Source organism: Myxocyprinus asiaticus, chromosome 15 (assembly GCF_019703515.2).
Source record: "Myxocyprinus asiaticus isolate MX2 ecotype Aquarium Trade chromosome 15, UBuf_Myxa_2, whole genome shotgun sequence".
NCBI classification, from domain to species: Eukaryota; Metazoa; Chordata; class Actinopteri; order Cypriniformes; family Catostomidae; genus Myxocyprinus; species Myxocyprinus asiaticus.
This window is the reverse complement of record NC_059358.1, coordinates 30,024,189-30,168,367: the sequence shown is the minus strand read 5'-3', so window position 1 is coordinate 30,168,367 and position 144,179 is coordinate 30,024,189. Positions and strand designations below refer to the sequence as shown.

The 144,179-nt window shown below is 43.1% G+C and overlaps 1 protein-coding gene across 3 annotated transcripts; it reads left to right on the top strand.

Moving 5' to 3' along the window:
- The first annotated feature begins 70,130 nt into the window (after positions 1 to 70,130).
- LOC127453435 (zinc finger protein 862-like) lies at positions 70,131 to 129,885 on the top strand. Of its 3 annotated transcripts, XM_051719763.1 has the most exons (4): positions 70,131 to 71,163; positions 71,335 to 71,629; positions 127,255 to 127,324; positions 127,513 to 129,885. In XM_051719763.1, the coding sequence occupies exon 4, from the start codon at positions 128,423 to 128,425 to the stop codon at positions 129,359 to 129,361; it is 939 nt and encodes a 312-aa protein (XP_051575723.1). In that variant the 5' UTR covers positions 70,131 to 71,163; positions 71,335 to 71,629; positions 127,255 to 127,324; positions 127,513 to 128,422; the 3' UTR covers positions 129,362 to 129,885. The 3 variants fall into 3 exon arrangements, with proteins under 3 accessions (XP_051575723.1, XP_051575724.1, XP_051575725.1); XM_051719764.1 differs by lacking the exons at positions 70,131 to 71,163; positions 71,335 to 71,629 and having other exon boundaries at positions 127,133 to 127,324; XM_051719765.1 differs by lacking the exons at positions 70,131 to 71,163; positions 71,335 to 71,629 and having other exon boundaries at positions 127,268 to 127,350.
- Positions 129,886 to 144,179: the final 14,294 nt, after the last annotated feature.

The window sequence follows — 144,179 nt, the reverse complement described above, 5'->3', positions numbered from 1 at the left end:
CATATTGCTGATCATTATATAGTATATTATATATTATAGGGTGACACCATAAAGACATTTCTGATTGATTAAGATGATCTTTAAAATCTGCAGCCAAAAGCTATTCACACATCTGCCTAAAGTAAGATATGCCTATCATAATTCTTTTGTCTGTATTCTACCCATTAGCACTCTTTTATACAACTTCTTTGCATTAGTAACAGTGTCCTCATAAATTACAACAACAGAGTGTAATCGGCACATTTTATGGTTGTGTTTTTCGTGTTAGCGCATTAGCGCCATGAATGTACAAGGTCAACATTACAAATTACACATCATCTATGCATTACTTTAAAGCATCATCGAGTATACAGCGTCTTTTACTGATCTCGAGTGAATTCTACTCATAGAATGAAGCATGAAGTCATCGACAACATGTTTTAATGTCATATTAGTTGCATTTTTACATGTAGTCTTGAGCATCCTCATATTTCAATGTACTTCTAAATGCCTCTCCCAGCAATGAGGCCAGTGTCTAACTATTCGCAAATAGTATGTCATTGCTCAGCTGTTTTGAACTACTTTTTTTGTGAAGAACTAAAAGGCACTTCGCTGTGAGAGTGCTGGGGCCTTAAAGCTCTCCACTACAGTATCTAAGGAGGAGGATGCGAGAGAAGGGAGAGATGATATGATCTCCATGAAGGTCACAGCAGTATCAACAATGAGACTGAGCTTGTTGACAGTCATCTTATCATCACTTACAGTGTTGGAACATACTGACATTTGAAAGAGAACACAATATAATCATTAAAACATATGAAATCACCAGATTTGGCCATGTTTGTGGGTTTGTGGGATTATAAAGAAGGATTACAAGAGGTCTCTCTTGCTGTTGCTCATGTGCCAGTGATTACCCCTCCCATAATCCAAAGGTTGCCGACCCCTGCACTACGGTCTTGTGGACTTCATAGAAACGTACACACAGACCTCAAGTGCACATTAAGTGCATATTTGGGACATGGCCTGAGCCTTGTATGCCTTAAAGTTTACCCTTCAGGAAAGCTGTGGTGCATGACTAATTATTGATGTCATATGATGACCAGTTCCTGTGCTGATCCTCCCTCTGTTGTCATGGCATGAGCTGTATAATCAGCTTGAACCCAGGCGCCATTAATTTGATGTCAAATGATGCCAAATAACAGGGAAAGTCTCCACAATCATACCCCCAATCAGAACTAATTACTCACTTCTGAACACCACAATTAAACTTCACAATAACTAGTGTTCACTGACGCTGAGTAAGCCATCTAATGAGAGGGCCTGAAGGGATTTCAAAGTCCATTTTTCTTTAAAACATTACATTATTTTGTAAAAAAAAAAAAAAAAAAAAAAACTAGATGTTTCAAGTTTGAAGTATAGCACTGAGTTATCCTGAATAAAAAAAAAGGTCAGAAAGCATACGATTGTAAACCAATGACTCTAAAATTTATGTTACTCAAGTTACATGGTCATATTTTAATAGTCAACGAGAGCTATCAAAAAACAACCCTGTGCACAAGTGAGTTCTATGAATAAATGGTTTACTGAGTCTGATTTTTAAGATCTTGACTGGCCAGATGTCATGTGTATTTTGTTGGTTCATGTTTTTCATGTGGTTCCCTTGTCATGTGATTTCATGTTTCCCTCCATGTTCATGTGTCTTGTTTTCATTTGTTGATTGTCTTGTTATATTGTTTAGAGTTCTTTGTGTTTATTGGTTATCTTTGTCATGTGTTCTCCCATGTCATGTATTTAACCCTCATGTTTTCCATGGTCCATTGTCAGGTATTGTTTGTATTGTTTGTATGTAACTTTGGTTGAGAGTTCAAGTCTATGTCAAGTCTAGTTTATGTCAAATCAAGTTTGTTTTATTTACGTTTGTAGTTAGGGTTTATGGATATCATGATTTGAATAAATTTGCACTTGGGTTCTTTACTCTATTGTCATTGTCTTTGTCATTGCCAGCAACAATGTTACAGAATACCTGACCGCAATATGAACCCAGCAATCCAGCTTCTTCGACTTCACCAGGGGAATCATCCCCTGGAGGATTACGTGGAGGACTTTTGCGCTCTGGCATGCCAGGTGGACTTTAATGAGGTTGCCCTCAAAGACATTTTTCCTTTTGGACTGATTGAGTCTATCTCTTTGCTGATATACCCACAGCCTGGCTCAATATATCGACCTCGCCCTGCAGATTATTGGTTCCACGTTCACTGTGGGGGAGGCGGATGCCGAGCCAGAGTTCCACGTCATGGCCGCCGAGCCAGAGTTCCATGTCATGGTCGCTGAGCTAGCACCATCTTTTGCCCCGGATCCTCAGCCTGCTCCATGCCATGTCAAAGCAATGCCTCAGCCTGCTCCATGCCACGTTACAGCCACGCCTGAGTCTACTCCATGCCATGTCATAGCCACATCTGAGCTATTGTACCTGGAGATGGTTCCCACCTTGTACCCACCCTATGGATGCTTCCTCAGGATCAGACAAGGGGAACTTCCAATCCTCCGAATTTGCCTAGACCCTCCGAGCCCTCAGTTTCACTTTGGCTCTATGTCCATTCGGCTCCACCGTGGTCCTTCAGCCAATCGGCTTCTCCGGGGTCCCTCGTCCCTCCAGCTCCGCCTTGGTCAGTCAGTCACCTGGCTCCGCCTGAGCTCTCCTATCCCACAGCTACGCTTCGTCAATCCGAGCCTGTGGCTCCACCAGGGACCTCCTTCCCTACGGCTCCGCCTTGGTCCTCAGTCCCACCAATTGTCTTGTTATCTTGTTTAGAGTTCTTTGTGTTTATTGGTTATCTTTGTCATGTGTTCTCCCATGTCATGTATTTAACCATCATGTTTTCCATGGTCCATTTTCAGGTATTGTTTGTATGTAACTTTATGTTTTATTTACGTTTGTAGTTAGGGTTTATGGATATCACGATTTTAATAAATTTGCACTTGGGTTCTTTACTCCATCGTCATCGTCTTTGTCATTGCCAGTGCCAGTAACAACGTTACACCAGATCTGAACCCCACTGAACACTTTTTGGATGAATTGTTACACTGCCAGGCCATATCACTCAATGTCAGAGCCTGAATTAACTAATACTATTGTGTGTGAGCAAGTCCCCACACATCTAGTGAATAGCCTTCCCAGAAGAGTGGAAGCTGTTACAAGAGCTCTTTATTAATGCCCATAGTTTTGAAATCAAGGGCTCTGTTTTAAAAGTGCTAGCGCTAAGCACAGTACTATGTGATAAATCATACAGTAAGTGCAAATCCAGTGGGCAAGGCTATAGTCTTGGTAAGTTTTGGTATTTTCGTGCAAAATAAGTTTGTGGGTTTGATGAAATTGCATGCACAAAGAGCTAGTAGGCTGGGTCAAGTGCAATTTAATTCTGGGGTTCTTCTCTGGTTATTGCACTATCTGTGTCCTATTATATAGTTCATTCCCTGTCAAGCACCAGCAATATAAACAAAGACAGCACATTCATAAGAAGTTGGTAAATGTGGTTCTCGTCAGGATTTGGATGTAGGCTCCATTCAGTTATAGAGAATGGAATTATTATAAATCATGGCTAGTATTAACAGCTATTGTGTTGGATTTCCAGGCTTGGATGTGGATCAAGGAATATTTTGTATTTATATATTTATTTATTTTTTGCAGGCACTTTGCTTCTACCAGATGATTTTGCTTTAAAAATTAAATTCATTTATTGAAACATTAAAAACTTAATCCAAAAATATTTCTAAATTCAAATTACATTTCAAACTAAATGAAAATGTAAATAAAATAACAAAGTAGACAAATAAATTTAATATAATTACCTTTAATATAATTATCCCAAATCCCAAAACGTTATTCTCTCCAACTTCTTCCACCGGCCTGTTTTGCCGTGACTTAAAAGTCACTCTATGACAAATAGTGGAACATTTTTTATATATTATAAAATGGATAGTTCTGGTCCTTTTTTCATGATAAAGAACCTCTTCATGGAACTTCTATTTGTATCACTCCGCAGCACCCATAGCTGACAGTTATACTTCAGCTATAGCTGTCAGCTTTGCGCAATGGCTAACAACGCTCTTTAGCTGTGACTATATTCACAATATTACACATATAGCATATTAGCCTTATTTATTATTTACAAATTAGATCATTAGTACAATTGTAAATACAAACATAATAATAATAATAATAATAACTGAAAAATAAACCATGACCTCCAGAATGTTAAACACAAACCTCATAATATTTTGTTTCATAAAACGGCTACAACAGTGATTGTCAGGGACATTATTTAATGTTCCACTATATTTTCAAAGTTTGGACATGGACTTTATTACCACCTGCTGATGTAATCTCCAAACTCAGCCTGATCTCATGAAATTTATGGGAGCATTGCAACGTTTTTATATAACTCAAATTACGTGCTTCATTACAGGTTTGGCTGTGGTTTCCAAGTGAAATGTCCAGTGGGGGCGCCAAAACCGAGAAAAATGAACTTGGTTCAGACAATGTGAATTTTAGATGGAGGTTTTAATCTGTAAAATGAACCTCCCTTACCTAAAACTTTACCCTAAACCTAACCAATAGTGTCCTTAAAGATAAATGAGAGTTTAACAAAACAGATATTCTTATCCTTAACCAACACCTAATAGTTAATTTTTTTAAATGCCAACTCAAAATGAAAAGCACATTTTCTGAAGCAACCATGTCATTTTGTGTCACTTCTATGGCACTTCACTGTGAGCCTAGGAGAGGTAGGGTTTTAGGCCATAAAGCCATCAAATGAAAATAAAAAGTTAATATTGACTAGGAAGCAGTGAATCCATCCCTCGCTAACAGTGCTTTTGAGAAAAATTGGCATAGAGATATGGTGCTTCCCTGGAACAGAGCATGAGAAAGCAGAATGTTCATGAGACATATAAAGAATGGATGCATCATGCCTTCGGTTCTGAGAAATCTGAATTATCAAGAGAAGTGTAAAAAGATGAAAACATTTCATCATGTGTTGTCTCACTGAGTGAAGGGCATAAATTAATCCTTTTCATGTGTATTTTTATATATTGTAGTTCTTAAAACAGTGTTACACATACGGAGAGACTATTTTCACCCCAGTGTAAATAGCATCTACCACACAGTGCAGCTATTTGCACACCAATTGTAATGAACTGGCCATGGAGACGGTGTTAGGATCCATGTGCAGGAAGTTTATTAAAGAACACAAGCAAACAATCCAAATCGGCAGGCAGATAGACGTAGTCGTTAAGAAGGCGTTTAAATCCAATATACCAAACAGACAGTCCAACAAGACAAACAAAACAAAGGGTTATCCAAAAAGCAGTAATTCCAGAAAAACAGGCAATGGTCATAACATGAAAACGATCAGAAATAGCAATGGAAAAACGCTTGGAAAGGCAGGGTAAACTGGCAATAATTCGCAATGAACAATGGAGATGAATGGCTATTTAAACACAAGGTAAACAGGAAATGAGCAGAGAAGAAATGGGTGATGATCAGTATCCGGGAGAGGGCTCCCTCTGGTGGTTGGTAGGATGGGTAACAGCCTCAGATGTTACAGAACCCCCCCCACCTACAAACAACTCCTGGTCTTCTTCTGCTGGGACGTCCCCTTGGTTGTGGTGCTGGACGATTAGGATGAGCTTGGTGAAATTCTTGGATCAGGGACGGGTCCAATATGTCCTTAGCGGCTACCCACGATCTCTCCTCTGGTCCGTAGCCTTCCCAGTCCACCAAGTATTGCATCTGGCTCCCTCATTGCCTTGAGTCCATGATCTCTCTGACCATATAGGCTGGTGTTCCATCTACCTCCAATGGAGGCGGGGGCTTGGAATCAGTGTTTCCAGAGCCAGACGCCAGGTGGATGGGTTTCAGCAAGGACACATGGAAGGAAGGAGAAATGCGGTAGTTAGCAGGAAGCACTAAACAGTAAGTAACTGGGTTTACTTGATGTATAATTCTGAAAGGACCCACATACATTGGACTGAGCTTCCTGCAGGGTAGCCGCAGCTTGAGATCCCTTGTGGACAACTAGATCCTCTGTCCCAGCTGATAGTTGGGATGGGGGCACCTCCTTTGGGCAGCCTGAAAGCATTGTACTCAGACCGCTCGCCGTAGCCGGACATGTGCGCTGTCCCACACCCTCTCGCTTCGCCTAATCCAATCGTCCACCACTGGCACCGTAGAAGGTTCTCCTGACCAAGGGAACATTGGGGGTTGGTATCCCAGCATGCATTGGAAGGGGGTTAGTCCCGTAGAGGTATGAGTGATAGAATTCTGTGCGCATTCGGCCCAGTGCAAGAAGTCGCTCCACTTCTCTTGTTCACGGCTACAGTAGCTCCGAATATATCTACCAATCTCCTGGTTTAAACATTACACCTGTCCATTGGCTTGAGGATGATAGCCTGAGGTGAGACTAACATTGATGTCCAGTTGCTTGCAGAACGCTTGCCAAACTCGGGACATGAACTGTGGACCTCAATCAGACACGATGTCCTCTGGTAATCCGTAGACTCTGAATACTTGGTGGAGCAAAGCATTAGCAGTTTCCATGGCAATGGGTAAAACCTTGAGAGGGATAAGTCTACATGATTTTGAAAATCGATCAGTTATTACCAGAATGGTGCTGCACTCGTTGGAGTTTGGCAGGTTAGTGACAAAATCGATGGACAGGTGGGACCATGGTCTTTGAGGTATTGGTAGTGGTTGCAGCAATCCCGTGGGCAGTTCTCTGGGGGTCTTGGATTGGGCACACACCTGACAAGACTTCACATAGTTAGTAACATCATGAATCAAAGATGGCCACCAGAAGGAATTACGTACCAGGGTAATAGTTCTTTGGATGCCAGGGTATCCTGTGCTCAAAGAAGTGCAGACCCATTGGATAGTTCTCTGACACAGAGCTTGTGGTTCAAAGTGCTTGGTTGGGGGGCATTTAGGTGGTGATGGTTCATGCTGTTGTGCTCATTGTATTTCCTCCATGATATCCCAACTAATCAGTGCAATGATGACAGATGGTGGCAGGATGGATGCAGGATGAGGTTGGATGTGGGGTGTATCATGTCTGCGTGAAAGTGCATCTGCCTTGCTGTTCTTGCTGCCAGGGTGGTAAGTGACTGTAAAATTGAACCTGGTGAAAAACAATGACCATCGGGCTTGACGTGGGTTCAATCACTTGGCTGCCTTGATATATTCAAGATTCTTGTGATCAGTGATGACTTGGAATGGGTGGACTGCCCCCTCTAACCAGTGACGCCATTCTTCGAGTGCTGCCTTCATGGAAAGTAATTCCTTGTTCCCCACATCATAGTTACATTCTGCTGAGTTCAACTTTCTGGAGAAAAAGGCACAAGGTAAAAGCTTGCCTGGGGTTCCGTGACATTGTGACAGGACCACTCCAATCCCGCAATCTGAAGCATCTACCTCAACGACGAAGGGAAGTTTGGGGTCGGGATGTTTCAGTATCGGAGCAGTCGTGAAGCTTGAACTGAGGGAAATAAAGGCCTGGTATGTGGCATCAATCCATGGCAACTTGTTGGGCTTTCCCTTGAGCAATGATGTGAGTGGTGCTGCAATGATACTGTAGTTCCTAATGAAATGGCGATAGAAGTTGGCAAAGCCCAGAAACCGCTGTAGTTCTTTGATTGTGGAAGGTTGAGGCCATTCGGTGACTGCTGTTACCTTAGAGACATCCATATCTACACCTTGGTCGCTGATATTGTAACCTATGTTACACCAATAGTCTAGTGGAAACACAGAAATATGCAACAAACTAGACAATACTAGACAAAAACTAGTGTCGCTGCTGTGGCATAGACTGTAAAGAGGATGTGAATATATAGTGTCATCCTTGTGACCCCTGTTCGATTCTGCATTTTGCCCTACATTTTTTACCATCCAATTTCCTGTTTTCACACTTAATATTTCCTTTAATACTAACAATAATAAATACAAATTTATTTTTGTCACTATATGTCAGGTGAGGAAAGGTCCCAAACACAGAGGGAAAAATTAAACAGTTTTTATTGAAACAAAGGAATGTAATAATGAATAGATGACTGAATACATGGTCCAGGTTGTAGAGAGGTGAGTGACGATGATGGCAGGGATGGACTAGGACACCCGGATGAGGAATGGTGGTGAGGATGTTGCACGGACGGAACAACAGCATCAGGTTCTTGGGAGGGGAACAATGGGGGCTGGTAGCCTAAACAGCACTGAAAGGGCGACAAACCCATAGGTGAAACCGGGAGGGAATTATGCGCATACTCGACCCAGGATAGTTTGGAACACCAAGTCGATGGTTCCCGAGATGCCCCGCAGTGCAGTGTCCTGATTAGCCCATTCGGCCTGCCCGTTGGTCTGGGGGTGGAACCCAGATGACAAGCTAGAAGTTGACCCCAGCTGTCGGCAGAATTCTGCCCAAAACTTAGACATGAATTGAAGTCCCCTGTTGGAGACCACGCCCGACGGAAGGCGATGAATATGGAAGACATGATCAATGACTACAGCCACTGTCTCCCTCGCTGAAGGGAATTTGGGGAAGGGAATGAAATGAACCAGGAACCGGTTTGAGCACCGGTCTACCACAACTAATGGTTATGAAATCCATGGCAATGTGCGACCAGGTTCTCGAAGGGACTGTTAGCGGCTGAAGGAGCCCTGCAGGGGCTCGACTAGAAGACTTGTTGCTAGCATAAACCAGACAGGTCGAAATGAAACTCTGTACATCCCGTGCCAATGAGGGCCACCAGAACCATTGCTTAACTAATGCCTGGGTATGAGCAGATTCTGGATGACAGGACAGGTTAGAGGAATGACCCCACCGGAGGACGTGAGTTTGGACCGACTCAGGAACAAACAGCAGACTCTCTGGACACTTCGTGGGAATAGTGACATCACGCAAAGCAGAGTGGACTTTGGACTCAATCTCCCAGTATAGCACTGTCACCACCCTGTTGGGTGGAATAATGGTATCCGGGGAGGATGAGGTGCTCTCAGTCTCAAAAGAGCTTGACAAAACATCAGGTTTACCGTACTTAGACCCGGGGCGATACGAGATGGTAAAATCGAATCTGCTAAAGAAAAGTGCCCAGCAAGCCTGCCTGGAATTCAGTCGTTTCACGGTGCAGATGTACTCAAGGTTCTTGTGGTCATTACAAACCACAAATGGAACCCCTGGACCCTCCAACCATAGATGGCACTCACCCAACGCTAATCTGACAGCCAGTAACACCCTATTCCCGATGTCATAGTTCCGTTCCACAGGGGTAAGATGATGAGAAAAGAACACACAGGGGTGTATCCTCTTGTTCAACAGAGACCTTTGGGACAAAATAGTCCCTACCCCCACCTCTAATGGATCAATTTCCACCACAAACTGATGAGACGGGTCAGGATTTACCAGAATAGGAGCTAAACAAAGCAGCTCTTTAGCTTTTTGAATGTGGACTGAGCCTGCTGAGACCAACAGAAATGAGTTTTGTGGAAGTTAGGTTCTTCAGAGGGGCGGCGGTCTGACTGAAATTCCGGATGAACCGCCGGTAAAAATGGGCAAATCCCAGAAACTGCTGGACCATTTTGTGAGAATCTGGGACTGGCCAATCAGCAACTGCCTTTACCATGGCCAGGTCCATCCGGATATTGTCGGGTGAGAGGACAAACCCCAGGAACAGAACCGACCATGCATGAAACTCACACTTCTCCACCTTGATGAACAAACGATTTTCCAACAACCGCTGAAGCACTCTCCTGATGTGAGAAAGGTATACAAAAACAAATTTATTGACCATGTCATGCAGCACATCATTAACGAGTGCCTGGAAGACGGCCGGGGCGTTGGAAAGGCCGAAATGCATGACTAAGTTTTCAAAATGACCCACAGGCATGTTAAAAGCCATCTTCCATTCGTCCCCCTCCCTGATCCGAGCAAGGTGGTAAGCATTGCGAAGGTCCAATTTTGTGCAGACAGAAGCTCCCTGCAAGAGTTCGAAGGCTGAAGACATCAATGGCAAAGGATACCGATTCTTTACCATGATGTCATTCAGCCCCTGATAATCTATGCAGGGATGCAAAGAGCTGTCTTTCTTCACCACAAAGTAGGACCCCAACCCAGCCAGAGAGAAAGAGGGCTGAATAATACCAGCCACAAGAAAATCACCAATATACCTCTCCATGGCCTCCCGCTCAGGTGCTGAGAGCAAATAAAGACATCCCAGACATGGAGAAGTGCCAGGAAAGAGATCAAAGGCACAGTCGTACGGCGGTGTGGAGGAAGAGAAGCAGTCCGAGACTTGCTGAACACCACCCTCAAATCGTGGTAGACCTCGGGTACCCTGGCAAAATCCACTGGCTCCTCCTGCGACACAGAACACAACTGGGAAGGGAGCAGAAACAAGACAATGAGACCGACAGAAAGAACTCCAGGACAATACAGAACTCTCAGCCCAATTCAAGTGTGGATTATGGGTTACCAGCCACAGATGTCCCAGAACCACTGGAGCAGAGGGAGAGTGGATCTAGGTCCACCAGATCATCAAAGCAGGTAGGTAGGTCCAACACGTAGTTCTCGTCCTTAATGTGGCTGGATAGCCCATGTAGAAACCGATCCCACAACGCCTGTTCATTCCAACCACATGATGCAGTGAGTGTACGAAACTCAATAGAGAAGTTGGAAACTGAACGATCTACTTGTTGATGGTCTGAGAGTTCCCTCGCTGCCTCTTTCCCAGATGTAGATCAGTCAAAGACCTTGCAAAGTTCATCAGAAAACATGCAGAAGGAAGAGAAGCAAAGATGTTCATTCTTCCACACAACGTTCCCCCACTCACAAGCTCTACCGGTCAGCAAGGTGATGTAGTAGGCAACCTTGGCTTGTTCAGAGGGAAATTATGATGATTGTAATACAAATATCAGAGAACACTAGGACAGAAAAGATTGACAGATCTTAGGCTCACCAGAATATGGTGCTGGAGGATTTAACCAGGGCTCGGAGGATCTTGATGTAGTAGAGACCACTGTGGATGGAGGTGTGGCTTCGGCGGAGGGACCGGCATTAGGGGAGAGATGAAGCTGTTCAATCCTGGACATCAGGTTGGTTATCTGTCTCGCCATCTCCTCAACGGCTTGACTGGTGGATGTGAGTTGCTCCTGCTGACAACCGAGGAGCGCCCCCTGTTGCGAAATAGCATTAACCAGAGAAGTTCCCTCTGCTGGGTCCATGTTTGGCCATATTGTTCTGTCAGGTGAGGTTTAAGGAAGGACCCAAATGCAGAGGGAAAAATGAAACCGTTTTTATTAAAATTTATGAATGTAATAATGAATAGATGACTGAATACTCGGTCCTGGTTGCAGAGAGGTGAATGACGATGATGGCAGAGATAGACTGGGACACTCGGATGAGGAATGGTGGTGAGGATGATAACAGCGATGGGTTAAGTTATCCACAGAGTAGTTATGGCTGTGAGCTGAGACACCCGGGTGGGGAATAGCAGTGAAGATGATCACAGCGATGAGGTGAGTAATCCACAGAGCAGTAGCAGTTCAGAGCGAAAGTTCATATAATAAATCCAACAAGAGATACCATGAGCGGTAACCACAGAATCCACACTGGAAAATACTGAGAGACAACAATGAGGAAACAGACCAACAGTAAGGTAAGACTGTACATGAAAACAAATGGAAACAATCTGGTGACTAGACGAGGCACGAGAGGGAAATAAATACACAGCGGTAATGACACACAGGTGGGAGTGATTACCTCGTGAGCGGCACGAGCATCTCCAAGGAAACGCTGATTGCTTCACTTCCGAGGCAAAGGAAAATACAGTCACACAAAACGAACCGGCAGATCAGCCGGAACTGTGACAAAAGGTTGATTTCAAGTGAACTGGTACGGTGAATGTCGGGGAGTGCAAAGAAAGGATTGATCCAGAAGCAGCGTCTGTCGATCGCACCCGTTGGCTTCCTCTTACTCCCGCGGCTTGGCGTCGCTTGTGTATAGATTGCATCAGTGACGGATTCTCGCAATTGCCGTTTTGGTCATTTTTTGTCTTGGGCACAATTTAGTTAGTCTTTCTACACCAACCACCACCATCACCTCATATTTAGTAGATAAATATGGGTGCAAATAGTATATACCATTATTTGCTCCAGGTTTGGGGTGTAAATAATATCTGCCACTATTGCTGCAAAGTGTTGTAAGATTAAAAAAATGGCCGCGATAGCTTGAGCGTCTGCTGCAGGTCTCAGTCTGCTTTCCTACTTTGGGCCTGCTGTAACAGTTTTCATTGACTTATCTAAATCTACTCCTAAGTATTTAAGTTTGTTCTTTCTCCTGCTGCTGATGTCTTCAGCTGAGTATTTTTCCTTGTGCAGATAATAATTGTTTGCTCCTCACCATGGATCAGGCCAAGGTTTCCCTACAAACAATCTGTGATGCCATTCAACTGATTAAAGTTGAAATGACTGCTCATCTTGATTCAAAAATTGTGACCATCCAAACTGGTCATAACAACATTCAGGGATCTATATCTTCACTGTGTGAGCAAATCGAACACAGGGTGAGCTCTAATGAAGATAACATTGATCTCCTGACAAAACATGTGCAAACACTTAAAAAACCTGAAGGTCATCCAATCTTCGTTTTATTAATGTTTCTGAACAAACTAAAGGAAGAGACATAATCACCTTCTTGAACCAGCTGATTCTGCTACTTCTTGGCAAGGAGAATTTTCCAACTGTGCCGGTTATAGAAAGGGCCCATCGCTCTTCCACCTTCAGCTCCAGCTCAAGGTCTGCTCCCAGACCCATACTGGTCAAGTTCTTACATTTCCAGGACAAAGTGAGGATTTTATGTCTGGCCAGGAAGAGAAAGGAGCTCACCTATATGGGCGCACAAGTCCATATTTATCCTGATTTCAGTGCTGGTCTGGTCAAGAAACGTCGGCAGTTTGATGCTGTCAAAAAGAATCTCCATGCCGTGAATATCAAATACTCTCTGCTGTATCCTTGTCCACTGAGAGTGATGGTGGAGGGAAAGCCAAAACTGTTCCACTGTCCTGAGGAAGCTGAGACTTTTTTCCAAGACGTTTCCTTCTCCTCCCCAGGATGGTGTTGTGAGTAGATTATTCTGCAAGTTGCTAACCTCCTATTTTTGTTTGCTTGACTGATGCTATTTAGTTCCTGTTTTTGGATCATTGACTATATTATTCTAACAATTTCAGTCTATTCCTTTTTATTCTGTTATTTGCAAACAATAACTTTATTGTAAAATGTATTTTTGTTAGCCTACTACCTTATAATGCCATGGAGTGTGAGTCAAGGTTTGCCGTAAATTATGGCACCAGTGGCATCAGTGTCAGTCAAATCTTTCGTAATGATGCAATGCCTTATTGTCCTTAGCTGATCATTGTTGTAAAATATTATACTGAATGTTAACTTTTATTTCTTGATGTAATGTAATGGCCCTTTTTCCTTTGCTATTTGCATTATTCAGTTTAGTTTTTTACTTATGAGGCCATGCATATTTTCATGTTCATTCGAATATAATTTACGTTACAAAGGCAGGGCCTTCTCTTTATGTCTACAGCAGGTTATGTAGCAGTCTGAACCTGTGGCTGTTAGCTCTATTCTTGTTAACCTGTCACTCACCTCTTTTATGTTTTCACTTTGTGTGTATGTGTGTGTGTGTGTGTATGTGTGATGTTTGTCTGTTTGTGCAGCCTGTTGATCTTGCTCCTCACCCCTATTACCTCCTTTATCTTAACTCAGTTTTTTGACCTGTTGTTTTATTACTTCTCTAGGCACAATTGAATCAGCTAAAGGTTTAAAGGTTATTCATCTTAATATTAGGAGCCTTGTTTCAAACATTTATCTCCTCAGAGCCTGGGTTATTCTTTATAAACCTAATATTATTACTATTTCCAAAACATGGCTGCATAGTAAAATCTCTTATGTTGAAATTAAAATGGATGATTTTGTTCTGTATAGAGCTGACAGGGCTTCTAGAGGAGGTGGGGTGGCCACATACGTTTCTGTAAATCTTGTTTCTGAGTGTGTCATTCCTATTATAGAGCCTGCTAATTTTGAATGTCTTTTTATTAATGCTACTCTTCATGTTAACAAAATCTAACTATTGGTAACATTTATAGGCCCCCTTCTGCTCCGACTGACTCCACAAAGTGTATTTTGTCAACTATTAATTCTCTTGAGAAGCATAATGAAATTATTATCCTGGGTGACTTTAACAGTAACTGGCTTGATCATTCCTCTTCCAATGATAGAAATATATTTGGTAGTGTAAACCTTACTCAGTTAATTAATGAACCTACTAGAGTGGATCATCAGACTTCATCTTTGTTGGATTGGATACTTGTCACTAATCCTGAAAGGATAACTAAATCTGGTGTTATGTCTGATTGTTTAAGTGATCACTCTGTTATATTTTGTGTCTGAAAAGTTATTCTCCTAAATATATTAGACTGAGACAGTGTAAAAATATGAATGCAGATTGTTTTATTCAAGACTTAATTGATATAAACAGGGATAGATTTCAGCTAATTCCTTTTGTTGATGATGCATGGAATTTCTTTTATTCTGAAGTTACTAACATAATTGATAAATATGCTCCCATGAGAACAATTAGATTTAAAGGTAGACATTTACCCTGGATCAGCTCATATCTCATTAACCTTTTCAAACAAAGGGATAAAGCTTGGCCAAATATCGTTTGTCTAATGATTCTGCTGATTGGAAAAACTACAGACATCTGAGGAATTTATGAAAGACGAAAACAAGGAATGCAAAATCCAACTATTATAAAAATAGCTTTTCTTAGGATTTTTCTTTTTTTTGTTTTTTTTTTGTTTTTTTTTGTTTTTTGTAACCCTAGACAGTTTTGGATTGGATTCTTCAATTAAATTTTTTCTTCAATTAACATTTTTATTGATTCATAAACATAACAAAATAAAAAACAACATATATACACTGAATCAACATTTAACCCCCCCAATACCCCTCCCCAATCACCAAACCCACCCTAACCCCCAACGAACACCCCTGTGGTCACAATTAGTTACACACACACACACACACACACACACACACACACACACACACACACACACACATAAAACAATACAAAAAAAAAAAAAACACAAACAAACAAACATAATAATCATATATAATTAAAACTAAACATCTCTCTCCCCAGCCCCTCCCCGAGAGTCCCCCAGAAACACCTAGTAATTGCCCCACTTCCTGTTAAACAAATTCTGAACCCCCAGCATTCTGCTTAACAGCAGCCACCCTCCCCATCTCTGCACACCACTCTGGAAATGAGGACGGCCTATCCGACTTCCATCCTCTTAAAATAATTAGCCTGCCAACCATAATGCTGGTCAGAAACCAATTTTTTATATGTTTATCCCCAAAATGTATGACCGCCCCATTGCCCAAAATTCAGAGTCTGGGGCAGAGTGAAATCTGGATGCCTAAAACGTCACACAAAAAACTCTGAACTTTCAACCAAAATTCCTAGATCTTAACAAACCCCCAAAAAGCATGGATAGTGTCTCCATCTTCTGATTGGCATCGCCAGCAGGTGGGTGTGTCTTTTAAGACCAAGCCTATACAATCTAGAGGGGGTCCAATAGAATCTATGTAAATCTTAAATTGCATAAGGCGCACTCTTGCATCTCTAGATGTAGACTTTACCTTTTTTAGAATCCTAGCGCACACTTCCTCCTCCAATACCAAATTTAAATCTTTCTCCCATAATCTCTTGAGAGAAGTTAAAGCTCCGTCACCCAGACTCTGAATTAGCAGGGAGTAATACATTGATGCCTCATGACCTTTTCTGAAAGCAGTAATCACCTCTCCCAGAGTATCTGCCACTCCCAAAAACAATACAGGGCAGGTGGCGCAGCTGTAAATACCTATAGAACCGAGATCTGGGAATCCCAAAATGTTGAACCATTTTTTCAAAAGATCTCAACACTCCACTCTCATATAGGACACTGAGTGTATTAACCCCCCTAACAATCCACTCTGACCAGCAGAAAGGGGACTTATTAATACATAATTTAGGGTTCAGCCATATGCTTGAGGCAACATTTAAATAAATGTCCAAATTAAACACTTTTGTCCATACCGAGTGCAAATGCAACATAACAGGGTGTAATTTAACTACTCCGATTAGTTTGATAGACAGGCTTTGCAATGGCAAAATAGGGACAAGAACTTCCTGTTCAATACAAAACCAGGGAGGGGCTCTCTCAGGTGGAAGCGACCAGTGAGCCAAATGTCTGAGACTGAATGCATAATAATAAAACAAAATCTTGGGTAGGCCTAGCACACCTATGAAAATGTAATCTAGGACGCTTACCATTCCAAATGAAGGACTTCGCTATACTATCAAACTGCTTGAAGTAAGAGAGGGGGACATCTATAGGGAAAGGTTTAAACAGGTAGTTAAATTTTGGAATACAATTCATTTTAATAACATTAACCTTCCCAGTCATAGAAAAATGTAATGAAGCCCACCTGCCCACATTGCTTGAAAACCTTTTTATTAAGGGGTCAAAATTAACTCTAACTAAATCAGACAAATTTGCTGGGAACAAAATGCCCAAATACTTAATGCCCTGTTTGGGCCACTGGAAGGTACCCAGCTGGAAAGCTGTTACTGGGCAGTATGCTGTCAGAGCCAAAGCTTCGGATTTAGACCAATTGACTCTGTATCCTGAGAACTTAGAAAAGGAATTAATAATTCTGTGGAGGCAAGGCATAGATCTAATAGGGTCAGAGATGAATAATAAAATATAATCTGCGTAAAGCAAAAGCTTATGCGCCACACCTCCCGCCACCACCCCTGGAAAATCATCTTCCTTTCTTATCGCGGCTGCTAATGTTTCCAGGGCAAGACCCTGCCAGGTGCCCCTATCCAGAGTAAAATAATCTGAAATTAATCAATTTGTTTGTACCGCTGCTACTGGGTGTCTATAAAAGTAACTTGATCCATCCAATAAAGTATTCCCGAACTCTTATATTTCCAAAATCTTAAAAAGATAATCCCATTCTACCATATCAAACGCCTTTTCGGCGTCAAGTGAGATGGCATCGACCGGAGTCTGATCATTCTTCACTGACCACATGATATTGATGAAATGCCTAATGTTATCAGAAGAGCTGCAGCCCTGAATAAACCCCACCTGATCTATATGTATAAGAGATGTCATAACTTTAGCCAGAATTTTTGAAAATATTTTTATTTAGGGAATTAGGGATTAGGGAAATTGGATGGTAACTCTTACACTCCCTTGGATCTTTGTCCTTTTTAAGAATCAGAGTGATCCGGGCTTGTGTCATGGTTGGCGGAAACTTTACATTCTTTAATGAGTCCGTATAAACTTCTAACAAAAGTGGAGCCAGTTCTGTAGCATAAGATCTAAAAAATTCAGTGGCAAAACCACCTGGCCTCGGAGCCTTGCCTGTAGGCAAGGCCTTAATTACCTTGCTGAGCTCCTCCAAGGTTATCTCAGAATCAAGAGAATTTTTTTTGCTCAGTCATCAGTTTAGGGAGTTCTAATGGTTCCACAAAGTTTCTAATATCTTCATCGGTAGACAAAGATGTGGAACAGTAAAGATCAAGACAGAATTCTTTAAAAGCATTATTACTATCAATGGCTGAGGTAAATATTTCACCACCAGCAGATTTCACTGAGGGAATGGTAGAAAAAGACTCTCTCTGTTTTATATATCTAACCAGAAGTTTTCCTGCCTTGTCCCCCAACTCAAAGTATGACTGTCTTGCCCTGAATAGCCAAAACTCCACTTTCCATGACAAAATAGTATTATATCTGTATTTCAATCGGGTCAATTCTCTGAGGCCATCAGATGACATTTGGTGCTTCAGCTCTGCCATGGCACTTTTAATATTCCCTTCCAACACCACAAGTTCTCGTGCTTTGGATTTTTTGATGAATGAGGCATACTGTATGATCCGACCCCTAAGAACCGCTTTAAGTGCCTCCCAAGCCACGCCCACAGAGGATACTGAGGACCAGTTGGTCTCCATATAAACATTGATTTCAGCCTTTCACATTTGTTGGAATTCAGGATTTTGCAAAAGGGAAACATTAAAGTGCCAACTATATGATTTATTTTTCTCTGTATGTGGAAACACCTCTAAACTCACCAGGGCGTGATCTGAGACTAAAATGTTTCCAATTGAGCAACCAACAACAGATGAAATGAGGGTATAGTTCCTACCAGATGGGTTCAAAAGTCTCCAAATATCTGTAATACCAAGATTTTTACACATCCTGTGAAGCGTCAGTGTTGCTCTAGGGGGCTTACACACTTTTGCTTCACTATGATCAAGGACTGAGTCCATCAAAAGATTAAAGTCTCCTCACAAATCTTACAGATAATTTGAGGGAATGGTAGAAAAAGACTCTCTCTGTTTTATATATCTAGCCAGAAGTTTTCCTGCCTTGTCCCCCAACTCAAAGTATGACTGTCTTGCCCTGAATAGCCAAAACTCAAATATTACAGATATTTGGAGACTTTTGAACCCATCTGGTAGGAACTATAAATTTCAGTTCATAAGATTTATTCTAGAATAGATTTTTTTTAATATCTAAGTCCCTCATTTCATTTGTTGTTGGTTGCTCAATTGGAAACATTTTAGTCTCAGATCACGCCCTGGTGAGTTTAGAGGTGTTGCCACATATGGAGAAAAAGTAATCATATATTTAGCACTTTAATGTATCCCTTTTGCAAAATCCTGAATTCCAACAAATGTTAAAGGCTGAAATCAATGTTTAGATGGAGACCATACTTATCAGTGTAATGACTCCCCTGCTCTTACTTGAGCCAGCATTAAAGAAAATATGTCCACCCCATACCTTCTCAAATTTTCCAGCTTCCTGCAGGGTACAATGCATTTCTTGAAGAAACACTATATCATATTTCTTAAGTTTAAGAAAAGAAATAACCTTCCTTCTTTTTATGGGATGCCCCAACCTATTCATATTCCACGTGGAGAGAGACAATCCACTCATATTAACATTTGACATATTAGAAAAAAATTAATTGTGTGTCAAAAATAAAATTATAAAGACCACATTCCAACATTAGTGCAACATTCAAACCCCGAACTTCCCCCAGAACCAAACAAATAGAAAAAACAAAAAACAAAATGTGCGCATTAACCCTGCGCACCACAGTGCAAAACGGCATCCATCCCTCTAAACTCAAACAGTCCATGTACGCCAACGAGAGCCCCCGTGACAACTTTGCCGTGGGATTGCTCAAGTCCGGTGCTTCTATACAAATTTTGTGAGACAGAATTACACAACAGAAAATAATCTATAAAACAAACTCCATCCAATAGGAGGCATAAGCACAAAGAACATGCAGATTCATCCACAAACTGTCCCGAAGGAATGTCATTCCACCAAACAAACTCCAGCCACTAGGCGGAACCAACACAAAAAGAAACAAAAAAGGCGCTTGGTTTCCTCGGACAGTCAAGTGAATGTTCAGTGTTCAGGCTCCCTCAGTTGCATCGAAAACATCACACAATGACTTACTCATTCCATTGACTTTATAAAGGACATCGCTTGCTGTGGGCATGTAAACAATTTGCGGCCATCCTTAGTATCTTTTCTCAGTTTGGCCGGGAACATCAGTGCAAAAGCGACCTTCCATTTATGTAAGAGTTTCTTGCATTCCTTGAATTGATCACGTTTCTCTCTTGCTGAATTCACAAATCTGGGAACAAGAAAATGCTGTGGTTCTTCCAAGAAAGTCTTCCTTTACTCCTCGCCTCACGTAACACGAGATCTTTATCGGATGATCTCGGAAATTTGGCCAGAATTGATCTGGCCTGTCTCCTTCAGCGGATCTCCGAGCCGGAACTCTGTGAGCTCACTCGATTTCCAGCTTATGGCCTTTTATGACGAGCAGACTCGGGAAGAGCTCGTCTAGAAATTTCACCATATCTCGGCCTTCTTCGTTCTCAAGAATTCCAACAATTCGGACGTTGTTTCACCGATTATGATTCTCAAGGTCTTCCAACTTTTCCCAAATGAACTCCAAGTCCTCCTTGGACGCTAGCAGGTTAACAGCTAATTCCTTCTCCGATGACTCCAGATAATTGATCCGTTCCTCAACATCCAACAGTCTTGTAACCATCTCAGAGAATTTAGTCTCCATGGCAGTGATCGATCAACGTAATACAGCAAGATCCTCCAAGTCAGCAACGACCTTTGTCAGCATTGCCATCATGCTCGACAGTTGATGCTGGATCTCTTCCACCGCACCGGACGAATTGAGTCCTGGGCTTTAGGCCTGTTGTTCAGGGGCTTCAGCTTGAGTACATAAGTGTCTTTTAATGTCTCCAGAGCCCAAGAATTTTGGATCCTTTGACATATTTTCTTCATAGAACAGTTACGAAACCAAGTGTATTGAATCTCACCAGATCATGACACAGACCCGAACCTTGCATGGTGCTACGTGACTCCGTATAATTAGAGTATTAATGCAATTGATTGCAATTAAAATCCATGTTAAATAATTCTTTAGTGTTAGTGTGCTAATTCTACTTGTCATAAAATGTCTCGGGTTACTTGACTGTAGCCCTTGTTCCCTGAAAAAGCGTAACGAGATGCTGCGCTTGATTAAGCGCTTATGGGAACGTCTTTAGAAGTGGCCAGCTGTGAATATGTGTGCAACACATCAATGAAATTGACTAGAACCTTTATAGCCTCTGTTGGTGACATCATCAGAATGCGCCAGTACCAGGGGCTATAAATAGATGTGCCACAGGTGCATCATCAGGTATATTTGTCTGAAGAGCAGTCCTGGAACATCCTCAGTGCGGCAATGAAGCGCAGCATCTCGTTCCGTTTTTTCAGGGAACAAGGGTTACAGTCAAGTAACCCGAGACGTTCTCTGTCAAATGCTGCACTTAATTAAGCACTTATGGGAACGACAATACCCACGCCGCCGCACTATGGGTGTCTGGACCCCTTACGGTTGTGTAGTGTGTGCTCACAAGAACACGAAAGGTCTCAGACATGAACATCCAAACTATAAAATCTTATGAATGTGTGCGGAAAGGACCAGCCTGCCGCATTACAAACATGCTGCAGAGGGGCAACCCCCCGCCAAAGCTTTAGAAGAAGCGACCCCCCTGGTAGAATGAGCCCTGATGCCTACTGACGAAGCTTGACTGTGCGCCTCATAGGCAAGGGCAATAGCATCATTTACCCAATGTGATATTGTCTATTTTGTGGCAGCCGCCCCCCTGTTACGGCCCCCATGACAAACGAATAGTTGCCCTAACTTACGCCACCGGCTAGTACGGTGGACGTATTCCTGAAGAACATGGACTGGACACAGTCTGTGAAGTCTCTCTTGATCCAGCGTTGTGAACAGCGGAGGACAGAAGGCCTCAAGACTGAACGGATGTACGGTCGAGAAAGGAACCTTAGGCAGGTAGTCAGGATGAGGATGCAATATCTTTTTTGCCATTCCTGGGGAAAAGTCTAAACAGAAAGGCAAGACAGACAGAGCCTGAAAATCCCCAATTCTTTTAAAGAAGTGATAGCCATTAGAAAAACCATCTTTAGAGTCAGGAGCTTGTCAGACACCGACTCTAGAGGTTCAAAGGGGGTCTCAACCAGACCCTCAAGGACTATAGCTAAGTCCCATGAAGGGATCCTGGTTCTAACGAGAGGCCTCAGTCGCATGGCCCCACGGACGAAGCGAGCGAGCAAAGGATGTTTCCCCAGTGGCACCCCATCAATCAAGGCATGGCAAGCCGACAGAGCAGCCACATAAACCCTGAGAGTGGCTGGGCATGTGCCTACTGATAATTTCTCCTGCAGGAAGTCCAGAACTGAAGCAATCTGGCAATTAACTAGATCTGCATTATGTGCAGTGTACCACCTTTCATAGACACCCCATTTATTGGCATAACTTTTTCTAGTGGAAGGAGCCCTAGCACTCAGAATGGTCTCAACTTCAGGTGAAAACCCAGTATCCCTCAGTTGGTACCCTACAGTCTGTCGTTAACAACCTGCGACGGCAAGACGCACCTAGAGTGGGACCCAAGGCGAGGAACCGGGGTCTGAGCCACATAGAGAGGGTACGTAGCCCACGGCGCATAACCCTTATCTGCCTTCGGGGATTGGCCCTTGGATGAAATCCCCTGGCTTTGAGCCACAACTGAAACGGTCTCATATGCAAAAGGCCCATAGGGATCACAGAAGACGCAGATGCCATGAGACCTAACATTCGTTGATACTGAAGAACAGTACGATCTTGGCCTAGCCTGAGCTGGGAGACAGCTGTGCCCGCATTGTGATCAAATTCCATACGATCCCTAAATATGTCGTTCTCTGGGCAGGAGAAAGAACGCTTTTCTTGTCATTGAGTCTCAACCCCAGAGAAACTAGATGAGCTAAGATGACATTTCTGTGCTGTAATGCCAGTTCTTGCAATTGTGCTAGTATCAGCCAGTCGTCTATGTAATTCAAAATGCGGATGCCCTGGAGTCACAATGGAGCCAGTGTTGCAACCATGCACTTTGTGAATGTGTGAGGTGATAAGGCTCGGCCGAATGGAAGAACACGATATTGGTAAGCTTCACCCCCCGAAAGCAAACCTCAGGAACTTCCTGTGTTGTGTCAGTATTCTATATGAAAGTATGCATCCATGAGATCGATCGTGACTAACCAATCACGATGTTGAATTTGTGACATGATCGTCTTAACAGTTAGCATCTTGAACTTGAGCGCCTTGACTGAGCGGTTCAAGCCTCGAAGATCTAAAATCGGATGCAATCCCACAACCTTCTTGGGAACCAGGAAGTATCTGCTGTAGTAGCCTGACTCTCTCTCTGGAAGGGGAACATGTTCTATGGCCCCTTTGACCAGAAGAGATTGTAGCTCTTGTGACAGTAAATGTGCTTGTTTCGGTTTCACGGTAGTGGGGACAATGCCGTTGAAACACGGAGGACGGCAAACGAATTGAATTCTGTAGCCCTTTTCTACTGTCTTTAGGACCCACATAGAAACACCTGGCAGTAACTTCCACACTGCCAGGTTCTCTGAAATGGATACCAATTTTGATACTTCCCGTTGAGGGGATGTTGGATGTTCCGTGTCCTGGGCGACAACAGGAAGCATCGGAACACTCAACATTTCACTAGAAACCGCTGCCCCCCAAAACACCAGAGGCGGTGGGGATGGAGAGGTTTCATGGGGTGTCGGGAAGGAGTGGGTAGATGTTTTGCGCACCCCATCCCGAGGGGGGCTACCCCCACAATGCTGGGCGCAAGAAAGTCAGGACATCTTCTTTTTGGAAATAATGGTCCTGAGGTCTTGTTTTGGAGGCTGCTAAGGGTGATGAGCCGGTCCCCAATCTTTACAAGGGGGAGCGCGACTCGCCACACTTTATTTTTGAGCCTCCCTTCTAGAAGGACTGGGGCGAGGCTGGGTGGCTGGCAGCCCCTCCTCCTGAGTGCGGCGAGGAAGGAATTGCACAAAGGCTGCTTCGTGTTTTTTTTTTTACCTTCCGAAACCTGGTGACGACTGTATAAACCGAATCGCCAAACAGGCCGGAAGGTGAGACCGGGGCATCAAGTAGGAATACTTTGTCCTTATCCTTGATGCCCGTGAGGTTTAGCCACAGATGCCTCTCCGTGCTGACCAAAGCAGCCATTGAACGGCCAATAGTGCAAGCCGTCTACTTGGTTGCACGGAGAGATAAATCTGTGGCTCGACAAAGCTCTGAAAATGCTTCCTTGTCAATTGTACTACCCGCACTCAGGTCCTTCAACAGATCTGCCTGGTATGCCTGTAACACCGCCATGGTGTGTAGCGCAGCACCAGCCTGACCTGCTGCTTGATAAGCTTTCCCCACAAGCGTTGAGGTGGTTCTACACGGCTTTGTGGGGAGAGTTGGTCTTTTTAATGATGATGTCGAACCAGGCGAGAGATAGCCCGCGAACATCTCTTCTACCTGTGACATCATCGTATACCCCTGTGCCTTAGCACCCACGATAGTCGAATATGTCGACGTCGAAGGCACAAAGATACGGGAAGTATAATGTCGAGTCAACTCATCATGGAGGTTTTCAAAGAAGGGGAGAGACTGATTTTGTGTTCCCTTACCCTGACCACCAGACAGAAATCTGTCTTCTAGTTTCGATCATTTGGGGGTCTCTTGTTCGCGTGGCCAATCAAGCTGTAATCTGGCCACCGCACGAGTAACCACCTCGAGTAATTCCTCAACCACTTTGTTATCACGTGAGGAATGTTCAGAGGTAGGCAACTCAAAGTCTGCAGACCCAAGAGATTCATCGTCCCCCTCATGAACTGAAGAGGCGCGCTTCGAGATCACGCGAGGGACAAACTGGGTCTGGAGAGAGAGCGAGTGATAGGGACGGACCCCTCTCTCGCTCCTCAGCCAGATCCATACGCGAGCCCCACGATGGAATGGTGGGTGCTGGCTTTTGGAAGTAAGCGAGACGAGCGCCAGCGTCTTCGTTGTGAACAGCTCACAATGCTCACGCTCGTCCCCCAAACAAACAAAACAAAACTGGTGTGTGTCCGATTCAGCCATAGGACGTAAGCATGAAAACACACACCGTTTGCTTTGTTGATCGCTCATTTTTTCTTTTTTTCTTTCTTTTGTCTTTTCCACACTTGAATGAAAGAGAAAGAGAAAGTTTTCTGCACACTGCCTGACAAATCTAACTCCTATCAGAAGAAAAATAGAGAGCCTGAGAAGCTGTAAAGCACAAACACAACACAGAGTGGTCTGAAGACAAAAGACCTGATGATGCACCTGTGGCACATCTATTTATAGCCCCTGGTACTGGTGCATTCTGATGATGTCACCAACAGAGTTTATAAAGGTTCTAGTCAATTTCATTGACATGTTGCACACATATTCACAGCTGGTCACTTCTAAAGACGTTCCCATAAGCGCTTAATCAAGCGCAGCATTAAATGTAGCTTTTGACAGGGAACAACAGTTGTTGCTAAACAAATTAGATATCTAGCAGAATATCTAGAGAACTCCAGACTACGGCAGAAAATATTCCATTACCTCCTATTTTTAATCATTTTTTTCCTAACCATGAGAGGTAAATAATTTTGTGTAACATCTAAAAACAGATAAAACAGTGATAGACCAGAGCAGGAAAATATAAATTGCTTCCTTTAATTATAAAGCAGCTGTAGGCCCTCTGAGATGAAACAGGTTCAGGTTCAGGTTTTCAATTAACAGATACTTTGCAATGGCTACAGACAGAATTGGTTAGGTTTGACACTATATTGTAGGTTATTTGAAAGCAGGTTATGGAAAGTACTGGATTACTGAGGGTTATAAAGATTATAAAAGTTCACAGGCTCCCCTCCAGAAAAGATACTGCAACTTGGGCCATAAATCTAACCCACAAACAAGACACCACCCACCACATAATTTCAAACAGTTCTTCTATGAACTTTAAACCAGCTCATTTCAATATATTTTCTTGCTTGACTTGTGTTTATGTGCATGAACAATGGCTATATACTGTAAATGTTGAAGTTCCAATCTTACACACCATATTGAAAAGCATATACTGTAAAGCTTATGGGATGTTAGGTCAACGTAGAGTTAAACATTGCCAAAATATATGCTAGAGAACAATGTGTCCAATTTAGCTTGCTAAAACTCCCAAGTCTCAATAATGCAGGTATATTTCACAAAACCTCAAACAAGTCTTATTTATTAGACATAATAAGAGAAAGAAGAATGAGTTCCTCTTTAATTATTTGAAAAGTTTAATAAAATAAATATTTCCTTTTGTAACATAGTTGGCTGGAACTGCTGACAATGATGACAAAGACGAAGATGTGAAGATGAAGAACCCAAGTGCAGTTTATTTACAGAACGTGAACTCCAATAACCCTGACTACAAAACATGAACATGGACTTGACTTGACCTGATCTGACCTGACTTGACAAACACATACCATCACATACAATACTCGACAAATAGACAATGCAAACATGAGGGCTTAAATACAAGACATGGGAGAACATAAACCAATGAACAAACAGAACTGATAACAAGATAATTAAACAATAAACCAATGAAAACATGACACATGAACATGGAGGGAAAACAGAAATCACATGACTAGGGAAACAGGAACACATGACATGAAACAGGACCTAGAATTTCAAAATAAAAGACATGAATCAACAGAATACACCTGACATATCCCCCCCACTAAGGGGTGGCTCCTGACACCCCAACACATAAACAAAACACGTAATACATTATATAATTCAAAGTTCTGTAGGGAGCGGGGGGTGTCTTGAGGCATGGGGCGTGGCGTGGCGAGAAAGGGCGAGGGGCATGGGACCAGGGCAAAGTCCGTGGGAGGTGAAGCCATGAGAGGCTCGAGGGGCGGAGCCATGGAAGGTGGAGCCGTGAGAGGCTCGAGGGGCGGAGCCTTGGAACGTGGTGCCCCGGAGAGTAGCCGAAGACTCGAAGGGCCAGGGTGGAGCCGATGGCAGGGAGGACCAAACCGATGCTAGAGGCTCGGAGAGCCAAAGCGGAGCCAGGTGACCGACATACCAAGGAGGAGCCAGAGGGACGAGGGACCCCGGCACAGCCGACAGGCTGAAGGACCGTAGTGGAGCCGAGGGAACGCCGAGCTGAGGCAATGTCGAGGGACCGACAGGCCAAAGCGAAGTCCAGGGCTCAGAGGGTCCAGGCGGGATCGGAGGGCCGAATGTTTCCCTTGCCTGCTCAGGAGAACTAAAGGTGGGTATAAGGGTGGGAACCATCTCCAGGTCCCACTGCTCAGGTGTGGCTGTGACATGGCATGGAGCAGGCTGAGGCGTCGCTGTGAAGTGGCATGGAGCAAGCTGAGGTGTCGCCGTGACGTGGCATGGAGCAGGCTGAGGCGTCGCCGTGACGTGGCATGGAGCAGGCTGAGGCGTCGCCGTGACGTGGCATGGAGCAGGCTGAGGCGGCGGCCATGTCGTGGCATGGAGCAGGCTGAGGCGGCGGCCATGTCGTGGGACTCTGGCTCGGCGGCGGCCATGTCGTGGGACTCTGGCTCGGCGGCGGCCATGTCGTGGGACTCTGGCTCGGCGGCGGCCATGTCGTGGGACTCTGGCTCGGCGGCGGCCATGTCGTGGGACTCTGGCTCGGGATCCGCCTCCCCCGCAGTGAACGGGGAACCGATGAATCGAAGGGCGAGGTTGATATATTGAGCCAGGCTGAGGGAACTGCGATCGCCAGGCATCAAAAAAGAAATGGACTCATTTAGTCCAAATCTAAAACAACCCTTGAGGGCAACCTCATTGAAGTCTACCTGGCTGGCTAGACCGCAGAAGTCCTCAACATAGTCCTCCAGAGGAGGATTCCCCTGACGTAAGCGCAGAAGTAAAACTGCTGGGTCCATGGGTGGGCGAGTATTCTGTAACATAGTTGGCTGGAACTGCTGACAATGATGACAAAGACGAAGTTGTGAAGATGAAGAACCCAAGTGCAGTTTATTTACAGAACGTGAACTCCAATAACCCTGACTACAAAACAAAACATGGACTTGCCTTGACGTGACGTGACGTGACGTGACCTGACGTGACCTGACCTGACCTGACCTGACCTGACCTGACCTGACCTGACCTGACCTGACCTGACCTGACCTGACAAACACATACCATCACATACAATACTCGACGAATAGACAATGCAAACATGAGGGCTTAAATACAAGACATGGGAGAACATAAACCAATGAACAAACAGAACTGATAACAAGATAATTAAACAATAAACCAATGAAAACATGACACATGAACATGGAGGGAAAACAGAAATCACATGACTAGGGAAACAGGAACACATGACATGAAACAGGAACTATAATTTCAAAATAAAAGACATGAATCAACAGAATACACCTGACTCCTTTAAATTCTAGGAGGTCTTTTTTTGTTCTCAATAGGACATAACAAAGAAATAACACAGTGAATGTCCAAGTCTACTGGGATTTTTTATTTTTTATTTTTTAGTACACAAGTATTAAAGCAAACTTTGTGGTTTGCTTAGCTATTATTGGACAAGTCCTAGATGTGAAGAAGAAGAAAATAATAATAGAAGCTTGGACAGTTTCAAGGTTTTTCTTTAATACCCATTTGTTTAAGAACCATCTCATAAAAAATTCTTGCCAAGAAATGACAAAGATTGTGTATAAATGGAATCAAGGAAATCAAATCTGAAATGAAAGTAGTCAATCGATGGTTCAATGTGAAAAATAAAAATGGCAAATATAACAATAAAACAGATCTGGGATGTATCTACTTCCATGGCTCCATTTAAGAAACTCTCAATTTCCCTTTATACTGTATTTCTCAGCTGAGAATGCTTTTAGCAAAATACAATACCATTACATCCTGAAATACACTATATTGCCAAAAGTATTCGCTCATCTGCCTTTAGACGCATATGAACTTAAGTGACATCCCATTCTTAATCCATAGGGTTTAATATGACGTCGGCCCACCCTTTGCAGCTATAACAGCTTCAACTCTTCTGGGAAGGCTTTCCACAAGGTTTAGGAGTGTGTTTATGGGAATTTTTGACCATTCTTCCAGAAGCGCATTTGTGAGGTCAGACATTGATGTTGGACGAGAAGGCCTGGCTCACAGTCTTCGCTCTAATTCATCCCAAAGGTGCTCTATCGGGTTGAGGTCAGGACTCTGTGCAGGCCAGTCAAGTTCTTCCACACCAAACTCGCTCATCCATGTCTTTATGGACCTTGCTTTGTGCACTGGTGCGCAGTCATGTTGGAACAGGAAGGGGCCATCCCCAAACTGTTCCCACAAAGTTGGGAGCATGGAATTGTCCAAAATCTCTTGGTATGCTGAAGCATTCAGAATTCCTTTCACTGGAACTAAGGGGCCAAGCCCAGCTCCTGAAAAACAACCCCACACCATAATCCCCCCTCCACCAAACTTCACAGTTGGCACAAAGCAGTCAGACAAGTACCGTTCTCCTGGCAACCGCCAAACCCAGACTCGTCCATCAGATTGCCAGATGGAGAAGTGTGATTCGTCACTCCAGAGAAGTCCAGTGGCGGCGTGCTTTACACCACTGCATCCGACGCTTTTCATTGCACTTGGTGATGTATGGCTTGGATGCAGCTGCTCGGCCATGGAAACCCAGTCCATGAAGCTCTCTACGCACTGTTATTGAACTAATCTGAAGGCCACATGAACTTTGGAGGTCTGTAGCGATTGACTCTGCAGAAAGTTGGCGACCTCTGCGCACTATGCGCCTCAGCATCCGCTGACCCCGCTCTGTCATTTTACATGGCCTACCACTTCGTGGCTGAGTTGCTGTCATTCCCAGTCGCTTCCACTTTGTTATAATACCACTGACAGTTGACTGTGGAATATTTAGTAGCGAGGATATTTCACGACTGGACTTGTTGCACAGGTGGCATCCTATCACAGTACCACGCTGGAATTCACTGAGCTCCTGAGAGCGGCCCATTCTTTCACAAATGTTTGTAGAAGCAGTCTGCATGCCTAGGTGCTTCATTTTATACACCTGTGGCCATGGAAGTGATTGGAACACCTGAATTCAATTATTTGGATGGGTGAGCGAATACTTTTGGCAATATAGTGTATCTTACTTTCCAATAATCCCTTAAACAGAAATAACTTCTTACATGATCTATGTCACTAGCCATTCAAATTCTGACTGCATAAATTTAGGGAGTCATTGTTAGGGATTTATATATCCTAGAGATGATCTTACAGCCTTTGTAAAAAAAAAAAAAAAAAGCATTTTCAAAATTAAAAAAACATCAGTGGTGACTAGTCAATGTTTTATGTAAATGACCCATATAAAATACTCATCCACAAACTTTCCACTAAATGCTCTGTTCTATTCCATCACACTAAAACAAAGACAGATAATTGGTTGTAGTTCATTATGTCAAATCAACAGAATGCATTTATAGCCGAAGCTCTATCTGGCTGTGCTTTGCTATCTATGAGAGCAGCCATTCCTTTCACCCACTTCAGCAGATTACCGTCATGGGAACCTGACCACCAGTCTCCTGCAGTGGCTTCCTGCCCTTCAGCCACTGATAACAGCAGCTTTGTACTGTGGTTCAGCACATGGAGGTGATAAATAAATTACCTTAATGCTGTAAGGTTCTAGTAAACCTTGTCCATTAGCACAGTGGAACAGTAATCAATGGACACTAATTTGCTGAAATAAACCCGAAACCATCACTTCTCGCTCTTAATATTGCTCACATTTTACATGATTGTGTTCAGGTTACATATCTAATAGCATCCAATTCTGCTATTACATTTTTACATTTCTGAAGAAAATGTTGTGCTTGCACACCAAGTTTTATCAATGCTACTGTGTTGAGGTGGTTTCCAGAGTGTTGCTATGTGGTTGTCTAGGTGATGTGAGTGGCTTTAGCATTTTGATAAACAGTGTTCTGGGTATGTGCTTGGTACTGACCCAAGTCAAAAGTGCCCACCCCAATGTCACTATAATACTCTTGTTCCTATAGAGTTGCAAATACTAACAAAAGTTGAATACTATTCTAACCTAACCCTAGGTATAAGCAATACTAAAATCAATACTTGCCTTAGTAAGCACCATTAATTTCAAAATTCAATAAGAACTGCGATGTAATTACACTGTAACATGGCCACTAATGTAAGCCACATAACCATATTATTTACAATTTGCTTATTACATATGAACACAGACAAATAATAAGAACATGGATAGATCTTTTTTCTTTTTTAATATGGTATGCAACAAGATTGTTTGATATTCCTTTGGGATGACAGAGCTTCCCTTTTGGAATTAAGTTGACATTTGTTGGACCATAAACTCTGTGGCGGACACTTGTTCTGCTGTCCTCTGTTAGTTAAGCAGCGGAAACTGTCATTTAAAAACCACCTGGAATGTGCTGAGACTGAATGGAGTTTACTTTTTAAATTGGGTACCACATTCTCTGTTTACTAGAATAGTAATAAAATATTGATATAACTGTCACCAGCTTTGCAATCCAAACCACAGTGGCAGTGTAGTCAAACTGTACAAGTATGACTGAATTTACAGTATTACTGCAGCATAGAATATACATTTGATCAGACCACTTTATTATAGCACTTGCAAGGTGAGCACTATATTTAAATTCTATCACTTTTTCTTCTTTACAAATGTACACAATTTATTCAGCCAACAATTTAACATACCGACTGCTTTCAAACTTTGTTTTTTTATCAATAATTTCATTATTTTTTCTACATTTTGTTTTTGTAAATGTTATAATTTAAGAAATTTAAGAGCTCCCATAAAATCTCCCATAAGCATTGAAAGAATGTTCAGCATTTCAAAATGCAACTGATAGAAATATTTGCATAGGATATCCATATTTAACATCTATTTGCATGCTGAATTGTGATTGGCCTTTCTTTCTTGCATCTGTTTAATCAGGGCCACTCTGCAAAGAGTTGCACTGTGTTGATTCTTGTGCACAGCCAACAGAAAATTGAATATGACAACAGCAAAACGGCTTTAATTTAGCTTTTCATTTACATAGAACCAAAACAGAAAACCTAATCTTAAATTCACTTTTATTACCGTTCTTTTTATTCAGCCGTATCTCATGAAAATTATGTGACTATTGCAATATTTTAGCCAAATTATAATACGTGGTTCCATACGCGTATTGCGGCAGTTCTGAGGTTAATTGTCCACTGTGTGGTGCTAAAAGCAAGTTAAAGGTTTTGAAGTAAGTAGTCTATTGAGATTTAAAGCAACAAAACCTACCTCCCTACCCTACATCTTAAACCTAACCATTATTTGGGCTCTAAGGCTCTAAGGCTCTATCGCATCCTTCTGTAGAAGGACTGCGATTTCCGCACGCAGGACAGCGGCATCCTTGCCTCCTACCGAGGTAAAATGGATGCCATTGAACCTGGGTGGGCACCTGGCGAACTGAATCACATAGCCGAGTCGGATCGTCCTATCCAGCCGGTGCGACGGGTTGGAGAGCGCTAGCCATGCCTCCAAACTCTGAGCAAGAGGCACCAAGGGGACAATCGTCTATGACGTACCTGCGGATGGGGTCTCGCGGTGGGGCAAAGCTGTGCTGAGATAAATGCTAGAGCGCTTACCTACCTCCGCATACCCACCATAGGACTGGTCAGCGATGGGGGAGGAGGCTGAGCATCCTCATGGCTCATCACAACCGCCTAAGCATGGGTCGACGGACAGAGAGCGTCAACTTCCTGCGGGAGGCTCTACGCTGAGGCCGAGCCATCGGCTCGGGCTGTGGCGGAGATGGTGCCACCGCAGGCGGAAGCCCTCAGCAATGAGCAGACAGGGTACCGAATCTCGACTGCCTGTAGGTGGCAGAGGAATCATGCCGGGGCAGGATGCACCCCTGTCTGCTTCTTGACTGCCAAGAACTTCTGTGACAAAGTCCTCGGCCGTGTCGCTGAAAAGGCCACCTTGAGAGATGGGGGCATCTAAAAGGCAGCGTCGCCTATCTCCACAGGTGGTGCTCCTGGACCACCATAGTGGACATCGCCTGCCTGAGAGCCCGCGCCGTAAGCTTCGTCCAGGGCGAATCCACTTCAATCCCCCTGTACCCCCTGGCCGCCCCACTGTCGAGGGTAGTGGGAGCGGAGGAACTCGTAAGCCGGGACTGGGCAGTAAAAGGTGCCTGCCACGACTTCGTGAGTTCCTCATGCACCTCCGGTGGGAATGGAACTGGGGTGGAGCTCGGCTGTGAGCGGCGCTCTGAGCCCAGGAACCAGTCATCGAGCTGCAAGGGCTCAGGGCAGGGTGGAGGGTTCCACTCGAGGCCGATGCTCGAAGCAGCCCAGCCAGCTCCAGGCTGGGCGACCACACCCAGGAGAGACGTGTGACCTCGCTCAGTGAGGAAAAACCAGGGTTCACCTTGGGCGGGGGACATGAGACAGTGCTCGTTGCCGTCAGAGGCAGAGAGATAGCGACCACATCCAGGAACTACACACAGACGGAAAGGCATTCTCTGCATTTATCTGTGCGAGAAAGGGAGAACCCGCTGTAATGCGCCGTATATCCAACAGCCGTTTCTACGCTTTCGCTTTTAGAGGTGAATGGAACACTGGTGGATTTCTTCAGCACCGCTCGCTCTGAAGAACAAATCTGAATGAGTGGTTACAAGCCGGCTTCTTTTATACCCATATGTCCGGGGGAGTGGCATGCAAATTCCACTCGCCAATTTTCATTGGCCTATCCTCAAATATCAGAGGTGTTTGGGGCTCCCAAGGGTGACCCCTAGTGTCACTACATCGACACAATATTGAGTAAGTGACAGATAGGGAACAACAGTTTTTTTTTTGTTTAACAAAACTGAACTCCCTACTCTTAACCTAACTGATAGTGTCATAAAATTAAAGTCTGACATGAAAAATGCAATTGTTGAAGCAACCATGTCATTTTGAGATGCTTCTGATATTTATTCTCTTCATTTCTCTTCATGACTCGTACCCCGGTCCTTTGCATTGCAAGTGCAGTGCTTTATAAGTTAAGTTCCTGCACAATTTGATCATGTTTTAACAAGCTTGTAAATATAGTTCAGTCATGACAACTCTCTGAAAGATTTTGCATTTTAATGTGGGTATGACATATGCATAGGATATTGGTCTTGGCTGATTAGATTTGCTATGCTGCTGCTGCTGCTGCTTTAGAGCACTTCAGATACTTGCAACTGCTAGGAAATACAACTGCTTAAAGTGAGTTAAGCATGTGGTCATGCAGCTGCATAATTAGACAAAACTCAAGACATGCTGCACAAGCAGACATTACAAACAATCCTCATGTAGCAGATCTAGACAATTGGGGTGGAGGTGGGTTTCAGAGAAAACTCTTGCAGCTCACTGCTGTGAAACCAGCTTATCTGCAAAATTGAGCAATTTAAATGTTAGACAAAGAGAAATGCAAGTTGATTGACTACCCGATTACATGTCAAAGGACCAGTTAGCTTACACCACTCATGAACTCGTGATCTGTGTGAAAGGGAATAAAAGTATTTGCTGCTGTAGCGTCTCTAGTGTTGATTTTACCATGAAACTGCCGCAGTACGTACAAGGAGCCACATAAAAATAATTTTGCAAAAATGTATGTGTAATAACATGATTCTATGAGACCAGGTTGCTTTTATTGCTTTGCAAGCACAGTTCATGAAATACAAAACTACTTTAAACTGTAGTCCAGTCACTGATTTAATGCAGTGATTATGAATGGTTATTATCTCTTGATTGGTTCTGTTTGCCTCTTCCACCACTCTGTAAGCTATTGGTATATTTCCAGTGATCTTTGGCACAGCTGTACAGACACTTTTGACAACCCCCAGTTGAGTGACGTTAACTGTCATCACATGACCCTGGCCAAAACGTCTCCAGGGGGTCTGGTCGGGGGCCCACATCACCACAGTTTGTCACCTATCGCCTGGCGCCCCAGTTCTACCCACATTGACACCCACTGATAATAAGAACAGTGCTTCTCAATCAACCTCTCATCCTGTTTACTTCAACCACAGCTCAGCAGCAACACCCAAGAATGAGGAGGGGACCAACTTATATACATAAATAGAATTTATGTAGTATCTTTCAGCCTCAGAGTTTATCATGTCAACATTACTGCAGTTCAGGAATACAGCCATATTGAGACACATGAATCACTTGCAATTACATCCACAAATTTTGAGCCGAATATTTATCACAGACATGCAGCAACTACTGAGAAGATGAATTGCAGAAAAAATATTTCTAATGAACTGCCAAAATTATCTATCAAAAACTCCTTCTGCAACTTTAGTGTCCCTTAATGGCTATAACCTTTTTGACTGTTTCATCTCTACTAACATGAAAGCAATTTCAGCATTCTGCCAATAACTTGTGATTGCCCTCATTTCACCACAGTTTGAGCCTGATCCCTCAAGCGAGATGTAGTGGAGCAATTCCAGATACTGAGTTTACTGTCACATCTGGATTTATTCTAACTTGCTTTACCTGTGATTGGACTCTGTTAACTGAAAGGAAGTCCGGACCATTCCAATCAGATTAGAATCTGCCTAAGACAATGCTTTGGTTTGTAGACTGAGCACCATGATGTATCTTGTTGGTTTTGGCTCTTAATTAAGGCATCCATGTCTTTCCGTTTAGAGGAGTTCAAAGCCTTTAGGAGGGATTTCTCCAGGAACACAACAATAAATGTAAAGATAAGGTGTACTGAAAGCTGTCTATAAATTAAAGGAATAGTTCAACCAAAAATGAAAATTCTGCCATCATTTAATTAACTTCATATCATTCCAAACCCAAGGCTTTCTTACTTCTGCAGAACACAAAAAGACATTTTTTAAAGACTGTCATGATCGCTGATTTCCACATAATAGCATTTAATAAAACTCACTTAAAAAAGCACCCCAAAATGTAATAAAAGTAGTCCATGCGGTATCATGTTCCAAGTCTTCTGAAGGCATTCAAACCAATGATATCAAAAAGATGATTACTGTCTGTCTGTCTGTCTATCTGTATCTATTAGATTCATTCTTGTGTTTTTTAAATTTAAAAACATGATGCATGCCAATCAAAGTGTTTTTTTTTTATGTATATTACAGTATACAATATTTTTGCATTCACTGAGACCAACTGGGACTCTGTGTGTGAAGCCTCTCATCCTTTATTCTAGTAATCTTATTTTCTCTTTCCACTCCAGGCGCTTTGGAATATGTATGGAGTAATGCTCATAGCATTAATTCAAAGAGCATGTGCCAACCCTTTCTCTCCCTTCTGCCATGGCCACAGCATGTCCCCTGGCAATGATGCATTACGAATAACAAACATTGATGAAAACAAACTGATTGTGTGATTTTGAATTTGAACAAAGACGACCAAACCATGCTGTCTATTATTCTGCTGGAGAGATGTTTAGTTCTCTTTCTCAAATGAAGAACAGATGGACAATAAAACAGTGAGAACTGGGTAAAAGGTGACCTAAGCAATTTTATACAGAGATCTGACACAATTATGCATAAAATAAAACTTAATGTCATGTGCGTTAACCAAATGTATGTATGTTCCCTATCTGTCACTCACTCGATGTTGTGTCGATGTAGTGACACTAGGGGTCACACTTGGGAGCCCGAGACACCTCTGGTCTTTGATAAAAGGCCAATGAAAATCGGTGAGTGGTATTTGCATGCCACTCCCCCGTACATATGGGTATAAAAGAAGCTGGTATGCAACCACTCATTCAGATTTTCTCTTCGGAGCAGAATGGTCATACTCACTGAGCTGAATTCTACTGTTCATTCACCTCTGCTGGATTTGACAGCGCATTTCAGCGGCTTCTCCCTCCTCTGCACTGGTGCACTGCAGAGAACGCCCCTGGGCGCTTCGGCAGAAAAAAAGAGAGTATATTTTCCTCTAAAAAAGTATAAGTCTTTTTAAAGACGCATCTTTTTAAAGATGCCTTTCCGATTGTGTGTTATTCCTGGTTGCGGTCGTTATCGCTCAACTTCGGATGGACGTGATCGCTGTCTTTCGTGTCTGGGCGTGACCCACACGGAGGCAGCGTTTGTGGATGGTTCATGTTCTCATTGCGAGAACATGACCATGGCAATGTTGCGGTCGTGGCTTGCTTTCGTAATAAAGCAAGCCACCCCAGCGGCTCCCCGCCTCGGTCCTTCTACCTACGGGTATGAGGCCAGCGCGGCTAGCGCTGGAGGCGATTTGGGGACCCCAATGGGATCGCCTCTGCCGGGTATCCCCCCGCGGACCTCCCATTCCCCAGCACGCTCGTCTGCCCCAGTCGGGCTTCTGGATGAGTCTGCCGGCTCATCTCACAGCGAGTCTGGCCTCTTGTTCGGAGCCCGTGAAGATGATGAGCTCTCGAGCTCAGTATCGGAGAGCGGGCTTGTCCAGTCAGATGCTTGTCCAGTTGGCTGCTCAAAGCAGCCACGCCCCGCTCCAGTGCCTTTCTTCCCGGAAGTGCATGAGGAGCTGACGAAATCGTGGGAGGCACCTTTTACCCAATTCCGCAGTTCCCCCACCCTCACTACCCTTGACGGTGGGGCGGCCAGGGGCTATACGGTGATTCTCCCGGTGGATAAGGTGCTCACGGTGCACCTATGCCTACGCCCTAAGCTCCCGTCCAAGCCCTGTAGGTTCACGTTGTCCCTGAGGGCTAAAGCCTACAGCGCTGCTGGACAAGCCACACGAGGGTAGTTCCACCCCAGATTTGATGCAGGAATTGCGCTCGGCGACCGACCTCGCTCTCCGAGTGATGAAGGTCACGGCGTGGTCTCTCGGGCGGACGATGGCCACATTAGTGGTCCAGGAGCGCCACCTTTGTCTCAACCTGGTTGTCAAGACACGGTTTCTTGCTGCCCCCATTTCCCAGGCTGGCCTATTCGACAACACTGTCAAGGACTTTGCCCAGCAGTTCTCGGCGGTGAAGCAGCAGACGGAGGCTATCCAGCACATCCTGCCACGGCGCGGCTCAAGATCCCGCAACCCATCTACTCGTCGCCAAGGGTGTTCCCCTGCGGTGACTGCACCGCAGTGTGACAGTCTCCACGGGTAACGAGGACAGGCCTCTTCCTCCCCCGTCCCAGGCTGTTCCGGGGGTGGTCACAAGGAGCCAGGTAAGTGCTTCGATGTCCCTAGACTCAGCATGGCCACGATGAGGTGTGGCACCTCGAGCTCCACCTGCTGGTATGTCCGACGAAGTTGTCCCCTTGGTCCCCCTTGCACGGAACTTGGATGCGTGGCTTGCGCTTTCCAATCCATCATGATGGCTGATCCGGACCGTCTGACTCGGCTACGCGATTCAGTTCGCCAGGCGCCCACCCAGGTTCAGCTGTATCCACTTCACCTTGGTCCACTTCACCTACCCTCCTACGGAAGGGCGCGATAGAACCTGTCCCTCCGGCTAAGATGAAGAAGGGGTTTTACAGCCCCTACTTCATCGTACCAAAAAAGGAGGTGGGTTGCGGCCAATCTTGGACCTGCGAGTACTGAACCGGGCCTTACACAACTACTGTTCAAGATGCTGATGCAAAAATGCATTCTGGCGAGTGTCCGGCATCAAGATTGGTTCGCGGTGGTAGACCTGAAGGACGCGTACGTCCACGTCTCGATCCGTCCTCGACACAGACCCTTCCTGCGGTTTGCATTCGAGGGTCAGGCGTATCAGTACAAAGTCGTCCCTTTCAGCATGTCCCTGTCTCCTTGCGTCTTCATGAAGGTAACAGAGGCAGCCCTTGCCCCGTTAAGGGAGGTGTGCATTCGCATTCTCAACTATCTCCATGACTGGCTAATCCTAGCTCACTCTCGGGACATGTTGTGCACACACAGGGACTTGGTGCTCTCACACCTCAGCCGAATAGGGCTTCGGGTCAACTGGGAAAAGAGCAAGCGCCTCCCGGTTCAGAGCATCTCTTTTCTCGGTTTGGAGCTGGACTCAATCTCTTTGACAGCATGCCCAGTCGGTGCTGGCCTGTTTGAAGGCATTCGAATAGAAAACAGCAGTTCTACTGAAACTTTTTCAGAGGCTCCTGGGGCACATGGGATCCTCAGCGGTAGCCACCACGCTCGGGTTGATGCATATGAGACCGCTTCAGCACTGGCTTCAGACTCGAGTCCCGAGATGGGCATGGCGCCACGGGGCACTTCGCGTGGTCATCATGCCGGTCTGTCACCGTCTTTTCAGCCCTTGGACCGACCTCTCATTTCTACGGGCAGGTGTTCCCCTAGAACTGGTCTGCAGGCACGTCATGGTCTCGACGGATGCCTTCAAAACGGGCTGGGGCGCTTTTTGCAATGGGCATGCAGCTGCCGGCCTGTGGACGGGCCCGTGACTGCATTGGCACATCAACTGCCTTGAGTTCTTGGCAATTCTGCTCGCCCTGCGGAGGATTCAGCCATTGATCCAGGGCTAGCACGTGTTAGTTCGGACAGACAACATGGCAATGGTAGAATATGTCAACTGCCAAGGTGGTCTGTGCTCTCGTTGTATGTCACAACTCGCCCGCCATCTCATCCTCTGGAGTCAGCAGCACTTCAATTCGCTGCGAGCCACTCACATCCCGGGCAACTTCAACAGTACACCAGACGCGCTGTCATGGTTACCCTCAGGGGAGAGTGGAGACTCCACCCTCAGGTGGTCCAACTGATTTGGAGTCGATTCGGACGGGCACAGGTGGACCTGTTCACCTCCCAAGAATCCTCCCACTGCCCGCTCTGCTATGCCCTGACCGAGGCCCACCTCGGCATAGACGCGCTGGCACACAGCTGGCCCCCTGGCCTGTGCAAATATGCGTTTCCCCCAGTAAGCCTACTTGCACAGACCCTGTGCAAGGTCAGGGAGGACGAGGAGCAGGTCATCCTGGTAACACCCTACTGGCCCACCCAGACGTGGTTCTTGGACCTCACGCTCCTCGCGTCAGCCCCCCCGGCGAATTCCACTGAGCAAGGACCTTCTTTCTCAGGGACGGGGCATCATCTGGCACCCACGACCAGACCTCTGGAATCTCCATGTCTGGCCCCTGGACAGGACGTGGAAGACCTGTATGTCTTTAAGTGGCGTCAGTTCGCTAAGTGGTGTTCTTCCCGACGGGAAGACCCCCAGAGATGCGCAGTCGGATCAGTGCTTTCCTTCCTGCAGGAGAGGTTGAAAGGGAGGCTGTTCCCTTCCAATTGAAGGTGTACGTTGCCGCCATAGCAGCACACCACGACGCAGTCGACGGTAAGTCCTTAGGGAAGCACGACCTGATCATCAGGTTCCTGAGAGGCGCCAGGAGGCAGAATCCCTCCAGACTGTGCCTCATTCCCTCATGGGACCTCTCTGTAGTTCTTCAGGGTCTACAGAGAGCCCCCTTTGAGCCTTTGCAGTCAGCCGAACTTAAGGCACTCTCCTTGAAGACTGCCCTCCTGACTGCGCTCACTTCCATCAAGAGGGTAGGAGACCTGCAAGTGTTCTCTGTCAGCGAAACGTGCCTGGAGTTCGGTCCGGGCTACTCTCACGTGATCCTGAGACCCCGACCGGGCTATGTGCCTAAAGTTCCCATGACCCCTTTTAGGGACCAGGTGGTGAACCTGCAAGTGCTGCCCCAGGAGGAGACAGACCCAGCCCTGTCGTTGCTGTGTCCAGTGCGCACTTTAAGCATCTATTTCGATCGCACGCAGAGCTTTAGGATCTCTGAGCAGCTCTTTGTCTGCTTTGGTGCACAGCAGAAAGGAAGCGCTGTCTCCAAGCAGAGGATCGCCCACTGGCTCATTGATGCCATAACTATGGCATATCACGCCCAGGACATGCTGCCCCCAGCAGGGCTACGAGCCCATTCTACCAGGGGTGTAGCGGCCTCCTGGGCTCTGGCCAGGGGTGCCTCTCTAACAGACATTTGCAGAGCAGCAGGCTGGGCAACACCCAACACCTTTGCAATGTTCTACAACCTCCGGGTGGAACTGATTTCATCCCAGGTAGTGGCAAGCAATACAAGCGGATAAGCCCGGGATAGCCGGCCGTGTGTATCGCTTGCACATAGCGCCTTCCACCTCCTTTTGAGCTGAAGATGTGCACCATTAATTCCCAGTAGTGTTCACAAACTTTGTTCCCTGGTTGACTTCCTCCAAGACCTGTGGCAGTCGAGTTTTCGGAGAGACTCGCTGCTTGCCCAGTACACATGCTAACTAGGAGTCCTGTTCTGGGGTTGATGCTCCGCATGTGGCAGTTCCCTGTAAGGCTAACCCCATGCGATATAAATCTTCCGTTAATTCGTTGCCCTGTTGGCAAACTGCGTCTTCCTTGGGCAGAGCCCCTCTGCCCCAGTCTTCATGTTTGTATTAACTCCTCCCCCGTTGGGTAGGATCTACCTTGAAGACTCTCCACATGGTTGGAAAGACCATGTGACATATTCTTCCTCTTAAATATCCCCCCCTCTCTTTGGGCGAGGTGTGGTCTCCACGGTGTCTTCCCCTTGGGAGGGACACCCCCCGACTAAACCTGGTGCCCCCCTTCTTTTTTAGGGAGTGGAAAAAGAGAAAGGGAAAAGAGGCCATGACTGGGCTAGCCTGTCTCTATCTTTTGGGTAGTCGACTTGTCCCCAAAGGGCCATTCGGCAATCATAACTATGTTGGGGGAGGTTACGTGTCGACCTGGTGTTCTGGCTATGAGCCACACAGTGGTCTGCCCACCACACACCGCCAGTTCACGTAACACAGTTCAGCCAGTTGTGGCGTTTCATATAGGGACGCCTAGTGTCACTACATCGACACAACGTTGAGTGAGTGACAGATAAGGAATGTCATGGTTACTTGCGTAACCTCCGTTCCCTGATGGAGGGAACGAGATGTTGTGTCCCTCCTGCCACAATGCTGAACTACCCGCTGAAATGGCCAGACCTTGTCTCGGCTCCTCAGCATAAAACCTGAATGAGTGGTTGCATACCAGCTCCTTTTATACCCGTATGTCCGGGAGAGTGGCATGCAAATAGCACTCCCCAATTTTCATTGGCCTTTTATCAAAGACCAGAGGTGTCTCGGGCTCCCAAGAGTGACCCCTAGTGTCACTACATCGACACAACATGTAGTTCCCTCCATCAGGGAACGGAGGTTACACAAGTAACCATGACGTTTCAATTTGTACCAGAAAGCCCTAAACATTGCTCTATTTTTTCAAAGGCAATCACCTTAAACAGGTAGCTGAAGTGTGTCATTTCTTCAGTTAAAATACTTTCTCCCATCTCAGCAGAGACAACTGTAAGTAGATTTCATCCACTTTGCTGACAATGTATAAGGTCATGTAAATGTCTTTAACAGCTTCCTTTCATCGGAGTAAGGTTATAAACAGTGTTATTATTTACTTATCCAATGTGCACAAGTGTTGTGTGCATGCATGTTTATGTCTTGACCTCAAAAGTTGAGAATAATCAGATGATTTCAAATCTCAAGTAAACAAGATGTTCTTGCATCTCAAAAGAGTTGGTTTGAATATGACATCCATAGATTACATGGTTGTTTGTGCATTTTTTGACATTCTATATTTTGGATTGACAATATTAACACACAGCTAGTATCTAAAATGTTTTTTTTTTTTTTTTTTTTTTTTTTTTTTTGCTGTACTTATGAACAACTGTAGAAACATACAATATTTACAAATTATTGAAAAATATTGAATTCATAGGTTGATGATACTGTACTTATAGACTTATGGCCGATTCACAATTAGATTTTTTCAACTTTTAAATGTACTCCAACATGATTCAAATTGTATGTTCTTTATTAGAATGCAATGCAACCTGGTTAGAGAAATCCACGTTCTTTTCATTATAGGAAACAAAGGTGTGCAAGAAAATATACAAATGCACCAAATGCACTACAGGGGGAAGTTGTCAACAGAGTGTAAATGTAAAATAAATTAAAATCTAATAAACCCAGATGTTCAGAAATAATAGAATAAGAAAACTGCTAAAGAATTCTTGGTCGATGTAGGTATTCATTTTATCTAAACCAAGTTTTTCTAGAAAGTTATCAAGAAATCAATATGTATAAATTATCAAGTTTATCTAGAAAGTGCTCATTGTATATCAAACAATTTGTGTGTATATTCATAAACCCCTGCAGATAGAGATGTGCACTCTAGTGGTTCACTCTGAGCAGCGCAGCAATATGAAATAATTTATCATTACAATTCAACTAGCAAAATTTGTTAAAATGATTGCTTGCCAAATGTTGGCTATAGATCTCAATTTCTCAACAAAAAAAAAAAAAAAAAAAAAAAAAAGAAAAGAAAAAATCATGTCAAAACGGCAATTCTAATTAATCAGAAAAATCTGAAAAAGCACCCATCCCCAACCCTGGTGCAAATCATTGTAAATGCAATTTACACCCCAGTGCAAATAGTGGCAGATATTATTTGCACCCCAACCCTGGTGCAAATAATGGTAGATACTAATTGCACAAAGATGTAAATGGTAGCAGATCATATTTGCACTCATATTTAAATACTAACATACAGTATGGGCATCACTGCAGTGTGTTTATTGTGTTTATTTAGAGTCCCCCAAACACACTACATTAACCCCTGCCCCTAAACCCAACCTTAACCATACCTTGGTTATTTATATTTTAGTAATACAGTGATGCAATCTACACACAAGCGATTGCCGAGCCGCGGGAACGAGTGCAATCGACAGACCCCGCCTCTGGATCAAACCCTTCTATGCACTCCCCGACATTCACCGTGACCAAATCACTGTGATGAAATCAACATTTATATTCATTTTTATCTATTATTTTAAGTGGTATTAAAGGAAGTATTAAGAGTGGAAACAGGAAATCGGATGGGGAATATGAGTTGGACAAAACACGGATTCAAACCGTGGTCGCTAGGACAACAGTACACACTCACACCGTCTTTATGCCCACGCCACTGCAACAACATCTGTTGGTTAGTTTGTCATATTTCGGTGGTTCCATCAGACTATTGGGGTGCTAATAGCTGGCCTGTGTGGCAGATGCTATTTACAATGGGGTGCAAATAGACACTCCATATAATTATTTGTCTATATTGAATCTGTGACAGGGGGCCCTCTGATGGTTGCGGGGACCTATGCAGCCACTTATGTTGCTTAATAGGCAGGGCCGGCACTGTTTCCAATATCTCACCAAGACATGCATTTTGACTATACACTTACATTTGCAATGACAAGTCATGAGCAGCCAAGCGCTCTTTTGCATGCATGTTTCACATGAGTATGAGTGCTGGGGTGCAGTGAAAGCAGTGAAGCTTGAAGCAAACAAGACAAACAAGTGGGTACTGAATTGAGTCTGTATTTGGTATTATCAATACTGAAGACCAGTATCAGTCATTAATAAAATAAAAAAAATTTTTATTTGGTCTCAAATAAACTTACCGAAGCACTTGTACTTTTGACATCACTGCAAGATGATAAAAACTTTCGGGGCTTAAGCCCCAGTAGCCAACCGCTAGCACCGCCCATGCAAATAAGTTCAGCCAAGTCATAGAAATCAACTGGTTCAAAAAAACAGTTGGTTTGCAAATCAGGCACCACTACTGTCAGTGATCAGTAAGGAAGTAGAAGTGTGCCTTTTCATCTTTGTCTAGCTGGAAAATACCAATAAAATTATCCAAAAGAAAAAGGACAAAAGATTAACAACTGCCCAAGGGTAAATGTGAATAGTGCATGAATAAGACACACTCCCAGAACCACAAAAAGGGCAGTGGTGTCTCAAAGCACTGAGAGCATCATGTTTTCAAGCAGGTCTCTTAAAAACACTTGTTTCAGATGGGAAAACCAATGTGAATTTGCTCATCAATTGAATCCCTGTTGGGAATGACTTTGTCTAAAGTGAAGAAAATAAAAAGAGGCAATGCGCAAGGCTTCAGGATGAGTGTCCGCCAACTGCAAATGACTAATCATCACCCAAGAAATATGCTAACGAATAGGAGCATGTTGTGTATGTGAGGGTGGTCATGTTTGGAGACCAGGTGAATGAGTGCTCATTGTGGGGGCCCTTCCATGTCATCATGTTTCTTCAGGACTTTTATAACTATATCTCTTAATCTTCAGTAATACTTTCACACTGTGAGAGAACAGTCTGCTCAGCCATGTTCCACATTCGAAAATCTAGTATATAAACATCTTGGTTACCATTGTAACCTCTGTGATGGAGGGAACGAGACGTTGTGTCGATGCAGTGACACTAGGGGTCGCTCTTGGGAGCCCCAAACACCACTGATCTTTGAGAAAAGGCCAATGGGAATTGGCGAGTGGAATTTGCATGCCACTCGCCCGGACATACGGGTATAAAAGGAGCTGGTATGCAACCACTCATTCAGGTTTTGCGCTGAGGAGCTGAGACAGGGTCCCAGCCATTTCAGCGGGTAGTACAGCGTTGTGCCAAGAGGGACACAATGTCTCGTTCCCTCCATCAGGGAATGGAGGTTACAACAATAACAAAAGACGTTCCCTATCTGTCACTCAATCAACATTGTGTCGATGTAGTGACACTAGGAGTCCCTATACGAAATGCCACAACTAGCTGAACTGTGTTACATGGACTGCCGGTGCAGGTGCAAGCAAGCCTCTGTGTGCCTAATAGCAGGTGCATCCGGTCTGCACGTAGCCTTCCCCAATGCCCCAAGAAGGGGGGCGGGGGGGGGACAAGACATATCTACAATGGGAACAGGCCGTGCCAGCCAGTGGAGACCACATCCTGCCCGAAGGGGAGGTTAACATTACATTTACATTTAATTTTTTTTTTAATGACTGGTTAAGTGCTCATGGAAAATATGTCTTTAGTCGCATGAAAATATGTGTTTAGTCTGCAACTGGTAGCCAGTGGTGTAACATGCACTTTCTTTGGTTCATTAAAGACCAGATGTGCTGCTGCATTCTGGAACATTTGCAGGGGTCTAATTGCACATGCAAGGAGGCCTGCAATGAGAGCGTTACAGTAGTCCAGTCAAGTGACTGGACCAGCAGTTATGTGGCATGTTCAGAGAGGAAGCGTCTTATCTTCCTGATATTGTAGAGTGTAAATCTACATGATCTTGCGGTCTTTGAGATGTGGTCTGTGAAATTTAGTCTGTTGTCAATGGTTACCCCTAGATTTCTGACCATTTTGGAAGGCGTTACTGTAGTTGCACCCAGCTGCACAGTGATGTTGTGTTCAACAGCAGGGTTGGCTGGAAAGACAAGGAGTTCAGTCTTGGTTGTGTTGAGATGCAGGTGGTGTTCCTTCATCCAGGCCGAGATGTCTGCCAGGCAGGCTGAAATTCGATCAGTCACTGTGGTGTCTTTGGGCTAGAAAGACAAGTAGAGTTGCGTGTCATCAGCGTAGCAGTGGTAAGAGAAACCATGTGCCTGAATGATGGTTCCCAGTGATGTTGTGTATATAGAGAAGAGAAGTGGCCCAAACACTGATCCCTGAGGTACCCCAGTAAGTAGGTGATGTGGCTTGGATACCTCACCTCTCCAGGCTACCTTGAAGGACCTACCTGAGACATAGGACTTAAACCAGTCAAGCACAGTTCCTGTGATGCCCAGCGAGGAGAGGGTAGAGAGTAAGATCTGATGGTTGACTGTGTCAAAGGCTGCAGAAAGGTCCAGCAAAATCAGGACAGATGATCTCGATTCAGCATTCGCATGTCTCAGTGACTCAGTGACAGACGGCAGGGCAGTCTCGGTGGAGTGTCCACTTTTGAAGCCTGACTGATTGTCATCCAGCAGCTTGTTTTGTGAGAGATAGGCAGAGATTTGATTGAAAACTGCCCTTTCAAGTGTTTTTGCCATGAATGGGCCATGTGGCAAAAACGCCACATGGGCTTACCATGTGGCAAATACGTCACATGGGCTTACCAGCCGCACGTGGAAGAGGTGCCGTAGTAGGTCATACCTGGAGGGGAGGGGCTCTACAAAATAGCGACCAGTGGCAGAGGGAGCTCTGCCCAAGGGAGATGCAGATTTACTAACAGGGAAACCATACTGTGGAAAATACATCACAAGGGGTTACCACAGGTAATCAGCACATGTGGAGCACCTACTGCAGTACAGGGCATACTAGCACATGTACTGGGCCTGGCTACAAATTCCTCCACCAAATTCACCAGCCACAGGTCTAGGGAGGAAAGACATCCAGGTTTCACCATCTTGTGAACTCGCATGGGGGAAAAAGCGCACGTCTTCCCCTCCAGGAGGGGAAAGGCACCGTATGCAAGCGGTACACCCGGCCAGCTGCCCCGCATACTTACCTGTTTGTACCTGACAACACACGGGACGAAACCAGCTCAACCCAGAGATTACAAAATCTCGTGAAGGTATTGGGTGTTGCCCAGCCCGCTGCTCTGCAGATGTATGCTAGAGAGGTGCTGTTGGCTAGTGCCCAGGAGGATGCCACACTCCTCATGGAGTGTGCTCGTAATCCCAAAGGGGAGGGCACGCCCTGGGCCTGGTATGTCAAAGTGATGGCATCCATGATACAGTGGGCAAGCCTCTATTTGGAGACAGCGTTCCCTTTCTGCTGTCCACCAAAGCAGACAAAGAGCTGCTCAGAGCGTCTGAAGCTCTGCATGTGATCCAAGTAGATGTGCAAAGCACGCAACGACAAGGCTGGGTCTGCCTCTTCCTGGGGCAGCGCTTGCAGGCTCACCAACTGATCCCTAATAGGGGTCATGGGAACCTTGGGAACATAGCCCGGTCGGGGTCTCAAGACAACGTGAGACTATTCCAGCCCGAACTCCAGGCAGATGTCGCTGACAGAGAACGCCTGCAGGTCCCCAACCCTCTTGATGGACGTGAGCACAGTCAGGAGGGCAGTCTTCAATGAGACCGCCTTCAGCTCAACTGACTCTAGGGGCTCAAACAGGGCTCTCCGCAGGCCCAGCAGGACTACAGAGAGATCCGACGAGGGAATGAGGCATGGACTAGGAGAATTCAACCTCGCTATAGCGGCCACATACACCTTCAAGGTGGAGGGGACAGCCACCCCTCCAACCTCTCCTGCAGGAAGGAAAGCACCTACCCGACTGCGCATCTCTGGGGGTCTTCACCTCGGGAAGAACACCAATTTGTGAACAAACGCCACTTCAAGGCATAAAGCTGCCTCGTAGAGGGAGCCCTGGCCTGAGTGATCAAGTCTACCACCACCGCCCATCCAGGGGCCAGACATGGAGATTCCAGAGGTCTGGGCGCAGGTGCCAGATGGTGCCCCATCTCTGAGAGAGTACCAAGTCTGGGCGGGCCAGTACGGTGCCACAAGGATGACCTGTTCCTCGTCCTCCCTGACTTTGCACAAGGTCTGTGCAAGCAGGCTCACTTAGCCTTCAGGGCCAGCTGTGCGCCAGTGCATCTGTGCCAAGGGGAACCTCGGTCAGAGAATACCAAAGTGGGCAGTGGGAGGATTCCTGGGAAGCAACAGGTCTACCTGTGCTTCGCCGAATCAATTCCAAATTAGCTGGACCACCTGGGGGTAGAGTCTCCACTCTCCCCTGAGCGTCACCTGCTGTGACAACACGTCCGCTGTACAGTTGAGGTCGCCTGGGATGTGAGTGGCCCGCAACAACTTCAGTCGCTGCTGACTCCAGAGGAGGAGATGGCGGGCGAGTTGCAACATGTGATGCGAGCATACCATCGCCGTGTTGTCCATCTGGACCAACACGTGCTTGCCCTGGGTCAATGGCCGAAGCAGCAGGGCCAGCAATACCGGCAGCAACTCAAGGCAGTTGATATGCCAATGCAGTCACGGCCCTGTCCAGGAGCCAGCGGCTGTGTGCCTGTTACACATGGTGCCCCAGCCTAACTTGGAGGCATCCTTTGTAACAACGACATGCCTGGATACTTGCTGTAAGGGGACCCTTGCCCGCAGAAATGCAAGGTCTGTCCAAGGGCTGATCGGCGAGTGATGGCCACTCTCAGGACTCGAGTCTGAAGCCAGTGATGGAGCAGTCTCATATGCATCAACCCAAGTGGCGTGATCACCACTGAGGAAGTCATATGCCCCAGGTGCCTCTGAAACTGTTTCAGTGGGACCACTGTTCTCCACCTGAACGACTTCAGGCAACTCAGCACTGACTGCGTGCCCTCGTCCGAGAGGCGTGCTATCATGGAGAATGAGTCTAACTCCATCCCAAGAAAAGAGATGCTCTGAACTGGGAAGAGCTTGCTCTTTTCCCAGTTGACCCGAAGCCCCAACTGGCGCACACAACAGGTCTCGAGAATCAGCCAGTCGTCGAGATAATTGAGGATGCAGATGCCCACTTGCTTTAGTGGGGCAAGGGCTGCCTCTGCGACTTTCGTAAAGACGCGAGGCGACAGGGACATACTGAAGGGGAGGGCCTTGTACTGATATGCCCGGCCCTCGAAAGCAAGGGTCTATGCCGAGGTAAAACCGAGACATGGATGTTCGCGTCCTTCAGGTCTACCGCCGTGAACCAATCTTGATGCCGAATGCGCTTCTGAGTCAGCATCTTGAACGGGAGTCTGTGCAGGGCCTGGTTCAGCACTCGCAGGTCCAAGATTGGCTGCAACCCACTGCCTTTCTTTGGCACAATGAAGTAGGAGCTGTAGAACCCCTTCTTCATCTTGGCTGGAGGAACTGGCTCTATCGCATCTTTCTGCAGAAAGGTCGCAATCTCCGCATGGAGGGCAGCGGCATTCTCACCCCTCACTGAGGTGTAACGGACAGCGTTGAATGCGGGCGAACTGAATCGCATTGCCGAATCAGATCATCCTGGCCAGCCAGCGCGATGGGTTGGAGAGCGCTAGCCATGCCTCCAAACTCCGTACCTGCGGGTGGGGCCTCACCGCGGGGAGGAGCAGGAACCGCCACATCGAGGAGCCTCGCATCCCGAGCTCTTACCTCCCTCTGCATACCCAACATAGGACCGGTCAGTGATGGGGGAGGAGCCTGGCCGGGTGTGCAAAGGCCATGTCCGCTCATTATTAATACTCAGGGTATTAATTATCTCGAATTTGTTTTGTTGTATTGTGGTCCAACCAAATTGGACTGTTGTGCATTTTCGCCATCGCGGGTGAGACCGGCAAACTGAGTTTATCCACTAAAGAGTCAAAGAACGCGGGACTTTTACGAGCCGTCCACCGCGTCTCTGTGCGATAAACTAACAGCTGCTTTCTCTCCCACGATTGCAAAATCGGCTTTAGGGCCGTCACTTAATTCTCTCTCTCTCTCTCGTACTAACCACACACATGCACACACACACACACACGCTCTCTCACACACACACACACCCTCATGTGTTATAGGATTATTTTGATTTCCATATCTAATCATATCAATGTTTAGTTTGTAGTTGTAAGTCGGAAGTTTATTGACTGCATTGTATTAATTATTAATTGATATTACTGCATAAATAAACTTTGTTTATATTACAAAGAGAAGTGTTTTGGTTTGTTTTGCAAACGCCTGTGTCATGCTGACGGGATGTCAGTGCTCGGATTCAAGCCTTCATTCATAGTTTTTTTTTTTTTTCCTGAAAATCGATATTCTTCGAATGTCGATTTTCCTAAGAAAACAATCTAATATTGAGACTGTTATACTATCTGGTTATTAGTCTCTGATTCCAGGGTGGTGCCTCATCAGTGTTAATCCTTATTAATATTCTGTTGATTTTTGATAATTGATAATTATCTTTGATGATTGTTGAATTTGAATGATCAATAAGCTAGTGTTAATTTTAATTAATGTTCCATTGATGTTAACAATTAACGATTATCTTTGATAATTGTTGATTTAAAGGATTAGAAAAGCTAACATTGATTCTCATCAATGTTCTATTGATTTTAATAATTAATAATTATCTTTGATAATTATTAATTATTGCTAATAACCAAACTTGCTCCTAAACGTAGCGCACTACATTTACTGGAGCCCCATATGAGGTTTTAATGAGTTAGATTCAATTAATTAATTTAAATATTAATTAATAACTAAAAAAATAATTATTAATTATTTCTGATAGTAACACTGATCTAAACAACCAGTAAAGCCCTACACAAACATAACAGAATAAATGTAACAGCTTCAGGAGCACTGTGGCCTTCCTTGTGCCAGACTCTCTCTCTCCCTTCTGCTGGTGGCATGGCTGCTTATATGCCACTCTCCCCATGCTCACTGGAATTAGAAACATAATCTAGCTCAGGTACAAGTGCCCTTACTGCTTTCTCTCTCTCAGGACTGACGCTTGACCACGTCCCCGCTGCCACAACCACATGGACCACAACCAGATTTAAGGATCTGAAGTATCTGTCAGAAAGACTGTCAAAGCACGAAAGTAGTGGAACTCATGTTAAAAACGTGATATGTCTCAGTTTGCTTGGGAAGACTAATGTTGCTTCTCAGCTTGATGCAGGCCACAAACTGGCCACTGAGCGCCACAATCAGCAGACTGAGGAGAACCGGTATGTTCTTGGAAGAATAATAACATGCCTAAAACTTCGTGGCAATGTTTTTTTGCTTTGCAATGATATACTGACGCATCATCTTCTTTGAACCCTGACAATTTTAAATGCATATTTAATACAATGTGTGAGGGGGATAGCAGACTTAGACGGCATTACGATTCACAGACCTACTTCAAAGGCACCTCAGCCCTATTTCAAAGGCACCTCAGCTTAACCTACTATTAAAAATGAACTTTGAGGCTGCATGTTCTGCATTTATATGGAAGAGGTTGCAAGGCAGGTATCTGACACTCCCTTCGCGGACGAAATGATGGACATATCACGCAGATGGTCATTGTGTTACGCTACATGATTGGCACCATGGTAACGCAGAGATTTTGGGAATTCACAGAGGTTAGAGACAGGACAGCTGTTGGTCTTGCCCATGACATTAAAAATGCTCTCGAACCATTGGACCTTAAGGAAAAATTAATTGCACAAATCTATGACGGTGCGAACGTTATGAGTGCACATTTAATCGGAGTTCTGATTTAAAAGCTGATTAAAAAGTCTTATCCAAATGCGCATTTCGTGCATTGTTATACACACCAGTTAAATCTCATTTTACATCAGGTGTTTTTTGCAGATGTTTCTGAGTTTGCCACATTTTTTTTTTCCAAATGACCCAAAAAGAACAGCTGCTCTGGCCGAGACTTCAACTTGACGCATCCGAGACCACCAACTTCATGCTAGAATTTCAAAAGCAGAACAGTGAGTGCTTTATGGGAAATCTGTGATGATATGAAAGAGTGCCTTGACTGAATTCGAACAGAGGATGGGTGGGACAGAGTGACCATAAGTGAGGCATACAGTCTGTCCATGCGTCTAGAGGATGAGAGATTCCTACATTGGTTGCAGTTTTTTTTTAAATTGATGCCTGAAGTGGACATTCTTTACAAACAAAATGTAGATGCAATAACAATCAACAGCAGTATTGAAACATTTAATGATCAAGTATGTCAATTAAGAGAAAAAGCAGATGTCATCGCCCAAGAGAGAGAAAACATTGGGAATAAGCAGAGAAGGCCCACCACAGCCATAAAGAAAGAGGCATGTGACACTGCATTAGCGAAGGTGGATGAGAGATTCTGTCATAGCGAGCATCTTGTCACAGCTCAGCTTGTCGACTGCACACTTTTCAACAAATTCAAAAAAACCTTTCCCAGAGCAGAACTTGAATGTGCTGTCAACATTTGGCCAGCTCTAAATGCAGGTAAATTTGGAAATGAACTGAAATCATTGTACAATCACCATGAATTGCACATAGGAAATGCACTTTCTCTGTTGAAGTTGATTTATGAAAATAATCTTCAGGATGCTTTATCTGAAACTATGATTTAGCTGAAGATTGTTGCCACTACACCAATGACCACGGCTGAATCGGAATGAAATTTTAGACTCTGAAATGTATAAAAATGTTTACAAAAAATACCATGGGCCAACAGAGGTTAAATGCTTTCGCCATGCTTTCCATCAAGACTGCATTTATTCATGGACTGCCAAATTTTGACAGAAGAATCACTGACAAGTTTGCACAGCTTAAAGGTCATCGTGCATCATTTCTATTCAAATTAACTTAAACTGTAAGTCAAGCTGATTTTATTCTAATATGTTGCTGGTGAAGGCGTAAAGTTAAAGTGCAACGCTCATCATGCCAGTAGATTGTATGCCATTGCTTTGAGGTGTTGTTGATGCATTAGTGTGTATAAGATTACAATAACTTCAAAATATTCAGTGCCTTTCGTTTTGATTAATTTTGTTATGCTGTTCATGTGGGTTAGTGAGATAATATCCATACCTTTGACGATTTGCCTATATGGTTTCCTTTCACGTCACTTCAGCTTTTTGACATGGATATGTATGGTTTGAGCTGAGGTTAAATGATTAGGGATGGTTGTGCATGGCATCATGTTTTGTTAGGCTGGTGATTGTTTGTGCCCCACCAGAAATAATGAGCCGGACGTGCCACTGCATTAGGGTTAAACAAATATATTGACAATATTAAATTGAACATACATTTCTACTTAATATATAATAATACACTAGAAAACACCACATTTTACATATCTGAATTTAAATATAGTGATAAACATCAGCAATACATAAAATATAAGAAGGCAAAGTCCGTTTAAGGCTGTGCGGGGCTCAAGTGAATCAGTGAATCATTTACAGTATGTGTACTAGTTCATTTGAATTGTCCGAAAGAACTGACTCGCTAAAATGATTTGGAGTACCCAATGCTAAATATAAGGGAATTATTTGTTTTAACCAATTCATTTTCACAAACTGTACTAAATAATTATTCACTGGCTGAATAATTGACTGGTTTTCCCAGCGCTACATTTTAGAAAGAGAGGGCAGTTTAGGTGAGTGTGTTTAATTTTCTCAGCTCCATTGCTGCGTTCTCAATGTAATGTGACAAATTGAGCATTCTGTGATGCAAAGCTCTACTCGCTGGAAAATGTAGCATGTTACTGGAAAAGCTACCCTTTAAAAAAAATAAATAGCTGAACTGTTGTAACACTACTGGAAAATGTAGTTAAGTTATTTGCATTGCTACTTTTATTTAACTACTCCCCAGCATTGCATCTCTGTCATTTCTCTCACTGTCTGAGCTATAAACAGACATCATGAAAGGATAGAGATGTTCTATTAGATTTTGACTATATAAAAAAAAGATCCTTATTAAAAAGATCACACACTTGTATTAAGAGTGGAGTTGTTTAAAACATAGTCTCAAGACAGTCCATTCACTGACCATCTGATGCAAATTGTAAACAAAATTGGAAAGCACTTTCTCGATCTGGCTCTAATCTGATTGGTTGACTTTATACAACTTCTAGGAGTAAGAGCACAAAGGATTTTTACTAGTCTGTGTGGAAAGTCATGTTGGTTGCTTTAGACAGTCTCTTCCTGTCTAATTGGGTGAATCTTGGCCAGATTGAGCTGCAATGTGGACCACACTTTAGATTGTAGTAAAAGGTCTTTTACAGAGTTGTATTGACATCATAGCTAGGACAGCCACTTTAACATGAAACAAGGGTCTGTCATCAGAACAGTTAACAATATCCATGACAACCAACAACAAAATAAAAGAATTAAAGTCTTTGGATCTTTTTCCAGTCATGGAAAATAAAGGTTACTGAGAGGACACTTGAATGAAACACACACACACACACACACACACACAAAGGGAAAGGCAGCTCACAAAGACTGTTCTCAAGAAGTGATACACAAGTCTGCACTGTGTCATCTCCAGTGGTGGTGATCAGCAGTAGAGGCAGAGGCAACCCCGTCTTCACCTGGTGCATCACACATGTGGTGTTTCATAATCCTTCAGCAGATGTGTTAAGGGTGGATGGCCACCCAGGGCAGAAACCCGATCATGACCAAAGGGGAGTGAGAGGACATGGGTGGGACTGAGAAGGGAGCTCCAGCCTGGATCGGGATTAGAGGTGGATGCAAATGAGGCTTTTACGGCACCAGCTGAGAGAGTGTTCAAGTTCACACTGGTTTGTCCTCTGGTGAGAGTCCATCACACACACACACACACACACACACACACACACTCACAATCACACAGGAAAGATGAATGAAAAGGAAATGTTCACTAATGAATTATATTATTCAGCTCATGTGGGCCATATGCAGATAGATGGAAAATCCCATCTTCTTATTAATAGTCTATTCAAGTAAAAAGGTTATGGAATCACATTTGCATATTGATAAAGATTAAAATACTTGAAATAGAATATGCATTTTTTTTCCAACATCTGGTTAGCATGACAACTGTCTGGAATTATTTTGTTTTTGGTTTTTTTCCAGGAAATTGTGTGGATAGGAAAGAAGTTTTTTTTTTTTTTTTTTAATTCCTGGAAAATAAATAAATTTTTGTCCCAATTGTTTACTGTTTAGGAATTCAGATCACGAAGGTGCTTTACTCGGTAGAACTATGCATAGAGTACTCTAAAAGTATGTACTTTGCTCATATAAAAAAGCTTTTTTTATGTTGTTGACCAAATTAGGCTGTGGTTTTGTCTTGAGGTTTCTATTTTTGTTTTTTGTATTTGCACAACTGTTTTGTTAAACGACAAAGGGATTTTGTCTCATCCTATATATAGTTGAAGCCAGAAGTTTACATACACTTAGGCTGAAGTCATTAAAACTCATTTTTTAACCACTCCACAGATTTAATATTAGCAAACTATAGTCTTGGCAAGTCATTTAGGACATCTACTTTGTGCATGACACAAGTAATTTTTCCAACAATTGTTTGCAGACAGATTGTTTCACTTTTAATTGACTATATTACAGTTCCAGTGGGTCAGAAGTTTACATACACTGAATTAAATGTGCCTTTAAGCAGCTTAGAAAATTCCAGAAAATGATGTCATGCCTTTAGACAGTTAGCCAATTAGCTTCTGACAGGAGGTCTACTGAATTGGAGGTGTACCTGTGGATGTATTTTTAGGCCTACCTTCAAACTCAGCGCCTCTTTGTTTGACATCATGGGAAAATCAAAAGAAATAAGCCAAGACCTCAGAAAAAATATTGTGGACCTCCACATGCTTAGGAGCAATTTCCAAATGCCTGAAGGTACCACATTCATCTGTACAAACAATAGTATGCAAGTAAAAACACCATGGGACCACACAGCCATCATACCGCTCAGGAAGGAGACGAATTCTGTCTCCTATAGATGAACGTAGTTTGGTTGGAAAAGTGCAAATCAATCCCAGAACAACAGCAAAGGACCTTGTGAAGATGCTGGAGGAAACAGGTAGACAAGTATCTATATCCACAGTAAAACGAGACCTATATCGACATAACCTGAAAGGCTGCTCAGCAAGGAAGAAGCCAATGCTCCAAAACCGCCATAAAAAAAGCCAGATTACAGTTTGCAAATGTAAATGGGGACAAAGATCTTACATTTTGGAGAAATTTCCTCTGGTCTGATTAAACAAAAATGGAACTTTTTGTCAGTAATTACCATCGTTATGTTTGGGGAAAAAGGGTGAGGCTTGCAAGTCGAAGATCACCAGCCCAACTGTGAAGCATGGGGGTGGCAGTATCATGTTGTGGGGGTGCTTTGCTGCAGGAGGGACTGGTGCACTTCACAAAATAGATGGCATCATGAGAAAGGGGAATTATGTGGATATATTGAAGCAACATCTCAAGACATCAGCCATGAAGTTAAAGCTCGGTCAAAATGGGTCTTACAAATGAACAGTGACCCCAAGCATACCTCCAAAGTTGTGGCAATATGGTTTAAGGACAACAAAGTCAAGGTATTGGAGTGGCCATCACAAAGCCCTGACCTTAATCTGATAGAAAATGTATGGGCAGAACTAAAAAAAGCATGTGTGAGCAAGGAGGCCTACAAACCTGATTTAGTTACACCAGTTCTCTCTGAAGGAATGGGCCAAAATTCCAGCAACTTATTGTGAGAAGCTTGTGGAAGGTTACACAAAACATTTGACCCAAGTTAAACAATTTAAAGTCAATACTACTAAATACTAACAAATTGTATGTAAACTTCCGACCCACTGGGAATGTGATGAAATAAAAGCTGAAACAAATCATACTCTCTACTATTATTCTGACATTTCACATTCTTAAAATAAAGTAGTGATCCTAAGTGACCTAAGAAGGGAATGTTTTCAACGATTAAATGTCAGGAATTGTGAAAAACTGAGTTTAAATGTATTTGGCTAAGGTGTATGTAAACTTCTGACTTCAACTGTATGCATATGCAGTTGGTGGCCTGCACGAAACAACACGGGATACAAAAATATATTTTGTAGTTTTATTCAGACGTCTGTCTGTTAAAAAAATTAATTCAGTAGTTCGTATGTCAATGTAATCTTGTGTTGAAACAGTAAACGTATTTGGCTTGCTGTCTGTATACTGGAGGGCTCGGAGCTTGAGACTCGACTTGAGTCCTGATTAGCCCCCCCCCCCCCAGACTTTACTTATTTAGATAATTAATCTAGAGAATAGGTGGAGATGGGTTGGAGGTGGGATGTCACAAGAGTTCCTCCCGAACCTCTGTTAATTAACTCCATTTTAGTAGTTCGAAAGTTAATTTAATCTTGTGTTGAAACAGTAAATGTATTTGGCTTGCTGTCCGTATACTGGAGGGCTCAGAGCCTCGACTCGACTCGAGTCTTGATTACCCCCAAAAAAGGCTTTACAATGAAAGAACAATACCATGACTATGGCAGGAAGTATTTTGGACAGCAAGCCAGCAACAGTTCTATTTGGTAAATTGGCTTGGCGGATGCTTCTGAATTGTTCTTCCTTCCAAAATCTGTACAGAGGGAGTGCTTTAAGCATTTGTTTGAAGGTGCGTTCTTGTACGATGGCTGGTCGAGAGGGCTACGCTGTGATTCGAATGAGAGACCACCACTCATCGTAGAAGAGGGTGGGTTCATGGTATGCGAACAGGGAAGGTGAAAATGAGAGTTGGCTCGTGCTGCGTTTGAAAGGGAGGGCTCGCACTGCAATTCAAACAGGAGACTGCTCTATGGAGAGAGAGAGCACTCTCTGTATTTGAATGGGCAAGCCCAGCAAGCAGTCGAACAGGGAGAATGAGAACGAGAGTTGGCTCGTGCTGTGTTCGAAAGGGAGGGCTCACACTGCGATTTGAACAGGAGACTGCTCTATAGAGAGAAAGCGCTCACGGCATTTGAACGGGTAAGCCCAGCAAGCAGTCGAACGGAGAGTTGGCTCACGCTGTGTTCGAAAGGGAGGGCTCACACTGTGATTCAAATGGGAGACTGTTCTATTGGGAGAGAGAGCTCACAGCATTCGAACGGGTAAGCCCAGCAAGCAATCGAACTTTGAAAATGAACACAAGAGTTGGTCACACTGCATTCGAAAGGGAGACTGCTCTATAGAGAGAGAGCGCTCACTGCATTCGAACGTGTAAGCCCAGCAAGCAGTTGAGCAGAGAGTTGGCTCATGCTGTGTTCGAAAGGGAGGGCTCACACTGCGATTCAAACAGGAGACTGTTCTATTGGGAGAGAGAGCTCACAGCATTCGAACGGGTAAGCCCAGCAAGCAATCGAACGGAGAGTTGGCTCACACTGTGTTCGAAAGGGAGGGCTCACACTGCGATTCGAATGGGAGACTGCTCTATAGAGAGAGAGTGCTCACTGCATTCGATCGGGTAAGCCCAGCAAGCAGTTATAGGGCTTTACTGGTTGTTTAGATCAGTGTTACTATCAGAAATAATTAATAATTATTTCTGTAGTTATTAATCAATATTTAAATTAATTAATTGTATCTAACTCATTAAAACCTCATATGGGACTCCAGTAAATGTAGTGTGCTACGTTTAGGAGCAAGTTTGGTTATTAGCAATAATTAATAATTATCAAAGATAATTATTAATTATTAAAATCAATAGAACATTGATGAGAATCAATGTTAGCTTTTTTTTAATCCTTTAAATCAACAGTTATCAAAGATAATCATTAATTGTTAACGTCGATGAAACATTAATTAAAATTAACACTAGCTTATTGATCATTCAAATTCAATCAAAGATAATTATCAATTATCAAAAATCAATAGAATATTAATAAGGATTAACATTGATGGGGCACCACCCTGAAATCAGGGACTAATAACCGAATATTAAAACAGTCTCAATATTAGATTGTTTTCTTAGGAAAATCGACATCCGAAGAATATCGATTTACGGGAAAAAAAAACAATGAATGAAGGTTTGAATCCGAGCACTGACATCCCGTCAGCATGACACAGGCGTATGCAAAACAAACCAAAACACTTCTCTTTGTAATATAAACAAAGTTTATTTATGCATTAATATAAATTAATAATTAATACAATGCAGTCAATAAACTTCCGACTTACAACTACAAACTAAACAGTGATATGATTAGATATGGAAATAAAAATAATCCTATAACACATAAGGTGTGTGTGTATCAGTGTGTGTGTGTGTGTGTCAGTGTGGTTAGTGAGAGAGAGAGAGAGAGAGAGAGAGAGAGAGAGCGATTGTTAAGTGACAGCCCGAAAGCTGATTTCGCGATAGCTGCAGATAAAGCAGCCGTGTTCATCACTCAGAGACGCGGTTTTACGAGCGGGGCTCGTTAAAGTCCTGTGTTATTTGACTCTAATGGATGAACTCAGTTGCTGTCTCACCCGCGATGGTGAAAATGCACAACAATCCAATTTGGTTGGACCACAATACAGCAAAACAAATTTGTGATAATTAATACCCTGAGTATTAATAATTAGCGGACATGGCGGTCCGTAAACTGTACAAGCAAAAACCTTGAAACACAAGAATAACACACTATAATATTCTATCTCTGCCCAGACGTAAACCTCTTACTTGAATCGCATGAGGACACAGGTAGAATGTGTTTTCCTCCGTCCTTTAACTTTGACCCGGTTCCTTGAGGCTCGGGTGATGACGGGGGCCGTTTCCTCGCGCTGTCGGCGGCCGGTACGGCTGTTGATTCTCGGCGGGCTGGCGGAGAACTCAGAAATGTCGACTTGATTGAAGATGGAAGAGAAATCTTTAATCTCTTCACTTCTGTAGGCCAACGGATGAAGATGCGAATTGCTCGGCAGTCTCCTTCGGATCCGTTAGAGTGTTCGGTTGAACACAGAGTAATCTCAACTCGTCCAGCGAGATGGAGATTGTATGGCCACAGTTTCAAGTCAGACATTACTTCCTTAAGCCATGAGGTTGCACCGGAGAGCAGCAAAAAGCTTCATCCGTATTCGGTGAACGAAGTCGCTGGAAGCAACTTTGGAAGCATTTCAGAATTATTTGAAGTCCTGATGATGTCATGTTTGAGGGACATTCTGTTGTGTGCCTCATCCAATAGGAGTTGAGCGCTTGATCCTTTAGTGAGCAAGGCTTCATGGATTTGTAGTCTGTTTTGGACTCCCTTTGTTTGATTTTGGTGTGATTTTTATCAGTAAAATTTACGACTTAGAAGGAGGGGGCTTGAGGAATGTTTTTATGACTGTTAGGCCTGCCTTTGTCTTCTATCTGAATACATGAGGCCCAACACAGTCGAACGGAGAGTTGGCTGGTGCTGTGTTCGAAAGGGAGGGCTCACACTGCGATTCGAATGGGAGACTGCTCTATAGAGAGAGAGTGCTCATTGCATTCAAATTGGTAAGCCCAGCAAGCAGTCGAACGGAGAGTTGGCTCGCGCTGTGTTCGAAAGGGAGGGCTCACACTGCGATTCGAATGGGAGACTGCTCTATAGAGAGAAAGTGCTCACTGCATTCGAACGGGTAAGCCCATCAAGCAGTCGAACGGAGAGTTGGCTGGTGCTGTGTTCGAAAGGGAGGGCTCACACTGCGATTCGAATGGGAGACTGCTCTATAGAGAGAGAGTGCTCATTGCATTCGAATTGGTAAGCCCAGCAAGCAGTCGAACGGAGAGTTGGCTCGCGCTGTGTTCGAAAGGGAGGGCTCACACTGCGATTCGAATGGGAGACTGCTCTATAGAGAGAAAGTGCTCACTGCATTCGAACGGGTAAGCCCATCAAGCAGTCGAACGGTGGAGTTGGCTGGTGCTGTGTTTGAAAGGGAGGGCTCACACTGCGATTCTAACGGGAGATTGATCTATTGGGATAGAGCGCTCACTGCATTCGAACGGGTAAGCACAGCAAGCAATCGAATGGGTGCCACTCTTTATCTGAAACAAAAAGCAGATCGGTAGCCTCAGAGGGGAGAGCTCGTGATACAAGGACGTGGATGAGTTTGCGCGGCATTTGATGGAGAGGATTATGCTGCGATTCAAATGGGAGGACTTCTAATTTAAATATATATATACATACATGTGTACACACGTACATACATATACACATACATATACCCACATATACACATATACACACATACGCATAAATACACGTGCACACGCACACACATCTGCGCCTATACGTACCTGTGCACGCATGCGCATGTGTATGTAGAATGTATCGACACGGCGGTGGGTGGTGACGTGCGTGACGGTGACAGGTGGTACTGATAAGGAATTTAGCTGATTAGTGATTGATGAGCTTTCCTGATGTGGAAACGATTGGATCTGATGTAGGTATGTGTAGAGCTGAGGAGGGCGGGGCCGGGCTGGAATGAGACACACCCGGTCCCCAATCAGCCTGATGGGGCGTGCGAGGGATAAAGGCGGCCGGGGACGACAGTTCGAGAGAGAGAGAATTACAGACAGCTGTGCTGTGTTTTTAGTTGTGTGTTTTTGTTTGGGTTTTTGTTTAATAAATTATTATTTAAGTTGTCAAGCCGGTTCTCGCCTCCTCCTTTCCTCTAAACCCCCTTACACTGGTGCCGAAACCCGGGAAGGAGGAGGGATTCCCGTTGCAGAGTCCTCGACACTGCCGTCCACCCAGGGGAGCACCGCTGCCGTCCGACGGGGGACGGAGTAGCCCGACTACCCGGACGCGGGGAACGGCCGCCGTCTGCGAGGCGAGTGGGGACGGGACTCCACGACCGCCTGGAGCGAGGGAGCCGCTGCTGGGGGCGGAGGAGTGCCCTGCCGTCCCCCGGGAACGTGGAGGGGTCGAGAGAAGACCGCCGTCCGCGGGGGAGGAGGGAAGTGACTCCCCGACCGCCTGGAGTGGTAGGGCCGCTGCCAGGGGCGGAGGAGAGTCTCCACGGGATGCCGGGAATGCGGAGGGGCGTTCTGTCCGCTGGGGGTCGGAGGTCTGACTCCGGTCCGCCCGGGGAGGAGCGGCTGCAGTCCGCCTGAGAGGGTGGAGTAGTGATCGAGGACCACGCGACGGCGCATCAGAGAACCGGTGAGTTTCTTTTTCTCTCTCTCCTCTCTCTCTCTCTGCCGCTCCGTGTTGGCCTTTCCCTCGCCATTTTGTGTTGTTGTTTTTTCTCCTCCCAGGTCGAGGAAGGCGGGGAGGACCCGCCGGCAGTCGGGGCATAAGGAAGGGTGGGGGGGGATGTACGTCATGCCGGGGGCTCCCCGGCCTGAGGCAACGCCGGGAGGAGTGTAGAGCTGAGGAGGGCGGGGCCGGGCTGGAATGAGACACACCCGGTCCCCAATCAGCCTGATGGGGCGCGCGAGGGATAAAGGCGGCCGGGGACGACAGTTCGAGAGAGAGAGAATTACAGACAGCTGTGCTGTGTTTTTAGTTGTGTGTTTTTGTTTGGGTTTTTGTTTAATAAATTATTATTTAAGTTGTCAAGCTGGTTCTCGCCTCCTCCTTTCCTCTAAACCCCCTTACAGTATGATATGCATCTAAAGACCAATGACCGAAAGATTGAATTTGTTGTTCCGATAAACCTTTGAATAATGAATAAATAAAAGCCCTTGTTGATGCAATGAACTATAGCCTGATTATTGCAATGGACTATGATGCTTTTTGAAGTCCATTAATTTACCCACAGAAAGGCTGCGACCACGATGGGGTATAATTTGTACAGGGCTGAGGAAGCTGCTGATTGTGGAAGGCTGCTGAGCTCTGGGGGCCAGGTGGGGGCGAACCAGTGACCTTGGTAGAAACCCCCGAAGCCTACGGACAGAGCAGCATCAGTGAAAAGTTGGGTGTCTTCAGGAAATGAGAGGAAGTCCTCATAAAAGTCAGTTCCATTGTTTAAGGAATGTTAACCATAACTGGAGGTCGGCACGATAGTATGGGTTTAGGGTTATTGTATCATTTAAAGCAGTGACAGATGAAGAGCGGGTGAGGAGGTGTGAGATGAAGGGGCAGCCTTGGGGAATGATGCGCATGGCGAAATTGAGATGCCCGAGGAGGGAGAGGAGCTCTCGTTTAGAGCAGCTTTTGTTAGATAGTAGGTTGGACATAATTATGATTATCCTATTGATTTTGTCTTTTGGCAGGGAGGCTTGAAAGACATCTGTCTTGAGAATGATACCTAGGAATTCGATGGATGAGGAGGGACCTGCTATTTTCTCATGGGAAATTGGAATTCCTAAATCGGCAAAAAGTTTCTGGACGGTACAGAGGTGGGCAGCAGGAGGGGCGTCGGGGGGCGAGATGAAGAGAAAATCATCTAGTAGGTGAATTAAGTGGGGAACGGAGTAGTTATTTGACAAGATCCAGCAGATAGCTTCAGACAATAAGTCAAAAATCTTGGGGCTGCTTTTACATCCAAAAGTGAGGCGGACGGAAAAATAGTAATTCTCTCACCAGCGAACTCCAAAAAAGAAATCAGGATGGATGGGCATTATTTTAAACGCTGAAGTGATGTCGACTTTAGCTAGCCAGGCTCCTTTTCTGACATTTTTTATCATTTGGATGGCTTGGTCGATGCTGTGGTAGTGGAGAGAGAGAATTCTTCGAGAGGAATTAGGCTGTTAATGCTTGGGTATTGGGATTCATGCGGGTCAAAAGATCGATGATGATGCAATTTTTGCCAGAGAATTTTCTAGTCGCTACCCCTATAGGGCTGATGAGGAAGGTTTTGAAAGGGGGCTTCAAATGGGCCGATCATAAAACCTGATTTTACCTCTTTATGGATTAGTTCATCCACCACTTCGGGTTCAGCTAGTGCGGATTGCAAATTATTGTAAATAATGCTAGTGGAGGGCAAGCTTTCTAGCCTGGGGATGAAGCCAGATTTTAAACCATTCAGGAGGTAGTTTGTAAATTGGGCATCAGGATGGTTTGCAAGTTCTTTAGCAAGAGAAGAAATATTGACAGGAGTGCTGAGATATTTTTTTCGATTTTTATTTTTGAAAGATTTCGATACAGGGCAGATAGGGCGGGCATGTGTGCTGCCGCAATGTGAACAGACATGCAGGAAACAACAGCGTTGCCTAGGGCAACCAAAGTCATTGAAGTTATTGCAAACTTGTCTGCTGGTTGAAACTCTTACTACCCTTCCTCTGAAATCGTGATCTGTTTGATCGGGGGAGGGTTGTTGGAGGGGCGTGGGACGTAGCTGGTAGAGTTTTCGGATCTTTGGGCTGACCGGGTGGGAAGGTTAGAATTTATGAGAGGGCATAATTCAGTTTGATGGTCTGAATGATCTACATACTACGCAGGAAATGCTGCGGCAGCTGAGGAAAACTTTGTTATGGAGATCTAAGTCGAGGGCTCCCCAATATGGACACTGGTTCCACTGTGTGACTCGAACAGCACATTTGGCAGAGAACATTTTATGGTAGGTATAGAAATGACTGCCACCAAATGACTACAGCAAAACAAATTTGTGATAATTAATACCCTGAGTATTAATAATTAGCGGACATGGCGGTCCGTAAACTGTACAAGCAAAAACCTTGAAACACAAGAATAACACACTATAATATTCTATCTCTGCCCAGACGTAAACCTCTTACTTGAATCGCATGAGGACACAGGTAGAATGTGTTTTCCTCCGTCCTTTAACTTTGACCCGGTTCCTTGAGGCTCGGGTGATGACGGGGGCCGTTTCCTCGCGCTGTCGGCGGCCGGTACGGCTGTTGATTCTCGGCGGGCTGGCGGAGAACTCAGAAATGTCGACTTGATTGAAGATGGAAGAGAAATCTTTAATCTCTTCACTTCTGTAGGCCAACGGATGAAGATGCGAATTGCTCGGCAGTCTCCTTCGGATCCGTTAGAGTGTTCGGTTGAACACAGAGTAATCTCAACTCGTCCAGCGAGATGGAGATTGTATGGCCACAGTTTCAAGTCAGACATTACTTCCTTAAGCCATGAGGTTGCACCGGAGAGCAGCAAAAAGCTTCATCCGTATTCGGTGAACGAAGTCGCTGGAAGCAACTTTGGAAGCATTTCAGAATTATTTGAAGTCCTGATGATGTCATGTTTGAGGGACATTCTGTTGTGTGCCTCATCCAATAGGAGTTGAGCGCTTGATCCTTTAGTGAGCAAGGCTTCATGGATTTGTAGTCTGTTTTGGACTCCCTTTGTTTGATTTTGGTGTGATTTTTATCAGTAAAATTTACGACTTAGAAGGAGGGGGCTTGAGGAATGTTTTTATGACTGTTAGGCCTGCCTTTGTCTTCTATCTGAATACATGAGGCCCAACACAGTCGAACGGAGAGTTGGCTGGTGCTGTGTTCGAAAGGGAGGGCTCACACTGCGATTCGAATGGGAGACTGCTCTATAGAGAGAGAGTGCTCATTGCATTCAAATTGGTAAGCCCAGCAAGCAGTCGAACGGAGAGTTGGCTCGCGCTGTGTTCGAAAGGGAGGGCTCACACTGCGATTCGAATGGGAGACTGCTCTATAGAGAGAAAGTGCTCACTGCATTCGAACGGGTAAGCCCATCAAGCAGTCGAACGGAGAGTTGGCTGGTGCTGTGTTCGAAAGGGAGGGCTCACACTGCGATTCGAATGGGAGACTGCTCTATAGAGAGAGAGTGCTCATTGCATTCGAATTGGTAAGCCCAGCAAGCAGTCGAACGGAGAGTTGGCTCGCGCTGTGTTCGAAAGGGAGGGCTCACACTGCGATTCGAATGGGAGACTGCTCTATAGAGAGAAAGTGCTCACTGCATTCGAACGGGTAAGCCCATCAAGCAGTCGAACGGTGGAGTTGGCTGGTGCTGTGTTTGAAAGGGAGGGCTCACACTGCGATTCTAACGGGAGATTGATCTATTGGGATAGAGCGCTCACTGCATTCGAACGGGTAAGCACAGCAAGCAATCGAATGGGTGCCACTCTTTATCTGAAACAAAAAGCAGATCGGTAGCCTCAGAGGGGAGAGCTCGTGATACAAGGACGTGGATGAGTTTGCGCGGCATTTGATGGAGAGGATTATGCTGCGATTCAAATGGGAGGACTTCTAATTTAAATATATATATACATACATGTGTACACACGTACATACATATACACATACATATACCCACATATACACATATACACACATACGCATAAATACACGTGCACACGCACACACATCTGCGCCTATACGTACCTGTGCACGCATGCGCATGTGTATGTAGAATGTATCGACACGGCGGTGGGTGGTGACGTGCGTGACGGTGACAGGTGGTACTGATAAGGAATTTAGCTGATTAGTGATTGATGAGCTTTCCTGATGTGGAAACGATTGGATCTGATGTAGGTATGTGTAGAGCTGAGGAGGGCGGGGCCGGGCTGGAATGAGACACACCCGGTCCCCAATCAGCCTGATGGGGCGTGCGAGGGATAAAGGCGGCCGGGGACGACAGTTCGAGAGAGAGAGAATTACAGACAGCTGTGCTGTGTTTTTAGTTGTGTGTTTTTGTTTGGGTTTTTGTTTAATAAATTATTATTTAAGTTGTCAAGCCGGTTCTCGCCTCCTCCTTTCCTCTAAACCCCCTTACACTGGTGCCGAAACCCGGGAAGGAGGAGGGATTCCCGTTGCAGAGTCCTCGACACTGCCGTCCACCCAGGGGAGCACCGCTGCCGTCCGACGGGGGACGGAGTAGCCCGACTACCCGGACGCGGGGAACGGCCGCCGTCTGCGAGGCGAGTGGGGACGGGACTCCACGACCGCCTGGAGCGAGGGAGCCGCTGCTGGGGGCGGAGGAGTGCCCTGCCGTCCCCCGGGAACGTGGAGGGGTCGAGAGAAGACCGCCGTCCGCGGGGGGAGGAGGGAAGTGACTCCCCGACCGCCTGGAGTGGTAGGGCCGCTGCCAGGGGCGGAGGAGAGTCTCCACGGGATGCCGGGAATGCGGAGGGGCGTTCTGTCCGCTGGGGGTCGGAGGTCTGACTCCGGTCCGCCCGGGGAGGAGCGGCTGCAGTCCGCCTGAGAGGGTGGAGTAGTGATCGAGGACCACGCGACGGCGCATCAGAGAACCGGTGAGTTTCTTTTTCTCTCTCTCCTCTCTCTCTCTCTGCCGCTCCGTGTTGGCCTTTCCCTCGCCATTTTGTGTTGTTGTTTTTTCTCCTCCCAGGTCGAGGAAGGCGGGGAGGACCCGCCGGCAGTCGGGGCATAAGGAAGGGTGGGGGGGGATGTACGTCATGCCGGGGGCTCCCCGGCCTGAGGCAACGCCGGGAGGAGTGTAGAGCTGAGGAGGGCGGGGCCGGGCTGGAATGAGACACACCCGGTCCCCAATCAGCCTGATGGGGCGCGCGAGGGATAAAGGCGGCCGGGGACGACAGTTCGAGAGAGAGAGAATTACAGACAGCTGTGCTGTGTTTTTAGTTGTGTGTTTTTGTTTGGGTTTTTGTTTAATAAATTATTATTTAAGTTGTCAAGCTGGTTCTCGCCTCCTCCTTTCCTCTAAACCCCCTTACAGTATGATATGCATCTAAAGACCAATGACCGAAAGATTGAATTTGTTGTTCCGATAAACCTTTTTGGGCAGCGGTAGTTGCTGCGCCGATACGGAATGAATGACTGGAGTAAAAGTTTGCCGGGATGCCGGAATGGAGGAGGACTGATTTAAGGTGCTATTGAAACCAGAATCTTGAAACTGCGTGGTTATTATCATCGGTAAATAGCGGATCCAGAGGGGACTTGATGTGGGAATGTCTGTAAGCGAGAAATTAAGTGAGAGATTGGTAAGGTTGGATGGGAGAGGGCAAATTGAAAATGTAAATCGAATGCCCCTTTTTAAATTGATCCGTTTTGCTTTGTTTAATGAAGAGTCTGATTGTTTTGTTATCTATAATTTGCAGGTCTGAGAAGGTGGGATGGATTTTGGGATCAAATTGAGAGTTGAAAGTGATTTCTGAGCAGCGCAGAAAACCAAAAAAAGCTAGAATGAACATAGCATCAAGCGTGCAGGCTGTGTTTAATGAATGGTAACCTAGGCTGAGGGTTATTAGGCATTTTGTTAAAATGTCGATGGTTAGAGGCATTCTGGTGTCTGGGCGTGCAGGTTGTGGTTTTTTAATTCCTTTAATTAGCAGAGAAATTTGGGGGTTATGTGTCAAATGTACGCTGCTCAGATATCCTTTGATGGTACCTGGTTGAATGCCTTTGAATTGATTTAGGAAATAAATAAAAGATGAAATGGCTAGTAGGGAAAGATTTGGGAACTGCAGCTTATAGGTTTGGTGAAATTGTTTAAAGCTTTTGCTTCTAGTAGGTTTGGAGAGTTCTCGGTGAGACTGCTCGAATTATGGAGTCGAGTGATGCAGTGAGAAGTTGTTTGAGGGGGTGGTCTATAGGAACAGGTCCGAACAGGGAGGTACCGGGATCGGAGTCGAGTCTGCCTCTGGAGCTAATACTCTGAATTTCTGAAAGGAAAAGCAGGAAATAGAGACAGCAATTTGATTCTTTGATCCTGGTATATGTCTAGCAGAGATTATGAATTGGTTACAGGCTGAAATCCAAATTAGACATCTTAGAAATGGCATGATTTCGGGGGCACAAGAACAGCCCTTGTTGATGCAATGAACTATAGCCTGATTATTGCAATGGACTATGATGCTTTTTGAAGTCCATTAATTTACCCACAGAAAGGCTGCGACCACGATGGGGTATAATTTGTACAGGGCTGAGGAAGCTGCTGATTGTGGAAGGCTGCTGAGCTCTGGGGGCCAGGTGGGGGCGAACCAGTGACCTTGGTAGAAACCCCCGAAGCCTACGGACAGAGCAGCATCAGTGAAAAGTTGGGTGTCTTCAGGAAATGAGAGGAAGTCCTCATAAAAGTCAGTTCCATTGTTTAAGGAATGTTAACCATAACTGGAGGTCGGCACGATAGTATGGGTTTAGGGTTATTGTATCATTTAAAGCAGTGACAGATGAAGAGCGGGTGAGGAGGTGTGAGATGAAGGGGCAGCCTTGGGGAATGATGCGCATGGCGAAATTGAGATGCCCGAGGAGGGAGAGGAGCTCTCGTTTAGAGCAGCTTTTGTTAGATAGTAGGTTGGACATAATTATGATTATCCTATTGATTTTGTCTTTTGGCAGGGAGGCTTGAAAGACATCTGTCTTGAGAATGATACCTAGGAATTCGATGGATGAGGAGGGACCTGCTATTTTCTCATGGGAAATTGGAATTCCTAAATCGGCAAAAAGTTTCTGGACGGTACAGAGGTGGGCAGCAGGAGGGGCGTCGGGGGGCGAGATGAAGAGAAAATCATCTAGTAGGTGAATTAAGTGGGGAACGGAGTAGTTATTTGACAAGATCCAGCAGATAGCTTCAGACAATAAGTCAAAAATCTTGGGGCTGCTTTTACATCCAAAAGTGAGGCGGACGGAAAAATAGTAATTCTCTCACCAGCGAACTCCAAAAAAGAAATCAGGATGGATGGGCATTATTTTAAACGCTGAAGTGATGTCGACTTTAGCTAGCCAGGCTCCTTTTCTGACATTTTTTATCATTTGGATGGCTTGGTCGATGCTGTGGTAGTGGAGAGAGAGAATTCTTCGAGAGGAATTAGGCTGTTAATGCTTGGGTATTGGGATTCATGCGGGTCAAAAGATCGATGATGATGCAATTTTTGCCAGAGAATTTTCTAGTCGCTACCCCTATAGGGCTGATGAGGAAGGTTTTGAAAGGGGGGCTTCAAATGGGCCGATCATAAAACCTGATTTTACCTCTTTATGGATTAGTTCATCCACCACTTCGGGTTCAGCTAGTGCGGATTGCAAATTATTGTAAATAATGCTAGTGGAGGGCAAGCTTTCTAGCCTGGGGATGAAGCCAGATTTTAAACCATTCAGGAGGTAGTTTGTAAATTGGGCATCAGGATGGTTTGCAAGTTCTTTAGCAAGAGAAGAAATATTGACAGGAGTGCTGAGATATTTTTTTCGATTTTTATTTTTGAAAGATTTCGATACAGGGCAGATAGGGCGGGCATGTGTGCTGCCGCAATGTGAACAGACATGCAGGAAACAACAGCGTTGCCTAGGGCAACCAAAGTCATTGAAGTTATTGCAAACTTGTCTGCTGGTTGAAACTCTTACTACCCTTCCTCTGAAATCGTGATCTGTTTGATCGGGGGAGGGTTGTTGGAGGGGCGTGGGACGTAGCTGGTAGAGTTTTCGGATCTTTGGGCTGACCGGGTGGGAAGGTTAGAATTTATGAGAGGGCATAATTCAGTTTGATGGTCTGAATGATCTACATACTACGCAGGAAATGCTGCGGCAGCTGAGGAAAACTTTGTTATGGAGATCTAAGTCGAGGGCTCCCCAATATGGACACTGGTTCCACTGTGTGACTCGAACAGCACATTTGGCAGAGAACATTTTATGGTAGGTATAGAAATGACTGCCACCAAAAGAGAGAGAGAGCTCTGCAATGATCGCCATGTAATCATTTAGCTCATGTCGTCTGTGTGGAAACACAGAGCAAATAACTTCTGTATAACGGCTGAACGAAATACAGAATTCTGCCAAGGAGAGTGTACGAGTGGAGGTGATTTTTGTGTTTTTAAGCGTTACTGAAAAGTCGGCGCAGTCTAAAAGGTGTTGCGGCTTGTTGGTGGTGTAGAGAGAAAGGAGAGCAGAAAGGTCTATATCTGCACCTGACAAAATGTGGGTCCGGAGATTATTGGACACTTGCGGAGGTTCCATGGCTGTGGCATTTGGGGGAATAGCTAGAGACGTAGCTGTATGGAGGGTGAAAGTAGAGGGGCGGGCTGGTTGAGGCCTGCCGAGAAGGAGTGGGGGTGGAGCTGGCTCTGAAGGTGGAGGCATCCTCATGCCTGAGGCGGTTCCGAAGGCAGGATAGAGTGAGTGGGGAGGAGCTGGAAAAGGTAAACACTGGGCTGGAGCGTTGGTCATTAGCGGAGGCAGCCTCGCACTTGAATTCACTCCGAAAGCCCAAGGGTAGGACAGGGGGAAAGAGCTGGGGAAGGCTGGTTGAGGAGAAGGATTTAGAGCCTCTGAGGTTGGTGAAACACCGAGCAGTGGCGGCGGGCAGACTCCTGCATACAGGTGCCCGGTAGTTGGGAGCGAAGTGAGCGGAGGTTGGCAAGAGAGAGAAAGGAGAGGTGGCGGCTTGCTAGGTGCTTGGCCTGATGCTGACGTCACACTGGCTGAAGGCCTTTTACAGGATGGCAGTTTGGTGAGGGAGAAATGGCCTGTACCTGAAACCCCGGAGAGTTGTGAGCAGTCGGGGTGTTTGCGAGCTGGAACGTCGCATCTGGAGAAACTGGTAGAAGGTAAGGATTTGGCTATCACGTTTTCAGGGGTTTTAGAGGTAGAAGGAGTGTCATGTTGGGAAGAGACATATAAATCATATAACTGGATTTTGCTTAGCCTGCGAGAGAATTGGATGTTAGAAGTGGCTAGAGCTTGGCGAAGTTTATTAACTGTCCATTTTGAAATGACAGGTATAGTTGGGTGGTCGACAGAGGTTGAAGATCTGAGTGATCTGGACGGCGGAGGAGAGGTCTGATTCCTCCGTCTTGGAGTGCGGGTTGCTGAGCGAGAAGCCCTGCGTCCTTGGCTTGGAGCAGCCGGATCGATGACAGCATTGGATGAAGAAGTGTCTTTGCCGGAATCGGATGGCTGTGATGAAGCAATGGTGGGAGAGTTGAAAAGTTCCTCATCAGAGGGAAAGAGATCGGACATTTTGCTGGCTTGAGGGTGGGACCCACTTGTCGGGAGAGTTGTCACAGGAAGCAGGTAAGCAGCAACTTATATACTCCTGCTCGTGGGCTGTGATATGTCAGATTAAAATTAACATGCTCCTCCCGAACCTCTGTTAATTAACTCCATTAAAATAACAGTGGTCAAATGGGCCATATATAAATGGAATACAGAAAATGAAATACAGTAGAGGCTAATGTCAAATGAAAATACAAACAGGGCATTAGCCTACCCATATGCTCAGTAGCGGTTTTAACCACCACGCAAACCACGCAATTGCGTGTGGCCCCAGACGTCGAGAGGGCCTCCACCCCTGTAGGAAAGCTACACAAAAACCGCTTGAGGTGACATGTTGTTCTGGGCGCGTTGTCAGCACTCTCAGATTGGTTCACGTTAGAAGCTGCCGGGTTCAGGTCAGTAGGACTTTGTTTGGGTTTGGGTTTGTAATTTATAAAAAAATATATAGGCCTTCCAAACTTGTTTCACTCACACGCTCAGATACGCGCAAATGGATGAGTTAGGGGCTGTTCACACCAAACGTGTTTTTGTGTGTGTCTGCTCTGTTTTTCATTGTTTTCCTATGTAAACACACAGGACGTATATCCTTGACTGCTGCACCATGTTTCTGTGTTTCTTCAGTGTGTCACGCAGTGACTGGCACATTTTTAGACACTGTTTCAAGTTAATAAGGACTTCAGGTTTCAAAAACGCACGTTGAGACACCTGCGTTCTGTTTCATGCATCGCGCTGCATCTAGATTGTTTTTAGCACAGGTGTCACAAAGATTTAACGTTCTGAACCAGTTCAGGTTGCAAAGAGGTGACTGTAACAATGTTTAACATTATTCCAGATCTGCACCAAGCAAAGTTTCAGCGCTTGAGAAACGGCAATGTTTTTTTCTCCTTCTGCTCTCTTGTGCTTAGGGGCCGCCGTGCCTTGTGTGTTTACTGTTACTGTTTTGAATGTTACCTACGATGCTTACAAAAATACAGCCTTTTGCAACATGGTGAATAATACATTGCAGCATCAGAATATAAGCTCCAGGTGAAAGTAAAGTAAATAATACAGGAATATATTACTATTATTGTCACGAACGCCGGTGAAGATTCCTCAATCAACCACCGGAGGTCTCACTCACCTGAATATTAACATTGAACTACATTTCCCAAGTGCCCATATGCCTGGACTGATTACTCCACACCTGCCTCATATCACTCAGACTATTTAAGCCCAGCGTGTGTGTTCGTTCATTGCGAAGTCTTGTTTGCCCCGGCTACATTTCTGAGCATTATTATTTACTGTGTTGATCTGCTCGTGTTTGTCTCTACTTTGGATTATCCTTTATGATTCTCTGCTGCCTGCCTATCACTGTGTTTTGCCTGGACTATCACTATTGCTGTTTTGCTGCCTGCCCCGATGTTTGACTACGTTTACTGCCCTGTCTCTGATATTGTTGGTTGCCCTGGTTATCCTACCCACGCCTGTTTGTACTTTGAACTTGTGTTCTAATAAACCGCACATGGATCCCTCTCAGCCTGAGTCTGTGTTACAGAAGACTTCTCCAACTACCGATCCAGCGGTCCTCATGCATCTGTCCAGTGAACTCTCTGTCCAAGCTAACCTACTGGCATCTCACCAACAACAACTATGCCGACTCACCACAATAACGGAAGAGTTAGTGAAATCTGTACCAAGTCTCCATCAGCCTGCACCTGAATCTGTTTCCCCAGTGCCTCAAGCGAGTCAGGTACCAGTCTCAATGCCTCACAGTACATTAATGGCTAATCCACGTTTAGCCTTTGCAGAAAAATTTGACAGCACCCCAACCAGGTGTAAAGGCTTCCTCATGCAATGCTCTATGTTCCTGGCTCAACAACCCTTATTATACCCAACCGATGATAACAAGATCTCTCTTGTATGTTCACTGCTCATGGGTAAGGCGTTGGAATGGGCAACAGCTGTCTGGGCCAATCAAGGACTAAACCGCACCACTTTCAATGAATTTATTCAATGTCTGAGAGAGGTATTCGAACATTCTGAGGGAGGAAGGAGTGCTGGGGAACAACTGCTTGTGCTTCGTCAAGGATGAAATACTGCAGCTGAATTTGCTCTGTCTTTTCGCACTCTAGCAGCGCAAACTGTGTGGGTGGAAGACATATTAAAACTGCTGTTTCGTCAAGGATTAAACACTGACGTGCAATCTGAGCTGGCCTGCCGTGATGAAGGCAGAATCCTGGACCAATTCATCGACCTCGCTATTCATATTGACAATCTCATTCGCTGCAGGAGTCCTAATCAATTTATCAGCCCTTTCACTCAAACGCATCAACCCAGTGATGACGCTGAACCTATGCACGTCGGTCAAATTCATCCCTCCACAGAGGAGCATGAACACAGCATCAGGAACCGTTTCTGTGTATATTGCGGTCAAGCAGGACATTTGAGAGCTGACTGTTCGACACGACCCCCTCAAACACAAAATCGCAGGGTAAGTGTGTTGATTTCCTCTATTCAAACCACTGCTTGTATGGAAATGCCAGTAAAACTAACGTTCCAGTCAGACACCATCATCACTAAGGTCTTGTTAGATTCGGGGGCAGCGGGCAACTTTATTGATGAAAATTTAGCCCGACAGCATAAGATACCACTAATTCCTTGCGACTCTCCTTTGGCAGTGGCAGCACTAGATGGGTGCCCCCTGGGGACCGGCCAGGTATTGTACACCACCACTGACCTCATTCTGCAAGTTGGAATTTTACACACTGAAACAACACGCCTCTTCATCATCCACTCTCCACACAACCCAGTTATCCTCGGTTTACCATGGCTACAGGACCATAACCCACAAATTTCAGGACGAGAGAAGCAGATCATGCGATGGGATCCCAGCTACTCGTCCAAGTGTCTAAAATCAATCATCCCTATGTCTGTGAATACCACTATGGTGACTAACGAGTCCAACATAGCACCACATATACCTTCTGAGTATGCTGATCTATTTGAAGCCTTCAGTAAAACCAAAGCCTTGCAGCTACCACCGCATCGATCTAACGACTGCGTCATTGATCTGTTACCTGGTGCCTCACCACCTAGAGGCAGAATTTTCTCCTGTCAGAACCTGAGGCTAAAGCCATGAAATCGTACATTGAAGAAGAACTGGCCAAGGGTTTCATTCGTCCATCCACTTCACCAGCAGCAGCAGGATTCTTCTTCGTGGGAAAGAAGGATGGGGGCCTTCGTCCTTGTATTGATTATCGTGGTCTAAATGATATAAAGGTTAAATTCAGATATCCCTTATTCCCCTGTTTCCTGCAGCTTTGGAACAACTAAGAACTGCTAAATTTTACACTAAGCTTGATCTACGCTGCATGTACAACCTCATTCGCATTCGAGAGGGGGATGAGTGGAAAATTGCCTATTCTACCAGCAGCGGGCACTATGAATATCTCGTTATGCCGTTCGGACTGTCCAATAGTCCATCTGTGATCCAGTCTTTCATAAATGACGTATTCAGAGACATGCTTAACCAGGGCTTAATTGTATATATAGATGACATTCTGATTTATTCAGACACCCTGGAGGAACACATCAAGCCGGTCCGGGCAGTTCTGAAGCGTCTCATGGAACACCAGTTGTATGCCAAAGCAGAGAAATGTGAATTCCACCAAACTTCAATTTCCTTCCTCGGTTATATCATCAGTCCAGAAGGGGTGTCTATGGATGAGGGCAAGGTACGAGCGGTTCTAATCTGGCCTCAACCCACTACTGTAAAGGAACTACAACGATTCTTAGGATTTGCACATTTTTACAGAAGATTCATTCAAAATTTCAGCACTGTTGCCGCTCCACTCCACCATGACAAAGGGAGGTAATACCAAGCTTCGCTGGTCTTCTGACGCCATCCAAGCCTTTAATGAATTGAAAAGTCACTTCACTTCTGCTCCTATTCTGCATCATCCTGATCCCAACGTACCTTTCATGGTTGAAGTAGACACATCAAACACTGGTATTGGCGCTATTCTCTCTCAACACCAAGGTAATCCTCCTAAGCTTTTCCCTTGGGAGTACTACTCACGTAAACTCTCCTCTGCTGAACAAAATTATGATGTGGGCAATCGTGAACTGTTAGCCATGAAAGCAGCATACAAAGGATGGCGACAATGGCTGGAGGGAGCCAGACATCCATTTCTGGTATTAACCGATCATCGCAACCTCGAATACTTGTGCTCAGCCAAAAGATTAAACCCCAGACAAGCCAGATGGGCACTATTTTCACTCATTTTAACTTTTCAATCACTTATCATCCAGGATCAAAGAACATCAAAGCCGACTCACTATCCCATCAATTTAACTCCACTCCTCAGAATCCCTCTCCAGAACCCATCATCTCATCCTCTCTGATCCTAGCTTCGGTCCAGTGGGACATCATGTCCGAAATCTCCCAGGCAAATGCACAGAACACAGCTCCTCCAGAATGTCTGCCCAACCGAACGTTTGTGCCACCTAGTCTACGAGAAAAGGTAATCTGCTGGGTGCACTCCTCCACAAGCTCTGGCCATCCAGGCATTACTACCACAGTACGATTGTTAAGAAATCTGTTCTGGTGGGAGATGTTACAGGCAGACACCAGCACATTCGTGAATGCTCTGTCATACCTGCACCACAGCAAAAACTCCCAGACAACTACCGGCAGGGTTGCTACAACCTCTACCCATTCCACAATGATCTTGGTCCCACATCGCCATTGATTTTGTCACCGATCTACCAATCTCCAAAGGTAACACCACCATATTAACTGTCATTGATAATTTTTCTAAGTCATGTTGACTAATACCCCTGTCTAAGCTTCCATCAGCCTTTGAAACCACAGAACATCTTTTCCATTATGTGTTCCGCTACTATGGTCTTCCTGAAGACATTGTCTCTGACCGGGGCCCTCAGTTTACATCAAGGGTTTGGACAGCTTTCTTTCGACTACCTAATGTCAATAAAAGTCTCACTACAGGTTATAACCCCCAGTCTAATGGCCAGACTGAACGTCTGAATCAAGAACTCACCAAATTCCTTCGCATGTACTGTCAACAGAATCAAGCCAACTGGAGCCGCTTTCTTCCCTGGGCAGAATACGCACAGAACTTGATCCTCAAACCCTCCACAAAATTGATGCCCTTTCAGTGTGTTCTGGGGTTCCAACCCCCTCTATTTCCATGGTCTGGTGAACTGTCTGATGTTCCTGCTGTTAACGACTGGTTTCAATGTATTGAGGCTGTTTGTGATCAAGCTTATTTCCATCTACAGCGTGCCATAAACAGATGAAAAGAACAAGCTGACCACCATCGTCGTCTCAGTCCCAACTACATTCCAGGACAGTGGGTGTGACTTTCAACCCGGGACCTTCGTCTCTGTCTACCTTGCAAGAAGCTCAGTACCAGGTATGTGGGCCCGTTCATATTGCCTGCAATTACCTGCTAATTATCATATTTCTCGCACTTTTCATGTCTCTCTGCTGAAACCTGCCGGTGGTCCAAGGGTGGAGGAGGAAGGCGGTGATGCAGGCCCCTCACCCATGATCATGGATGGTGAGGAGGCATTCCTAGTGCGAGATCTGCTAGATTCCATACGTCGGGAAAGCCAGATCCAATATCTGATAGATTGGGAGGGGTACAGTCTGGAGGAGAGGTCCTGGGTCAAGGCGGATGATATCCTCGACCCCAATCTCATCGCAGAATTCCATAGGACTCACCCGGAGAAACTGGCCCCTCAATCTTGAGAAAGACCCCGACGTCAGATGTACTCTCGCGTCAGGAGCCGCTCGCAAGGTCCCTCAATCGACCACCGGTGACCACTGATTACTCCACACCTGCCTCATATCACTCAGACTATTTAAGCCCAGTGTGTGTGTTCGTTCATTGCGAAGTCTTGTTTGCCCTGGCTACATTTCTGAGTGTTATTATTTACTGTGTTGATCTGCTCGTGTTTGTATCTTCTTTGGATTACCCTTTACGATTCTCTGCTGCCTGCCTATCACTGTGTTTTGTCTGGACTGTCACTATTGCTGATTTGCTGCCTGTCCCAATCCTCTGCCTGTTTGACTATGTTTACTGCCCTGTCTCTGATATTGTTGGTTGCCCTGGTTATCCTACCCATGCCTGTTTGTACTTTGAACTTGTGTTCTAATAAACCGCACATGGATCCCACTCAGCCTGAGTCTGTGTTACAATTATCTACAACAAATACTCAAAGTAATAATAATAATACTGTATCATGTTATAATGACAAACAGGACAACAATAAATAATTGATGGATTATAATATTAATAAATACCAACTAAATTCCAAAATGTTACTGGGTGAAGTAGTAAGTTTTGCACACCCTGTTCACAAAACAAAGTGTTTTGTAAAAATATATGTAGGTAAATATTGCTTTTTTTATCTGTGGAAAAATGGGAAAACATGCATTAATTACATTTAACTAGATTTGTATTTCATTAAACATTTTGAATGTATGTACAGCTTATAGGACGAAATTAAAATTATGATTTAAAATCAATTTTATGCAATTTTTTTTAAGCAAACATTTTCAAAATGGGGCCCTGGTTTAGTTGGTTGATTGGGGCCTCAGAAATCATAAACCCGCCCCTGCATATGCTTCAGCATATATAACAAACAAACAAACACATGCTTATATCATTCACAACATTTTATTCATTTAATACTTGCTTAAATCCATCAAAGCATTTTATGCATTTTTAACCAGGCTTTACAGTGCATCCGGAAAGTTTTCACAGCGCTTCACTTTTTCCACATTTTGTTATGTTACAGCCTTATTCCAAAATGGATTAAATTCATTATTTTCCTCAAAATTCTACAAACAATACCCCATAATGACAATGTGAAAGAAGTTTGTTTGAAATCTTTGCAAATTTATTAAAAATAATAAAGCGAAAAAATCACATGTACATAAGTATTCAAAGCCTTTGCTCAATACTTTGTTGAAGCACCTTTGGCACCAATTACAGCCTCAAGTCTTTTTGAGTATGATGCTACAAGCTTGGCACACCTATTTTTGGGCAGTTTCTCCCATTCTTCTTTGCAGGACCTCTCAAGCTCCATCAGGTTGGATGGGGAGCGTCAGTGCACAGCCATTTTCAGATCTCTCCTGAGATGTTCAGTCGGGTTCAAGTCTGGGCTCTGGCTTGGCCACTCAAGGACATTCACAGAGTTGTCCCGTAGCCACTCCTTTGTTATCTTGGCTGTGTGCTTAGGGTCGTTGTCCTGTTGGAAGATGAACCTTCGCCCCAGTCTGAGGTCCAGAGCGCTCAGGAGCAGGTTTTCATCAAGAATGTCTCTGTACATTGCTGCATTCATCTTTCCCTCAATCCTGACTAGTCTCCCAGTTCCTGCCGCTGAAAAACATCCCCACAGCATGATGTTGCCAACACCATGCTTCACTGTAGGGATGGTATTGGCAAGGTGCTGAGCGGTGCCTGGTTTCCTCCAGACATGACGCTTGCCATTCAGGCCAAAGAGTTCAATCTTTGTTTCTCATGGTCTGAGAGTCCTTCAGGTGCCTTTTGGCAAACTCCAGGTGGGCTGTCATGTGCCTTTTACTGAGGAGTAGCTTCCGTCTGGCCACTCTACCATACAGACCTGATTGGTGGAGTGCTGCAGAGATGGTTGTTCTTCTGGAAGGTTCTCCTCTCTGCACAGAGAAATGCTGGAGCTCTGTCAGAGTGACCATCGGGTTCTTGGTCACCTCCCTGACTAAGGCCCTTCTCCCCCGATCGCTCAGTTTGGCCGGGCGGCTAGCTCTAGGAAGAGTCCTGGTGGTTCCAAACTTTTTCCATTTATGGATGATGGAGGTCACTGTGCTCATTGGGACCTTCAATGCTGCAGAAATGTTTCTGTACCCTTCCCCAGATCTGTGCCTCGATACAATCCTGTCTCGGAGGTCTACAGACAATTCCTTGGACTTCATGGCTTGGTTTGTGCTCTGACATGCACTGTTAACTGTGGGACCTTATATAGACAGGTGTGTGCCTTTCCAAATCATGTCCAATCAACTGAATTTACCACAGGTGGACTCCAATCAAGTTCTAGAAACATCTAAGGATAATCAGTGGAAACAGGATGCACCTGAGCTCAATTTTGAGTGTTATGGCAAAGGCTGTGAATACTTATGTATATGTGATTTTTTTCGTTTTTTATTTTTAATAAATTTGCAAAGATTTCAAACAAACTTCTTTTACGTTGTCATTATGGGGTATTGTTTGTAGAATTTTGAGGAAAATAATGAATTTAATCAATTTTGGAATAAGGCTGTAACACAACAAAATGTGGTTTAAGAATAGACTAAAACTGAAAAACCCATATCCATGGACCACTAATCTGAATGGCCTGTTAGAGGAAAATGTCCCACCGTGGTGTTTTTCTGAATCTCAGAAGCATGCTGAATCCAGTGTTTCGAGTCAAAAGCACCACTGTTTAAGCTCATCCCCTGGAAATTGAGCAACAAGATGCTCACAGACTTCGAGGGCAAACAGAATAATTTCTCATGTTTTTACTGATTGCATCAGTTTCTGCCACTGTCTTTTCCATGCAGGCTGTAATCAGTGTTGGGTAAATTACTAGTTAATTAATTACTAATTACTAATTACTAATTACTAATGACATCTTCTACATTGTAATTAGATTACTTTACTTATTACTCTGTCTGAAAAGTAATTAAATTATTCACTAATTCAATGTCTAAAACCCATATAAACTTTGACCAGAAGAACAATAAAAGGATAGACATTAAGTTATTATTTAAATCCTTTCAAATAAGTCATATAACATCAAATAAATTATTTTTGAACTGTTCTTAAATTGTTCCTAAATGGTTAATAAAAGCTGTAACTTTAAATCGATCCCTCTCTTTATAATTTCTTCTCCAAGCAAGTACATTTGTTGCTAAACGCTGTATGTCATGCAAGCATCGTAGGCAACATTCGTAACAGTAAAGTAAAAGTATACAGTTTTAACAAGGCACAGCAGCCCCTCAGCAAACCAGAGCAGAAGGGGGAAAATATTGGTTTATCACACACTGAAACTTTATTTGGACTTAAGCTTTTCAAAAAATCTAATCAAATCACTTTTACTGTCACACAACCATATACACAAGTGCAATAGTGTGTGAAATTCTTGGGTGCAGTTCCGAGCAACATAGTAGTCGTGACAGTGATGAGACATATACCAATTTACAATAAATATTACATTAACACAACACAATTTAAAATCTAATATACACATAATTACACATAACACAATATACATATAATAACATACAATGTACAGTATACAATACACACAATATAGAATACAAATTATACAATAAAAAAGTATATATAGTATATATAAAATGTACAGTAGGTTGTATTGTACTGTATTGACATTCAGGATGTGGGTTGATAGTAAGTTGCCAGTGTGTTGTTAAGAGAGAATATAATATAATAATAATATAATTTATGACAGTCCGGTGTGAGATATAAGAGTAATAAAGTGCAGTGCTGATGTATTGATCATGAGAGATCAAGAGTTCAAAAGTCTGATTGCTTGGGGGAAGAAGCTGTCATGTAGTCAGCTGGTGCGGGTCCTGATGCTGCGATACCGCCTGCCTGATGGTAGCAGTAATAACAGCCCATGGCTCGGGTGGCTGGAGTCTCTGATGATCCTCCGAGCTTTTTTCACACACCACCTGGTATACAGTATATGTCCTGGAGGGAGGGAAGCTCACCTCCGATGATGTGTCTGGCAGGTCGCACCACCCTTTGCAGGGCTTTGCGGTTGTGGGCGGTGCTATTGCCGTACCAGGCGGAGATGCAGCCAGTCAGGATGCTCTCTACAGTGCTGGTGTAGAACCGTGTGAGGATGTGGCAGTTCATTCCAAACTTCCTCAGCCGTCTCAGGAAGAAGAGGCACTGATGAGCCTTCTTCACAACGGCTTCAGTGTGGATGGACCATGTGAGTTCCTCAGTGATGTGGACACCCAGGAACTTGAAGCTGCTGACTCTCTCCACTGGTGCTCCATTGATGGTGATGGGACTGTGTTCTCCATCTCTTCTCCTGAAATCCACCACAAGCTCTTTGTCTTACTGACATTGAGGGAGAGGTTGTGCTCCTGACACCAGTGTGTCAGAGTGTGCACCTCCTCTCTGTAGGCTGTTTCATCATTGTCAGTGATCAGACCTACCACCGTCGTATCATCAGCAAACTTGATGGCATTGGAGCTGTGTGTTGCCACACAGTCATGTGTGTACAGGGAATACAAGAGTGGGCTGAGAACACAGCCCTGCAGGGCTCCAGTGTTGAGGGTCAGTGATGAGGAGATGTTGCTGCCCATTCTAACCACCTGGCGTCTGCTTGACAGGAAGTCCAGGATCCAGCTGCACAGCGATCTGTTTAAGCCAAGAGCCCAGTGTTTCTCATCATGCTTGGAGGGCACTATGGTGTTGAATGCTGAGCTGTAGTCTACAAACAGCATTCTCACATAAGCTTTTCAATCTGGAATCATGTGTAAAGGTGCAACAGTCACATGAAGTCCTCTTTGACACCTAAACATCGAATCTTAGTTACGCCTGCACTAAAAACAAGCTAGACGCAGCGAAATAAATGAAACAAAACGCAGGTGTCTCAAGGTACATTTTTAAATATTTAAGCTCTTTTTAACTTAACATGGTATCTAAAATCCATTGGTCCTGCGCGATACTCGAAAGAATCAGCAAGACGCACTGCAGCAGTCAAAGACATCCGTCTAGCATGTGATTACATCAGAAAACATTTTAAACATAGTGCAGATGTGCGCAAAAACACATTCGGTGTGAACAGCCCCTGCGATCTCTCAAAAGTGTATATCTATGTTGTCTTGTCAAGTGCTTCAGTACTTGTGCTGTGGATCTGCATTTGTCTTCTGATCTGCATTTGTCAGAAACTCGTAGTAATGGGGATATTTCCATTTAATAAAACAGCCACTCTTCACTTGAGCGGTTTCTCAGCATAGTGGCGTGAGCTCAAGTGCAGTGTTGCCAACTAGTTTCAATGGAAAGTAGCTAAAGCCTGCTCGAAAATTCGCTAAATGTTGCTAGATGACGTCACACGCTAATTAGCATATACGTGATGCCATTGCGTCTCATTTGCATTTTGCATAGTGTCCGCCCTTTACATGTGTTTGCTTCTCTGTGCTTACCGTACATACTGTAATACCCTATTAATTCCCTATATCTATCAATCACTCAGAGAGAAAGTTAGAAGCAACAGAAACTTATCTTTTCTCTCACACAGTGCTCAGCCATAACAAACCACTATGTGCATATTTACAAAAAACAAAAAACAATACAGATTCGTGATTGGTCCTTGACAACGCTGTTTGCACATGCGCAGCTCATTCACATCTATGTCAGCTGCCGTGCGGTCAACTGATTGTGCTGCTCCATCTTCTTGCCTGCTCACCTCTCTCTCTGTCAGTCTCACTGAATAGAGTAGACGCAGAGAGAGGTGTGCCTCCGAGTCCGGGCAAAGCAAGACCATGCGCTCGTGGGGCAGTACTGGCGACTTTCTTCTATGGAAGGTAGCTAAGGTTTGTCCAAAAAGTCACTAGATTTGTCGCTTGGCGCTTTTTTGAATAAAAGTCGCTAAAGAGGTCTGAAAAGTCGCTAAATCTAGCAACAAAGTCGCTAAGTTGGCAACACTGCTCAAGGGCGCAGGCATATTGCCAATGCATTTAAAGGGGCGGCGTTGAATTAGAATTTTTATTTTTTATCATTAGACCTTAAATTTCGATTTTCAATTCAGTATTGTTTTATATAGAATTGTTGAAAGTCTACACAGTATGCAATGCAAGTGCATAATAAGTAACTGTAATTAAATTACAAAAAAATCAAGAGTAATCTCTTGCTTCACTTTTTCCAAGGAAAAAGTAATTTAATTACACTATGTTACTTTATAATGCGTTACACCCAACACTGGCTGTAATACATGACTCTTGAACATGGCCGTGCGAACATACCAACACTGGCTGTAATACATGACTCTTGAACATGGCCGTGCGAACATACAGTATATTACACAGCATAGTAGGAACATTATTGTGACCCTGACAACTAATCTACGGCAATCTGCTAAAGTTTGAACGCTCAAAATTTGCCAATAGCAAAGCAGACTTCAGACTTATTGTTATTTGTTGCAAAGCTCCTCGTAAACAGAAATGAGACTCATCGCACATGTGCAAATGTGTTCACATTTTTCATCGCATATTCAAATATGAGCAAAACAGTTGCACTGGGCAGCCCTGTTGTATGCATTCTTAGGCAAAGTCTGGAGGAATTTGGTAATCATTAGCAGCTTATTTTGCACCTCATACATTTTACAGCAGACAATAGATAATTGTTGTGAAAATAGATATAGACCACAAGCACAGCACAGCTATGGAACAGGACAACAGGAAAAAGGATGAACTGAGGAAGTTGCTCTGTTTTGTCAAAGTGAGGGCAAGAGGAATTCAAAGGCTCAGTCACATACTCCCAGCATCCCCATGGTCCAACTACTGTACAACGCTTCACTTAAAGATGTTGTTGTCATGTTCAGTACCTTAAACATTAGTATTTTGTTTCAGGTCATTACCGTTACACCCACCAAAAAAATTATGTAATCAATCCTGGGGCTTATTTCCTACATTTCTAGATTTATTATCTCTAGTTTGAGATGAGATTAAAATATAATTAATGAGACTTTTGGCCACTGTTTTTTTCCCTTCCAACTACTATTAATGACAGAGCTCTTAGACTACGTCTACATTAATCCGGATACATTTGAAAATGGCATTTTCATTTTTGAAATGCTCTCCGTCCACAATACCGTTTTCAAGCGTTTTCCAAAAGTTCCAAACGTATGTGTAGGGCTTTACTGGTTGTTTAGATCAGTGTTACTATCAGAAATAATTAATAATTATTTCTTTAGTTATTAATTAATATTTAAATTAAATAATAGAATCTAACTCATTAAAACCTCATATGGGGCTCCAGTAAGTGTAGTGCGCTACGTTTAGGAGCGGGTTTGGTTATTGGCAATAATTAAAAATGTTCAAAGACAATTATTAATTATTAAAATCAATAGAACATTGATTTGAATCAATGAAGGCTTGAATCCGAGCTCTGACATCCCATCAGCATTGGACACAGGTGTATGCAAAACAAACCAAAACACTTCTCTTTGAAATATAACAAAGTTTATTTATGCAGTAATATCAATTAATAATTAGTACAATGCCATCAATAAACTTCCAACTACAAACTAAACAGTGATATGATTAGATATGGTAACCAAAATAATCCTATAACACATGAGGGTGTGTGTGTGTGTGTGTGTGTGTGTGTGTGTGTGTGTAAGGAGGGACGCGCACAAAATGGCGGACGTGACTCTCGTGGAGAGTACGTCACGCGAGACTTCCGGCCAGAGAATATGGCCGCGAATGTGGGCGGAGAGAACCCAGTCAATGGCGTCTGCCAGTTTACCGCGTGTATCCGCTTGTATGATAGCTTAGGGACAAATCTGAGCTTTGTGTGCCAAAAATGTGTGAGAATGTTTGTGAGGGGTCACGCGCATGTGTGTGTGTGTATGTGTGGTTAGTACGAGAGAGAGAGAGAGAATAAAGTGACGGCCCCAAAGCCGATTTCGTGATCATGGGAGAGAAAGCAGCTGTTAGTTTATCGCTCGTAAACTGTCCCGCGGTCTTTGATTCTTTAATGGATAAACTCAGTGTGCCGGTCTCACCCGCGATGGCGGAAATGCACAACAGTCCAATGTGGTTGGACTACAACACAGCAGATCTCATTCGTGATAATTAAATACCTTGAGTATAAGCCTGCCTTTGTCTTCTATCTGAATACATGAGGCCCAACATTCCCCCCTTTGGTCTGAAGAGTTGGTTGTTGTCCAGCATCTTTAGAGCAACTGAAGGGCCGAACAGTTCTTGTCAGTTCACAGTAACCTGTGGGTTACGCCATCCATGTATTCCTGATAGGAAATTAAATGGTTGCACAGTCCATACAGTTCATTTGAGTTCACAGAGGCTTTATCGTCTGGACAGAGATTGAGGCACATCTGGGCATAGAACTTCTAGCTAAATCTAAAACTACATTCATCACACATAAACATTTTATGTTGTTGGAAGGCACAGCATTAACCATAACACAATCCTTTATTGTTCTTTGGTCATAACACAAAATCAAAGTAGATCCTGATACTGGTTACTAGGACCAAAATGTTAGAGGAAAGGAGGGTTAAAGGTTAAAAGGCTTATCCTTGGAAATGATTGGGGTTAACCTGTGGGATGGGCTCAGACTGGTGTGTAAAATGCGGCTGTACGAGAAGGAAGTCCAGGCCTGTAGATGTTGAATGTACCTGTACATTCAGGTGTGTGCAATAATTGCGAAGAGCCAACCACTAAGGAGGAGCCAGAGGGCAACCAAACTGATAGGGTGTTCTTGGTAAGATGACAATCTGCTTATGTGACTAGGAAATATAGTGGTCAAGCCAGTCAGTTTGAGACTGAACTTCACTAATTTTGTCCCTTCAGCCTGAAGCTGCTGTTGAAGGGTGTCATCAATGGTGAGGTTGTGACCTCTAAATGCATCCATGATCTCAATTTCTGCATTATGTTTGTCGACGTTGAGATGATGGAGGACAATGTCATCAATGTGCACGGTGGATCCTTGGGGAACCGTTAAGAACACTGTTTGGTTTGGTAGTGTTAGTTTAATGGCTGTATCATGGCGGTTGTATGACATTGGGACTTCGGTGGATGGTGTGTTAACGAGGCTAATGTGTTAACTAGTCACCTCTCTAACAAAGGGGTTGCGTTTGGACAAACCCAATGAATGTCCTTTGTCTTGGTACACGTTTAGGTTAGGGATAAGGTAGAGCGAGGGGTCCTCATCATGGTGGTCGAGTGTTGGTGGTGTTTTGAGGTGAATGTGTGCATTACCTCTCTGAAAACCAACATTAAATACAGACTTTAGTCTGTATATATTCTGCCTATGACAGCAGATTGAGGATAAATCCTATTTTGAGGTTCTGAGGATTTACATGGATTGGAATTTCAATGCCAAAACTATATGCCAGGTGTATCTGTGAAGGTTGCACAATGGAGATAGTAGCAGATCTAAGGATTTGTTCGACAAGGTCTAGGGAGACCAGGTAAGCTGGTATCCTTCCACCACTCAGACTGCTGACTGAGGAGCTAATTTCCCTGAGGAGGTCCTGCATTAGATCTCAAATGATACACACATAAGTTGTCTTCTCTGACAAAGTCCCTAAAGCATGCAAAGTGTTATTGATAAGAACAGAGTGCAAATTTACAGTGACTATAGTACCCTGAAGGGTTTTATTCAGGCCCTGTAATTGTTCTTTTTGGAGTCGTCGTCTCTGCTGGATTTTTGGACGATGGCGACTTGTCCATCTGAAGCTGGCAAACTGTTTTCTGGACCAAGTGGTCTCAGTATGTCAACCTGAGCCCACGTGTCCATGACGGCAGTCAAGGAGCGGAGCCAATCGGTTCAGTAAGTCCTGGCCAATTAACAGTGGTTCCGTATTAATGGGACATATGTAAACAGGGTCTATTAGCATCATCCCTTGAAACGTAATGTCGATCCACACCTGTTTTGTGATAAACGACCTATCTTGCGTGTAGCTTGTGGTGCTTACGTTACAGGTCTCTGTCTATAACGGTTTGCCAAGGGTGAGCTTTGCTCTAGCCACCTCTGCGAAGGTGTTGGAACCCATTAGACTTATTTCGGAACCAGTGTTGAGTAATGCATGGGAGCCGATTCACCCATGTGTCAGGCATTGCCCTTATGGTACAGATCGTCCAAGAAAGTCAGAAAAGGAGGGTGTGGCGTGTTAGGAGTGACTGTTTTGGGGAGCAACTTGGACCCTGTTCCCCTTTCCCCAACCTACAAAGTAAACTTTGGAGTTAACGGGAGGGGGTACATCGTCTTGTCATACTGATGGGGTTTCAGCGCCGTGTTCCTTTGAGGAGTTCGGCGGACCTGGTGAACAACGGAGCACGTCGAGCTTCGTTACTAACTCAGTCAAGCATCTCCTTATATCCTCCATTTCTTTTCTCAAATCTTGTTCTCTGAGGGGGTTTGAAACCTTTTCTACCCACCCACCTTCTTGTTTGGGCTTTCGTTTGAACCGCGCCTTTCCTTTCGGCCGGCGAATGTTTTGTCGTTTAGTCACTTGGTAGAGCGTTTTCAAAAAGCTCAGTTTTCGCTGACAAAAACGCAGTCTCAGTGTGGATGGAAAGCCAAAACGTAGAGAAAAAGATACGAAAACGTATTAGTGTGGACGTGGCCTTAATATAGTACCATAAGTTCTTCATAAGTCCATTTAGAAAAATTAATTTCTTGCACTAGTAGTTGCTGTTAAATAAAATGAGATTGCGTTACTCATGTTACATGCTGTGTCCCAGTAGTTTTTCCTCTTCCTGCAGCCCGCAGCTGAGTTATGGCAGACTGCAATGGCATCCTTCTCTCAGTTACTCACACAGATACACACTCAAGGAAAATAAACAAAAAGACCAACCTGAAAACAAACATTCCTTCTAAGATATTCACTCTGCTGTTTGTTTTACATCAAGAATGGGGTGGAGGAGGAATTACGAAGCATGCAAATGTGCTGTTGGCTTATCAACTTCTATATAAATACTGTATCAAGCCATCAATGCCAGAAGCATCTTTAAATGGCTCCATATCAGCAGGACAAAATATGTTCTTAATTATTGAGCCACTTAGATAAACTCTGTACAGAACTTGTGGCTTGAAGGAGATCATGAGCAAAAGGAAGAAAGGGGACCAAGTTCTTTAAGCCAAACCAATACTTCACATCCGGCTTGACTGCTCTTTATTATTCAGACTGATACTCATCTCTGAGATTGGGCAAGGAAGATGAAACAGCAAACTGCAGTGTTTATAGCATGCAACAAGACAGATGAAAGCAATGTAAAGATGCTTAGTGGCCATGAGTCAAAATTTTTATTTAAGATGATAGAGAAATGTCTCCTCTTCCTGAGTGTGCACAACACGATCACACTGAAATTTGACTTGTTGTTACCAGATGTTCCAAGCATCATCCCCAATCAGACATTTTTGTAACATTTCACATGTTTACCTTTCGCTCTAGCAATACTGAGTGTGTTGTAAGCATTGTAAGCATCAACCTCAGAGATACGGGTTCTGGTCCAGTGAAAACCAGAAAGTAATTGTGTTCACATAAAAAATGGTGAGTGTGATTTGAAGGTTGCATTTTCCCTGTAAAATTCAATTCTTACTCCAGTGACTGTTAGGTTTAGGGTTGGTGTTTGGGTTAGAACAGATGGTTAATAAATATGCATTCCTTTTGAATGAATCCCATCATTAACAACTTCATTTCACCAGTAAAATGCAGCTCAAAAACGGTACTCAAATATCCCCATACGTTCAAAAACACTTCCAGCTTCTGGGTGCAGTGGTTTAAATTTTGGTAAGTACAGATCGATTTCAGCAGCAGAATTTTCAAACTCCTGTGGCCAAGTTCACAGTGACATCAGTCCGGTATGTGCATAAAACTCTTCTGAAATTATTTTAGCTTTTGAGCCACAACACAATTAATTATTGATTTATTTGTCACATACACAGTTACTGTATATACAATATACAACTTGCTGTGAAATGTATACCTGGTCAGCTTCATAGACTGTGCATTTAAATATATAAATAGTAAGATAAAAATAGTATGATAATAAAATTAAAAAGTAACAATAATAATATAAAAACAAGGAATGTACGAAGATGCACAGTATGTTACATTTCAGTAACAATACGAAGTGCAGTGTGCAGAGTGTCACTGAGTAACTATAGCATAGAGTCTTACGAGATAAGTACAGTAGGCATGTCCATGTTAAGGACTCTGATGGCCTGAGGGAAGACGCTCCTCCTGAGCCTCTCAGTTTTGGCTATCAGTCTACGGAAGCACTTGCCAAATTGCATCAGGCTGAACAGATTATTACCGGGGTGGGTGGAGTCCTTGACTATTAACTGTTCTGTTACTGCATCGCCTGGTGTAAATGTCTTGAAGAGAGGGAAGAGCAGTCCTGGAGATGCGCTCAGCTAAGCGCACCACTCTCTGCTAGGCTTTGCAATCCTGGTTAGAGCAGTTACTGTACCACACTGAGATGCACTCTGTCAGTATACTCTTTATAGCCCCAGTATAGAAAGTTTTCACGATCGCTGGAGAGACCCTGAATTTCCTCAGCTGTCTCACATGGTTAATGGAAAAAATGTCCATTTATTGGCTCATCATCCTTGTCACCTCTTCCTCTCTTTGTAAGTTACGCAATAATAATAATAATTGTAGCCAAGTGGAGAAATGTCATGTAATTTAATTCTAGTCATAAATTGGACGTGGCCCCTTTAAGAGTTTTGCGACACCTGCTTTCCTGCACTCTCTGTGTTAGAAATGTGAGACCATAGGTTGGGCAAGAGAGTTCCCGGTTTTGTATATCGGTTGAGAATTCTTGGGTAAATATCAAATTTTACACAAAATGCTTGTAAATTGCTTTAAATATATGTTCAGAAGAGTTGTATATATTAAAATTTAATGTTTGTTATGGATCATTTTTGAAGGGTGCATATGGATTGCCTGTGTGGAGTTTGACCATATTTTGGTGCACATACGAGGACTGGATATGTAAATTTTGAATTAATCATATCTTATTTAATGACTTATAGCCCAGAGTGTTTTCCAGTTTAGTGAATAAATATAATATGTGTTATATGTGTAATGATAATTTTATTGTTTTAAACTGTAATACATGTCATTAAAGCCTGGTTAAAAATGCATAAATTGCTTTTAGTGATTTAAGCATGTGTTAAATGCATAAAATGCTGTGAATGATATAAGCATGTATTATGTATGCTGAAGCATATGGGTAGGCTAATGCCCTGTTTGTATTTTATTTTTGACATTATCCTCTACCATATTTCATTGAATCATATTTCATTTTTGTATCATGTGTTGTTTCTTTACAACCCACTGGTATCAGGAGTGGGGTATTTGACTGTTGTTGTTTTTTTTTTTTTTTTTTGCGTGTTCATCTTGAAATATGGTAGAGGTGAAAATGGGGCTTTTGGAACACAGAGTGGAGGCTGTTTTCCTTGGTGCAGTTGTCCAGTGAACAGACGTCCACCAGAGGTGACATGGCAAGGTGATAAAACTGCTGGACGAGAGCGAGAGCACCTGAGTTCTGCTGATTCCACAGGTGTACTGTTTGATGAGACACCTATCCAGTGACTTTCTACAAGCAAGAAAAGAAGTATAGGGTACAACGGGGCTAAAGGCACCCCTTAAGGAAATTTAGCTTTTTTCATGGTCACAAAATGTATCAAAGTCAAAATAATTTATTATTTTTATTGAATATTGATGGAGCAACATAATTTGTGTGAAACAGAATAATAACACAAGGTTGTTTCGATTTAAATTCTTTTTTTTAAGTTGGTGAGGGAGCTTTTTACCCCACACCTGGGGTAAAAGGCTCCCTCACTTGGGGTAAAAAGCCCCTAGGGGGTTATAAAGTGATATTATGTAGATACCGGGGCAATAACTACTTCAGAAAAAGTCAACCATTTCCTGTTAATTTCAAACACATTTGGCATTTTATTGCATCTTAGGTATTCAATAAACAAACTAATCTCTATTATGATTAGATGAGTCAACGTGAGCCCACTTTTGAACATTCTTCATATCAAATCTATTCACTCCACTTAAGAAAAACAATGTCTTTAGTAGGGGCCTTTAGCCCCTGAAGCAGAGGGGCTATTTAACCCCAAATTCTATCCTTTCACTTATTGGACAGTTATTGAAAAAAAAATTATTTAATGACCTTAAATGTAACTGAAAGTGATAAATCAGTATTTTGTCTCAAAAGAAATGTGTTAATTTCAGAGATTTTCATTAGCTACACAAATTTGCTAAATTTTAAAAAATAATAAAAAATGAGATCAAATTGCCTTAAAATCAATTTTTAGAAACCACACACAAAGATCTAATGGAACAGGAACATTTTCCAGTGTATAGTGACGAACAGGTGTTCAGGAAAGTCCTGTGGTAGTTTTTGTTGCTATTTAGTGTTTTGTGAGAAAATAAAATCAATAGAGCCTTAAGCCCCGTTGTACCCTATTATACAGACATTCAGCTACATATCCTTTGGTTTCAACATTACGGACTGATTAAGAGATGTTTTGTTTTGCCCACAAGTGAACTGACACAGTCTTTTTACTGATTTGAACTGTGATATTTTGAATTTTTCAAAATGCCACAATCTGATGATGAACATGGTGCAGGTAGTAGTATGCATGATATTCAGGGACAGATTCAAGGACTCAACAGAAAGCATGACGAGACCGGAGTCACGTGACGTGCTCATGGACCGAGTCGCACTTGAGTGGAGTTCCGTACACTTAGCCCCTTTTTTGCAGATTATTTGGTTTTATTTCTAGTTTTCTTTGACAATCAGAAGAATCAGAAGAATCAGAATCAGATTTATCACAATACAAAAACAGCAGCAAGACATAGATAATAATAAAAAATAAAAAATAAAACTAATTATACACATACATACAGACACACATACATACACACATACACACGGGTAGTGCAAATCTAATACAATCTGTTATGTACAGTGCAAATACAAAACTGTTATGTACAGTGCAAATGTTTTTTTTTTTTGTTTGTTTTTTTTTCAGAGGAATGAAATGGCAGAAGTGGTTGGATGTGTTGGATAAATATAAAAAAGACTAAACTGTGTATTGCACATAGTTATTGCTCAATGGCGCAATTTAACTGTTCATGAGATGGATAGCCTGAGGGAAAAAACTGTTCCTGTGCCTGACGGTTCTGGTGCTCAGAGCTCTGAAGCATCGGCCAGAAGGTAACAGTTCAAAAATGTAGTGGGCAGGGTGAGTGGGGTCCAGAGTGATTTTTCCAGCCTTTTTCCTCACTCTGAAAGTGTATAGTTTTTGAAGAGGGGGCAGGGGGCAACCAATAATCCTTTCAGCAGTCCGAACTGGCCTTTGTAGTCTTCTGATGTCTGATTTCGTAGCTGAACCAAACCAGACAGTTATTGAAGTGCAGAGGACAGACTCAATGACTGCTGAGTAAAACTGTATCAGCAGCATCTGTGGCAGGTTGAATTTCCTCAACAGGCAAAGGAAGTACAACCTCTGCTGGGCCTTTTTCACAATGGAGTCAATGTGGGTCTCCCACTTCAGGTCCTGTGAGATGGTAATGCCCAGGAACCTGAACGACTCCACTGCTGCCACAGTGCTGTTTAGAATGGTGAGGGGGTCAGTGTTGGGGTGTTTCTCCTAAAGTCCACAATGATCTCCACCGTTTTGAGCATGTTCAGCTCAAGGTTGTTTTGACTGCACCAGACAGCCAGCTGTTTAACCTCCCTTCTGTATGCAGACTCATCGTCATCTCGGATGAGGCCAATGACAGTGGTGTCGTCTGCAAACTTTAGGAGTTTGACAGAGGGGTCCTTGGCAATGAAGTCATTGGTGTAGAGGGAGAAGAGTAGTGGGGAGAGCACACATCTCTGGGGGGCACCAGTGCTGATTGTACAGGTGCTAGAAGTGAGTTTCCCCTGTCTCACAAGCTGCTGCCTGTCAGTCAGAAAGCTGGTAATCCACTGACAGATAGACATGGGAACAGAGAGTTGGTGTAATTTATTCTGGAGTATTGCTGGGATGATGGTGTTGAAAGCTGAACTGAAGTCCACAAAAAGGATCCTTGCATATGTCCCTGGTCTGTCCAGATGTTGCAGGATATGATGCAATCCTATGTTGACTGCATCATCCACAGACCTGTTTGCTCGATAAGCAAATTGAAAGGGATCTAGAAAGGGACCAGTGATGTTCTTCAGGTGGGCCAACACCAGTCTCTCAAATGATTTCATGACCACAGACGTCAGGGCGACAGGTCTGTAGTCATTAAGTCCTGTGATTTTTGGTTTCTTTGGGACAGGAATAATGATTGAGCATTTGAAGCAGCATGGGACTTCACACTGCTCCAGTGATCTATTGAAGATCTGTGTGAAGATGGGGGCCAGCTGGTTAGCACAGGATCGAAGACACGCTGGTGAGACGCCATCTGGGCCTGAAGCCTTCCTCGCCTTATGTTTCCGAAAGACGCGGCTCACATCATCTTCACAGATCTTAAGTGCAGGTTGAGTAGCAGGAGGGGGGAGGAGGGGGGTTGCAGGAGGTGTTGGTGTTTGTGTGAAGTGAAAGTCAGAGTGGGTGTGGGGTGTGAGATTGGGCCTTTCAAATCTGCAGTAGAACACATTCAGGTCGTCAGCCAGTTGTTGGTTCCCTACAGGGTTGGGGTTAGGAGTCCTGTAATCTGTGAGTTGTTTCATGCCACTCCACACTGATGCAGGGTCATTAGCTGAAAACTTGTTTTTCAGCTTCTCAGAGTATCTCCTTTTAGTCACTCTGATTTCCCTGTTCAGTGTGTTCCTGGCCTGATTGTACAAGACTTTATCCCCACCCCTGTAAGCATCCTCTTTGGCCTGACGAAGCTGCCTGAGCTCTGCAGTAAGCCATGGTTTGTCGTTGCTGAACTTTATATAAGTCCTAGTAGGAATCCACATATCCTCACAGAAACTGATATATGATGTAACAGTATCTGTGAGCTCGTCCAGGTCTGTGGCTACTGCCTCATAAACACTATTTTCTGCCTGTAAGTTGGAAGAAGATGAACCATACTGTGATCAGAGAGTCCCAAAGCTGCTCTAGGGACAGAGCGATATGCATCCTTTATTGTTGTGTAACAATGATCCAGTATGTTCCTGTCTCTGGTTGGGCATGTGATGTGCTGTTTGTATTTGGGCAGTTCACGTGTGAGATTTGCTTTGTTAAAATCCCCAAGAATAAGAATAAAAAGTTCGGGTATTGTTGTTCCATGTCTGTGATCTGATCAGCCAGCTGTTGCAGCGCTGTGTTCAAACACGCATTTGGTGTGATATACACACTCACCAGAATAAACAAGGAAAACTACCGCGGCAAGTAGAAAAGCTTACAGTTAATAAAGAGCGCTTCCAAATTAGGACAGCACATCCTCTTTAATGTTGTTACATCTGTACACCAACTTTCATTGATATAAAAGCATGTTCCACCGCCTCTCGTTTTCCCCGTTAACTCCGTGATGCGATCCGCTCTGAACAGCTAGAAGCCCGGCAGATGTAACGCACTGTCCGGAATGGCTTCACTCAGCCAGGTTTCTGTGAAGCACAAGGCAGCAGAGGCTGAAAAGTCCTTGTTTGTGTGGGTGAGGAGATGAAGTTCATCCATTTTGTTAGGAAGAGAGCAGAGATTCGCGTGAATACTCGGCAGCGCTGTTCGAAATCCACACCGACGGAGTTTGACCAGCGCACAGGCTCGTCTCCCTCGCCTGCGTCTCCTAAACAACAAAGCCGCGCCTCCAACTAAAATGTCTAGCAAAATGTCTGAATATTCAAAAACTGGGAAAAAATTGTCTGGTACATGCTGTCGAATGTTCAGCAGTTCGTCTCTGTTAAAACTGACTGGAAAAAGATTACTAAACACAGGACAAACAAACAAAAACAACAAAAGAACTGAGGCGCTCCACACCGAGGCAGCCATCTGCGGCGTCATCATGATGATATCTACAATTGTACTCTACTAGATGGCACACAGTCAGAAACTGCAGGATTCATCGCCATCAGCTTCACCAACTAGAAGAAATCCAAAGCAACGAACTTGAGTGATATGGATGAAAAATGGCGATCACTGTTGCACGTTTTGAGGACATTTTAAGATCAGAGCTGGCAGTGATGCAGAGTGAATTTGCCTCTCACATGTCTGTAGTTCAGTCGCTATGCTCTAAACTCGATCTCCTCACAAAAAAAAGTGGTCGCAGATCATGATGGGTGAATAGCCGCGCTTGAGCAACAGTTGGTGGATTTGCAAGACCGCAGCAGGTGCAGCAATTTATGCCTGGTCGGGTTGCCTGAAGGATCTGAAAAAGATGACCCTATGGTTTTTTTAAAATGATAATTTCTGGTGTGGCTGCCTTCTCTGGTGGGTAGGGAGATTGAAGTGGAACGAGCACATTGCGTATATATAAGGGCCTCCTCAGACCGAGCTAAGCCGCAGATTTTTATCTTTAAATTCTTGCGGTACACGGATAGGGAGCTTGTCCTGTGGCCGGCTAGACTTCATGCCCCAGTGAAAACAAGCAACGCTAACCTTCTTTCCATATTTTTCTCCAGTGACTGCAAAAAGAAGAACTGCATTTACACTGATTCGGAAGGAAATGAGAGAAGCGGTTATTCAGAATTTTCTCCTCTATCCTGCAACACTGAATGTCATTCTGAATCAAGGAGAACCTAAAATGTTATATTCCCCGAATGCTCGTCTCTATAATCGAAGAAGGGATGCTCTGACTGCTTAGGTGACTGTATTTTTTCATTCATGTCAGTCTACTTGTTTTATTCCTTATACCACAATTATTGAAAATGCTTATTAGGAGTATTGTGTAATTTTTATTTTTATTGTTTCGATTGTGGCCAGCTTGTAAACCCTAAAAAGGTTTTTTTTTTTCTAGCCACTATTACATTAACACAGGACCAGTGTCGGTGCTTCAATGTTGGGCAGGTTTCTGTTGGCGCCATGGATCTTGTTAGGGGGGACGGATCAAGGTTTGTTCTTTGCCTGATCCACCATAGTTCATGGGAATATGGTTCTTATGTTCCTCTGAGGGGTTTGGGGAGGGATGGGGTGGGGGGTACTTTCGTACTTTATTTTATTTTGCAGCATTTCCATCTGATACCTATGACTGATCTTAATATTTTAAGTTGGAATATTAATGGCCTAAATGGCACCAACAAGCATACATGTTTTTTTGGATTTCTTATGAAGAAGATGAATTGATATAGCTCTTGTGCAAGAATCCCATTTGAAAGAGGAAGATGTAGGTGCAATAATAAGTTTTATTAAGTGGTATCTCATTCAGCTACTGAAACTAAAACTAAAGCTGTCTTGATATTGGTGCTGTAGGGCTTTACTGGTTGTTTAGATCAGTGTTACTATCAGAAATAATTAATAATTATTTCTTTAGTTTTTAATTAATATTTAAATTAATTAATTGAATCTAACTCATTAAAACCTCATACGGTGCTCCAGTAAATGTAGTGCGCTACGTTTAGGAGCGGGTTTGGTTATTAGCAATAATTAATAATTATCAAAGATAATTATTAATTATTAAAATCAATAGGACATTGATGAAAATCAATGTTAGCTTTTTAATCCTTTAAATCAACAATTATCAAAAGATAATCACCAATCATTAACATCTATGAAACATTAATTAAAATTAACACTAGCTTATTGATCCTTCAAAATCAGCAATCATCAAAGATAATTATCAATTATCAAAAATCAATAGAATATTAATAAGGATTAATATTGATGGGGCACCACCCTGAAATCAGGGACTGATAACCAGATAGTATAACAGTCTCAATATTAGATTGTTTTCTTAGGAAAATCGACATCCAAAGAATATCGATTTTCTGGAAAAAAACAATGAATGAAGGCTTGAATCCAAGCACTGACATCCCGTCAGCATGACACAGGTGTATGCAAAACAAACCAAAACACTTCTCTTTGAAGTATAACAAAGTTTATTTATGCAGTAATATCAATTAATAATTAATACAATGCAGTCAATAAACTTCCGACTTACAACTACAAACTAAACAGTGATATGATTAGATATGGAAATCAAAATAATCCTATAACACATGAGGGTGTGTGTGTGAGAGTCTGTGTGTGTGGTTAGTACGAGAAAGAGAGGGAATAAAGTGACGGCCCCAAAGCCGATTTCGTGATCGTAGGAGAGAATGCAGCTGTTAGTTTATCACTCAGAAACGCGGTGGACGGCTTGTAAACTGTCCCGCGGTCTTTGATTCTTTAATGGATAAACTCAGTTTGCCGGTCTCACACGCGATGGCGGAAATGCACAACAGTCCAATGTGGTTGGACTACAATACAGCAAATCTCATTCGTGATAATTAATACCCTGAGTATTAATAATGAGCGGACACGGCGGTCTGTAAACTGTACAAGCAATAACCTTGATACACAAGAATAACACACTATAATATTCAATCTCAGCCCAGATGTAAACCTCTTACTTGAATCGTATGAGGATGTAGAATGTGTGTTCATCCGTCCTTTAACTCCGACTCGGTTCCTCGAGGCTCGGGTGATGATGGGAGGCCGTTTCCTCGCTCTGTCGGCGGGCGGTACGGCTGCTGATTCTCGGCGGGCTGGCGGAGAAATCAGTGACGTCGACTTGATTGAAGTTGGAAGAGAAATCTTTTCTCTCTTCACTTCTGCAGGCAAACGGATGAAGATGTGGATTGCTCGGCGGTCTCCTTCAGATCCGTTAGAGTGTTCGGTGGAACACAGAGTAATCTCAACTCGTCCAGTGAGATGGAGATTGTATGGCCACAGTTTCAAGTCAGATGTTACTTCCTTGTGCCACGAGGCTGTACCTAAGAGCAGCGATGAGCTGCGTCTTCACACTGCGAGCAGAGTTGCTGGAAGCAAATCCCGGAAGCATTTCAGAGGTATTTCTACTCCTGATGATGTCATGGTTGAGGGACGTTCTGTTGTGTGCCTCATCCAATAGGAGTTGAGAGTTCGATCCTTTAGTGAGCAAGGCTTCATGGGATTTGTAGTCTGTTTTGGACTCCCTTTGTTTGATTTTGGTGCGATTTTTATCAGTAAAATTTATGACTTGGTATGTGGGCCTGAGTTAGGTTTTACGACTGTGTTAGGCCTGCCTTTGTCTTCTATCTGAATACATGAGGCCCAACATTCCCCCCTTTGGTCTGAAGAGTTGGTTGTTGTCCAGCATCTTTAGAGCAACTGAAGGGCCGAACAGTTCTTGTCGGTTCACAGTAACCTGTGGGTTACGCCATCCATGTATTCCTGATAGGAAAGAAAATGGTTGCACAGTCCATACAGTTCATTAGAGTTCACAGAGGCTTTATCGTCTGGACAGAGATTGAGGCACATCTGGGCATAGAAATTCTAGCTAAATCTAAAACTACATTCATCACACATAAACATTTCAAGTTATTGGAAGGCACAGAATTAACCGTAACACAATCCTTTGTTGTTCTTTGGTCATAACACAAAATCAAATTAGAACATGACATTGGTTACTAGGACCAAAATGTTAGAGGAAAGGAGGGTTAAAGGTTAAAAGGCTTATCCTTGGAAATGATTGGTGTTAACCTGTGGGATGGGCTCAGACTGGTGTGTAAAACACGGCTGTACGAGAAGTGAGTCCAGTCTGGCCTGTAGGTGTTGAATGTACCTGTACATGGCATGTGCAATAACTGCGATGATCCAACCACTAAGGAGGAGCCAGAGGGCAACCAAACTGATAGGGTGTTCTTGGAAAGATGACGGTCTGCTTATGTGACTAGGAAATATAGTGGTCAAGCCAGTCGATTTGAGTCTGAATTTCACTAATTTTGTCCCTTCAGCCTGAAGCTGCCGTTGAAGGGTGTCATTAGTGGTGAGGTTGTGACCTCTAAATGCGTCCATGATCTCAATTTCTGCATCATGTTTGTTGACGTTGAGATGATGGAGGACAATATCATCAATGTGCACGGTGGCTCCTTGGGGAACCATTAAGAACACCATTTGGTTTGGTAGTGTTAGTTTAATGGCTGTATCATGGCGGTTGTATGACATTGGGACTTCGGTGGCTGGTGTGTTAACGAGCCAGCGACTGCCTGCTCACTCTACCTTTGTCTCTGTTCCTTCATCTTTGATGGACATGCTATATGCCAGATGTATCTGTGAAGGTTGCACAATGGAGATAGTAGTAGATCTAAGGATTTGTATGACAAAGTCAGGGAGACCAGGTAAGCTGGTATCCTTCAACCACTCAGACTGTTGACTGAGGAGCTAATTTCCCTGAGGAGGTCCTGCGTAGATCTCTAATTCTATGCACATAAGTTGTCTTCTCTGACAAAGTCCCTAAAGCATGCAAAGTGTTATTGATAAGAACAGAGTGCAAATGTACAGTGACTATAGTACCCTGAAGGGTTTTACCCAGGCCCTGTAATTGTTCTTGGAGTCGTCGTCTCTGCTGGATTTTTGGACGATGGCGACTTGTCCATCTGAAGCTGGCAAACTGTTTTCTGGACCAAGTGGTCTTGGTATGTCAACCTGAGCCCACGTGTCCATGATGGCAGTCAATGAGCGGAGCCAATCGGTTCAGTAGGTTCTGGCCAACTAACTGTGGTTCCGTATTAATGGGACATATGTAAACAGGGTCTATTAGCATCATCCCTTGAAAGGTGTCAATCCAGGCCCGTTTTGCGATAGATGACCTATCTTGCGTGTAGCTTGTGATGCTTACATTGCAGGTCTCTGTCTATAACAGAATACCAAGGGAGAGCTTTGCTCTAGCCACCTCTGTGAAGGTATTGGAACCCATTAGACTTATTTCGGAACCAGTGTCAAGTAGTGTGTGGGAGCTGAATGACCCATGTGTCAGGCATTGCCCTTACGGTACAGATAGCCCAAGAAGGTCAGAAAAGGAGGGTGTTGCATGTTAGGAGTGACTGTTTTGGGGAGCAACTTGGACCCTGTTCCCCTTTCCCGACCTACAAAGTAAACTTTGGTGTTAATGGGAGAGGGTTCATCGTTTAGTCATACTGACGAGGTTTCAGCGCCGTATTCCTTTGAGGAGTTTGGCGGACCTGGGGAACAACGGAGCACGTCAAGCTTAGTTACTATCTCAGTCAAGCATCTCCTTATATCCTCCATTTCTTTTCTCAAATCTTGTTCTCTGAGGGGGTTTGAAACCTTTTCTACCCACCCACCTTCTTGTTTGGGTTTTCATTCGAAACACACCTTTCCTTTCGGCCGGTGAACATTTTGTCGTTTAGGCCTGCCATGACCCTGGAGGTGTGTCTGGTTACCACCCCCCTGGTTCTTTTGGCTACCCTGCTGGCAGGGTGATTCTAGCATTCACCTTAACACGAGGCATTTTGTTGCCTTCAAGCGCTAGGTCTGCACATTCTGAGGCTTGGATCCCCAGGACTCTGGCATCGCCTTCGTGCCCTTGGGCAGGGCGCACACATGTCTCCCATGCCAGTTGCGCGTACCTTCTGATTTCCTGCATGGTGGGGTTATCCGTTCTGCAGTGCATCGTAACATCATATCGCATGCACTCGTGGAGGTTGTGAAGGAAAAGAGATTTGAAAGCTCATTCCTCCTCCAGACCTGGTGCGTTTCTTCCTTGGAAGTACGTGGTTCTCAGGCGTCTGTAATACTCATGCGGAGGCTCGTGACTCTTCTGGGTGATGGAAGAAGCAGCTATGGTAGCGGAGGCTTCATCGATATACAGCAAATACTCCTCGCGTAGGGCTTTACACAGAGCTGAGTAGCGGTTTCGGGTACTAGTCGGAAGCGTTTCCATGAACACATGGACACTCCTTACCGTGGTCTTCCATATGAGCTTGAGTTTTTCACACGACGAAGCGTAAGGCAAGTCAATCAGGCAGTGCTCAATTTCCCTAAGATAATTGTTGATGTTTGAATCTTGATTACTTGGGTCAAAGCATTCTATGTCCCCTGCGAGGGACTCGAGTTGTCGGATTTGCAAGCATTGGTGGCGGTATGACCACGAGTCGTCTGAATAATCCAAAAAACCATAGTCACTTGGATCGCTATAGCAATGAGGACGACTTCCTACCCTTCATGGTGGGAAGGAGTCCAGTCGACGCGTGGGGGTGGACCCCGGGTTTCATACAGCTCCCTGGCTAATGGGATCTTCGAGCCGCTTGCACCACTCTGGGCTTGGAAATAATTGCCCCCCCTCCGTGGTGTGGAATCAATCGGTTTGAAACGCACGGTGGCATGACTGAAAACTGACTGATGGGGCAACTGTAAGGAGGGGCACCTGCATCCAACCAGCGGGCCACTGGAGGATCTTGAAAGGTGTCTTGGTTTACGAAGTCAGAGACTGTACCACTAGGGGCAGCTCGGCTCCTAGCGTGTGTCCCTGGGTTTCTCAGGGGCACATTTCTAGGCGTAGCGCTAAATAGGGGGCTCTCTTCTATATCAGAAGTTGTGCTGTGCATTTCAGCTGCACTTACCTGATCTGACTCTACTTTTAGCTGGGCAGCTTGACGCTGCCTGCGCAGGGTTTCATTTTCCTCCTGCATCCGGGTATTATCTTCCTGTGCCTGGACTTTCTCAGCTTGGGTGCACCTAACTTCTTGGTGTAGGCTGAGATTTTCCCTCTGCACTGCTTTTTAGCTGCTCTGCAGCTGGGCGAGCTGGGCCTGGTGCTCTGCGGTTTGCAGTTGGGTTTTGCGGTGATGAAGAAGGAACATTTGGCCCACTAGGTCCGGGATTGTGCTCTTTGGCTTCCCGACCGGGTTGTTGACATAATTAACTAGTTCTTGCAAGGCTTCATCACAACGACTAATATTGTAGCTGTTAAGGTTATCTCTCTCCTCTACAGAGAGACGGAGGACAGCAGCGACCACATCTTGCAGTGCTGGGTCAACTGACCTCTGTGGCGCTTCAGCTCCAGTCATGCGGGGTGATTGGTGACTCATTTTACTGGGGAAGTAAAAATTCTTGCGACAGTGGCTCTGATAGCTTGTTGTTTTACAGTTGCTATAATGCTGACACGAACGCACAGGTGAGAGGATTCGACCTGTGGCTTATGGGCTACTGTTATGTAATGTGCAAATTTCACTGCGTTCTCTCTTTGGTGGACGTCAATGAGGTGACTTGGCACCTCTCTGTAACATCTAGGTGAAAGCGTTAGGAGTTAAATAACATCAACAACAGGTTTTAAGCAGACTATCGTAAATTTACCAACCCCTAATTCACTCTTAAGAGCACTTTCACACCACACTGGCTTATGTTTTGCAAGCTGTGAGAAGTAAATTGTCAAACAGAACCAAACTTTGAAGTAATGATTCAAGTTATTAATTTGGATTCTTATGCATACACACTGAGACAGAACTGGCACGTAGGATTCCTCACACGGGGCACCAATTATTATGCAGGGCTTTACTGGTTCTGTAGGTCAGTGTTACTATCAGAAATAATTAATAATTAATTAATATTTAAATTAATTAATTGAATCTAACTCATTAAAACCTCATATGGGGCTCCAGTAAATGTAGTGCGCTACGTTTAGGAGCGGGTTTGGTTATTAGCAATAATGAATAATTATCAAAGATAATTATTAATAATTAAAATCAATAGGACATTGATGAAAATCAATGTTAGCTTTTTTAATCCTTTAAATCAACAATTATCAAAGATAATCACCAATCATTAACATCTATGAAACATTAATTAAAATTAACACTAGCTTATTGATCCTTCAGAATCAACAATCATCAAAGATAATTATCAAAAATCAATAGAATATTAATAAGGATTAATATTGATGGGATACCACCCTGAAATCCGGGACTAATAACCAGATAGTATAACAGTCTCAATATTAGATTGTTTTCTTAGGAAAATCGACATCCGAAGAATATCGATTTTCGGGAAAAAACAATGAATGAAGGCTTGAATCCGAGCACTGACATCCCGTCAGCATGACACAGGTGTATGCAAAACAAACCAAAACACTTCTCTTTGAAGTATAACAAAGTTTATTTATGCAGTAATATCAATTAATAATTAATACAGTGCAGTCAATAAACTTCCGGCTTACAACTACAAACTAAACAGTGATATGATTAGATATGGAAATCAAAATAATCCTATAACACATGAGGGTGTGTGTGTGTGTGGTAAGTACGAGAGAGAGAGAGAATAAAGTGACGGCCCCAACGCCGATTTCGCGATTGTGGGAGAGAAAGCTGCTGTTAGTTTATCACTCAGAGACGCAGTGGACGGCTCGTAAACCGTCCTGCGGTCTTTGATTCTTTAATGGATAAACTCAGTTTGCCGGTCTCACCCGCGATGGCGGAAATGCACAACAGTCCAATGTGGTTGGACTACAATACAGCAAATCTCATTCGTGATAATTAATACCCTGAGTATTAATAATGAGCGGACACGGCGGTCTGTAAACTGTACAAGCAATAACCTTGATACACAAGAATAACACACTATAATATTCTATCTCGGCCCAGACGTAAACCTCTTACTTGAATCATATGAGGACGTAGAATGTGTGTTCATCCGTCCTTTAACTCCGACTCGGTTCCTTGAGGCTCGGGTGATGACGGGAGGCCATTTCCTCGCTCTGTCGGTGGGCAGTACGGCTGCTGATTCTCGGCTGGCTGGCGGAGAAATCAGCGACGTCGACTTGATTGAAGATGGAAGAGAAATCTTTTCTCTCTTCACTTCTGCAGGCAAACGGATGTAGATGCAGATTGCTCGGCGGTCTCCTTCGGATCCGTTAGAGTGTTCGGTGGAACACAGAGTAATCTCAACTCGTCCAGCGAGATGGAGATTGTATGGCCACAGTTTCAAGTCAGATGTTACTTCCTTGTGCCACGAGGCTGTACCTAAGAGCAGCGATGAGCTGCATCTACACACTGCGAGCAAAGTTGCTGGAAGAAACTCCCAGAAGCATTTCAGAGGTATTTATACTCCTGATGATGTCATGGTTGAGGGACGTTCTGTTGTGTGCCTCATCCAATAGGAGTTAAGAGTTTGATCCTTTAGTAAGCAAGGCTTCATGGGATTTTGTAGTCTGTTTTGGACTCCCTTTGTTTGATTTTTGTGCGATTTTTTTATCAGTAAAATTTATGACTTGGTATGTGGGCCTGAGTTAGGTTTTACGACTGTGTTAGGCCTGCCTTTGTCTTCTATCTGAATACATGAGGCCCAACAGTGCGGAGGAATTTAAATATATCTTTTTTGAATAAAGGCTCTGATTCAGAGGGTAGAATAATGTACATAAAATCAGCGGTGGAGAATAGGAATATTGTATTTCTTTCAGTTTATGCTCCTTGTACCCCTGACACCACTTTTTTCCCCCTACTCTCAGCTTGCCTCTCAAATTTCTCTGACTCGAAATTGTAATGGTGCGGATATGAATTCTGTATTATCCCACTGTTTAGACAGATCTGGACAGAATGAATCACACTCCCAAGCTTTATGCTCTGACAAACTCAGACAATGTATAACCTCAACCTCTTTGGTAGATATTTGGCATTTATTAAATCCCTTAGCTAGGACATATACTTTCTTTTCTGCCTCTCATAAATCGTTTTCATGAATTTACTATATTTTTATCTCCACTACATTATCTCTGGCTGCTCAAAATGCCGATATTTACTCTCTATCATTATCTGATCATAGTGGCAATTTGTGCAGATTATCTTTGGTCCCTAAACCATCTCGGGCTGTAAAATGGTGATTTAACCCTAAATTGTTACAGGATGAAAGTTTCTGCAGTCAGTTCAGATATAGGTTCTCTGAGTTTATTGAAATTAACTGGGGCTCAGTGGATGATCTGTGAACACTTTGGAATGTGATTAAAGGCTTTATAAGAAATAACTCAATCTCATACGCCTCTTTCCTTCAAAAAACATGCCACAAAAAGATATCTGAGCTTGAATTACAGCTTCAGAACCTAGAGTGAGCCAATCAACACTCTTTCTCCAATAATACGCTCAGCAAAATCATGGCTGTCAGGTCAGAACTTAACTTATTACTGAGATCTAGGGCGGAATTTCTGATTCAAAGATCCAGGCAGAACTATTACTTCCAGGGGAGTAGACCGAGTCACCTTTTAGCTCTGAGATTACGTAACAGTTTGCTAACATATCTGCTGTGAAATCCCAATCTGGGGACAGCATAACAGATCCCAAAGATATTAATACCACTTCTCTCTTTTACACCCTTTCTGTCCAACCTTGATTTACCTCGGCTGTTGGATTCGGATTCTGAACAGCTGGCCGAACCGATCTCTCTCCTGGAGCTGGAGTCAGCAATTAGATCTATGAACAAGGGTAAATCCCCTGGCCTAGATGGTATACCAGTCGAACTGTATGCAACTTTCTGGTCTGACTTAGGCCCTCTAATGTTGGATATGATACATTTTTCAGTTGTTCAAGGATCATTTCACCCATCTATTAATATAGCTATTATTTCTCTCCGTTTAAAGAAAGACAAAGATCTGACTTACTGCTCCAGCTACCGGACACTTTCTTTGACCTGGACGGATGTTAAGTTGTATGCCAAAGTGCTGGCCCAGCATTTGGAGGGATTTATGACTAGGTTAGTTCATTATGACCAGACAGGTGTTATTAAATGTCGTTCCGCCTCGGATAATTTGCGCAGGTTATGACATATTGTTAATTCAGCAGATATGTTGACTTCCCCTTCTGCAGTATTATCTCTGGATGCGATGAAAGCTTTTGATCAGTAGGAATGGAACTATTTATGGGCGGTCCTAAGCCATCTAGGTTTAGGATTGAACTTCATAAACATGATTAAAGTGCTGTATGCCAATCCGGCTGCTGCTGTTCTTACGGGCTTGGTCTGTTCTTATCCTTTCTCTATCATCGAGGCACTCATCAGGGTTGTTCTCTTTCTCCTTTGTTGTTTGCTCTATCCTTGGAACCTTTAGCTCAAGAGGTCCGGCAATCGGAAACTATTTTCCCTCTAGTTATAAGAAACACATACCATCACATCTCTTTGTTTGCTGATGATATCTTATTGTATTTGAATAATCCATCTCACTCTGTCCCACAGGTGTTGAATTTATTTGACCTTTTTGGATTCCTCTCTTGATATCAAATTAATTGGAGCAAATCATGTTTACTCCCTCTCAATTTTGAAACTGATTCCACACCCCTGCCCACAGCTATCCCAGTGGTTCGCTCCTTTAAGTACCTGGGGATAGATATTTTTCCGTCTCTACGTACATGAAATTGTCTCCAAAAACGTAAATAAGATTTTAGCAAAGACATCCTCAGATTTGGAAAATTGGTCTCGTCTCACTACTTCTTTTCATGCTTGTGTATCGGTGATTAAAATGAATGTCCTTCCTCGTATTAATTTCTTTTCATCAATGATTCCTGTATCTCCACCTGCTGGTTATTGGAAAAACTTGATGCATGTGTTTCTCGTTATATATGGAATGACGTCCTCGAATTAAGTTGCTTACCTTACAGCGTTGCAGATCACAGGGAGGTCTGTCTTTCCCCAACTTTAGACTATATGCTCAAGCCTTTACCCTCCATCCTTTATCAATCTGGTTTGATCCTGCTGCTTCGGTGTCATGGAGAGCAATTGAGGAATCTATCGTCTCCCCATATGAACTGAAACAGTTTGTTTTTTCGGGGGTCCCGCTTAGGCAGTATAAATTATGGTTTGGTTCTATTGTAACACATCTCCTCTCCACTTGGAGGGATGTCGAAAGGCAATCGCAACAAGGCACAATCTGGCACAGTCATTTTTCACAATAATCATTTTTTGTCAGGCAATGTTCCCTTTCACTGTCCGCAATGGACACGTAACAAAGTAATTACTTTGGGTGATATTTATGATGATAACGGCCTTAAATCCTTCCAGAACATTAATTTGTTCTCAATATAATTTATCGGGTACTTCTTTTTTTGTGTTTTTGCTTATTAGATCAGCCCTGCGGGCATATGGGGTGCCTTGGGACTCCCAATTACCTACTCATCCTTTGAGCAAACTAATTCTTCCTTCTGAGGGATATCCCTCTTCTGCTTCAGTTATATATCTATACCTTCTTGAACATTCCTACAAACCCTTGTCTATTACAACTGTTTGGGCTAAGGATCTTAATGCTGATGTGGACGATTTATTTTCTGATCAGGTATGGGAGATGTTTAAGCTGTCCTCAAAGAATCCTAATCACCAAATGATACATTGGAAATTACTACATAGGGTTAACTTGACTCCGTTGAAACATGACTATATGAATTTGTCTCCCTCTCCTAGGTGTAATTTATGTTCTCAAGGATCCCAGGGCACGTATTTGCATTTTTTGGAGGGGGGGGGGGGCAGTGTCCCTCTCTCTCACCTTTTTGGACTCAGCTCTCACAGGACTTATCATATCTGTTGGACACTGATTTATGTTTGACTCCACACCTTTTCTTCTTGAATGACTTTGGGGATTTTAACTTATCTGTTCGACAAAGAAGCTTACTGTTGGCTGCACTCACAGCAACAAAAAAAATGTTAGTCAACCGCTGGAATCCTCCTCACGCAATGGACAGACGAATGTGGACTGCGTCTTTACTAGATATTATATCGATGGAACTCTCAACCTCTCATATACATGGGTCCTTCGCTAAGACTGTGAATATGTGGTATGCTGCTTTTGACTCTGTGTAAACTTTTTTATCATGTTTGTAAACTCTTATTTTTCGTTTTCTTAGTTTTATGTTTATTTATTTTGTAACTAGATTTTGTGTATGTATTTTATTTCTATATCTTTGGAGTCTATCAGGGCTGGGATAGGTCTGGGGTGGGTTAAAGATTGTAGGGTTGCTTTTTGTTTTATATTCTTTTTCTGTATGATGAATTAAAAAATAAATAAAACAGTTGTTAGGAAAAAAAAGAAAGAAAGAAAGCATGACGAGACCATGGCAGCTATTGCCAATTTGAGTAGAGAACCAACCAGGTCTTATGTATATGTGCCAAGAGAACATCACATCTAACCATTTAGTGGTGATTTCAGCAAAAATGGGAGACATGTTGATGAGTTCATTGACAAAGTAGACGGTACTACACGCTAGAGATCAGACCTCAGAGGACCAGTTCGACCTCATACTCTCCCTATTAAAGGGTGCATCCTTAGAAGAGGTCAGATTACGGATGGGGAATGAACCAAAGCGACCATGTGCTCCTCTTTGTGTACCTGAGAGAAGTTTTTCGAGAAAAGCGCAGTGTCTCAGTTATTACAAACATTCAATAGCCGTAAACAAATGGAAGGTGAGGCTGTACCAGCTTACTCTCATGCTTTGTCTCAAATACTGAGTTGTATCCATAAGTAATCATCTAATGCAATATCAAATGTGAATTTGGCAATCCGAGAACAATTCACTGAGAGGATTAGGGACGCAGGCCTTAGATGGGAGCTTCATAAGCTTGTGAGAGACAAGCCACAGTCAACACTAATTGAAGTGCGAGATGAAGCCCTTATGTGGTCTCTAGAAGATCCTAAATCTTGTGTCACAAAGTTAGTCAGCAACAGAAGTGTTGTGTCTGAGAGAGCAGAAGCTCAGTGCTCTGCTGTTGGTATACCTGAGAAAAAACCTGCTACTCCTGAAGAAGTTTTAAAATTGTAGCAGAACAAGAAAAAGCAATAGGAGAGCTAACACAAGCTGTTTAGAAACTCAATTTGCAGTGCACTAAGTCAGAACCCACGGCTCATTGTAAACCCAAGATGCAGCCATGGTTTACTGATGATGGCCAGCCTAAATGTTTCCAGTGTAAAGGTGTAGGACCCATAGCTAAGAGGTGTGTGAAGAAAAACAGATTGTCGCAGAGAATGCTAAATCATCAGTGCAGCAGGGAAACTTGCACCCTTGCTTACTATAAATCAGGCAGTGGGAGGGCAGTCCAAAGGCTCAGCCAGTTTCGATACTTGTCGTGACCGACAACTCCAGCGTTCTGTGGGAAAATGTCCTGTCGCTAATCTAAAGATTAGTGGAGTAATAGCCTCTTGTTTACTTGATACAGGAAACCAAGTCAGTACTATTTCTGAAAGTTTCTTCAGAGAACTCCTGTCAGGGGAGAATGAAGATATGCTGTTCACAGCAGGTTGGCTGAAGATTACAGCTGCCAGTGGTTTAGACATACCTTACATATGTTATCTTGAGTTTGAGGTTGAAACCATGGGTGTTACCCTACCAGAGTGTGGTTTTCTAGTAGTCAGAGACTCACAAAACTCTTCTGCTGTACCAGCCCTCATTGGCATGAACATCAGTAGCAGATGTAGACAACTGGTTCATGCAGAGTTTGATACTACCCTAGGTGGAAAGTTGCAGTCTGATTGGAGGGAGGCATTTCAGCAGATAGAAAGTGCCAGTTTCCTATACAGGTTGTGAATCTCTCCCCTGAAGATATCTGTCAAGAGTGTGAAGTCCAATGAGACGTGTGAGGTGAGATTTCAGAGAATTTCTGTTGATATTGAAGAGATCAGTGTAAACACAAAAGACAGTCAGTTATTGGAGGACAGCTCAAAAGTGTTTCTCAACAAGCTACACATTTGTGGTGCTCCTTAACAGCAGGCAGAGCTGAGTGATTTGTTGATGAAGTACTCTGATGTTTTTACTCAAGGATGAAGACATCGGTTTTACAGACAAAGTGCAACATGAGATTCACGTGATGGATGATGTACTGGTGGCCCAGCCTTATAGGCATATCCCACCAACTCAATATAGGGAAGTCAGCGAACCTATCACCAAGTTTCTTAAGAAAGGAGTGATCCAAGAAAGCTCTAGTGCTTATGCGTCACCTATCATGCCAGTTAGGAAAACTGATGGCAGCCTCAGGCTTTGTGTCGATTATAGGCAGCTGAACTAAAAGACCAAGCGAGACACGTTTCCTCTGCCTAGGATAGATGAAAGCTTTGATGCACTACAAAGAACAAAGTTCTTTTCTTCCATTGATTTAGCTAGTGGATATCATGAGGTTGCTGTCCTCGAGCAAAACAGGCATACGACTGCATTTACGACTCCATTTGGGATCTTTAAGGATTCTCTGATGCCCTTTGGGGTTTGCAATGGACCTTCAATGTTTCAACATCTTATGCAGGCTTCCATGGGTGATCTAATTTTTTAGGTCATGCTAAAGTACCTTGATGACATATTAGTGTACTCGCCCACTTTCCCAGAGCACTTGCAGAGACTGGAAGTAGTCTTTAACAGACTAAAAGAAAGGTTTCAAAGTTAAGCCTTAAAAGTGTCATTTCTTGCAGCAAGAAGTATCTTTCTTAGGTCATCAAATCTCAGCTCATTGTATTGGTACTGATCCAGGTAAAGCTGAAGTGGTCAAACAATTGAAAATTCCCAGTACATTTAAGAAATTATGCTTGTTCTTAGGGTACTGTAGTACTACAGAAAGTTATTGAGGGTTTTTCTAGAATTGTCGGCCCCCCTCCATAATTTATTAAACCTGTGTATCAAGCAGTTTGGCGCCACAAAGAGAGAGTTTATTGCTTTGTGGTAATCATAGTGCCAATCAGTGTTTGAGTTGCTGAAGGAGAAGCTTACTTATGCTCCTGTGTTAGGGTATGCAGATTTCAATCTTCCTTTCACATTGGAGACTGATGTGAGCAGCGAAGGCCTGGGTGCTTTCTTATACCAGCATCAGGGTGAGTGTAGGACAGTCATTGCTTATGCCAGTAGGAGACTTCATAAAGCAGAAAGGAATGACAGGAATTACAGTAGCAGTTGAGCTACTGGCCCTCAAGTGGGCTATTTCTGAAAAATTCAGTGGTTATCTGCTGGGTTCCAAGTTTGTGGTTATCACAGATTACAACCCTCTGTGCCATCTAAAAATGGCCAAGCTCAGTGCAATTGAGGAAAGATGGATTGCTCAATTAGCCATCTTTTATTTTGAGGTGAAATATTACCCATGACAGCATAATGCAGCTGCTGATGCCCTCTCTTGGCAGCCATCAGCAGGGGAGCCTGACACTCCTGAGGATGCAGAATATGATGAGTGGATTCCCATCTGCAATATAATAAACAAAGGAACCACCTCAGAGCCTGACTTAGTGATGGCTGGTGAAAAGTGCTGTAGGGTTAGACAGATTCGTGTTTTAGAGTGTGGAGTAGAGGAAGGCAGTAACCCTCAAGGAAGTACGCCTACTTTGCTGGGTTATACAGAAGCTGAACTGAAGGATTTTCAATTGAAAGATCTTACTCTCAGGTCTTTCAGAACCTTTTGGGAGCGTAAACAAAAGCCCACCACTTGTGAGAAATCTGGTCTACCAAAGTCTGTACTGTCACTGATAAATTAGTGGAAGTGTGTTAGAGAACTGGATGGCTTGATTTATTGCATTGTGAATGAGAAACATCACGGTGAATGTCAACAGCTGATCTTACATTCATGTCTGAAAGAACAGGTCCTTGAAAGTGTTCATGACAGTATGGGACATCAGGGCATTGAGCGCATGCTAAACCTGTTAAAGCAATGATGTTTCTGGGCTGGCATGTATAATGATGTGGGGCGGTGGATCAAAAAGTGTCAAAGGTTCATCTTAATCAAGATGCCACAGCCAAGGATACATCCTCCTATGAAGCCATTTCTGGCTTCAAGGTCTCTTGAAGTAGATTTTACTGTGCTTGAACCTGCCTTTGATGGCCGTGAGAATGTGTTAATTGTGACTGATATTTTCGTAAAGTTCACACAGGCGTTTCCAACCAAGGACAGAGGACTGATATAACTGCCAAGATCCTTCTGAAAGAGTGGTTCATGATATATGGTGTGCCTGAACGACTGCATTCTGATCAGGGCAGAAATTTTTAAAGCGAGGAAATTGCTGAGCTGTGTAGAATGTATGGTGTAAAAAAACCTGCACATCAACCTATTGTCCTCAGGGCAACACTTAGTGCTAGGGCTTTAACAGAACGCTCCATGATCTATTACATACACTTCCCCCTGAATTGAAAAATAATTGGTGAGAACATCTTCCTGAGCTGGTTTATGCTTATAATGTAACATGCAATCACTGTACACTCACCACATTACTTGCTGTTTGGTGTCAGCCTGCATCTTCCAGTAGATGCACTGCTAGGTCAAGAGCAAACTGACTGAAAGAAGCTCATGAAAAAGCCAGGGAATACACTGAACACAAGGCTGCTGAAAGACTTGGCCCTTAGAATAACAATGTCTATTGCCCTGTGATTGATATGGGTTAGCATGTATACTTGCATCACAGACCTTTGGGTAGGAACCAAATACAGGATTCATGGGGTCCTACTGTATACAGGGTCATAGATGTGCAGGGTACCACACATATGATTGAGCCCCTTGAGGGTCATCCTATAAAGAGTGTCCATAGAGTTGACTTGCGCCCTTGTGTTAACTCTGTTCCTGAGTCAGAGATGACTGAAACCCATTCTCCCACAATACCACAATCAAGGGGAGAGTCTGTTTCTTGAGGTTGTGCATTCTGATCCTGATTTTGTTGTGCTAGAAGAGGTCACCTATCCTAGTCTGCAAGAGACAGAGAATGTGAACCCTGAAATCCCTGTGTCAGCTGCTGAAGCCCTTATAGGTGAACCTGTACTGATTTCAGAGAACATTGAACAAGAAGGTTTGGTATCAGAGAGAATTGAGTCTAGCAATGACACAGCTCCTAGAGTGTCTGGTCCAGAGAGAGTTGAGCCTGACACTGGCATGACTCCAAGAGTGTCTGAACCAAAGATGAAAAAGCCTTTACCAGCACCAAGAAGAACTAAAAGAGCCAGTGCTGGCATACACTTAATCCCATTTAATGAGCCAAAATCAGCATGCAATCCTGTTTCACTCAGTTCTGAAGTCTTCTCTTATGTGTTAACAAGCCTGGATATTGTGTTATTTAGAAAAGCTGTTAAAGAAGTGAGAAATTTGTATTAAGTCATCGGAGACAATGACTTTTAGCAGGGGAGAATGTAGTAATGAAATTTAATTTAATTTAACTCTAGTCATACATTAGGCGTGGCCCCTTTAAGAACCAGAGTTTTGCGACACCGGAGTTTTGCGACACCTGCTTTCCGGTAGGGCTGCAACTAACGATTATTTTGATAATCGATTAATCTAATGATTATTAGAATGATTATTCGACTATTCGGCAATTATTGCAACGATTAATCATTAGCTCTTAACCAATTATTCAGCTTGTGCCCCGACTTAAAAGGTTGTATTAAACATGCTTACTAACAATAAAGAGGAAAAAATTATCTTTTAAAAATACCTCTAAATGACATTCACTGAATTAAATGTAAAAATTACTTTTTATTAAGTTTAATTCAGTAAAGAAATTCACTACAAAAAAAGTTTTTGTCTTGTTTTCCATTTAAAATAGTCTAAAAATCCTTAAAACAAGATACATTTACTTGAGAAGCAACATATAAGATATTTAGACTTGCTTTAAGAGAATTTATCTTAAATATAAGTGTATTTTGTATATAAGCTTTTATATATTATATAATATTTTTTCACTTGGTAATACTTCTGTGAGTGCAGTAAAGACAAAATATACTTATATTCAAGATCTATTTCTAAAAGCAAGTCTAAATATCTTATATGCTGCTTCTCAGGTGAATGCAACTTTTTTTTTTTTATTACAATTGTTTATTGATTCAAAGAAAATAACACAACAATGAAAAACACAACACATACACACCGAATCAACATTTAACTTTTAACCCTCACTAATATCCCTCCCCAAACACCAACCCCAAAGAACACCCCTGTGGTCACATAAAATAAAGTATATATATATATATATATATATATATATATATATATATATATATATATATATACAGGTGCATCTCAATAAATTAGAATGTTGTGGAAAAGTTCATTTATTTCAGTAATTCAACTCAAATTGTGAAACTCGTGTATTAAATAAATTCAATGCACACAGACTGAAGTAGTTTAAGTCTTTGGTTCTTTTAATTGTGATGATTTTGGCTCACATTTAACAAAAACCCACCAATTCACTATCTCAAAAAATTAGAATATGGTGACATGCCAATCAGCTAATCAACTCAAAACACCTGCAAAGGTTTCCTGAGCCTTCAAAATGGTCTCTCAGTTTGGTTCACTAGGCTACACAATCATGGAGAAGACTGCTGATCTGACAGTTGTCCAGAACACAATCATTGACACCCTTCACAAGGAGGGTAAGCCACAAACATTCATTGCCAAAGAAGCTGGCTGTTCACAGAGTGCTGTATCCAAGCATGTTAACAGAAAGTAGAAGGAAAAAGTGTGGAAGAAAAAGATGCACAACCAACCGAGAGAACCGCAGCCTTATGATTGTCAAGCAAAATCGATTCAAGAATTTGGGTGAACTTCACAAGGAATGAACTGAGGCTGGGGTCAAGGCATCAAGAGCCACCACACACAGACATGTCAAGGAATTTGGCTACAGTTGTCGTATTCCTCTTGTTAAGCCACTCCTGAACCACAGACAATGTCAGAGGTGTCTTACCTGGGCTAAGGAGAAGAAGAACTGGACTGTTGCCCAGTGTTCCAAAGTCCTCTTTTCAGATGAGAGCAAGTTTTGTATTTCATTTGGAAACCAAGGTCCTAGAGTCTGGAGGAAGGGTGGAGAAGCTCATAGCTCAAGTTGCTTGAAGTCCAGTGTTAAGTTTCCACAGTCTGTGATGATTTGGGGTGCAATGTCATCTGCTGGTGTTGGTCCATTGTGTTTTTTGAAAACCAAAGTCACTGCACCCGTTTACCAAGAAATTTTGGAGTACTTCATGCTTCCTTCTGCTGACCAGCTTTTTAAAGATGCTGATTTCATTTTCCAGCAGGATTTGGCACCTGCCCACACTGCCAAAAGCACCAAAAGTTGGTTAAATGACCATGGTGTTGGTGTGCTTAACTGGCCAGCAAACTCACCAGACCTGAACCCCATAGAGAATCTATGGGGTATTGTCAAGAGGAAAATGAGAAACAAGAGACCAAAAAATGCAGATGAGCTGAAGGCCACTGTCAAAGAAACCTGGGCTTCCATACCACCTCAGCAGTGCCACAAACCGATCACCTCCATGCCACGCCGAATTGAGGCAGTAATTAAAGCAAAAGGAGCCCCTACCAAGTATTGAGTACATATACAGTAAATGAACATACTTTCCAGAAGGCCAACAATTCACTAAATATGTTTTTTTTTATTGGTCTTATGATGTATTCTAATTTTTTGAGATAGTGAATTGGTGGGTTTTTGTTAAATGTGAGCCAAAATCGTCACAATTAAAAGAACCAAAGACTTAAACTACTTCAGTCTGTGTGCATTGAATTTATTTAATACACGAGTTTCACAATTTGAGTTGAATTACTGAAATAAATGAACTTTTCCACAACATTCTAATTTATTGAGATGCACCTGTGTATATATATATATATATTATAAACATATATATATATTATATATATATAATAAACATGCATAATGAAACTAAACTTCTCTCTCCTCATCCCTTCCACGAGAGTCCCCCAAAACCACCAAATACCTACCCCACTTCCTGAAAAACAAGTCCCACAACCCCGGCCTTCTACCTGTCATCTCCTCAAAAGCCGCCACCCTCCCCATCTCTGCACACCACTCTGGAAATTGTGGCGCTCCGTCCGACTTCCAACCCCTTAAAATAATTTGTCTGCCAATTATCATTCTAGTCAGAAGCCAATTTTTTATATATTTGTCCCCCAAATTTATAACTGCCCCATTGCCCAAAATACAAAGTCTGGGGCAAAGTAACATTTGAGTGCCCAAAACGTCACACAAATAATTCTGAACCTTTAACCAAAAATCTTGGATCTTAACACTTCCCCAAAGAAATGGGTTGTGTCTCCAACTTCTGATTGGCATCGCCAGCAGGTGTGTGTGTCTTTGAGACAAAGCCTATATAATCTAGAGGGGGTCCAATAAAATCAATGTAAAATCTTAAATTGCATAAGGCGAACCCTTGCATCTCTAGATGCAGACTTGACATTCTTTAGAATCCTAGTCCACACTCTTTCCTCCAATACCAAGTTCAAATCTTTCTCCCATAATCTCTTGAGAGAAGTTAAAGCTCCATCCCCCAGACTCTGAATTAGCAGGGAGTAATACACTGATGCCTCATGACCTTTTCCAAAAGCAGTAATCACCTCTCCCAAAGTATCTGCTGCTTTAGGGGGGTGTGTGCTCTCCCAAAAACAGTACAGAGCATGTGGCGCAGCTGTAAATACCTATAAAACTGAGATCTGGGAATCCCAAAATGATGACCCAAATTCTCAAAAGATCTCAACACTCCACTCTCATACAGGTCGTCGAGTGTAGTAACCCCCCTCACAATCCACTCTGACCAACAGAAAGGGGACTTGTTGATACATAATTTGGGGTTCAGCCATATGCTTGAGGCAACATTTAAATAAATGTCTGAATTAAATACTCTGGCCACTCTTGTCCAAATCATGTGCAAATGTGAGATAACGGGGTGTGACTTAACTTCTCCGGTTAGTTTGATAGAAAGGCTTTGCAATGGCGAAATAGGAGCAAGGACTTCCTGTTCAGTAGAAAACCAGGGAGGAGCCAAATGCCTGAGACTGAATGCATAATAAGAAAATAAAATCTTGGGTAGGCCTAGCCTGCCTTTGTCAATCGGCCTATGTAATTTGTTGAAATGTAGTCCGGGACGTTTACCATTCCAAATGAAGGACTTCACTATGCTATCAAATTGCTTGAAATAAGAGAGGGGGACATCTATAGGAAGTGAATGTAGCAGGTAGATGAATTTTGGAATACAGTTCATTTTAATAATATTAACCTTCCCAATCATCGATAAATGTAATGAGGCCCACCTGTCCACATCGCTCGAAAAACTTTTTATTAAAGGGTCAAAATTAACTCTAACTTAATCAGACAAATTTGCTGGGAATAAAATACCCAAATACTTAATGCCCTGTTTGGGCCACTGGAAGGCACCATGCTGGAAGGCCGTTACTGGACAGTATGTTGTCAGAGCCAAAGCTTCGGATTTAGACCAATTGACTTTGTATCCTGAGAACTTGGAAAAGGAGTTAATAATTCTGTGGAGGCAAGGCATAGATCTAGTAGGGTCAGAGATGAATAATAAAATATAATCTGCGTAAAGCAGAAGTTTATGTGCCACACCTCCCACCATGACCCTTGGAAAATCATCCTCCTTTCTTATCACGGCTGCTAATGGTTCCAGGGCAAGACAGAACAATAATGGGGAAAGAGGGCAACCCTGCCGAGTGCCCCTATTCAGAGTGAAATAATCTGAAATTAATCAATTTGTTTGTACCGCTGCTACAGGGTGTCTATAAAGTAACTTAATCTAACCAATAAATGTACTCCTGAACCCATACATTTCCAAAATTTTAAAAAGATAATCCCATTCTACCATATCAAACGCCTTTTCAGCGTCAAGTGAGATGGCAGCGACCGGAGACTGATCATTCGCTACTGACCACATGATATTGATGAAATGCCTAATGTTATCAGAAGAGCTGAGGCCCCGAATAAACCCCACCTGATCTATATGTACTGTATAAGAGATGTCATAACTTTACTTAATCGGTTAGCCAAAATGTTTGACAAAATTTTTACATCTAGCTGGATCAGGGAAATTGGACATTAGCTTTTACACTCGCTTGGATCTTTGTCCTTTTTAAGAATCAGACTGATCCGGGCTTGTGTCAGGGTTGGGGGAAGCTTTCCATTCTTTAATGATTCCATATAAACTTCTAACAAAAGCGGAGCCAATTGTGTAGCATAAGATCTAAAAAATTCAGCAGCAAAACCATCTGGCCCCGGAGCCTTGACTGAAGGTAAGGCCTTAATTATCTTGTCAAACTCCTCCAAGGTTATCTCAGAATCAAGAGAATTATTTTGCTCAGTCGTCAGTTTATGGAGTTCTAATGGTTCCACAAAGTTTCTAATATCTTCATAAGTAGACGAAGACATGGAACTATAAAGATCAAGATAGAACTCTTTAAAGGCATTATTAATATCAATGGCCAAGGTAAAAATTTCACCACCAGCAGATTTCACTGAGGGAATGGTAGAAAAAGACACTCTCTGCTTTATATATTTAGCCAAAAGCTTCCCTGCTTTGTCCCCAAACTCAAAGTATGACTGTCTTAACCTGAATAACCAAAACTCCACTTTCCATGACAAAATAGTATTATATCTGTATTTCAATCGGGTCAATTCTCTGAGGCCATCAGACAACATTCGGCACTTCAGCTCTGCCTCTGCACTTTTAATATTCCCTTCCAACTCCACGAGTTTTCGTGCTTTGGATTTTTTGGTAAATGAGGCATACTGTATGATCCAACCTTAAGAGCCTCCCAAGCCACGCCCACAGAAGATACTGAGGACCAGTTGGTCTCCATATAAACATTGATTTCAGTCTTTAACATTTGTTGAAAATCAGGATTTTACAAAAGGGATACATTAAAGCACCAACTATATGATTTCTTTTTCTCCGTATGTGGCAACATCTCTAAACTCACCAGGGTGTGATCTGAGACTAAGATGTTTCCAATTGAGCAATCAACAACAGATGTAATAAGGGACTTCTATAAAAATCTATTCTAGAATAAATCTTATGGACTGATGCAAAAAATGTATAGTCCCTACCAGATGGGTTCAAAAGTCGACAAATATCTGCAAGACCAAGATTTTTACACATCCTGTGAAGCGTCAATGTTGCTCTAGGGGGCTTACACACTTTTGCTTCACTATGATCAAGGACTGAGTCCATTAAAAGATTAAAGTCTCCTCCCAATATTATATCATGAGGGGTACCAGCGGCTTGCAACATCCCTTCAAGATCAATAAAAAAGCCCTGATCATCAACGTTAGGCACGTAAATATTAGCCAAAACCAACCTATGCCCCTGAATTTCTGCTAAAACAATAATGAATCTCCCTAATTTATCTTTAATCTGTTTGAGAGATTTGAATTGTAGATGTTTACTTAATAATGTAACGACTCCCCTGCTCTTACTTGAGCCAGCACTTAAGAAAACATGCCCACCCCATATCTTCTGAAATTTTTCTGCTTCCTGCAGGGAAAGATGTGTTTCTTGAAGAAACACTATATCACATTTCTTACACTTAAGAAAAGAAATAGCCTTCCTTCTTTTTATGGGCTGCCCCAACCCATTCACATTCCACATGGAGAAAGATAACCCACTCATATTAACATTTGACATATTGATATAATAGAAAAAATAGATTGTGTGTTAGACACTGCAACATTAGTGCAACAATCAAACCCTGAATAAAACAAACAGAAAAAAGAAAAACATGCGCATTAAACCCACGTACAACACTGCAACCGGCATCGATACCTCTAAACTCAAAAGGTCCATGTACGCCTACGAGAACCCCCGCGACAACTTTGCCATCGGATTGCTCAAGTCCAGTGTTTCTGCACAAATTTTTTGAGGCAAAATTACATAACAGAAAATACTTTGTAAAACAAACCCCAGCCAATAGGCAGAATAAACACAAAGAACATGTAGATTCATTCACAGAACTGTCTCGAAGGTGTGTTCCTCCACAAAACAAATTCCAGCCGATATAAAGCCGTTCAGTTTCCTCGGACAGACAAACAAGTGTTCAGTGAGCCGGCTGTTTATGAGTGCAGCAGATGACGTAATCATTCCAATATCCTCCAAAAATACTCCACAAAACTAACTCCAGCCAACAGGAGGCATAAGCACAAAGAACGAACAGATTCATGCACAGCTGTCCCGAAGCAGTGTTATTCCACAAAACAAACTCCAGCCGTTAGGCGGAACCAGCACAGAAAGAAACAAAACAGGTTTCCCAGTTCCTCGGATGGTCAAGAGTGTATTGAGCGAGTCAAATTCACTCGGAGGCCACATAAAAAAATACACCATGACTTAGTCAGTCAACTTTATAAAAGACATCCTTTGTGTGGGCATGTAGATATTTTGCAGCCATCCTTAGTATCCATTCTCAATCTGGCCAGGAACTTCAGTGTAAAAGTGATCTTCTGTCCATGCAAAAGTTTCTTGAAAGGAGTATTATTCCACAAAACAAACTCCAGCCACTAGGCGGAACCAACACAAACAGAAACAAAAATAGCGTCCAGCTTCCTCAGACAGCCAAGAGTAAGTACAGCAAGTTAATCCACTCTGGAGCTACATGAGAAACACCAAATGGCTTACTCACCCATTGTTTCTATGAAGGACAGTGCTTGCTTGGGACACGTAAATACTTTGCAGCCATCCTTAGTATCTATTCTCAGTTTGGCCAACAACATCAATGCAAAAGCGATCTTCCATCGATGTATGAGTTTCTTACATTCCTTGAATCGATCGCATTTCTCTCTTGCCGAATTCGTCCGGGAACAAGAAAATATTGTGATTCTTCCAAGAAAGCTTTCCTTTGCTCCTCGCCTTGCGCAACACGAGATCTTTATCAGATGATCTCAGAAACTTGGCCAGAATTGATCGGGGCCTGTCCCCCTCAGCAGATCTGCGAGCCAGGACCCTGTGAGCTTGCTCGATTTCCAGTTTATGGCCTGTTATGTCGAGCAGACTCGTGAAGAGCTCATCTAGGAATTTCACCATATCTCTGCCTTCTTCATGCTCAGTTATTCCAACAATCCGTACGTTATTTCATCGGCTCCTATTTTCCAAATCTTTCAGTTTTTCCAAAATGCTTTCTATGTCTATTTTGGTCACTAGCAGATTAGCGGATAATTCCCTTTCAGATGACTCCAGATAATCTATCCGTTTCTCAACATCTGCCACTCTTGTAACCAACTGGAATTTTGTTTCCATCACCATAATCGATCGACGTATTACAGCGAGATCTTCCAAGTTAGCAGCAACCTTCGTCAGCATCACAGACATGTTGGACAGTTGACGATGGATTTCTCCCACCACACCGTTCAAACCAAGTCCCTGGTCCGCAGGCCCATCAGAGGTTTCAGCTCGAGCACGTAAGTGTCTTTTAATGTCTCCAGAGCCCGATGATTTTGACTTCATTGCCATGTTTACCTCAAAGAACAAATATGTAGCTGTAGGTGTATCGAATCATGAATTATAACATGAAAATAATTTAAAAACTAGCAAAGTGCTCAGAGCTCGCTGTTTACACATCTGCTCCTTGCATGGCGTCATGTGACCTAAAATATTTGTATTTTTAATATTATATTCAACATTCTGAGATAACAAATGTTTCTTCTGCAGTATAACTGCTAAAGAAAATGTATATTGTTTTAAAGGATTTATAGATATTTATATTGGAAAACAAGCCAAAACAAAAACAAATCAAAATTTTTGTTGCAGTGTATAATGGGGTGAAGACTTTCCTCTCTCACCTTTCTGCTCACTTCAATCCATCTTTCTCTCACAAAAAACAAACTCTCTCTTATTAAAAAAGCTGCGTATTGCCAATTTTCTTCACGATAAGAAATGCACAAATACATAGTTCAGCCATGAAACTCTTCCCCGCAGCTGACTGGCCAGTCAAACTCCCCTTCCTATCTTCTCAATCGCATATATACGCCCGGCTCAACCCGGCTAGCACCGTACTGCACGCCATGAGAGCTCTTTTGCCCTCCTCCTTCCCCAGCACCACCTGTATAGATCTGCTACAGGGTTTTCCCTATCTTACCTCGCAGCAGCAGTATGCATCCTAACTTATAATTCTGAGTGCTTCAGCTGAGCAAGTCTCTTGTTTGCCCAGCAGCAGCAACAATAGCTGCAGCAGCGTAGCAGCTCTATTCTGCCAAGACCAAACCTACATACGTTCTATTCCCATTAATAAAATGCTTTTTATACCTATTTCGAGAGTTGTCATGACTGAAATATTATGATTCAATAAGTCACGAGCCATCATGTTATAATCTAGCTGCATTAAGTTTGTGCACTCGAGGGATGAGCATCCCCGCGACAGAGTGTGCCTCAGCCGGGTGCAGTTTCAATGGCTGTGTCTCGTTTGGAAGGCTGCATGCTAGGTAGGACGCATCCTTTGAAGGCTGCAGTATACCGAGCGTCCTCCTTTAAACAAGCCTTGTTTAAACAAGACGGCCTTCGTAGAACAAATGGAAACGGAACATAACATGATTGCTATGACAGCACACCCAGGACATAGTGCAAGGTATACGCAGGTATACAGCGTATACCCACATCTTTATCAGTCGGCATTGCATATACCCACTTCTAAATCCCCTCTGATGCGCATCATTCAGTAGTGTCCTACATTAGCCAAAATTATGACAGTCCAGCACATGAGTAGCTAATCCAATCGCATGTGAATAAGTGCAAATATACCCTAAAAACACCCAGTAAATACAGTGATGCGGTCAGGACCGAGGCGCCGGCTTCCCTTGAAATATGATTGCCCCCCCAACGCTGCCATTGGGCTAGGGTACCGTCAATCTGACAATGCCCAACGCCATTGGATCAGAGCACTGACAATCACTGCCTGATTCGCTGCCTGTCATTTTGGCAATGCTCGACGCCATGTTAAAATATGGCCTTTGGAATATTTAATTAATGAAATTAATAGGAAAGATGAAGTGAACTACTCAAACAAAAATTTGTTTTCAGAATTACAAACGACCTCGCAATGCTACTTCGGTGCTGTTAGCCAGCAACTCAGCTAACGATAGCGATATTACAATGGTGCTGTTAGCCAGCAGCTCAGCTAACGATAACAATATTACAACGGTGCTGTTAGCCAGCAGCTCAGCTAACGATAGCCAAGCGCCTGCGCCCGCTTCGTCCCCCGCCCCAGTCAGAGAGGATGCTGACATTGACAGAGATGCTGCCTCTTCAACTAAAACTTCGAATGTAGTCATCGAAGACTTCAACCAAGGTGAGCACTTTTTAATAGCAGGACCTTGTAAGTTATGTTAATAACATATGTCAGGGCTCGAAATTACCATTTGCCCGTCACTGTATGTCATGGGAGAAACAGTCAGTCACACATAGGAGTAGGATAAATAGAGATCACGATTCTGAACAGACAACTAGGGATGGAGAATGAAGCCTCTTGAAGCTTTTCTCTGATTGTTTCGGGAAAAGATTCAAAGCATCAGGAGTGTCAAAAACAGTGCCATCTTGTGGCAGGTTAAATTTATAGCAACCATAAAATCGAGTGCGCAGCTCCGATGTTTTATACATTAATCCATTTATCCATTTTATCCGATAAATGTGTTCAGTTTTCTCATAATATAATTCACATATTATAGTGTGGCAATAAATTCAATGTAACAACAACAACAACAATAATAATAATAAGACCAACAGAGGCAAGTAACCTATATGGCTTATTTTTATGGTTTTTATACTTATGTCCTTATATTTATATTTATGGGGTTTATATGGCAGAATATATGATAATGTAATATATATAAAAATGTTAGTAAATGGACTTGAACTTCCATAAACCCATAGAGTAGTGGTCTTGTGTTAAACATTTCGACACACAAAGTGAAGTATTCACGTGACTGGAAAGAAAGTGAGGCTTCTTTTTCGTTGATCACGTGTTTTTCTGAAAACGATACATGCTCCGGCATGGAGCTTCATGAGAAATTGTGCTGCGAACTCGATACACGCTTTGAATCTTCAGTGGCATATGTAATATCACTACAGACAACTAAACGTCCTGGTTACTTTCGTAACCTCTGTTCCCTGATGGAGGGAATGAGACGTTGTGTCGATGTAGTGACACTAGGGGTCACTCCTGGGAGCCCCAAACACCTCTGATTTTGAAAAAAGGCCAATGGGAATTGGCGAGTGGAATTTTCATGCCACTCCCCCGGACATACAGGTATAAAAGGAGCTGGCTCGCAACCACTCATTCAGGTTTTGTGCTGAGGAGCCGAGACAAGGTCCCGGCCATTTCAGCGGGTAGTTCAGTATTGTGGGAAGAGGGACACAACATCTCATTCCCTCCATCAGGGAACGGAGGTTACGAAAGTAACCAGGACGTTTCCTATCTGTCACTCACTCAACGTTGTGTCGATGTAGTGACACTAGGGGTCCCTATATGAAACGCCACAATAAGCTGAAATGTGTTACGTGGACTGGCGGTGCGAGACGGGCAGACCACTGTGTGCCTCGTGGCCAGCGCACCAGGCCATCACGTAACCTCCCCCAACACTCTTATTAGCGTCGAACGGTCCTTTGGGAACAAGTCGACTTGCCCAACAAATAGGGACAGGCTAGTCCAGCTGTGGCCTCTTTTCCTCTTTTTTTCTCCCCAAAAAGAGTGGAATTTTGTTTACTGGCTGGGGGCCATAAGTGTCTACGTTGGGGGGGTGTCACTCCCAAGGGGGAAAAACCGCGGAGACCACACTGTCGCGGGGATGCTCATCCCTCGAGCACGCAAGCTTAATGAAGTTAGATTATAACGTGATGGCTCGTGACTTATATTTTGAGTGGAAATATGTCACATGGTCTTACCGAGTCTTGTCGGAAGTATGTCATGTGGAGAAGTCCCATGGTAGGTCCTACCCAACGGGGGAGGAGTTCTACAAACACGGTGACCGGGAAGGAAGTTTGCCGACAGGGAAATGATTTGACCAGCGCATGTGGAGCACCTACCCTAGTACAGGTCTTAGTTAGCACATGTACTGGGCTGGCAGCGAGTTTCTCCACAAACTCGCCTGCCACAGGGCTAAGGAGGAAAGTCATCACAACTTGTGAACACGACTAGGAGTCAAAAGCGCACATCTTCACCTCATGGGAGGGGAAAGGCGCTATGTGCAAGCAGTACACCCGGCCAGATGATCCAGAACTTACCTGTTCGAACCTGACAATACATGGGACGAGACTGACTCAACCTGGAGATTATAGAACCTCGCAAAGGTGTTGGGTGTTGTGATGTCTGCCAAAGAGGCGCCATTGGTCAGGGCCCAGGAGGCTGCCACACTCCTAGTAGAGTGGGCTCATAGCCCCACAGGGGGCGGCACATCCTGAGCGTGATATGCCATCACGATGGCGTCAATAACCCAATGGGCGATCCTCTGTTTGGAGACAGTGCTCCCTTTCCGCCAAAGCAGACAAGCAGCTGCTCGGAACTTCTAAAGCTCTACGTGCGATCCAAATAGATGCGTAAAGCACGCACCGGACACGGCAACGCCAAGGCTGGGTCTGCCTCCTCCCGGTAATGAAACAAGATCATTGTTTGTAACACATGCTTACCCTGAATCAACGGCTGGAGCCTCTGCAGGGCGAGCAGTACTGCCAACAACTCGAGGCAGTTGATGTGCCAACGCAGCCACGGGCCAGTTCAAGAGCCGGCGACTGCGTGCCCATTGCATATGGTGCCTAAGCCCACCTTGGATGCGTCCTTCGTAACCACGACATGCCTGGAGACCTGCTCTAGCGGAACCCCTGCCCATACCCCTGCCCAACGGCCGTGAGCACCGGATATGTGACCCAGGGAATGAGGAAACTGCTCCTTTTCTGAACGTGTAGCGTCTGCTTCCTGCGGGTGGCTCCATGCCGGGGATGGGGGCGGGCTGCGGCGGAGCCGGTGTTGTTGCAGTAGGAGGACGCCCTTGGTGACAAGCAGACGAGGTGCGAGGTCTTGAACCGCGCTGATGCAGGATGTGCTGAATGGCCTCCATCTGCTGTTTCACCGCCGAGAACTGCTGGGCGAAGTCCTCGACGGTGTCACCGAACAGGCTGACCTGGGAGACGGGGGGTCTCATCCCAGCAGGGCAAATGAGCGTACTGGGGAATGGGAGGTCAGTGGGGAGTTACCCAATGGAGTGGCTCCCATTGGGGTCCCCAAATCACCCCCAGTGCTAACTGACGCAGCCTCAAACCCGTAGGTAGAAGAACCGTGGCAGGGAGCCGCTGGGGTGGTCTTTCCCTCTAACGAAGGAAAAACCGCGACCGCAATGTTGCCATGGTCACACTCTCGCAGTGAGAGCATGACCAGTCCACAAACGCTGTCTCCGCGTGGGCAGCACCCAAGCACGTAAGACCACAATCGTGGCCATCGGAAGCGGAGAGGTAACGACCGCAACCAGGAAATACACACAAACGGAGAGGCATCATTAAAAGACACTCTCCGTTAATGCCACTCTTTTAGAAGGGAAAATATACACTTTCAGTAGTAGGAAGAATATACTCTTTTAGCTGCTGAAGTGCCCAGAGGCGTTCTCTGCACTTCACCAGTGCAAGAGGGGGAGAAGCCGCTGCAATGCGGCGTAAATCCAACAGCTTTTCGAGGTGAATGGATCGGCAGAGTAATTCAGCTCGCTGAATACAACCGCTCGGCTCCGAAGAGAAAATCTGAATGAGTGGTTGCGAGCCAGCACCTTTTATACCCGTATGTCTGGGAGAGTGGCATGCAAATTCCACTCGCCAATTCCCATTGGCCTTTTTTCAAAATCAGTTTGGGGCTACCAAGAGTGACCCTTAGTGTCACTACATCGACACAATGTCGAGTGAGTGACAGATAGGGAACAAAATAGCATGTAATTTACTAGAGGTTCTGACAAAATGTTAATTGCTGCAGTCTATTTAATTTTTTTCATTTGAATTATTAAAAAAAATCGGTTTTAAGGAATGATTCAATGACTCACTCATAGAGACTTCACTTGTTTCATTACTGGATGATTTAATGTTTTTGAACGAATCTATTGAATGAATGATTCAATGACAAATACATTTAGATTTCGCATTGTTTGTAAATTCTTGTGTCAATGAACTAAATTCAGTAATATTCAGCTTATGGTAATTGTTTCCATTGTTACATTTATAGCCCATAATTCAATCACTCATGTTGTTGTTGTTGTTGTTTTTGTTTTTTTTGTAGACACCAATAATGACTGGCCAGACTTGTGGACAGCCAAACAAAAAGAAGATTTTAAATCCAAGAACCCCAGGTTAGGATACAAAAACAAAAAATTGGGTAAGTTTAGGTAGATTGTTAGTTTTGGCAGCTTCTAAAACAGTGGACACAGAGAAATACACAGTGTGTGTGTTTGTGTGTTTGTATGTATGTGGGAGAAATGGACGTTACACACATACAAATATGAATACAGTAGTTACATTGTTTGTTTATGCTTCACAGGATGTCTGGTCTGTAGCAGTGTGAACTCCATTGGAATCATCAAGGAGCAAGGTGTATCTCTCGATAGAGAATGGATGAAATTTGAAATACAAGAGTCTGGCCAGGGAAGTAGAGAGACAAGTCTGTCAGTCTTGAGAAATAAGGTGAGGAAACATTCTTTGTCTAAGGCCCACACTCAAGTTGTGAAGCTGGCAGAACAACAGAAAGAAGCGGTCACTGAGATTGCAGTGGAGGCTATGACTGAGTCCTACATGAAGGAAATCTAAGCTGTGTTTCGAACAGCCTACCATTTGGCCAACAAGAACAGACCCTTTTCTGACCATGACAGCCTCATTGAGCTGCAGGAATTGAATGGTATAAAGATGGGCTCAATACTTCATTCACGTTACAGTGCAACACAAATAACCAAACATGTTGCCAATGAGATGCAGAGCAAAACTGTCAGTAGCATAATAGCATCAGCGAGTTTCAGTTAAAGCATCAGTTCAAGAAGAAGAAAGCCCTGAATTCATATTCCTTGAGCTTGTTGAACTGGAAAATCAGAGAGCAGATGGCATAGTAGAGGGTTTACTCACTTGTTTAACTAATGCTGGCTTTACAGAAGAATGGCTTCTTGAAAACTGGGTAACATTTGTCACTGATGGCGCCAGCATCATGTTAGGAAAAAATTCAGGAGTAGCAACCAGGTTGACCTTGAGATTCCCAAAGCTTTTTGTATGGCACTGTATGAACCATAGACTTGAACTAGCTGTGTCAGATGCAGTTGATGAGGTAAACTCTGTCAATCACTTTAAAGCTTTTATGCACAAGCTATATTCTCTGTATAGTATGTCAAACAAAAATGAATGTGAACTCAAAGATGCAGCAGCTGAAGTAGGCTCACAACTTCTTCGCATTGGCAGAGTCTTGGATGTACGCTGGGTGGCCAGTAGCTTTTGGACTGTTCATGCTGTTTGGACATCACTGGGAGCTCTTGTGCAGCACTTTAAAAATGCTTGTTCTGATGAGAGGAGGTCCAACAATGAGAAGCAAATGTACAGAGGTTTATTGGACCATGTTCAAAGTCCTGAATTTCTTTGTGACCTTGGGCTCATGTATGACACTCCATGAACTAAGTGTCCTGTCACAGGAGCTTCAGGCTCATTCTATAACTCTCCTCAGAGCACAGCATCTGCTGAAACGCACAATCAGAGTGATACATTCATTTAAAGAGAGTCCAGGTGAGAAATATGGTGAGGCTTTAGAAGCAAAAGAGAGTGGGGTGTATCGATCTATAGCCTTGAAAAGAAATACAAAGCTGAAGTCTGTCAATCCAGGCCAGTTCTTACAAAGCCTTGTGAACAATCTTGAGCAACGCTTGTCTTTCAAAGATGAGACCATCAAGAACCTCAGCATCCTTGCTCAGAGTAAATGGCCATCAAACTCAAGCATCCGCCATGGTGAAGAACAAGTTAAGCGACTGTGCAAACAATTTAACTTGTGCACAAACCAAGCACTGAATGTGATGCGGGACCTACTGGAAGAGCCCAACAGTGAGCCCAACGACATAAAACCGCTCATTAACTGTATGAAAACATGCCCTGTCAGCACAGCAGAGTGTGAAAGGAACTTTAGCCTTATGAACAATATCAGCACAGACAAAAGGGCTGTCCTACTGGTCTCAAACATATCAAACTTAATGATGATTAACATCAACGGACCCCCTACTTCCAAGTTTGATCCTAGAAAGTATACAAGGACCTGGTTGAAGAGCCACCGTGCTGCCTCTTCTGTGCGTTCTAGACAATGCAGTGTGAAAACCCCTGTGAAAACCCCTGCAGAGAGCAAGTCTGTCTGGAATATATTGTAGTACAGGGGTAGACAGGCTGTTGACAGGTTTCAGAACCTGCACTGACAATAAATCTTGTGTTCAAAATCAGTTATTTGTTATTTCATATTTATATAAGTATTGCACTACTTACCTACCTGAAGTTAAGTCCCTTGAGCCAAAAATATGAGCACTTATTTAGAAACCCTGCATTGGGTTGAGAGAGTATATCACTGTGGTTTTCATGAATATGTTGTAAAATGTATATATTTTTGTTCATTATATTTAGCTCAAAATCAGTTATTTGTTGTTTCATATTTATATAAATATTGCACTTCATTATATTTAACTAAATATTGTTATTTTTAACATATTATTTTGAGTATATTGTTGAATTCTTTGAATGATGATGATATTTTAATGTTTGTTAAAAATAAACTAATCTCTGACTGAAACACCATGCTTGCCTCATCTTGAATATATCTTATATTCATGCATTAGGCCTGTGTAGGACCAGTAATACTTGCAAAATGCCCCCTTAAACTTATAATGGTGGCACATTCTGGCCTACACTCTCTGTTGCAAATCAGCTGTTCCAAGAGATAGTTTACAAAAGAAACTACTGGCGCAGACTACTTGCAAGGTTAGAGAATAGTTGTCCAATTTTCATGTGTGGATGGACTAAGGAATAAGGAATAGTTCACTAAAAATTCATAATTATGTAGTTGTCTCTTCCTATAGTCTTTGGGCCAGTATTGATTGCAAAATCTGCACCTCTTCTGTGGCTAATATTAATTTCATAATGATCCTTAATCCATGAAGTCAAGCAGCAGAAGTTAAGTGACAATGTGCAAATACTACTGGCCCATTTTGGGGTGAACTAAATATGCAAGACTAGTCTTCCATGTCACTGTTTATAATACACCTCATGCATCCTCCGAATTCTCGTGAAAGAAGGTCACATTCGAATGCTGCATTCGAAGTGTCCTACTCGCTTTTCTGAAACGAGACAGCCTCGATGACGTATGCAGCCAAAAAATGCAACCTCTGGAGGACGCAGCCTTCCAAATGAGACACAGCCAATCTCTCCCCCTTTGATCGGGCCACTTCACACAACTCATAGAAGAGGTGCTGACCGCACAGAAAAATACCAGTTTCAGACTTTGTAGTTATTTACATGACCTGCTTCCTTATTATTTGAACTTTAATAAAGCTACAACGCATTAAATATAACTGCATTAAAAATGTAACGTTTCCTTTAAAGATGCCCAACACGCAAGATTTGCTCCAGCTCCACTTATTCCACAATGAGAGTGCTTCTGTATTTACTTATTTTGAATTTTTGCATTATAATTCCCTTATACTTTGCGATCTACATCACCTGAAGCTATTTGGAAAGTTTAGAGTGCATATGGACTGTGAACTGTGTAATTTTTCCTCTCCTCAGTCAGGCGCGAACTGCAGTGCTGCTCTCGTGCATCATCATTAGAGTTTCATATGATCTCATGTTACGTTAAATGAGATCAAACGACAATTCGACAATGAACTTTTTTGTTCGATATGGCTGAACCCCCTCGATAACGTCGACTAATCGTTTCAGCCCTACTTTCTGGTACTCTCTCGTGTTAGAAATGCGAGAACATACGCATGGTGGGCAAAAGAGCTCCCGGTTTTGTTCATTGGTTGAGAATTCTTGGGTTAATATTCACTTTTACACAAAATGCTTATTAATTGCATTAAACAAGTGTTCAGAAGAGACATATGTTTAAATTGAGTGTTTGTTATGGGTTATTTTTGAAGGATGCATATGGATTGCATGTATGGATTTTGATCACGTTTTGCATACATGTGAGGACTGGGTATGTAAATTTAGTATTAATGATATCTTATTTAATGATTTATAGCCCAGAGAGTTTTCCATTTTAGTGAATAAGTGTAATACATGTTATATGTGAAAACATGTGTATTGAGAATTCTGTAGTTTTAAACTGTTATACATGTCCTTAAAGCCTGGTTAAAAATGCATAAAATGCTTTGAGTGATTTAAGCATGTGTTAAATGCATAAACTTATATAAGCATGTATTAAGGTAATGTATGCTGAAGCATATGGGCAGGCTTATGCCCTGTTTGTATTTTCTTTTGACATTAGCCTTTACCATATTTAGTTGAACCATATTTCACTTTTGTATTTAATTTCCATTTTTTATATATATATATATATATATATATATATATATATATATATATATATATATATATCTACAGTATATACGGCTGCTGTTTAATTTTCCTCTTTTTTCAACAGACGTCAGAATAAAACCCCAAAAAGGAAATTTTGTATCTTGTGTTGTTTCTTGACCAGCAGCAGTTTGAGTTACCTGTTGTCCAGTATTATTTTGACCTAAAATGTTTTGACCTAAAATGTCTCAATTTCAGTCATAATAACCTACAAAAAAAGTCTAAAGATACAGTATTGGAAACATTCTGATTGTCTTTATCAAACATTGTGTGATTCAACATTCACTGTAGGCTAATGCCCTGTTTGTATTTTCTTTTGACATTAGCATCTACCTTATTTAGTTGAACCATATTTCATTTTTGTATTTCATTTCAATTTTAATTTTTTATTTTTCTATATATGGCCCCATCGACCACTGTTTTTTTTTAATGTCAGAATAAAACCCCAAAAATATATTTTTGTATCCTTTGTTGTTTCTTTACAACCCACCGGCTACAAAATAATAATAAATATTTAGGTAAAATTTTATAAAAAAAAAATTTCAGCAAGGTAAATTACAAATGTTTTTAAGTTACGCACAACAATAAAGAAATTACCATGACCAGCAGCAGTATACGGTCACATTTCAGCACTGTCATTTGAAAAGCTACTCTCTTAAAGGAATAGTTCACCCAAAAATTAACATTTGCTGATAATTTACTCACTCTCAAGCCATCCAAGATGTATCTGAGTTTCTTTCTTAATCAAAACAGAATTTAAGATTTTTAGGATTTCATTTCAGGCCTCCTCCTCTAAACAATGCAAGTTAATGTACTCCATTTTTTGACGGTCCAAAATGCATATTTAGGGTGCATCAAAATAATCCACACGACTCCAGTCGACAAATAAAGTTCTTCTGAACACAAATGATTGATTATTTTGAGAAACAAAACAATACTTATATACTTTTTAACTACAAATGTTCACTTTACTCACCTGAGGGTGAGTAAATTATCAGCAAATTTTCATTTTTGGGTGAACTATTCCTTTAAGTAGCCCTGGCAATGATTGGTTCTTCTTCTAAAGCGCTCATTGTTTCAGCCCAGTACCGTGTACACATCAGTTTCTTTCCAGGCAGACTGATAAAGTCAATCATTCAATCATGCCGTCACACATGTAAGTTGTGTAAAATCAGCCAATCAGATTAGAGCCAGATCAAAAAGTGCAATGGGCGGTCCGTGGGTGTGACTAGACTTGACTAGAGCACAAGGGTCTAACTTCATTCTGTATTTTTCACTAAATCAGACATGAGGTGCTGCAAGTGGCCCTCTTTATACACAATTCAGTTTTGCATATAATAGTGTCACAATTATAGTACATTTGGTTTGAATAGTATTTTATATGGTTAATGTAAAGGTGGGCATACACTGTGCGATTTTCGGCTGTCATGCAAGCGCCCGACCGATTTTTTCCAGTCAGAAGTGATCGCGTGGAAATCGTTGGTGCTCATGTGGGTGAGAGGAATTATGAGTGGAGCCGAGCGGCTTACGAGCAGCTCACGACCTTGCCAGTCTTCTTTTTTATTTATAAATTGCAAGCTACGAGGAACGAAACCAATGTCCTCCTCTGGCTTTATGTCTAAATAGTGCAAAAATATGTGCAATTGCTTCGGAATTCACCAGATCGTTGTGTTGTGTATCTGTGTCGTGCATCTGTACGATTTTCAGATAAACTGACTCGTAACGTGTGCAGGGGCTCACTACCTCCCGAATGTCAGAACTCGCACCGTGCACGCCCGGCTTAAGTTTGAGTTACCTGTTGCCTAGAATTATTTTGACCAAAAAAGTTTTGACCTGAAATGTCTCAGTCACAATAACCTGCAAAAATAGTCTAAAGATACAATATAGGAAACATTCTGATTGTCTTTATCGAACATTGTGTGTTTCAACATTCACTGTGCTTATGGGAAAAAAAAGTTTAAGAATTTGTTTGAAAGAGCTCATTTGAATCAGATGTTCAGATCAAAAAAGATGACAATTAGGTGTGTTCAAAGCCCTTCCTTATAAAACACCATGATCCAGCTGTTGGAAGAAAGCATTGGATGGATGAGATGCAAGTGGAGCTTTTTATTACTAATGAGAAATGTTATGTTTGATACATTTCAACACTAGACCATCAACCCATGGGTTGATGGGTGTGGGCTGCTTTGTGATCTGAGAATCTGGATGGCGTGCTGTCACTCTGAGGAAAATTGGCTCTGGATAACATAACATTTAACAGGAGAATGCAAGGGTGTCTTTAAATTAGCTACAGCTTGATTATGGGTCAATAGGTCAACTAGCACAACTGTATTGCTAAACGCACAAATAAATTCAACAAAGGTGCAACCAAATGGCATTTAAAATAAGTAATGATTATTATTTTTTCTAAAAAGGTGCAGTTTTGATCAATTTCATAATGAATTTAGAAACATCAACTTCTGTGTTGTTTCATCTATGCCTCAGTCCACACTTTTTTTTACTGTAAAGATGCACTCACAAAGCAGTTCTGAAATACAAAGTGTGAGGCAACATATATATCTAATGCAGTTACTGTGTTTTAATGTTGTTCAATGATATTTTGGTTAAAACTGAAAGTCTTCCTTCACCTGTCACGTTGCGTTAACCACAAGCAGGCTTGACGATGTGCTAACGTGACACTGAAAGCTGATTGGCTTGAAAGGTAACCTCTGAAAATGGCTGGTTATAAACACGGAAGGAGGCAAATTTTATTTTGCCTCTGTTTGTCCTTTTTTGAATGGAAGCAAATGATGTTGCTTTATTTGAAAATTAATTCCCATTGGTCAGTTTACTAATGAGAGGAGGCTGCATGTCGTTTCAGACAGTGATTAAACTTGCCTGGGCTACCACGCATTAAAGGAAAATGTAAATAAAATGTCTTTACATTAAATGCATCTAAGTTACAGATTCATAGGTAAATTGATTAAACAATGGTTATTTTTTATTTATTTTTCTCCCAATTTGGAATGCCCAATTCCCAATGTGCTTTTCAAGCCCTCGTGGTTGCGTAGTGATTCGCCTCAGTCTGGGTGGTGGAGGACAAATACCAGTTGCCTCTGTGTCTGTGATTGTCAACCTTTGCCTCTTATCATGTGGCTTGTTGAGTGTGTTGCCACGGAGACATAGTGTGTGTGGAGGCTTCACGCCATCCACCGTGGCAACCATGCTCAACTCACTATGCACCCCACCAAGAACAAACCACATTATAGCGACCATGAGGAGGTTACCCCATGTGAATCTACCTTCCCTAGCAACCGGTCCAATTTGGTTACTTAGGAGACCTGGCTGGAGTCACTCAGCACACCCTGGGATTTGAACTAGCGAGCTAGTGAACTCCAGGAGTGGTACCCAGCATATTTTACCACTGAGCTACCCAGGCCCCCCCTTTAAACAATGGTTATTTAAAACTATTCATTTAATTGTTGTTTTTACATTCATTTTGAATACATTTTTGAGGAGGCTCAGCCTCACTTGCCTCCTCTGATGGGCCGCCACTGAACCTTACACTGTTTAGGATTACCAAATTTATAGGGATGTCCAGTTTTTTGAGAATGAGTATGAGTATCGATACTTCATTTTTGGTACTCGCCGATACCGAGTTCGATACCTGTTTTTTTTTTTTTTCATATCAACATTTTATTTCAATTTTATCATCAAAATGGTGTTTAAATAAATTATTTAATTAAAGCATTAATCAAATGAAAATATAACAATTAATTTTCAACATAATATTGTATTATTTTTTATCAAATGAAGTGCTTATATACAGAACCCCACAGCACAATCCAAAATACAACATTAGATTTATATTTTGTCAAATGAAGTGCTGCATAACAGAGTATCATAAATGTTAGATAAGTATAATACAATTACTTCTGATTTATTATTATTATTATTAGTAGTAGTAGTAGTAGTATTAGTAGTAGTAGTAGTATTACAGTGAATATTACATACATTTATAGTAGTGATATATTTCTTTCATAGTTTTTTTTCCTATAAATTTACATTTAATTTTGACTGAGCTTTTGATTTTGACCAAGGAGCACTGATGTCGGCAGCTTCCCACTCTGGAAAAGCCAGTGTCCTGATGAATTGTGTCTGCCTTAAAATAGAGTCCGCATCTGACATAGCGATTCCATTGGTTCATAGAACTTATAATGAGTACTATATTCACTGCCTGAGTAAAAATACTAAAAAATTATTTTATGATGTATGTCAATATAACTTTATAAAATGTGATGACTTCTAAATAATTTGTTACACATAATAGTATATTACCACAGCTATAGATTGTGAAATTAAACATTTCTTGTTCTCTGTGTTTTTCAGTTAGCTTCCATTTGGCAAGCTATCTGCTACAGAATTACTGAACCACAATATTACAAAATATCTTACATATTTACACACCTTACAATCTTATATGACCACCAGAAATTATGATGGAAAAACCATTGTGTCCTGAGTGGTTACCCCCTGGGGACACTATTTCATGGGCGGACACAATTTATCATGACAGGTGTCACTACGTGACTCAAAGTGATTATTAAACCGCAAAAAGCTGCTATTTAATTAAATAAGTATGTACTCTGTATGTGCTTTGCGCTACAACATGAATTTGCACTCTGTTTACTGTCATCTGCTACAAACAGAGCGTGCGATGCTCAGGATGGTGTTTTCCCTGTATGAGCCTTGGAGGAGCCTCAAAAGGTATGAGCATCTCATGTCTCCACACATTCACATGTGCTCACATTTGAATTACATGCAAACTATATATTTATCTCATTAAATCGCAGCTTTTGCTGTTAAATAATCTCACTAGGACATAACGTGATTTTAATTTGTGGGCTGAATGTTTACGTAATTACATTCGTACGTCAGATGGTATCGGTTTTTGGTATCGGAGCAATTTTACGAGTATGAGTACCAGTACATGAGTGCGGTATTGTTACATCCCTACAAATTTACAAATGTATTATTAGGCTGCAAAATTTAGAAACATAGCAACTTGGGGGGCCTGGATAGCTCAGCGAGTAAAGACGCTGACTACCACCTCTAGAGTCGCGAGTTCAAATCCAGGCCGTGCTGAGTGACTCCAGCAACCAAATTGGCCCGGTTGCTTGGGAGGGTAGAGTCACATGGGGTAACCTCCTCGTGGTCACTATAATGTGGTTCTCGCTCTCGGTGGGGCACATGGTGAGTTGTACGTGGATGCCGCGGAGAATAGCGTGAATCCTCCATACACGCTATGTCTCCACGGTAACACACTCAACAAGCCACGTGATAAAATGCACGGATCGATGGTCTCAGATGCGGAGGCAACTGAGATTCGTCCTCTGCCACCCGGATTTAAGCAGGTCACTACGCCACCACGAGGACTTAGCATGCATTGGGAATTGGGCATTCCAAATTGAGGAGAAAAGAAAAAAGAAACATAGCAAAAAACTTAGTTCTTGATGAGTGGAGAATCACTAGGGATTCAGTTGGAGCAGAGTCTTTCCTCACCTTTAGACATACGTTCCTTAATTTTCATGGAGAATTTAAAAACTTTAACCAAACTAAAAAATAAAAAAAAAAACATAAAAAAATACATATAAACAAACACATTTGTATACATAAATAAGATAAAGAAGATAAATAATTGAAGAAAATATTTTTGTCATGGGTCAGAAACGTTCTCAGCATATAAGAAAGGATATACACTTTTTATTATTAATAACTCAAAAAGCATTTATTGCAAAAACTGTGAAGGATGTGGTAAGGGACCATCTGAATACAGGTTCAATTTCTTGGTATTATTCATCTTCAAAGTAGTATTACTGACCGGTACTGTCATTATACGTATATTACGCAGTCTGCATGGTTTACCTACTCCCTACGGGGGCAACATCTTACACTAGGGGGGCACCAAAAACTCCACCGGCTGGGGGGGCACCAAAAACTCCACAGGCTGCTGTTCCTCGCACCATGACTGAGTGTGATAAAGTTAATGTTCGAGTCGACATACTGAATAATATTCATTAAACTCTGTGCTTTTCACATAATGAAGCCAAACCAACTCCGATGTACAGGTACATCTGCCTTTTTTATAGCACACGGATCAAATGTCAAAATAAGATATTTTTTATTGTAATTTTATCATCCCTATAAATAAAAGAATGGAACCATGACTGAAATGTTCAGGGAAAACATTTTGTGACTGTTTCTTCATGAGAAGTTTTTTTTTTTTTTTATTATTATTATTATTCTAATTTTTAATATTTTTTTGATAAATGTAAAAACTGTAATGGCTCTTATGGCTGCTCATCATCATCTTAAAGTCTGTAAACCTGCGCTGTAATATTCGATGATGTGCTTACTGCCTACGTTATGTACAGATTGTTGTTATAATTAGTATTAAACACATTGTTTATTTATTGCACAGTTCCTTATAGCTGTCTGTTGATCTTTTACTGGGATGGTGGGGTTAATGTACTGTAGCGCGGAGGGCAGGGCTGGGCTAGAATAATGCATGCCTGGACCCCAATCAGCCTGATGAGGTGAGCGAAGGATAAAGGCGACTGGAGACGACAGTTGGGGAGAGAGAGAGAATTACAGGCAGCTGCCCTGTACATGTTTATGTTTGTATGTTTTTGTTTAAGTTTATTATTAAACTATTATTTATATTGTCAAGCCTGTTCTCGCCTCCTCCTTTCCCTCTAACCCCTTTACATGTACAATTTATATAATTTATGAAAATACGTAAATACATGTAGCCGGTGGGTTGTAAAGAAACAACACTGGGTAAAAAATGATACTGTTGTATCATAAAAAGGACAGTGGTTGATGGAGCCGTATTAAAAAAGGGAATAAAAAAATATAAAATATAAATAAATTGTGATTTTGTACTTATTTGATTAATGTATGCTCTTACGCCTCTAACATGAGAGAGTGCTGGAAAGCAGGTGTTGCAAAACTCTGGTGTCACAAACTCTGGTTCTTAAAGAGGCCACATCCAAATTTATGGCTAGATTAATTACATGAAATTTCTCCACTTGGCTACATTCTCCCCTGCTAAAAATCATTGTCCCCGATGACTTAAGGCATATTTTTCACTTCTTTAACAGCTTCTCTGAAGAACACACTACCCAGGCCTGTTAACACCTGAAAGAAGACTTCAGGACTGATTGAAACAGCACTTTTGTGAAACGCTGATTTTGGCTCATTAAATGGGTTTGAGTGTATGCCAGCATTGGCTCTTTTAGTTCTTCTTGTTGCTGGCACAGGCCTTTTCATCTCTGGTTTAGACACTCTAGGAGCCACGCCAGTGTCAGGCTCAACTCTCTCTGGTACCAAACCTTGTTGTTCAATGTTCCCTGAAATCAGTACAGGTTCACCTATAAGGGCTTCAGCGGCTGACACAGGGTTTTCAGTGTTAACATTTTCTGGATCTTGCAGACTAGGATATGTGACCTCTTTAACATGACAAAATCAGGATCAGAATGCATAACCTCAACCTGCTCAGAAACAAATTCACCCCTCGATTGTGGTTGGAAATGCCTGTGAGAACTTTGTGAAAACATCAGTCAATTAACACATTCTCACGGCCATCAGAGGCAGGTTCAAGCACAGTAAAATCTACTGCCTCTACTACAAGGGGCCTTGAAGCCAGAAATGGCTTCATAGGAGGATGTATCCTTGGCTGTGGCATCTTGGTTAAGATGCACTTTTGATACTTTTTTTATCCACTGCTCCACATCATTATACATGCCAACCCAGAAGCAGCAATGCCTCAACAGGTTTAGCGTGACTCAATGCCGTGATGTCCCATATTGCCATGAACACTTACCCTCATGTCTTTTTTAGACATGAGGGTAAGAGCAGCTGTTCACATTCACCACGATGTTGGTCATTCACAATGCGATAAAGCAAGCCATCAAGCTCTCTGACACACTTCCACTGCTTTATCAGTGACAGTACATCTCTCACGAGTGGTGGGCTTTTGTTTACGTTCCCAAAAGGTTATGAAAGAACTGAGAATAGGATCTTTCAATTGAATATCCTTCAGTTCAGCTGTTGAATATCCTGGCAGAGTAGGCATACTTCCTTGCCTTCCTCTACTCCACACTCCACTCACTACTAAAGCATGAATCTGTCTAACCCTACAGCACTTTTCATCAGCCATCACTAAGTTAGGCTCTAAGGATGTTCCTATGTGTATTATATTGCAGATTGCAATACAGTCATCTCATTCTGCATCCCCAGGAGTGTCAGACTCCTAGCTGCCTAGAGAGGGCATCAGCAGCTGCATTGTGCCGTCTTTGGTGGTATTTCACCTCAAAATCAAAGATGGCTAATTGAGCGATCCATCTTTGCTCAGTTGCACCGAGTTTGGCCATTTTTAGATGGCACAGAGGGTTGTTATCTGTGATGACCACAATCTTGGAACCCAGCAGATAACCATGTCATTTTTCAGAGATAGCACACTTGAGGGCCAGTAGCTCAAGCTTTATGCTACTGTAATTTCTGTCATTCCTTTCTGCTTTACGAAGTCTCCTACTGGCATAAGCTTTGACTCTCCTACACTCACAATGCTACAGGTATAAGACAGCACCCAGACCTTCACTGCTCGCATCAGTCTCCAATGTGAAAGGAAGATTGAAATCTGTATACTTTAACACAGGAGCAGAAGTAAGCTTCTCCTTCAGCAGCTCAAACGCTGATTGGCACTCTGAAGACCACAAAGCACTAAACTCTCTCTTTGTGGTGCCAAACTGCTTGATACACAGGTTCACTAAATCATGAAGAGGGCCAGAAATTCTAGAAAAACCCTCAATTAACTTTCTGTAATAAATACAGAACCCTAAGAACAAGTGTAAAAACTGCACTGGGAATTTTCCATTGCTTGACTGTTTCAACTTTACCTGGATGAGTACCAGTGCCTCATGCTGAGATCTGATAACCTAAGAAAGTTACTGCTTGCTGCAAGAAAAACACACTTTTCAGGCTTAACCTCGTGACCTATTTCTTTTAGTCTGTTATAGACTACTTCCAGTCTCTGCAAGTGCTCAGGGAAATTAGGCGAGTACACTAGTATGTCATCAAGGTACACTAGCATAATCTGAAAAATTAGATCACCCACAGAAGCTTGCATAAGATGTTGAAATGTTGAAGGTCCATTGCAAACCCCAAAGGGCATCTGAGAATACTCAAAGATCCCAAATGGAGTTTTAAATGCAGTCTTATGCCTGTCTCGCTTGTGGACAGCAACCTGATGATATCCACTAGCTAAATCAATGGAAGAAAAAAACTTTGCTCCTTGTAGTGCATCAAAGCTTTTATCTATCCTAAAAGAGGAAACGCTTCTCGCTTGGTCTTTGAGTTCAGCTGCCTGTAATCGACACATAGCCTGAGACTGCCATCAGTTTTCCTAACTGGCACGATAGGTGAAGCATAAGCACTAGTGCTTTCTTGGATCACTCTTTTCTTAAGGAGCTTGGTGGTATGTTCTCTGACTTCTCTATACTGAGTGGGTGGGGTTGTAAGACTGTGTGTAAGGCTGGGCCACCGGTACTTCATCCACCACATGAATCTCATGTTGCACTTTGTCTGTAAAACTGAGGTCTTCGTCCACGAGAGCAAAAACATCAGAGTATTCATCAACAAATCACTCAGCTCTGCCTGCTGTTCTGGAGTCCCACCAATGTGTAGCTTGTTGAGAAACTCTTTGGAGCTGTCCTCCATTAACTGACTGTCTTGTGTTTACACTGATCTCTTCAATATCAGCAGAAATTCTCTGAAATCTCACCTAACACATCTCATTGGACTTCACACTCTCGACACGAGACAGAGTACCAAGTCTGGTTCTGGCCTTAACCAGATATCTTCTGGGGAGAGATTTACAACCTGCACAGGAAACAACAGTTTCACTGAAGACACAAGAAAGGGAACAACAATCAGACCGCCAGGTAAGGGTGTGTTCACTGGTTCTAACAGGAAGTCACACAAACAATTATGTAACATATTATTTGCTTCCTTGACCATTACCATTGTAACTGATGAAGCAGGTATGTGTACCATGTCTTTTCCAGCTACTCAGACTACACTTCACTTCTCTAGACTGCTTGCACTCTGCATCTGCTGAAATGCCTCCCTACAATCAGACTGCAACTCTCCACCTAGGGTAGTATCAAACTCTGCATGAACCAATTGTCTACATCTGCTAATGATGTTCATGGAAATGAGGGCTGGTACAGCAGATGAGTTTTTTGAGTCTCTGAAAAATTGAAAACCACAATCTGGCAGGGTAATACCCATGGTTTCTACATCCATCTCAAGATAAGGTAGGTAAGGTTTGTCTAAACCATTGGCAGCTTTAATATTCAGCCAACCTGCAATGAACAGCATATCTTCATTCTACCCAGACAGGTGTTCTCTGAAGAAACTCTCAGAAATAGTACTGACTTGGTTTCCTGTATCGAGTAAACAAGAGGCCATTACTCCACTAATCTTTAGATTAGCGACAGGACATTCTCCCACAGCACGCTTGAGTAGTCGGTCATGGCATGTATCAGTATTGGCTGAGCCTATGGACTGCCCTCGCACTGCCTTGCTCATAGCTAGTGAGGATGCAAGTTTCCCTGCTGCACTGACGTTGTAGCATTTTATGTGACAGTCTGTTTGTTTGTTTGTCTTCACACACACCTCTTAGCTATGTTTCCTACACCACTACACCAGAAACATATTGGCTGACTATCATCTGTAAACCTTGGCTGCATCTTGGGTAAACAATGAGCCACAGGTTCTGACTTAGTACACTGCAAAGTGAGTTTCTCGACAGCTTGTGTTAGCTTACCTATAGCTTTTCCTTGTTCTGCTAAAAAATGTAAAACTTTTTTAAGAGTAGCAGGGTTTTTTCAGGTATACCAACAGCAGTGCATTGAGCTTCTGCTGTCTCAGACACAACACTTCTGTTGCTGACTCATTTTGTGACACAAGATTTAGGATCTTCTAGATACAACATAAGGGCTTCATCTTGCACTTCAATAAATGTTGACTGTGGCTTGTCTCTCACAAGCATACGAAGCTCCCTTCTAAGGTCTGTGTCTCTAATCCCCTCAATGAATTGATCTCAGATTGCCAAATTCACATTTGATGTTGCATTTGATGATTGTTTCAAGACAGAACTCAAAGCATTAAAGTATGAACATCCTCACCTTCCATTTGTTTACGGTTATAGAATGTTTGCAATAACTGAGACACACTGGTCTTTTATCAAAGCTTCTCTCAGGTACAAAAAGAGGTCACATGGTTGTTTTAGTTAATTCCCCATCTGTAATCTGACCTCTTCTAAGGCTGCACCATTTAAGAGGGAGAGTATGAGGTCTAACTGGTCCTCTGTAGTCTGATTTTTAGCATGTAGTACCCTGTCTACTTCGTCAATAAACTCAACATATCTCCCATCTTTGCTGAAATCACCACTGAATGGTTGAATGTGACGTTCTTTTGGCACATATACATAAGACCTGGTTGACTTTCTACTCAAATTGGCGATAGCTGCCATGGCCTCGTCATGCTTTCATTTGAGTTCTTGAATCTGTCCCTGAAATCATGCATACTACTACCTGCACCATGTTCATCATCAGTGTTTTGTAATACTGGACTATCATCATCAGATTGTGACATTTTAAAGTATTCAAATTATATCTGTTCAGCTCAGTAAAAACTGGTGTCAGTTCACTTGTGGGCAAAACAAAAAGTCTCTTAATCATTCCATAACATTGAAACAAACAATATGTTGCTGAATGTCTGTATAATATACTTCTTTTCTCTTGTAGACAGTCACTGGATAGGTGTCTCGTCAAAAATAACTGAGCAGAATCAGGTGCTCTCTCTCTTATCCAGGAGTCTCATCACCTTGCCACATCACCTCTGGCTGACGTCTGTTCACTGGACAACTGCACCACTGAAGACAGCCTCCACTCTGTGTCCAACAGGCACCTATCTTCACCTCTACCATATTTCAAAAAGAACATGACTAGGCCTGTCGTGATTATTAAATAACCGCCGGATCACGAATGTTTGATATAATGACGGTTATTTTTGATTGTCTTGTGGCTTTAAAATCTCCCTGCACGTGCCGCATTGCATGCTGTGCATAGACCGTGCTGAGCAGTTATATACATTAAGTTCAAATGACGCTGCTCTGCTAATTTCTCCTTCAGCTAAGTCGTATTACTGTGCAAATTCTACCAAGATGGATCTAATTTCAAAGCCGAACACAACAGCACCAATCTGGTCACATTTTGGTTTTACACTCGATGAAAAAGGACGGGTGAAAGACACGGACATGCAGTTTATCGAATATGTAAAAAAACGTTGTAGCGAAAAGTGCCAACACCACAAATATAAAGAATCATCTGAAGACACATCACCCCACTGAATTTACAGAAGTTCTGAAGGAAACCGCGGCTGCAAATACTTCTCATCAGTTGCCTATTGCGGAGGCTTTCGAACAGATAACTAAATATGAAATGTGACAGTATCAAATAGCGCACACTGATAGACAGCGTAGTGTGATATATTGCTATATAGTTCAACAGATAG

Bases quoted from the DNA above. Each gene is read 5' to 3' on its own strand.
- LOC127453435 (XM_051719763.1), top strand. From the start codon at position 128,423: ATGTACGCTGGGTGGCCAGTAGCTTTTGGACTGTTCATGCTGTTTGGA.